General features: G+C 28.4%; 11 protein-coding genes and 2 long non-coding RNA genes across 24 annotated transcripts; 8 read left to right on the forward strand and 5 right to left on the reverse strand.

Moving 5' to 3' along the window:
* Positions 1-2,238: 2,238 nt before the first annotated feature.
* On the forward strand, positions 2,239-21,480 carry LOC114123800 (uncharacterized). Of its 5 annotated transcripts, none has more exons than XR_007604913.1 (20): positions 2,239-3,114; positions 5,046-5,202; positions 5,816-5,967; positions 6,647-6,830; positions 10,230-10,372; positions 10,496-10,646; positions 10,740-10,879; positions 11,508-11,676; positions 12,711-13,165; positions 14,822-15,102; positions 15,621-15,767; positions 15,851-16,264; positions 16,344-16,544; positions 17,268-17,383; positions 17,493-17,691; positions 17,924-17,986; positions 18,089-18,293; positions 19,618-19,670; positions 20,249-20,726; positions 21,327-21,480. XR_007604913.1 is itself a non-coding variant. In XM_050203373.1 (20 exons), exons 1-20 carry the CDS (start codon positions 3,033-3,035, stop codon positions 20,538-20,540), a joined length of 3,513 nt encoding a protein of 1,170 aa, XP_050059330.1. In that variant the 5' UTR covers positions 2,239-3,032; the 3' UTR covers positions 20,541-20,866. The 5 variants fall into 5 exon arrangements, 4 of the variants coding, with proteins under 4 accessions (XP_050059330.1, XP_027842694.2, XP_050059331.1 ...); XM_050203373.1 differs by lacking the exon at positions 21,327-21,480 and having other exon boundaries at positions 20,249-20,419; positions 20,511-20,866; XM_027986893.2 differs by lacking the exon at positions 21,327-21,480 and having other exon boundaries at positions 20,249-20,866.
* A 145-nt stretch (positions 21,481-21,625) lies between these two features.
* Positions 21,626-24,143, reverse strand: LOC114123742 (cytochrome b5 reductase 4). Its single transcript, XM_027986812.2, has 8 exons — positions 23,994-24,143; positions 23,538-23,809; positions 23,262-23,456; positions 22,633-22,975; positions 22,265-22,553; positions 22,096-22,188; positions 21,864-22,034; positions 21,626-21,803 (listed from the first exon to the last, which is right to left on the reverse strand). The coding sequence occupies exons 1-8, from the start codon at positions 24,001-24,003 to the stop codon at positions 21,752-21,754; spliced, it is 1,425 nt and encodes a 474-aa protein (XP_027842613.2). The 5' UTR covers positions 24,004-24,143; the 3' UTR covers positions 21,626-21,751.
* Positions 24,003-29,708, forward strand: LOC114123741 (probable ATP-dependent RNA helicase kurz). 2 transcript variants are annotated; one of them, XM_027986811.2, is made up of 15 exons: positions 24,003-24,136; positions 25,280-25,502; positions 25,631-25,820; positions 25,881-26,096; positions 26,169-26,304; positions 26,753-27,072; positions 27,144-27,376; positions 27,516-27,736; positions 27,802-28,023; positions 28,290-28,513; positions 28,574-28,805; positions 28,934-29,071; positions 29,143-29,314; positions 29,388-29,485; positions 29,567-29,708. In XM_027986811.2, exons 2-15 carry the CDS (start codon positions 25,285-25,287, stop codon positions 29,641-29,643), a joined length of 2,697 nt encoding a protein of 898 aa, XP_027842612.2. In that variant the 5' UTR covers positions 24,003-24,136; positions 25,280-25,284; the 3' UTR covers positions 29,644-29,708. The 2 variants fall into 2 exon arrangements, with proteins under 2 accessions (XP_027842612.2, XP_050059333.1); XM_050203376.1 differs by lacking the exon at positions 24,003-24,136 and adding an exon at positions 24,967-24,983.
* LOC114123743 (uncharacterized) lies at positions 29,470-31,300 on the reverse strand. 3 transcript variants are annotated; one of them, XM_050203378.1, is made up of 4 exons: positions 31,112-31,300; positions 30,061-30,183; positions 29,886-30,002; positions 29,470-29,800 (listed from the first exon to the last, which is right to left on the reverse strand). In XM_050203378.1, the coding sequence occupies exons 1-4, from the start codon at positions 31,112-31,114 to the stop codon at positions 29,696-29,698; spliced, it is 348 nt and encodes a 115-aa protein (XP_050059335.1). In that variant the 5' UTR covers positions 31,115-31,300; the 3' UTR covers positions 29,470-29,695. The 3 variants fall into 3 exon arrangements, with proteins under 3 accessions (XP_050059335.1, XP_027842614.2, XP_027842615.2); XM_027986813.2 differs by having other exon boundaries at positions 31,016-31,129; XM_027986814.2 differs by lacking the exon at positions 31,112-31,300 and adding an exon at positions 30,794-31,001.
* Positions 31,301-31,723: 423 nt separating this feature from the next.
* On the forward strand, positions 31,724-34,377 carry LOC114123807 (peroxiredoxin-5, mitochondrial). 2 transcript variants are annotated; one of them, XM_027986903.2, is made up of 6 exons: positions 31,724-32,106; positions 32,176-32,442; positions 32,587-32,676; positions 32,743-32,877; positions 32,947-33,078; positions 34,056-34,377. In XM_027986903.2, exons 3-6 carry the CDS (start codon positions 32,665-32,667, stop codon positions 34,245-34,247), a joined length of 471 nt encoding a protein of 156 aa, XP_027842704.1. In that variant the 5' UTR covers positions 31,724-32,106; positions 32,176-32,442; positions 32,587-32,664; the 3' UTR covers positions 34,248-34,377. The 2 variants fall into 2 exon arrangements, with proteins under 2 accessions (XP_027842704.1, XP_027842703.1); XM_027986902.1 differs by lacking the exons at positions 31,724-32,106; positions 32,176-32,442 and having other exon boundaries at positions 32,449-32,676.
* An 18,688-nt stretch (positions 34,378-53,065) lies between these two features.
* LOC114123737 (acidic leucine-rich nuclear phosphoprotein 32 family member B) lies at positions 53,066-56,785 on the forward strand. Its single transcript, XM_027986806.2, has 3 exons — positions 53,066-53,453; positions 55,180-55,318; positions 55,380-56,785. Exons 1-3 carry the CDS (start codon positions 53,349-53,351, stop codon positions 55,436-55,438), a joined length of 303 nt encoding a protein of 100 aa, XP_027842607.1. The 5' UTR covers positions 53,066-53,348; the 3' UTR covers positions 55,439-56,785.
* Positions 56,786-57,129: 344 nt separating this feature from the next.
* Positions 57,130-61,695, reverse strand: LOC114123823 (coiled-coil domain-containing protein 110-like). Its single transcript, XM_050203377.1, has 6 exons — positions 61,536-61,695; positions 61,085-61,164; positions 58,939-60,886; positions 58,704-58,858; positions 57,381-57,467; positions 57,130-57,311 (listed from the first exon to the last, which is right to left on the reverse strand). The coding sequence occupies exons 2-6, from the start codon at positions 61,154-61,156 to the stop codon at positions 57,168-57,170; spliced, it is 2,406 nt and encodes an 801-aa protein (XP_050059334.1). The 5' UTR covers positions 61,157-61,164; positions 61,536-61,695; the 3' UTR covers positions 57,130-57,167.
* Positions 61,696-61,817: 122 nt separating this feature from the next.
* LOC126550866 (uncharacterized) lies at positions 61,818-74,652 on the forward strand. Its single transcript, XR_007604914.1, has 3 exons — positions 61,818-62,179; positions 68,206-68,382; positions 74,503-74,652. It is a non-coding gene; the product is annotated as an uncharacterized LOC126550866 (long non-coding RNA).
* LOC114123818 (proto-oncogene tyrosine-protein kinase receptor Ret) lies at positions 64,519-74,523 on the reverse strand. The gene is made up of 15 exons (XM_027986918.2): positions 74,372-74,523; positions 72,326-72,387; positions 70,892-71,097; positions 70,556-70,702; positions 69,925-70,079; positions 69,694-69,861; positions 69,498-69,612; positions 69,290-69,422; positions 69,115-69,232; positions 68,443-68,632; positions 68,200-68,389; positions 67,452-67,581; positions 67,174-67,375; positions 64,949-65,106; positions 64,519-64,882 (listed from the first exon to the last, which is right to left on the reverse strand). Exons 1-15 carry the CDS (start codon positions 74,421-74,423, stop codon positions 64,725-64,727), a joined length of 2,184 nt encoding a protein of 727 aa, XP_027842719.2. The 5' UTR covers positions 74,424-74,523; the 3' UTR covers positions 64,519-64,724.
* Positions 74,653-83,935: 9,283 nt separating the features above from the next.
* LOC114123759 (polypeptide N-acetylgalactosaminyltransferase 5) lies at positions 83,936-90,534 on the reverse strand. 2 transcript variants are annotated; one of them, XM_027986837.2, is made up of 9 exons: positions 89,513-90,534; positions 89,244-89,451; positions 88,855-88,965; positions 88,614-88,791; positions 87,645-87,825; positions 86,472-86,611; positions 86,314-86,412; positions 86,117-86,251; positions 83,936-86,025 (listed from the first exon to the last, which is right to left on the reverse strand). In XM_027986837.2, exons 1-9 carry the CDS (start codon positions 90,153-90,155, stop codon positions 85,873-85,875), a joined length of 1,848 nt encoding a protein of 615 aa, XP_027842638.2. In that variant the 5' UTR covers positions 90,156-90,534; the 3' UTR covers positions 83,936-85,872. The 2 variants fall into 2 exon arrangements, with proteins under 2 accessions (XP_027842638.2, XP_027842637.2); XM_027986836.2 differs by lacking the exon at positions 87,645-87,825 and adding an exon at positions 88,229-88,409 and having other exon boundaries at positions 89,513-90,532.
* A 1,478-nt stretch (positions 90,535-92,012) lies between these two features.
* On the forward strand, positions 92,013-94,368 carry LOC114122595 (elongator complex protein 5). The gene is made up of 5 exons (XM_027985291.2): positions 92,013-92,307; positions 93,315-93,635; positions 93,730-93,905; positions 93,969-94,138; positions 94,206-94,368. The coding sequence occupies exons 1-5, from the start codon at positions 92,247-92,249 to the stop codon at positions 94,303-94,305; spliced, it is 828 nt and encodes a 275-aa protein (XP_027841092.2). The 5' UTR covers positions 92,013-92,246; the 3' UTR covers positions 94,306-94,368.
* A 1,843-nt stretch (positions 94,369-96,211) lies between these two features.
* On the forward strand, positions 96,212-121,908 carry LOC114123782 (polypeptide N-acetylgalactosaminyltransferase 13-like). 3 transcript variants are annotated; one of them, XM_050203483.1, is made up of 12 exons: positions 96,212-96,803; positions 99,381-99,559; positions 99,778-100,083; positions 115,460-115,569; positions 115,896-116,076; positions 116,163-116,332; positions 118,016-118,183; positions 118,257-118,585; positions 119,235-119,415; positions 119,479-119,621; positions 120,604-120,906; positions 121,524-121,908. In XM_050203483.1, exons 3-12 carry the CDS (start codon positions 99,923-99,925, stop codon positions 121,653-121,655), a joined length of 1,878 nt encoding a protein of 625 aa, XP_050059440.1. In that variant the 5' UTR covers positions 96,212-96,803; positions 99,381-99,559; positions 99,778-99,922; the 3' UTR covers positions 121,656-121,908. The 3 variants fall into 3 exon arrangements, with proteins under 3 accessions (XP_050059440.1, XP_027842674.2, XP_050059439.1); XM_027986873.2 differs by lacking the exon at positions 96,212-96,803 and adding an exon at positions 96,880-96,912; XM_050203482.1 differs by lacking the exons at positions 96,212-96,803; positions 99,381-99,559 and having other exon boundaries at positions 99,619-100,083.
* Positions 121,909-127,811: 5,903 nt separating this feature from the next.
* Positions 127,812-143,070, forward strand: LOC126550641 (uncharacterized). Its single transcript, XR_007604717.1, has 5 exons — positions 127,812-128,266; positions 129,379-129,502; positions 129,599-129,716; positions 135,149-135,277; positions 142,936-143,070. It is a non-coding gene; the product is annotated as an uncharacterized LOC126550641 (long non-coding RNA).
* The last annotated feature ends 1,109 nt before the right edge of the window (positions 143,071-144,179 follow it).

Below are 144,179 nucleotides of genomic sequence, written 5' to 3' on the forward strand. Positions count from 1 at the left end.
GGTCGATTTAGGCTAGATTATGGTTATAAAACGCAATTCGTTTACAGTAAATAACTTTCGAATCAGTGAATATTGTTAATATCTATATGATGTTAATGTTTTTGGTATCTCAATATCTCATACAGACATACAGTTATAATTTATAAGCTTGAATTATATCAATGAAGTATAAACAAATGAATAAATAATATTTTATGCCTCAAAAGTATTCGGGTAAAGAAATTACCGAATTCTTATATTTATATATTTTATAATATTAGGTTGGTCCTACGCGGTTACATGGGAAAAGAAGTAATGAGATATTGTATTAGAATTACATATATTATTATGATTTAAAATGTATATGAATAATATTGTTTGTTTATAATATAAACACAACAAAATTGATTCGTTTTGGTATAATATATAGTAATTAATAATAATGTTACAAGTACATAAACACATCGTGCAATTCATAATTTATTTTTATTTAATCATTAATGTTGCTGGTCATATATATTGAGCGTGTCGAGAATTGAGATTGACAATTTACAGCTAGGGAATTATAGAAATTCTGAGAACCAGAACTATTTACCAGTTCATACGCTATATAGTTTTACATCCCAAAGGGACATCATATATTTATTTATACGAGTAAATGTCATTAGTTTGTGAAATACTGCAAATGTATACACTACATAAATTTCAAGTATAATTCTGTACTTATATCACATATTTATTATTACTGTTCAATTAAGAATTTTTTTATAGGCACATATCGATTAGTAGGTTACGATATTTATTCTTTCGATTTTCGAAATTATAATTCAACTTAATTATTATGATAAAATTAACAATGTAACCTCATCACCCCCAAGAAGTGTATTATGTGATTTTATTGAAAATGAACACTATTTTATTATTTCATAACAAAAATATAAGTCAAAAAATCTTAATATAGATTATTAACTTATTGTATCAAACAATTTATTTATAAAATAGCTTTAACCGCTTTAGAGTTGACTAGATTTTGTTTTCATAAAATATAGATAATAAATATACATGTATAGGTACAGCATATAGGTATGTGGTGGCCCGAGGGATGAATTCATTGTGGGGGCCGAGGTCCCTTATACATAAACAAGAAAATATATTTTTTTACTTATTGAAATAATATCATACACTTGTGAGTTCCTGAATTTGTGGGGGCCTCTGGGCTGCAGCCCACTAGCCCTCCCCTAAATCTGGCCCTATGTAGGTAGATTTGTCTACACACTTTTACTACCTAATTCAATTCTTAAAGAATATAATATTTTATTTGACTAATAAAAATATATTATAGCATTTAAATCCACAAATCAGGAGCAAATAAGTCTCGTGATTACAATTTACAAGTACCTATAACGTAATTTTAATGAACGTAGCCATACGGCTTTAATAATAATATATTAATATATACCGTGTATAGTTGACAAATATAAATTCAGTGATAATTTTTATAAAACATGCATTTTTATACACTAAATTTAAATATTTAAAAAAAATGTATTTTCCTGCGAAAGTAGAAAATATATGGCCCTCGATAAGCAATGTCATGATTATACATAATGATAAATTCAGTGGAATAATAATACGTCCTCTTCCGGCATAACATAATATTACAGTTTACAATACATTAATTGTCTTCCGCCTACTAGTTGCACTTATCTAGATCGAAATTTAATACTATTTTTATGAGAACCTACAAAATATTATAATAATGAGTGCCTTTTTTTGTGAGTCGAGAATTGTAAAAGATAACTTTTGAAAATTATTGATGTTATCAATAATCTAATCCAAATTAATATGTGTTTAAAAAGTCGTCGAACATAATAATATGACCTATGTACCATGAGGTCATGAGGACATGCTGTAAAGTTATAAATATGTTAAATACCTATGTTGGTAATATTATTGTAAAATAACTACATTTTTTCATGAATATAAACAATAATATTATAATTTTAAAATTTTTCTGAAAAACATTTTTTTTTATAGGTAGAATTTTTTTTAAAAGCCATGGAAGATCAAACTGAGAGTGTCCAACTTTGTATTTAGACCTTGAAAGGTAAGCAATAACGAATTTATAAGTTAATTTTTGTTTTAATGATTTTTAAATTAAATTATTTTAAATAATTTAAGTTATAAATAGTTATAATTGATCGCAACTTATTTTGCAACACATAATTTAACAAAATATAGATTTGCTATATATTATAGGGGCGCTTGTGGCTCGTGGAAAATTGTGTAGTCCGACAACACCCGCGTGTGTTTAGTGGTAACTGGCAACAGGCAGCAGTCATCGCAGACAGACCACCGTCGCGTCGTCAACATAATATTACTACATTTTTTACACTGACAATAATATTATTATTATAATATAAAACGTTTTATTATTATTTCGGTGCTTAATAATAATATACTTACATTGCGATCGCGCGCGAGTAACACACCTCCTGTGACCTTTATCGTCATCGTTGTTATTATTATTATTATTATTATTATTCGCAATACGTATCGCGTATGTAATATTTTGATAGTATGATAGTGCAATATAACAACAATATTGCAGACGGAAAAGATATTATAGTTTGTAAACAACCCATTGTACATCAGTACGACTGCAACCGCGCTGTCCGTCGTCGGCTAACTGACCATAGACAACTTGTGCATTAAACGAGTATTATTGTATATTTAATATTTATAATAATTAAAAACACAATTTTTCTACCAAATTATTTTTTTTAATTAACATTTTTTTTGCTGTAGAACCCGTAAATAAATAGACCGGAATCGCGATCGCTCTTTTTGAATATCAGAGACATGCGTTCCTGCTGCGGAATATATACAATTATTGAACACATATTAATTAATATTAATTTTTGTAACAGAAATTATGATTTAGTTTAGGTGTAATCATCATTCGATCCTATCCACAGCAACAGCTTTCGACGAAATCGCACTGTGCTCCATTATAATATACATTACTATATTATATTCTTTATCCGCGAAAAATGTCTTTTAGACGTGTAACCATATTGTCACTATCGTGGATCAACGTCATCGTATGTCTCGTATATACCTGCAATTTTACAGGTAAATATATATTGTTATATTAGTATATTACATATTATTTAATTATTATACAATATAAATCATTAAATCAATATAAATAAATAGTATAAAATTATATACTCATCCTCGATTGATTATTGAAAAATCAATATAAATTAATTTTAGTTATAAGTAATTTATAATTTTTATACTTATTATTACTATTACTGATTTTTCTATTCTATAAACAAATTTTTTGGTGGATGGGTAGCAGTTAAGTTGTACCATATAAATATAATGAATAATTAATATAAGTATATACAAAGTAATTTTTTGACGTAGATAATAATAATACTCATTTTTTTCAAGACTTCAATGTTTTTACCTAATTTTAAATCAATACAAAACAAGAGTTTTGCAAAGTGATAAAAGTCGCTACAGTGAGACAATGAAATAATAGAGTGAAAAATATTCTACCCAAGTCCAATTTATGTATATGGGGTTTTTGGTCGCAAAAACATTTCATCATCCAAATAACGTGTCGTGAGTTGTAAATAGACCTAAGACGGTTGTTATATAATATGAATGTCGTGGCGCATCTGAGAAAAGGAACTAAGTCTGTTAACGAATAATTTTCAAAGATCTGTTGGGTTAATCATTTGGAATCATAGGCGCCCAGAAGGGGGGGGCAAGCTGGAGCATTTGCTCCCCTTGACTTTTCAAAAATATGTTTTAAATTGAATGTTTAAAGATAAATTACTATTTATTATATAACAAATCCTAACATTGCCCCTCCTAGAAAATTTTCTGCGGGCACTAATATTTGGAGTCTGTTGAATTTTTCTGGAATAAAAATAAATTATGTATAATTTTAAATTTTAAATTTTAATTCTAATCAACAGGTATTAAAAATATTATTTTTTAGTTTTTATTACTTTTTAATATCGTAGATTTATTACTTATTAAATATGGTTATTTCGGTTTTTAGACAGATTTCCAATTGTTAATTTAATAATATGTTATAGGTGTCATCGTATAATAGTTGTCAACTCTTATGCTAAAAAATCACCCATTTATCATGTATACATGATGATGTTTGTATATTATTTGCCTATGGCTTATGTTGTATTTTCATTATTTATACACATCTATACGAGTTTATTCAGACACAGTCGCACAGAATAATGAATTTTATACTTACCAGTTACCATATTCCTAGGTATTATTCTCTGAATTTATTATAGCGTGTATTTAATTTTAGTTCAAAATAAGCCTGAAATTAAGTCGGAACTATCTTAGTTGAACGTCGTAGTGTTTGAATAAAAAAAATCTCATTACGTTATTAATTAGTAATTACCTATATATTTATATCTAATACTAATATCTGTGGCCTATATAGGCAACGTATATTTACGCTTTTATATTAAATTATGAAAAAAAAACATAATAGAAAATGAAAATACTACAAATCTAATCGAAACGATTTTTTATTTACTTAAATTCATACTTACCTAAACGTTGAAAGATGATATTATCAATAGTGTGTAGGATATGTGGTGTTTCAAATTTAATTAAAAACCATTTAAATTTAAGTTACATCAAAGCTTACTATAGTTTTTACTGAATTTAATATTTAATATATATATAATTTAATGAGTAATGAAGTACTTTTAAGTGTGTTTAACATACTATTAAAAATGATGAATTGTCAAAAAAATACAAATAATTATTATTACTTGAATTCTTAGTACGGACACTGTCGAGTCGAGTATGTTTTATAACTTATACCTAAGTGTAATAGCGTTTAATGTATCTCTATAAAATAATATATTAAATAGTATTATTTAATTTCACACGAAAAGCGTTATGGCTTGACCACACTTTTACGCATCACACAATAAGTGTAAATAATTTTAGTAAAAAGATTATACGTAATTTATTCATGTAATATTTTTATTTCTTTATTTATCTAGTTATAGCATCAAGTCCAGAATATTTGGGATGTTTTTTGAACGTAGATTTAAATATTTCAAACGGTTTAAATATATCACTTGCTACTTTGACCCCTCAAGAGTGTTCAGACGAATGTCATGCAAACAATTACACATACGCCGCAATTAATAACGAACCGTAAGACAAATCAAACGTTTTTTTCCCCGTTTTATATACTTATTATTAGGGTTGTGAATTTAATGCACTAAAAAACCTTAAAAAATGCATTAAAAATGTCAAAAAAAAAACAATAAAATATGCCCAAAATTATTGTATAAAATGCACTTAAAATGGTTTTTAATTTAATTTTAATTTTATATTGATATTAAATGATATTATACATTAGTACATTAAATATTTTTACATGCATAGAAATGTGTTTATTTTATTAAAAAAAAAAGAAATTAAAATGTTAATTGAATTTGAATTTCAAGTTAAACATTTTTAAAATTTTTAAAATTGTGTAAAACAAAAAAAAAGTAACATAATTATGTTAATTTTCGGAATTTCATTATAAATATCGGGAAATGAATTTAAAAAGGAAAATAATATGACCTAAAAATGAAAAAAAATGACCTAAAACATTAAAAACGTCAAAAAATGCAAAAATATGCAAAATAAAAGTTTCATAAATCGATTCTTTGTTACATAATTCAAATTATATACTTACAAAACTAAGTTTCATAATCACAAAAAAAAATGCACTAAAAATTCACAGCCCTACATATTATTGATGTATGTATGCATATAGATTTTGTCGCTGCACAAATAATTATATATCTAAATTGATGAAAGAAATAGACGACGACTGCAATGTATCGTGTAGTGCTGCTGAAAATGGGCCAAATGAGATGTGTCAAACGCATTTTAAAATATTCAAAACGTATAATTCAAGTAAAATAGGTAATTGGTATACTTAAGAGGACACCATACACTCGCTGTTTAAGAGGTTTAATAATAATAATATAGGCTATTTTAATACAATTTTTATTTAAAATGTTAAGTTTATTTAAATATTAATTAAAAATATTGTAATAATGATTCTATGATAGGTATCACTGTATCAGCAATAGCTGTTGTATAATAATGAGAGTATATTATAATAGAAATACGATTTCGCGTGGTACTGCAAAAGTTCAAACTTATATGATTACATTATTTACAATCGATTTACCAAATGTTCTCACTACGTGGATAAGAAATTTATCTGTGTCATAGTGTTTTTATTGTATACGAATGAATGATTTGAATCGTGTTTAAGTTATTAAAAAATAAAATAAAACGTTACGATTTATATAAATTTATTTTATTTGTATGGTAAATATTTGGTAAGGCTACTGTAAATACTGTCTTCGTTATATAGTATGTCCAACGTATAAAACCATTTTTATTAATATGTTATGGATGTTGCAATATGATGTCTCATTGAAATAAATTAAGTTATACTTAATAGATGGAGGCGTGTAGACTGCGCTACAGTTTCTTTAATATACAATCAATACTACAATAGATTAGCTATGTTTTTAATAAATAATAGTCATGCACATATAACATATATATTATGTACACACGTCATTTTAAGGTGAGGAAAAATATCCTCAAGCGATCTATCTCGGATGCTTCGGAGAAAGAATGGGCGACGACAAGAACCGATTACTGAAATTTCCCCACGAAAGATATCGTGATAATACTCCGCAAAAATGTTCCGAAGAATGTTTCAAAATCGGATTTCTGTACTCTGGATTAACAAATGGAGAAGAACAGGGGTAACTAATATTAATAAATTAATAAACACTCATGGTATTTATAACAAGCATACCTACTTAATATAATTGATTTGATTATATTCAATGTATAATATATTATATCTATGACATATAATCCATTAAGGATCAAAGTATTTTTAATTTTTTCTTAACTGCAGTATCTGGACACGACGCGCAACGGTGTCTAACATCAACATACCGTTTTAGGAAATTAGGAAAAACGTTTCTCTAGTCAGTTTTTATATTTTTTTTATAAATCAGTATTATGATTTGAAATATTTATATAGGTTCTAAGTATGTACAAAAATAAATCTAATTTTATATTGTAGCGTGAATTTTTTAAGGTTTTTAAATAGATATTTTAAAATAGAATAAGTGTAGCTACTAGTTAGTTAATCAATCGTCTCGACACTCGCATACATGAGTAGATATTAGCACATTGCAACGAATATTTATAAATAAATTAAATACCATCTTAAATAATTACTGTCAGTTTCCAATTATTTCGTTTTACAATTATCAAACTTTTTTAAATATTGTTTTATGCATTGAAAATATATCGTATCAAAATATGTATTAATTTCTATCATCGAGGAATATCAAGCAGTGCGTCTAAAATGAGTAAAATGCAATGCATAATAATCAGTTAATAATGGTATTATAAATCGATACCCTATTTTGCACGGGGATGATATAGTTTATCATAATATAATAACTATATTATAAGACGCGGCTATAAATAAAATTATATTTAGCCATAATACATACGCAATGTACATATAATTTCTTTTTTTTATTTTGGAATAGTCATTGTTATATAATTTTCATAATATTTGTGATATGATTTACAATATATACTATAGATATAACAGACGTACTTATCAAATTAACATAATATTTTTTAATTCTTACACATGCGAGTTACCTATCTTAAAAAGAATGCAATGGCTTACAATATTTACATTACAATATTTTCGTCAACATTTTTATTCGATGTCTATTTAATAATGTAAATTTATGTCCTGGCTTAATGTACAAAAAATAATTAAAATTTTTAATGACGTTCATCGTAAATGGCGTGTTTCAATAATAATGATAGTCGATAAATAATGATATATCGAGATGGAGTATTTTATTTTTATTCCATAAAATATATCTATGTTTATAAATTAAATATTATTGTTCTATACAATTTTCACGCAGTCGCATTATTTAAAATATTCATCAGAATAGTATTTCGATGTTTCGTAAATCTAAGTGTATGTTCAGTAGGTTTTGCAGACAAACTATATTTAATGAACAATATATTATGCTAATGTAATTATTTCACAGAAATATTACCATTCGAATGTTTTCAACAATGATATAAAAACTTGTGTACAACTATAAAATCTGAGAATAAATTCTAATCCTACCAAACCTGAAAACAAAAATGTTGATACACTTTTTGGCAATAATATATATAAAACTAAAAACAACATTTAATTCGTTAATTTCCATATTCCATGTGTATTACATATTATATTAATATTTAAATTAACTTTTAGGTGTAACAGTTGTTGTTATGTTTCTTCTGTTTATAATTCTATAAATTTACAGTCACACATGCAAGCAACCACTCGAGTATTTATTTTTTATTATAACTTATAATATATTATAGGTATGAATTATTCCATACTATATATGCAGATATTTTATATACAATATACAGTATACATACATGTTCGTTGTCATTCTCGAATAATCAGAATTTAGATTCGAAAAGACTTGTCAAACGTTATCGAAAAAATGTTCTCAACTAAGGCATACTACTACAGACATAATATAAATAACACATCGCTATGACACTATTAAATAAATAAATATCAAGTATCAAAAAAAATATCATAGTATATAGTATTGAAAATATAGCATATATTTTTTATTGCGCGACCGTATAAACTTATAATTAAATACCAATCAAAACTAAGCTTAGACATTAAACGTGCGCAGCTGCAGCAGCGTATTTATCGCTTTTTATAAGATACGGTCGACGGATAACAAATATTATGGTTTGCAGACATCAAAAACGCCCCAATTTCTAATAACAAAAATCGCGGTGCTATATTATTTACAACAATTTTGACAATTTTATTTTAATGTACCAATTTACTATTAAATAATTCATACAAATAATCATATCACTTTATACCTAAAGTATTATCAAAAAATATTATATGATACATTTTTTGGTGTGATTTTTTACTCCATGTACCTTTTTAAAGTTATCAGATGGCTAGACAACTGTAAAATTACTTTATGGTTGGTTTTCAATTCTACCTGATTTCCCAGAAAATACAACGACGTTCTTATAAAAAATAACATACACTTTTTCGAGTAAATAAGCCAAGAATATATTATAATAGATCTAACCAACAATTCGACGGGAATTTTAAGTCATACTTTCCTTACTATAATGGATAATTAAAACTTGTAAGCCGGTCTAAGGTCTCTAAGATAGAGTTTCTCAACTTGTAGTACGCATAACATTAGTAGTATACAAAAGGCTCATCGGTAATACGCAAAGGAAATCTCCTTTTAAATAAATTGCAATAAACTATTATTAACATTAAATATTGTTAGGTTTATTTTTACTTGATATTAGCTGGTTTTATAAATATCGAAGGTGAAAAAGTCGTTTGTAATCGTAGCAATTATAATAATGATAATCTATTATAAACTTGATAAAGTATATCCTTATTTGACAATAACATGTTAGTTACATTAGTTCTTTAAGTTTATTCACGAGTAGCATGCGAGGTGTTTACTTCAAGTGTATTTTTATATTATACAATTTACTAGACAAAACGTCTCATTGATGTAAACCATAATAATTATAATAATAACTGTACATACTAAATTAAGTTTCTTTTTGTGTATTAAATACTTAGGTACCTACATTGTCATAATTTTATAGTTTCTAATAAAATACATTTCTATACATATAAAATAAACGTTAATATTTTTAATAAACAAAAAAAAGTTCATAAAGTCAGGTAGTGAGTAAAAACTTTCAAACTGTGTAAGTAAACTGTATTTTGTACGCGTAAAAAGGTTAAGAACTGCTGCTCTAAGGTATACATTTATTAAAACTTAAAAAATAATTGTTATTTGGCAATTTTTTATAACTTTATTATTGGTACTCATTTTTAAATATGATCGTTATGTTTGATAATCATAAATTCTCTATATATACTATTCATATAAACTATTAAAGGTATTAATTACTACTTTAAACATTATAAGGTTTAAAAATTAAGGTATGGCAGTTGATCTATACTCAAGATCCAATCTCATATACATGCCAATAACTTGCATATATTGCGTATTATTGTAGTAATTTTTAATTTTTAAATTCAGAACTGCTTGTTGGTGTGGTAATCAATATCCCTCAGAGAAATTTAAAATAAGCGACGCGAAATGTAACTCTCTCTGTTCGGGTGACAAGACGAAAAATTGCGGTGGTCTGTGGAGATTGAGCGTTTATTCCACTGGAATCGTTGGTAAGAATAAAATACTACTGAATAATATACCTATACTAAATATACTAATTTTTTTTTATATTATTGTTTCCTTACATACATTATTTAATGGTTTGTCTGTAACTATAATTATATTGCACACAGATTATCCACTCAGAAATTCGGTTGGCTGTTACAATTTGGACAGTTTCACTCGATACGACAAGAAAGTGTACATTTTAAAAGAAACCATTGATTCGCACAGGTGTTTTTATATTTGCAACGAGAGAGGATTTAAATACGCGGCAGTCAGCGAGTACATACTTTTATTTTTTTAATACCTATATTATATATATCCAAAAATATAGTTATCAACTACTAATATATGAATATATTATAATCTATTTAGAGATCACTGTGAATGCAGCGATGAAATACCGAGAGCGGAAGAACGGGAAAATCAAGAAGAGTGTAAAAAATGTGCTGGAGACGAATCGGAGTATTGTGGTGGTCCCAGCTCAATAAGTATCTACGAAAACGATTGGTTTGGTCAGTTAACGTTATTTTTAAAGCACACCTAAATTAAATTATACAATATACATAGATCAAAAATAGTATAATTTTTGTTTTTCGATTTAAATGTAGATATTATTAAGTAAAAGAGAACAGAATAGTAGTCTAATTTTATTTGTTGTTATTGCAAGAATATCATCGTAGTGTTAATTAATATTATTTTTACTAAATAATATCTTCTCAGTTCTGATTTATTATAATACAGTGAGCAAAAATGTAAATAATGTTTTGTAAAAAAATCTCAATACACTATCTAGTAATGCATAATATAATATTGAAATGGATAAATGTAAGCTCAAACCGTCAATAGGTTGAACATTTGGCAAACATTTTATCAATAAAATCACATAGGTGTAAACACGATCCAATTTCATAAGTTTAAAACCACTATAGTGGAAAAGATTAATCTTCGTGAACTAACCATATATAAGTCATAAGGACAGGCAAAGGGTAGGCAATGAACCATTTCTTTGATAGTTAACTGCATATTTAGAAATACGTAAACTGGATATAGCAAATTGCCCTGAGCTCTGATATTAATTTATTTAAAAAAAAATGGGTACTAAACTTAATCAGCAATGGTATTTTGTGTCCATACATATAGGCATGGTTACGGGAAATCTATCCAAAACCTATTTTGGATGCTTTGAAAACAATTGGATGTATCCAGTGATGGATGGATGGAATATATCATTTCCTAAAGAAATGACCTCACAAAAATGCGTTTCTAGTTGTTTTACCAGAGGCTATCCATTCGTAGCACTAGTGTCTTCGTGAGTCCTTCAAATTTATATTATAGAGATTTGTTTTATATAATAATATTATTGTTATTATTATTATTATTATTAGGTATACAATATGTAACTGAACTTAACTAAACATCCTCTTAATTTTTAAAAAATTAACTGAGTTTTTGAATAAGTACAAAAGTATCATGTAGCTAGGTAGGTACATAGGGGACGCTCTATGAATAAAAAAACTAACACAACAAATACTCACATATAATATATTTCGTATATACTATATTATAGTATATATATATATATATATATATATATATATATGTGTGTGTGTGTGTGTGTGTGTGTAAATTAAATACTCGTAAAAAGTGATATACCATACAATTATTATGTATGAATTATAATAATATAAATGAGAAAGAATCTTTGAAATATTATCTAAGGGGAATTTCAGTTTCCCTTTTATCCATTCTGTAAATATATATTTAATAGAATATACCTATTACATATTGTATATACATATATACATTACTCGTAGAAATATGCTAGAGAGTCATAAAAATACACTCATAAACTTAAAATAATACATAACGTAATATCAATATCTAATAGTTTATATTTATTTGTAACAAATAGATGTGTTTCTATAAAAATGTATGTAATTTATAATAATGACAATAATGATAATTTATATACGTTCTAGTACACTACTATACATACACTAATAACTAATGGTGGCGTGGTGGAGGGATAAAATCGAGAAACGGCCGTCTCAGCATCTCCGAGTTTCTGAGGGTTATGGGTGGATGGGTATAGTTATATAGTTAAAATTATGGTGGTAAATGCCTTTATTTATTACGTTTTGGGTTTTGGGTGAATTGATGAAGTATCATAATTGTATAATGTATAGTCTCGGAAAAATCGGCAAAGTTCGCTACGCCACTTATATATTACGACTGCGTATCACGTGTCGTGCACTCAAATGATATATGCGAAATGGTAATAATTATTGAACTATACCTATGTAATTCGACCACGTCTGTGACCGGTATGCTAAACGCGATCAGGACGGTGTGTCTGTGCAGTTTCGTAAGTCCACCGGTCGAAGCCAAGTTGAGAGCTGGAGGACAGGATTGTAACGCCACGTGTGCGGGTGGCAAGGAAAACGCGTGCGGCGATCGCGACCACTACAGCGTGTTTACCACTGGTCTGAAAACTTCCCGGGTGCCCGGTAACCATTACCTGGGTTGCTACGAAGAGACGGACGTGTACAGGGCGTTCAAGAAAAACCAGTCCATTGAATTCCCATACGTCAACACGCCGAACATTTGCTCCAAGCACTGCGACAGAACGGGCTACGAATACTTCCAACTGTCCAGCAGGGAATCGTGTTTTTGCGGAAACAGCCATCCGGCGGATGACGGCGCGATACGGGTCGACGACAATCAATGTTCCACCCAGTGCTCGGGTGACGCGAACAAATATTGCGGTGGGGCGTTTAAAATCGCGGCGTTCCGTATAGGTAAAGTATAGTTAAATAATGATGTTAGCCACAATTACGTAGGTATTGTATTGCTGAAATCGCTTCATGACAAAAAACACGTTACGTTGTACACCAACTGTTGATTATACCCCCAACGGTCATCTGTGATGGTCTCAAAGTGTTCGATCTCTTCAAGCAACGTCATTCACACTAATATATTTTTATAATTAACTGCTGCACCGCTGCAGTGCTGTAGCGTATCTCTACTATAGATCTTATAGGTATGATAACAAGTGCATGTACATTTCTATGATGATGTAATTTTTATGACGTGTCTTGTATCTACATGCTGTATCCTGCGGATAATATTTCTAAAAAAATGAATTTGTATCCAAAGTAAAAAATATTATTATGTATCTTAATTCTTAATAGAATATAAAAGATACTTTCTAGGATACAATTATTATAATAAATATTATAGCCTAACAAAACAACTTTCTGAGTAGGTGTATGAATTTCTCAGATGATGGTTAACAGTTAACATATGCAGCTACCTATTTTATACATTATAGCCTATTAATCCTATATTTTTATTTTATTTTTTGTTAAACTATATGATGTATCATTAGTTTTTAACTTTTATAGTATTTAACATAATTATATTTGAATTTATAAATATAAAAATTATTTATTGTAATAATTGTAAAATTATATTAAAATACTTACATAAAAATTATTGTATTTTAAATTATGTATTGTTTGTTTTATTTTAATTTGATATCTCTATACATTTAATACACCTTCTAAATCTTTAAAATATTTAGAAAATAGTCAATTTTGTTAAATGTATCTGTATCTAAATGCTAATTGAAAGTATTTTATTACATCACTATAATACTGCATTATAAATAATTCCTATAACCAATATTCGAATGATAATTTACTGAAATAAACTTAAACCTTAAAAGTATTAATAACCTCATTATATTAGACACATTTACCATCAATTAGTGTATATTTTTTTTATACATATGAATAGAAATTCTATTAGAATTTAAAATTATTAATATGTATTTGTAATCAAACATTTTTAAGACATTTAAAAATGAAAATAAGCACCTACTAAATAACCTACATATTTTCTTGACATGTATAAAAATCTCACTACCTAGCTGTTGTATCAGTTTCAGTCATATGATACTATTTTATATCTGAAATCCCATAACTCAAATAACTTGAAAAAGATAGAAAAAATAAAAATTTCATTTCTCATGATATGTTATTAAAATTTGACTCAGAATTGTGAGATGCAATTTATTTTGTAAGATATTTGTGTAATAGTATTAACTTCAAAAATATTTTAACATCTCAAATAATAGTAATTTCTAGTAAATATTAAAAAACATTTTATCAACACATGTGATGCAGCCAAGTAGTCTGTAGTTCTAACTGATGTTGACTACTGAATAGTGACTATGCCATTACTTATTCAGTTGAATTCAATCAACACTGATAAATGATATAGATCAACAGAAATGATTTTATTAGCTTATTATTTCAATAATATTAACATAGTTAAATTAGAAATAAACTGATTTGATTATATTTTCATAATTATATAGAGTATAATATTGAGATACTTTTTCGTTTTAAATCTATTGATGCTAAATTAATGTTTTTGTTTATTTACTATAGGAATGGTTGCTGACAGAAAATATAATTGTTCTACAGATTGTGAATGCTATTTCTTTCCGAAACACAATTTATCTAAAATTGACTGTTCGAAAAGAAATCTTATTGACCCTTCTACAATTATTCCTGATTTAAAAATAACTTCGTCATCCATTGATTTGATTTTGAAAGACAATTCGATCGAAATCTTACCTAATTTAACAAGTTTTCGTATCGCTTCATTGGATGTTAGTAATAACAGTATAACAACATTGGATGCCGGTCTTTTACCTAAAAGCTTAAAAGTGAGAAAAGTAATAATAGTTTAGTATAATATTTTAAATGTTATGATCTATGTATAATATGGATATCACATATTTTCACCGTCGAGGTCATTTTGCGCACTTCATCTTAGAAAAATATTAATCAACAATCATAATATCAAATACAATTTTGTTTTTATATCAAAAACATTTTATATTTTAAGAAGTTGTTACAGTTAAAATTATCAATAAATTATTAAACACATTAATATTTTATACAACTCTTGTTAGATCAAAACAAGACATAATTCGCAATCACAGTTTGATTGAAATACCTACAGTATGTTTTATTATTTACTTATCGAATACGGAATAGTGTACTATAAAATCTATTTAACAACTATACATAAACTTATTTAATTTCAATTAAACTTGAATTAATATTATTACGATTTATAACTAAAACATAAATATGTTATAATTAAAAGTCACGTAAAACACGTGCACATAATATCATTTATTTCTTGTAGATACATTTTAATTTTTAATCTTTTCCACAGGTTTTGTTTGTAAATAATAATAAGTTAACAACTCTAAACAATAACGCGTTGAGATTAATACAAAGTCTAGACATCATAATGTTATCGAACAACCCGTGGCCGTGCGAGTGCGATTTGTTGAATATCCTACTAAAATATAAATCAAAGGTCTGAACTCATACCTATAATATATAAAGTAACCGTAGACTACAGTGAACAGATTGTTGCATAACGGTTCATTGATTTTGCAGATCGGAGATTTGAAGAAAATCACTTGCTCGTCTTCCACTGACCCATTTATCCACATGAATGAATACGAACTTTGTAAAAAATGGAAAATCAATTTCTTTTACCTTTTCATCGGTTTAGGTTTCGTTTCGTTCGTTTGCCTGCTGTCCGTCTATTTTAACTTACACAGGACCGTTTGGTTGTACGTGCGTAACATCCAATGCGATTCCTGTGATCTTATATCCATGCAGCACACCAATAAGGCCGATAAAGATCTCGAGGAAGAAACTTTCATGCAGCGCATTCAATACGACGAACTCGTACTGGCCACTGAAAACTGGAACCAGGACCGAGTGCTGGGAGAAGGCGGGTTCGGGGTGGTGTACAAAGGCAATTGGAGGCACACAGACGTAGCGATCAAAAGACTAAAAGCCGAGGTCGGCGTGACGTTACAATACACGCGGTGTATGCCTTATATTATGTATAGTTATATCGTATCTATTTTTCATATTTCAGGGAGTAGCTGAAAAAGTGGTAAACATGCACACTCTGGCTAACGAACTCCTGCAGAATCCATCGAAAGAGATTATGTACCTAAATGCCGTTAAACATGATAACGTACTGTCCATGTATGGATTTTGCTTCCATTCGACGGGATCTTGTTTGATATATCAGTTCATGGCAAACGGATCACTCGAAGATCGATTACAATGCAAAGTATATACACATCATTTATTTATCTATATATAATATATTTGTATGAATGGATTCGTATTAATAAAAAAAACCTATCAACAATAAAACAATATTATATAGGTACCTATACTCGGTACATTTAAAAAATTTTTTTAGGTATATATTGTTTAAACTTCGACTTATATTTGACCTATAGTACCTATAATGGTTATGAATATCGCAAAAATCAATTAACTTTTTAATGCAAGCTAATTTTCCTTATGCAAAATTTCTATTAACATCCATTTTAAGTGCATCCATAATATCGTCCATGATTCTAAAGACAAACAATTATACATATAGTCCCAAAAATCGGATTATAGAATTAAAACGATTTTTTTTTTTAACAAAAATATTCCACTTTATCTTCCATCTACTTTTATATAATTCAGAGACTTTATTAATTATTTATGGAGTGAAGAGATGGGACCCATACTTGGAAAAATCCCCTACTCTGATAAAACTATAAAAAGTCTGTTGAATGGCTTAAAACCTCAGAACCTCCGATGTATAGTTGACGTGTATACGCTCTTTTTAGGACGACTTATAAAGTTTTTAATTTAATTTTAAAATATGATTTTTGTTTAACACATTCAAACTTAAAATTAAAGTAATATTTATATAATATGTGAGATACACATTATTATCAAACATGCCACATTAAACGATACTCTCTATTTGTACATGTTATATTATATAATATAGAACGGAACGAAACCATTATCTTGGACGACACGTGGAAACATAGCGACAGGAATTGCAAGAGGGTTACAGTTTTTGCACAATGTTGAAACGCCTTTGATCCATGGCGATATAAAAAGGTATGTATACAAATACATAGGTAGTTGAACAAAATTTCATTGAAGTCATATAAATCAAATAATTATTTAACGTATTCATTTATTCATTAATTAATACCCCTTTTTATAGCGCCAATATACTTTTGGATTCTAATCTCGAGCCCAGAATAGGAGATTTTGGGCTCGCTCGGACTGGTCCGCTGGAAAAAATTAACAAAAGCATTGGATTTGATGTCAGTCACGTGTGTGGTACTAAGCCTTATTTGCCTGAAGATTTTTGTAAGAGCAAAAAACTTTCAACCAAAGTGGACACTTACAGTTTCGGCGTAGTATGTATACACAATTTGTTAATGTTACACTTTAAAAAAGAAAGAGTTAACATGTTATAAATTATAATGTTATCATTATGCAATGGTAATACATATTTTTCTTAAAAACATATACTATAATACGTATTATATGTAAAATGTATTAACACGAAATGCAATTAATCAATGAAAAATATATTATCTTATATGAACTTCTGTAAAATAATATATTATATTATGTTTTTGCTCATAGGTAATGTTCGAAATCGCAACCGGTCTAAGAGCGTTTAATAGATACAAAAATTATAAATATTTGGTAAGTATATCCATTATCCAGTGATGAGAAATTAAAAACCTTAATTATTTCAAACGCACTATAGAAGTGTAAACTGTAGTCGAATTATTCTATTTTATTCAGAAAGATATGGTGAATAAGCACGACGACTCTTCAATTGTGAATATCGCCGACAAATTGGCCGGACATGATCCATTTCATATTTTTGAAGTACTTATAAAATTGGGAAAAGCTTGCGTGGTAGACATAGCTGAGAAGCGTCCGGAAATGGTCGTTGTTTACATGAATCTACAAAACACTTTGTCATCGAAATCTGACGTCAATAATGGTAGGTTAAATTGTTAAATGTTAGTATGTGGTAATAATACCTAATATTATATTATATTGTGTTTGCACTGTTAGATTGACTATATCAATGTATTTTTTAAGTATTACATGATTACTCTTCTATTCTTCATGTCTTCGACTTAAAATCATTAGCTGATAGAGGAGTTGATAGTAGGTAGGTAATCATATGTATTTTTTAAAATTCTTAATTTCAATATAAGACATAAGTTTCATTGTTATATATATAACACAACAATACTCACACCTACTAAATTGTAAATATTAAAAGTCAGGATGTTTATTTTCAGCTATGTAGGTAGTAGGAACAATAAAATACTTTTTATGGCTGCATTTGAATCGCGATAATTTTAATTGATTTAATTTCAGTTATTACTTGTCAGTTGTCACTTTTCAGTACATCACTACTTATCGGTGCAGCACGACGGATAGTCGTACATACAGTCAGCTCCTATTTTAGCCGTTGTTTTATTTCACCGAATATATTTTTCAAGTAACTTAAATTAACTTATAGACTACAATTAATGACATACTAATTAATTATATTTATGTAATATCTATTTATACATAATTGTATACACGATTATTAAGTATCTTTTATATTATAGTCATAAATAAAAAAAAAATCGATAATTTCATGGTGAAAAATATAATAAAAATTATCCTATAACATAATATAAAATTGTTTTTTAACTACATAATTAAAATTATTCGTTGTATTTAATTAAATAACTAATATTGGCCAAATAATCAATCCATTTCATCTGCTCGTCACTTTTTCCTCAATACTGCAAATTCTTGGTTCAAGTTTAATATATTTGTGAGTAATTTTTTTCACTTTTTTAATTTTTTCCATGTTAGAGAAACGTCATGCCATCCTCAATCTTGGTGTGTTCTATTTGTAATATTACTGTATAAATTCAAATATACTGATGGGATGATTTCGACCTTTATAATCTAATTATCAAGGAGTTATTAATCGATAACTTTAGAATTCAGATAGTATAGTTCTAAGATCATTTCAAATGATAAAATATATTCTACTCTGTCTATTTATCACTTTTCAAAACACAAACTTATAACCATGTTTTAAAACAAAACTAATTTGAGAATTATGCGTTGAAATGAAACGGCGGTGAAACGAAATACGACCATAGTCAGAATGGAATTTTTGACCTCCGTAATATGTTATAAAATCTATAAGTATTCTGTGTGGAAAATAAATACTTATTTATATTATATTAAGTGATCAGATTTTTCCACTTAGGCCATAATAATACGTATACTCTGTTTTTATATTTTTTCAGTTGAAGCAAACGGCGAGATATATAACAAGAATGAGTCGAATGCACAGTTAAAGGTACCTACAACCTATGGTTATCGATCAATAATATTTTTTATTTTTAACCATTTAAAACATTTTAATATATTAATAACAGTATTATATTTAAACACATATAATTATTAATATATTTGTAACTCTTATTTAACGAACGCTTTGACGCAGTTCACAGAAATAATTTTCCGTTTTTTGCAAATTTCAACTGCGAACTTACTATTCGTACAACATAACGTATAGGTACTATATAATAAAACTGCAGGTCAATAACATATTACCTATTATCATAACAAAATTGTTTTCATAACTGAGAGACTTTTAACCACAAATTATTATGAATGGTATATTATCACAGTAGCTATGTAGAATATATAGATCCCTATACCGATTACACACGGTAAATTTCAATATTATAAATTAAAATATAGGTATCTAATACTTCAATTGTATGCTTAATGCCTGTCTCGTTAATTTTATAAAATTATCTGTATTATAAACACTAGGTAGTATAAGATTTTGAAACCTATTGCGTATAGTGCTTATAGTATTTAAGAATACCTACTTCCCTACTAATTAGAAAATATATTCTTAACTTTAAGGAAACAAAAAATAAGGATTTCATAAAATTGGATGAAATAAAGGCAGTGCTGTTAGCACCACTCCACGAGATTCCGTCAATATCGAACTTGTATTCTAGTCCTGTGCACGAAGTAAACGACCCTCGGAAAATCATTACCACAGAAGTAAAATCTAACAGCAATGAAATATCGGTATGCCTAAATGGGTTTAAGTACCGTAATATAAAATAACTTTTTTACTACGTACTCATAATTTAATCTGATGCGTGTACGTTTTCGATAGGATGAAGGTTTTTTTACGACTGATTTTTAAATTATCGAGTCAAGTAACACTATACAGTATAAGCGACGTTATGAAAATAATTAGTTACTGTTAATCTGCATGCTGACCACTATTGTAATTTGAAAATATCATTTAATTATGTTACGTCTTATAAACTATATCAAATTTGATCAAAATATTAGCCTATTTACTTGAACAAATTATGTAATGCACTATGTGAGTATACCTATTTGAATATTATTGAATCGTATTTAGAACATTATGTTTTGAATTTATGAAACTCGTTTTATAATATATTCTTTGGTTTAATATTTATCACTGTACTTATACAATATAATAACAAATTTTTATTTAAATGTTGTCTTTAACTTATCGAGCATAATACATTATAATAATTATTAATTATCATTATTATTATATAAAAAACGCTTTTAAATTACTATTGCGCATGGGCGTTCTCACAGGGGGAAGGTTCTTTATTTTCTTATATATTAGTAATAAACGTTTTGTCAACTTTTAGTAACCCTTACGGCTTATCATGTAACCATTTTTTTTATCCCCTTCTATTTAAATACCTTGAGAACGACTCTGCTATTGCGGTTTCAATATTATGTTTAATTTCAAAAATTCACTGATCATTAATAAGTACTTTAATATATATTATAACATTACTGTGAATGAGTAAGTGTATAATTGTACCGTTTAAAACAATATACACATATATTTTATGATCTCATCTAAAGTGAATTTTTATATACGAATATTAAATATAATATGAACACAATATTATCTATTTACTCTTTATGCTTTTTGTAGACATTTTTAAAATAAGTTATTTTCATACAAGAATATCACAAAACAGCTGCTCATTACATTGCACAATTTAATAATTCAGAAATGCAATAGATAGCAAAATATACAAGGAAAACAATTTTACGGTAAAACTAATTTTTAATCGACAAAGTAAATTATAGAGATTTAACTTAAAAATCTACAACTCATTAACAGGCATTTCTTTGAATAATATGGTGTTATAATTTAAATTGGCATTGTTAAAAATAGATTATATCGAATGATTCGAATGTAGAAAACATAATTTTAAATAAAAACAAAAATTATATTATGTAATTAATTTTAATAATGTCAAAAAACATTTTAAAAAATACTATATTATGGTATTTATATTAAAAAAAAAATATATAAATATAAATTATACATTATACATACATACAACAAAAATATTAACCAAATACAAAGTAGTCATCTTTTTTGTAACCTTGCTGGACAATTAACCTAATGAGAGAAAAAAATATTTTATACAAAAATAATTTTAAAAATTTCGTTTATTCTTACTTTTCACATAGCTTATTGAAGCCTGGTGGGCCACAAACGCACACTGCATGTTCATTCAATGATTCTTCATTTAATGTAGGGAAATACTTAGTGATTACACTTTCATCAATATGTCCTTTTGTATCACCCATAGAGTTTTCCTCTTCTGATAAAATGTAATGCACTGTCAGTCTACAAAAATTAAAAACTTAATAATGGCTATGAAATCATATAGCACAAATAACCATTTTACCTTGATGAGTAAGCTGCACTTTTTTGATCTAAATATTTTTTCCAAATTATGCATGTTTCTTTTTTGTTAAAATACAATAATGTGATATTATATCTATGTATAGGATTAAAATAAAAATAAATAATAAGCAACTTGTCTTTTAATTACAAGAAGTATGTTATTGAATTACTTTTTAATAGAAGAATGTAAAGCATTCCATATAATTGGTAACATTGGCGTAATTCCAGTACCAGCTGCCAATAAAATTAGGTTTGTTTTTGATGTCCAACATTCAAAACTTCCTTGTGGACGGCTGACTTCAATTAAATCTCCTTGGTTTAAAGAACATAAATGTCTACTTAATTTTCCATTTGGATAACTTTTAACTAGTAAACATAATGTGTCCTCTGAGATTATACCGTACTCTGTTGTTTCAACTAAAGGCCAGACTGGAGTATAAGGACGTGACACAACTTGACCTAAAATAACAATTTTTAGTACTTAAAAAATAAATCTCAATACCTTTTATTTTTCAATAAATATTTTTTGGGTTTATACCATTCACATTAGCTTTAATATAAATATGTCGACCTGGATAGACATGATTGTACAAATTCTGTTGATACTTAAATAATAAAAATTTGGCATTAGGTGTGACATCAAATGAATTAAGAAGCTCGCATTTCCAATAATCAATTTGAATATTTCTGGTTGTTGTTAGGGTTCCAAATGTAGGCCAAAGTCCAAGTACTTTTTTTATCAGTTTAACTTGAACTTTTCCAATGTCTGCTACAATTTTTACTACGCAAGGCCAATTGACATTTTTATGTAAAGTAATACATCTTGTTTTTCCATTCAATGCAAAACAAAATTGATTGGGCTGTTTTAAAGTAATAGATACCTAAAATTATAAAAAAATATTAAGGCTATCATAATTAATTATATTAAAATATTGTTTGATGATAAGTTTATCAAATATTAGTACAGTTTTGAAAAATCCAATACTATAAACTTTGAAGCAATATTAAATTTAGTTTATGTAGGAAAAAAAATTACAGAAAAAAAAGAATTCAATTAGTTTATGACTCAATATTCACACATGTATCACTAAACATTAAATAAATAAATGTTGGAAACTATGACTTTTAAATAAATATAAATCCAACTTTTAAGAAAAATGTAAGTACCTCAGGATATGGTGTTTTAGTATAAAATACAAAACATAAGAAGCCAAGTTGTTGAAACCAGTCCATGTTCAATTCATTTTCAGAGACATCTGTAGCCGCTTTCAAAATATCAGGCAATTTAAACAATTCTTCGTTCACTAATCGGCCAACCACACACTTCTGAAGTATTGATTCATAATTCACCCAAGCATGTATCTATCGTTCACAATCTTTTGTAAACAATTTGTTAACAGTTAACAACAATTATATTGTTTGTAAGTAAAAGTCTTTAATTACCTCTGAAAACAATTTAGTAGCATCTGTGCCAATTCCTCTTACTAGTTCATCAACACCACCGGGATGGAAATCCATGTACTGAGTGACATTGTAAACTGTACCACGAATAGCCAACCAGGCATCTGTTCGTTTATTGTGTTTTGCTAATTCTGATTTTGAAACGGATAAAATTTTACCACCAACTCCAGTCAAATCATTTCCAGAATTGCCTAAACGAATCCAATCCATCAGAGAATGTCCAGGTGCAAGTGCCACTTTATTTCTAGTCGTTCCTGGTATTTCAACATAAAATGGCATTATTAATTAAGTACTAAAATGTTAAATAGTTAAACAGCATCTTCATTGATACAATTTTGTTTGACACCTGTTGCACATTTTAAGGGGTTAAAAAATTCATATCAAGATGCCAAAAGCGACGAATCAAGTACATGTTACTTGTGTTAATAATTTACTGACCTGTAGCCATGATTGAATCCGGCGAGTGTGTGATCGTGGACACTAGACAACTATCGATTCGAACTTATACGCACGCATAGTAGTTGTAATCGATCGGAAGAAATGTTCGCGCGAAATTAACGATACGCCAACAATTTGTGTAGGTAAGTTCTAGATCTATGGTAATAGTATGAAGACATAGATTAATTAGTTTATGTGAAAAGAAAAAAACATCAGTCAATAATATTATCACATCTGTGATTTCGCTATCATTTATCACAAATATGTTATCAAGCTAAAATGATAAAAATATAACATGACCGAGCATTGCAAAAATAATATATTTTTTATGCGCATGGCGCATCGACATGACGACATGCAGTAATGCAGCACAAACACTATACTTATTAACGTATTAGGTGCATAATGAATTGTATTATATTAAGAAATAGTGCAAATTAGTGCCACTAATGCACAATAAAATTAATCGGTCGTAATAAGTGAATACTGTATATAAATATTATTTATTCATATAGGTATGTAATTTATTTTGCGATTTTGGATCAGAGATGCTCACTCATTATTAAAATAAAAATGTATAAGTACCCAACTATAAAGTACAGGATATAGCAGGCACCGGCAACCCGTGGCTATATCCGATATAGGAACATACAAAAAAATATTAAAGTAAATGTGAACTAATTTTTGTCATTTATAAAGTATTTAATACAATTTTTTTTCCCGATTAATATGTAAGTTTAATAAATTTTAAATTTAAGATTTTATGAATTTAAAAATGCCAGAATAATAACAAATGGATCTAAATGTCTCAAATTGATTAGAACTTATGAAGTTTTTTGTAAATTTAAATGACTCTGAACAGTCAATACTGGTATAAATTCTCATCAGAATGGTTATTAAAATCTGAAAGACGTAAATCAATTTGTGGACACTGTACATTACCAAATTTGAAATTTCTACTATACTTTGTGATACACTGATACGTAATAGGTAATGACAAATGACAATAATGTAATATTAACATCAATAAATAACATCTACCATTATATCCATTCTTCATTGACTGTATATTAACTACTATTTATATCATTCTTTTTTATCGTTGTTGCATATCAAATTTTCTTATCACATACCGCTGAACAACAAAAAGTAAATATCACCACGTGAAAAATTCAAATAATTCAAATTTTTCATTTTCATCACATTTATTTGGTCATGGTTAACATTTTAATTTATTATTACATTACTAAATTATTAAATTGATTATAAATTCTTTCCTAAATCAGTCATTATGAGTGGAGAAATAAAGTCTGCTGCTAAAAAGCAGCCAGTACCAATCAATCGGACATCAGAAATTATAAAATCACGTTCAAAATTACCAATTATTGGTGAAGAACAAGTCATTATGGAAGCAATCAGTGAAAATGATGTCATCATTGTGGTTGGTGAAACAGGTAGTGGAAAAACTACACAAGTACCTCAGTTTTTATATGAAGCCGGCTACTCAAAGTAAACACACTTTTATGACAAATATAATTCATTATTCAACACCTTCATTTTTTAAATTATTTATCCTAACATTAAAAGTAACACAATTATTAATGAATACAATATATGTATTATTTTTTTATTTTTAGTGGGAATAAATTAATTGGTGTCACAGAACCTAGGCGTATCGCTGCAATATCTGTATCTCAACGAGTAGCTGAAGAGTTAAATGAAACATCCGATATTGTATCATATTTAATAAGATTTGAAGGAAATGCAGGACCTAATACAAAAATAAAGTTTATGACTGATGGTGTATTGTTAAAAGAGATCCAAAATGTAAAATTGAATACTGTATTAAAATAATAACAAAATTAATATGATTATGTTTATTATCAGGATTTTTTGCTAAAAAACTATTCAGCAATTATATTAGATGAGGCTCATGAGAGACGAGTATTTTCTGATATACTGATTGGTATCTTATCCCGTATTGTTCGACTGCGTCAAAAAAGAGCTAATCCATTGAAGTTAATCATTATGTCTGCTACTCTTAAAGTTGACGATTTTTCAAAAAATCAAAAACTTTTTCCTCAACCACCACCTATTATTGAAGTAAATATTCAAACAAAATAATAGAATTTTCAATATACATTTTAATTTAACTATTTTAAAATGCTATTTTAGCTAAGTTCAAGACAGTTTCCAGTGACAATTCATTTCAACAAGAAAACACCACATGATTATTTAGATGAAGCTTATAAAAAAATCTATAAAATCCATTCTAATTTACCAGCTGGTGCTATTTTAGTATTTTTAACTGGTATATTATAATATATTATTTGGTTATTAACACAGTTTTGTTCCACAACATTTTTATTAGATTTTTTATTTGTACATCGTTTTGATTTCTGAAAAGAAATAGTTCATACATTTTCATAGTCGTTTTTTAAAGTAAATTGAAGAATATTTATATTGAACTCTTAAATCACAAAATCAGGTTATGCCTCAATATTTAAGTCAAATAGTTTATAACTATAAAAATATATTATATAGAAATTATTTTCACTATAATATGAAACTAAAAAAAAATAAATGTTCAACTTAGCCTGATTTTCATTTAATTATTTTAAATATATCATAAAGTTATAAAGTTTAAAACACTAAAAAATTCAGCTTTAAAAATCGTGCTTAAAAACGGACTGTGTTTATTGATTTATTTATTATTGATGTTGAATATTAATAATTAAGTTAAAAAAATTTATTTTCAGGTAAATTAGAAGTAAAACAATTGGTATCAAAGCTTCGTAAAGCTTTTCCATATCGAGAAACAGATTCTAAAATAGGTGTTAATACCAAATGTAAGGCTGAAAAGAAAAATGAAATTGGAAAACCTTTGCCTGAAATTAATTTAGATGATTATGACATTGAAATGCATTCAGAAGATGAGTTAATTCTTTCGGAAAATTCAAGTGCCGATGAAGATGATGATGATGATGATGAAGTACCAAGTAAAATCATGAAATTTAGTTCTTCGCCGCTATGGGTACTTCCTCTCTATTCAATGTTACCTGCCCATAAACAATCAAAGGTTAATTTACTTTTTGACTATTGTATAAATAACTTAAGATCATTCTAAAATTATATCCTTTATATTTTTAGATATTTGAACCACCTCCTCCTGGTTGCCGTATGTGTGTTGTAAGTACCAATGTAGCAGAACTCTCTTTAACTATACCTAATGTCAAATATGTTGTTGATTGTGGAAAAACTAAAATTCGAGAATATGATCCATTAACTAGTGTTTCGAGATTCTCAGTCGTTTGGGAAAGTAAAGCTTCAGCAAATCAAAGAGCTGGTAGAGCTGGAAGAACTTCACCTGGACACTGTTATCGGTTAGTGTACTGTTCTTAAATATAAATTATGTATTACTATTTATTTTTATAGCTCTTATCCAAGGTCATTGCAATACAACAAATTAATTTTATTATAATATCAATTTCGTAAAATGTATTGTTTGTTTTTATTTTATAGTTTATTTTCATCTGCTCTATTCAATGACGAGTTTCCAGAATGGAATTTACCCGAAATTCAAACAACACCTATTGATAATGTTATTTTACAAATGAAATCAATGAAAATTGATAAAATAACTAGTTTTCCATTTCCTACACCACCAGATAAACAAACCATTTTAGGAGCAGAAAAAAGATTAGTTACACTAGGTGCTTTAGAAGTTGACAAAAATGTTGCCGGTAAACTCAATAACTATAATATTCATTTAATTACGTAATAAGTAATTGTTTAAAAATATGTTTAGAAATCAACAATATTACACCTCTGGGAAAGAGTATGGCTGCTTTTCCATTATCTCCTCACTATGCTAAGATGTTGTGTTTGAGTAAAGACCGTAGTTTATTACAATATATGCTATTCATAATTTCTGCAATGTCTGTTCAAGAATATTTACCTGGTGACAATGTTGAAGCTTGGAAAAAAACCAAACTTTCATGGGCAAATAAAGGCGAATTTTTACTCTTAGGTAAAAACTGATTACAACTCATTTATTCAAATATTTATCAATATAATACTTACTTTAGTAAAATAAAATTGACTTGATCAATTTTACTTTTCTCTATTATTTTTAAATTAAATATTAATTATATAACATTTTCATTTATTATTACGAATAATAGAATTCAACAATTAAATTTAAAATGTATAATGTTTATTATACATAATATTGTTTAAAAATAATAAAATATCAAAATTGTATACTTTCTAATTTATTTTTTTAACAATATCTAGGGGATCTAATGGTAATATTACGATCCATGGGAGGTGCAAGTCATGCAATGAAAAAATCGGGGTTAGGAGGTCTACAAGATTATTGCACCAAAACAGGATTACATCAAAAATCAATTTTAGAAGCTTGGAAATTGAACAATCAATTAATTAATCAACTCAACATAAATGTGCCATCATTAAAATTAAATACCGATTTAGACATGACACCGCCCACACCAATACAAGTATAACAGGTTATTAATTACAATATAGTCTTACAATAATGAAAAATTTATTATCTGTAGGTAAAGCAAATAAGACAAATTGTATTAGCTGGCATGTTAGATAGAGTTGCAAGGCGATTAACCACCAATGAATTAAATAGAAATGGAATAAGGCCAAATAAGGCTGCTTATTATGCATCAAATTTAACAGAAATAGTATACATACACAACAGTAGTGTTTTAAAAAAAAGTAAACCAGAATGGTTAATTTATCAGGAGATATTTCAAGTACAAGACAAAATGTATATTAAAGGTATATAAATATTAAATTAAATTATAATAATATTTACATTAACTTAATTAAGGTTTTAATTTTTAACTATAAAACTTATACCAAATCAGATTTAACATGTATTAATTTATAACAATTCAATTATTAAGGTCTTACTGCAATTGAACCGGAATGGTTACCCGTGTATGCTAATAGATTATGTAAAACATTAAAAGTATTGGATGACCCTACACCCAGGTATGATGAAGAAACTGAAAAAATGTTCTGTACAGTTAATGCGACTTATGGTAATTTATTTTACTAATTTTTGTCTGAACACTGTAATCCAATAAAAGAGTTAAAATTAAATTTTATTCAGGTCAAGCTGGATGGTCATTACCACAAGCTGAGATTGAATTTCCAGATATTGAAAAAAAATATTGTTGGTTAGCATTTTTTATACTGAGTGGAAACGTTTTTCCACAGTTGAAAGATTTTAGACAACATTTGTTGTCCGAACCCGATCTCATAGTAAAACCTTGGCTAAAATTGTAAATATATATTCCATGTTATAAGAACAATATATGATGAACAATTTCATTATTTTATTTTATTTTTTTTTAGCCTAAAAGAATCATTTTATTTGCTTACACAAACATTAATCAAAAACCGCGATGATTCACCAAAAAAAATTAAAGAACATTGGTTAAAAAAGCCAACATGTAAATTTTTATTGACTTAATCATAAAATATTGGATGTTAACAAAATTTAACAAAATCTTTATTTTGTTTTTTTTTTTTAGATTTGTTGGAAGAATATTTAACATGGTTACCACAATCAGCTCATAAAGAAGTAAAATTGATATGGCCACCATTGTAAAATTAATAATCACAGACTTTCTGCCAAATGACTAAATAATATAAATAAATTTTTATACAATCTCATCTTCGTCAATTTCTGAACCAACATCTTCATCAACTGTCATTTCATCTGAGCTCCTATTTTCTTCACTCGGCTTAGTTGTTCGATCTTTTTTCTAGAATTATATATTTTTTTATTAGTGTATTTTAAAATGAATAATACGTGATATACAATTTAAAAAAAAATTGTAACATAGTTACTTTTTGTTTTAAAGCATTTCTCAATCCACTTGTTTGAGTTTGGCTTATAGATGTCATCAATGATAATGAAGGTGCTGAAAGTTCAAGACTCTTCAATTCATTTAACATTTCAGATCTCTAAAAATTGATAAAAAAATTAATACAATTTGTTATAAAACATAACAAAATATATTACCTTTTGGCTCTTTTGTTTTTTTTCTATAATTTTTAATAGTGCTTTTCTTTGTCTACTAGTCAGCTTTTTTTTCTTAATAGCTTCTGTATCTGTTTGGTTTTCATTTTTTTTAGACTTATTTTTCTGTAAATTGATTTTCAGAATATATTATTGTTTTAACATTCTTTGGGTAAACAATAAACACTAAAATTCAATATTTCTTAGAGCAGCCAATTTCTCAAAAATAATAGAGAATCTTACAACACATTTGGGTGTTAATATTATACAGTTATGTCTAAATATAAGAAGCCTTTAAATTAAAAATATTCAAAAGTGATATGACCAATAATTATAAAAGGTATCAAAAACAATCTAAAATAGTATTATTTTATAGGTTATTAGAAGTTATCATAGATATTAGAAATTTTTCACTATAATTCATTATAATATCAACACCTTCATAAGCTGAAGAATATTTCAAGTGTTTTTCGACTAGCAGTTTGTGAAGTGTCAATTATTATTACCACTATTAATTATTAGATCTTATTTATCATTAATACTGCTGCTGACAACAAAGGACCAATTTTAATGTTTTTATTTACTCTTAAATTTAATGAAAAGTGATTCTTGTTCATAAGCAAGTCTTCCAATATTACATTATTATTTATTTTTTTACGTACTACCTATGCATAAAAAATACATTCAAGGGCTTTGCAATGAATAATAATAAATATTTGTAAACTTTAATAAATACCGCCATTGAGTTTCTATTTTTCTTCATTTTTCCACACAAACCAGACTATTAATTATGTTGTGTTGGTAAAAAAAATATATGAAATTCTACAACAAAACTTCTTAACTAGAAGCACAGAATTACGTTATTTTATTAAATTCAAGACGGATTGGACGAATGGGCTCAAAACAAAACAAGCAACTCTATATCTATTCATTTATCTATATCTGTGGTGCATACTACCATGTGCGAAGTGCCCATGTGTGGTGATAAAGCGGTGATAATCCCGATCACGAACCAAGTTGGTTCATAAACCACTTTTGTGGTAGACGTAGTTACCATGTTCCGTTGTAGCCAACCTAGATAACCGGGAAACCGGCAACCATGGTTTGCCAATACCGGTGCCAGCAACTACACGTTCCTCGTCAGCGTCGTAATGCGACATTTTCATTGGTGTCGTCCCAGCCGCCGCCCGCCATGTTTAATTATTGGATTGTACCACGGTAGATCTACCTTGGACTGTATAGAACTACAGAGTACAGACCATGAATTATTAAAATATTTTATATTAATATTTATTATTTAATATAAAAAAATATTATAGTATATTTTAATTTGTGGTATAGAATACGGATGTTCGTACACTTATACGCTATGTACGCATTGTTCAGTACTACAACCTGGTACAATGCCAATATGTATTTTACGTATGATGTTGAATCATATTTTGAAAGTTCAAAACATAATCTATGGTTCAAATTGTCGAAACAGTAGAGGCATTAACAACAGACTTAATATTATTAAAAAAAAATCGTATTTATAATGTGTTCGACACCGTCGATAAAATAAAATAAATTGATCCATTTTGTGTCCTCGCGTTCACGTAGACGTATTACACATTTAAACCGGGTAAACACTTTCACGTCTGTCGTCCGACAGTCGTGTGTCCAAATTTGAGCTGGTCCCAACTCGCGGTTTAAATAGTGAACGATTGCAATGGACGATCAGAATTCTATACGGTCAACGATGTCGCATTGTCGCTGTAAAAGTGTGAACACGAATTCGGGCTTTGGGCTTAGATGTCTGTCCCGTTTATATTCAACTGTATAGGACTAGCACAGATACATAATAATGTATTATATATCTGTGAGGACAAGTGTACGATTTTTTTACTGAACATATTATTTTATAAATGGCACCCATAAGTTATGGGTGTATAATTATGGCGTATGGGTCATAATTATATTATATTATCGGTGTTTATACAAGACAGACCATAGGACAAAAGTTGAATTTTAAAGAATAAAGATATAAATTATGTAACGTAATTATAGGTATGTATGTCAACTCGGTCGGTGACCATAGTTACACGACTAAAGGTTTGTACTTTAAACTGTTTATAGATTTATGAACTTTTGATATTATTTTCGTCCGCATCATTATATATGCGTTCGACCGCCACCCAATCACCGATGAGTTCGGTCAGTGTATACCGGTCGGCTATTATCACTTCGCGTTGGCCTTGGCAGTTGGCACTTGACATTCGTAGTTCACCGTTTGCCATAGTTGGTTCATCGCTCATCAGACGTCGTTATTTCTAGTCTGCCACCCCTACCGGTCATCAGTCGATCACTAACATTTTAATATCATAAATCATTTTTCGCTGAACGGTAAAGTACATACACACTTACACACTTAATTTACAATACATAATTAGTAAATAAAACTGCTTTAAGCTTATCTATCTCACATATTATTATAAAATATATACCGAGCTTATTTCAATCATGTTTTCTTCTATTGGGGCATTACAGAAGACAGTGAGTGCAGTCCCGACCTCCGTACTCAGTACAATAACCAAACGTCTATTGAGCATTAGCCAGAATTCCAAGATGCCTGTTAAAGTGAGACGGATTTCAATCGTTAAGAGATTTTTATTTTTTTATCTTCACAATATCCGATTTTGACAGGTTGGAGATACCGTGCCAAGCGTAGACTTGTTCGAAAACACACCCGCCAACAAAGTTAACATTTCAGAACTGTGCAATGGAAAAACTGTTATACTTTTCGCAGTTCCCGGAGCATTCACTCCAGGCTGCTCGAAGGTAAATTCTGACATTTTTTACTCTCTTGTATATTGATTACCTGTTAACCATTTAATTAAATGTATTTAGACACATTTGCCCGGCTACGTAAACACTGCTGAAGATCTGAAAAGTAAAGGTGTAGATGAAATTGTTTGCGTTTCTGTGAATGATGCCTTTGTCATGGCAGCTTGGGCCCAAGATCAAAAAGCTGAAGGAAAAGTAATTTTTCAAATTACCATTATTATTGTTTTTATAAATTAGTTATGTTTATTTAAATTTATGGAGTTATTGCAAATGAAACAAATATTTCAACTTAAATTCGGTAGTATTAATTATTTAAATAAAAAATTGTTTTAAAATTCAATTTTTTTTCAAATGTTCATTATACAAAAGTATTTTAAATCTGTCAATTAATTATCATTTATTTATAAATAATTAAATGACTGAAGGCAAAGACTAATCTACTACATGTTAATATTTAAATTTAAATTTAATACTGATTAATAAAATTGTATTTCCCCAGCTATATCTACGTTCAGATTAATAGCCTAAAACAATACATAACTTAAGAATAAAGATTAAAATTTCCATTGATTTATATTACATAGTATAGAAATATATACCTTAAATTTTGCTATTTTAAACATAGTTTTTAAAGTATAGCTGTATTAATTACCAAATCTGATAAAAGTTTGACCTTTAAATATTGGTATAATTAGTAAAAAAAAATACGTATTAAAATATTTCAATAATTCATTTTTATGTTAAAAATAAACATATCTGATAATTAATGACTTTTAGTTTCCATTATTATTATTTTTATTGATTTAAAGTGTAGATTGTTTATTATTTATACTAGTTGCATTTAATGTGTAAATTTTAGGGCTAGGTATTATATTGATTGTTCTATTCACCTGTCATCTCTACATGTATAATATATTGAATAATCAATAGTTTGATTTTAACAAAAGTTACTTTGTTGAAAGTATAATTTATTGGAGGTTGTCCCAGGTGATTAAATATATAAAAAAAAAAAACACTGAAAATAAATGGTAACATATTATTACCTTTAGAATTTACATCACGTTTATTAGTTTCTAATACAATAAGTTATTGAAAAATAACCAGGAATGAACATCAGAACCCCATTTGTATCATTGTTGTACAAGAATTAATTATTTTAATTATTTTTTTAGGTACGATTATTAGCTGATCCCAATGCAGAACTCACAAAGGCTTTCGATTTGGCCATTGACTTGCCACCATTAGGCGGCACCCGTTCCAAGAGATACTCAATGTTAATCAAAAATGGTAAAGTGGAACAATTAAATGTTGAGCCAGATAACACTGGATTGTCTTGTTCATTAGCTAATAAGATTGTTTTGTAATCTAACCTTAATTTTATTTTATACTTTTTTCAAATTTATTTATATGAATCTTTTACAAAAATAGTGCTTTAACGAAATATATACTAATTTTTTTTTTCGGTGCAAAAATTATAGACATATATTGTTTAAATTTCAAATTTGTTCTTTTTTAGTAAGTTATCCTGATTCCTTCATTACTATTTATTAGTGTTGAATTATTATTGTTTAATAGAAGAGGAATAATTCAAATAAATTTCACTTTATTTTATATATTAAAGTAAAAAAATTATAAAAATTTCTTAAACTATATTAATTGAACTAAACAATAGAATAACTGTATGATCGCATACTATAATAATAATTAAAAATACCTTTTTTGATCAATTATTATCAACTTCCAAAGAATTATTCTCCCAGCGAGTTGATGGTAGCAAAGATACATTATATTTTTAATTGTATTCTTCTTGTACCTGATAAGTTTTACAATTATTTAACTCTTATTACCATACTTTCAATGTTCATGAAATATGGTTTTGATATAATTGTTAAAACTAATTACAAAAAACAATAATTCATCAATATTTTATTATGCGTGATAATAATAAATTCAATTGCATGCATGTGTGATTATTATATTTGTATATATATATATCTAACATAATTCAGTAATTCACTGATTTTATAATTTTATAACTATTGAATACATTTATACTGTGTTTAAATCAATAGATTTAATCACAAATTATACTTTTGGGTTCAACTTTTCAGTTATGATATACAACATAATAAGTCTATAGATGCACAACAGGCCACTATACTGTTTATTTAAATACAATCTAAGAATTTTACAAGTATGTATATTATTAAATAAGGTTATTTTACTTTTTCAAAAATAGAAATAATCTAATATGTCTAATAAACAAACTTTATTACTATCATCAATTAAATAATATTTATCATTATGTAATCTGCAATAATAGTTATAATTATTAATGAATAATATGATATTATGTTCAAATTAAAGATGTTTGTTTTAGGAAATACTATCTACCTAATATTTTTATGACAATAAATAGAATAACAAACAGTTAATATAACTATAAGTATATTATACTAATGTAATAAAAGTATTCATTTTTTAATTTTTTTTCTTGATGACTAGATTTTGATTTTGTAAAAAAAATTGTACCATACCTAATTAGTTATTTTAAAAATGATTTCATTATTAACGATACAAATATACAATAATAGTTTAATTATAATATATAGGTATATATATAACTATATAAGTATATTTTAGTATTTAAAAATTGAAATTACTCGGTAAACAAGTTTTTGATGAAATATTATTTGTTTACTGATATTAACACTATATAGTGATATAAAACAGATAAAAAAATAAATCATAAGCATATATTAAAACCATGAGAGTAATTAATCATTCTTTTAGCTATAACTTATAACACTGTACAATTTTTGTTGATATATAATTTTAAAATTAATTTTTTTTTTTTTTTAATACTGTATTATTTAATTATTTTAATTTGTTGAGAAAAAAATATATTTGTAAATCAATAACACCAAAGTACCAACCATTAAAATGTGTAGAAATTATTTGAGGAAAGTAGTTTTATATTTTTTGTTGCTTCCAAAGAACTAGGCTATCTGCATATTTTAATATTTAATTGCTTTACCAAAAAATATTTCAGTAGAAAGTATCGTTTTTTTTTTATATACTTTATTATATTTAATTTGATCTATATTGTATGTTATATAACTATATCTATATTAGTATGGATAAATACATAACTTCGGCATAATTTCAGTGTAGGTACTTATATGTTGTATTATAAATAGAAAATATTGCTAGGTTTGTCTGATTTACCAATTTAGTTTCGTATAGATATCTATAACTTCATATGTATAAATGTGAAAATGAAAATCTTAGTCACGCATGTAGCAATTTTTAAGCGTATATTTTTTTATTCTATAAGTTAATAGAAAATCGAGTTATTAATTTTCTAAATAATCTGCAAATATACACATAAAGATAATTTTTTCATCCGTATTACCAATTAATAACTATTGTTAGAAATTAGTTTTTAGTGAAAAGTTTATTTAGTATAACACTACAAAACTTTCGTTGTTGTTGGTCCAGAATAGGAAGAAAATGGATCGTTAGTCGTTACACTCGCATTGGTTTGTCGTCTCCGTCTTATAAGTGTGCAATATAGAAAATTGTCATTCTGTGATGGCGGTAAATATGTTTTCATTACATTATCATATTCAACTTAAATATATTATTAAAAATTTAAGTCACTAAAAAAAAAAAATAATAATAATAATATCGAAAACATGACTTTTTATTTTTTATCAATAAATGATGAGAAATCAATAGACAAAAATAAGGGGCAATGAGGGGATATGACACCCTCGTCCGTCATCCCACCCTTCGAGAACTCCCTTACTAGAAGCTATATTGTGTTCATAGTATTGTCTATATTATGTATAATACGATACATAGCCCACCGTCCGCTTAATAATAAAGTTCGATCGAAATATCGAACGCGATCTATGAATAAATGCGATTACTATACATTTTACGCGGACTCAAAGGACACGCCGGGACAACGGTCAATATTTTGGTGTCGTATTCGTTGGAACTTATCGTTTATATACGCCCGTCATAAATGTTTAATAAATAATAATACACGTTATATGTAAACATTGCAAACGCGTATATATTTATGTCCATCTACTATAAAATTACTGTGGTGGTAAAAGGGTGTAGGTACTTGTAATTTGCGTCGTAGGCATAGGTATTGCGGCGGCGGGCACTATAGTGGCCAGCGGGGAATAGACGAGGGACGAGTGCAGGTCAACCCTGTCGCTTCTCGCGGTGAATTGGGGGTGATTTTAATTTCAAACTTTTTAACCTGCAGAAATGAAATTATATAATTATTTATAATGTGTATTTATATTATTTCATACGTCGTTGTCGCTATATATAACTGTTGTGGGGGTGCTTTGAATGCGGAAAATAATACAATCATATAACTTATAAGTATAGTCGGCATGCCGGTATGCCGCGGCATAGACATGTATGTAAGCTCTGCAGTCATAAAAGCAAAAAAACGGTACATCTCCATAACGACGACTATAGGTACACATAGGTGTTATAGGTACTTAATACATAGGTACTTATACTTAATATATATATATAAAGCATGACGTTTATTATATATTTATGTCTAATGATATCCTGTATTTAAAATTTTGTTCAGTCCCCCTATTTAGGCATAATAATATGATATAATGCGTGGTATTAATGGTAATAGTTATAAGACACGATAACTTATGAAACATACGAGTTGACGAAAGTACGTTAAATCGGTTGTAAAGACTTAAAACTGTATAATATTAAGAAATAACAATTTAAAATTGGTCCAATATAATATTTTGTATTGATATTATATGTCTCTGCAAAATCGCTGTTTAAGACTTAGGACTGTCAAATGAATATACGCTGCGCAGTAGCGGCTTTCGAGGATTTTAAAAGTTCGTTGTACAAACAGCGTGCAAATAAGCGATGAAAAAATTCACTCGGACAACGACATCAGTCCCCGTCTGCGATATCATACACAGCTCGCCTCGCGCAAGAATTATGGGATAAATGAGCACTGCGGGCGCAACACGGTGTGCGAAGAATATTACAATACGTATAGGTATATATAATTAATACTTTTTGCAGTATATAACTTATAATATCAAATATAAATATATTTAATGCACTTGTATAGGTCGACAGTTTCCATACAAATGACATTATCAAACACCTATTTTGTAACTATATTATTATAATTACCTATTATAGCCTATAAATAAGTAATAGTTTTATAGCAGTATGTAGGTACATAAAATTACAACGTCAAAAACCATCAATAAGCAAATAATACGCTAGACGCGCAATAGGAAGTGCACGTTTAAGCATATAGTAACTAGGTGTTAGCTAGGGAATGCTTAGCAACCTCAAATATTTTGTTAACACCTCTATGAAATTACTTGATTTATTATGCACTTATATACCTAATATATAGCATATAGTATTAATAAACTAATATTAATTTCTGTAATGTTACGAACAAAAAAATGGCTATAATACGGACTACATTGACACAATAACGATTTTCACATTTATCTCTGTTTTATTTTTTAATATTAAAAACTGAAGATATATAATATATTATTGATTATTTGACAATTGAAGACAGTAGAGAATTGCTGTAATATTGATAGTTATTCTTAATATATATAATTTAATAAGTAATTAATTGGATACTATTATAGTTGAAAAATGAAAATATTGTAAAGCGATTTGTATTGTATATATAAACTTTGTATAATTTTAACATCTCCGAGATTGTTGATACGTTTATGTATGTTACATGGATACCTGTACTGCGTGGTGAAAAGTATAACAATTAATCAGGTAAATAAATCTTATATGATAAAATATTATAAAAATGTGCATTTACTGTGCATTTTAAATGCTTTAAAATAACTATATGTATTCTTTTGATCAACTGTTCAACTGTTGATAATGCTGAGTATATTGTCATAGCGAATCGGTTTGAAATAACTTTATATATTTTTTAATCTTTAAATATAATAAATATTTTAATGATCACTACTCATATATAATACTAAATCCGCATAATAAAATATAAGCAATATGCGAGTAAGCATAATTATAAAGAAAAAAAATGTAGATGTATATTTTTTTGTAAGGCCCAGTCCGCTTGTGACGTATGCCATCCTATGCCATCCCCGTCACCATCAACGATGGCAAAATCAATTAGAAACTCTCGGTCGGTTATACAACGGCGGTATAATAATACGTATAGTTTATACGCATAAAAAGTCAGTGCGCATGCTCGCACGTTTATAGTACGCATCTCGGCACTCAATGGGCTGGAGTTTTTGATTTTTTACTTTGGGGCGGCGGCTGCAGCCGCGACAGGCTTACGTAACTTCTACAATACTGCACATTAGATTATATTATGTTTATTATTATTTATATTTTTTATATAAGCCCGACATTCGACCGTTCGGACCAACACACTCGTATTTATTCATATATATATTCACAAACTAGATATTACTTACACGTCATATGTGTATACTTATACCAATTGGCTACAATAGCCAGCGAGACCGCGAAAACGGACTCTGACTACATAATAATTATATTATGTGATTTGCAACGACTTGTTGGTAAGACTTGCGACCATCATCGAAACTTTTCGTCACCTTCGTCATCGCCACTATACGCACTTACTGCAACGGTCATATACAACTCTGTAAGATTGCATTACTTTGAACTCGAATTATTCGTCGACTCGGTGAAATTTTATGTTATGCTGTCGAAAAAGTGTTAAGATATATTTTTTGTCAAGCCATTATAATATAACAATAACACAGCTATTACATCTTTCAAAAAGCAAATCTAATAATTAGATTATTGATAATAATTACTGTTTTTAATTGTGATTTGTAAGTACTTGAGTTTTTTGTATGAGGCATAAGTGCAGTATAGTTATAGTTTATATAGGTATCTCTATATATTTCTTTTCATATTCTGAAGCTTTTCCAAGAACTTTTGTGAACGTTTAAATATATTATCGAATATTATTACCAACTTTTTATCTATAAGTAGAATGGTCGCGTGGTACCTGTACATCATAGATTCATATTAATTACCTATTTAAAATTTGAAGAATGAATGTATATACATACACTATCATTATACGAATTTTATTGGATACCCTTTGCAACTCTTAAGTTATATTTAGGCTATTAATAAAAAAAATGTTGTTTAATGTAACATATAGACTTAAAATTAAGTATTAGGTGTTTATTAATATCTATAGAATACATTTTTAGATAATTATTATGGTTTAGCTTATATGAAGTATTAATAGTAGGTATATAAGCATATTAATTGTTATAGATTATAATATTGCAGGATGCCATTTATTAATTAATTTATTTTTTAATGTATGATTATAAGTGGGGTTTTTACGCGGAAAAATCTTTTTTTTTTAACTAAAAAAAATTACTGACATAGAAACGTACCTAGTAAGTTTATAACGCACTTCTGTAAGTCTTAAATAGTATGAATTTCGGCATTATTATATATTATGTCATTTGCTATTTGCAACATTATCTCTATAAAATATATAAATATCTAAGTATAATGGCGTGCGTGTGATGTGTATTCTGTGCATAATATTATCATAAATTATTAGAGAAGTAATAAGCACCGGTCACCCCATTCACGACCCTTCGCATAGGGTTGCTAGAGGGGTGTCTTACTCCAATGTTGTTTTTTCCGGATTGTAAGTCATATATGTAAAAAGTTTGGTTGATATTGCTCCAGGTGTTCTAGAGTTATGTTAGAAAACTGTAATACGTATTCATGATATATATATATAGAATATATAGGCACATATTATACTTCAAATTTCTGTATACTTATATATATAATATAAAAGATTATATCATATACCTATTACCTAATACTGTTTAATTACTGTTACAATAACCTCCTGTTAGCGAATCGATAATTATAATTATTAATTTTATTTGACTCATTGTTATTGTTTCACTCTTCGGCTTCAAGACAATAGAAAGTAATAAATTACGAATATACACGCGTTTTAATAATATTATATACCTACCAACTAAATGATTGTAGTTTGTACCTACTAACAAATATATATTAAAGCATTTACGGGTACTTACTTTTCCACATTTCAATTTTATTCGTAGTTTTGTCACTTACCAGTAGTTATATAAGGTACCAATAAAATGTTATTAGTTATTATTTATACGGCGTTGTCGCATTGATATACCTTAGATATATAATAAATAATACTATATATTATACATTACACATAATATAGCCATATAGATACCTGATACAATATAATATAATATGTATATTATGATGGTTGTTAAAAAATAATTATTATAACCAACCAAGGCGGGAAAAATGTGACGTAACGAAACGTTAATTTTTTATGTAAATAATAAATATATTATAATTAAATTAGGTATTTTAAATTACAGTATTATTGGCTATAATTATTATGCTTAATAATTGAAAAGTTCATCTTAAACTAATATTTTTTAATTTGTGACTTTAATATTATAATGTTTTCATTTATTATAGTAATAATATCATACACGACGGAAAATTCCAATAATTTATCAACTGGTGGTGTACCTTGGCGACGAACACGATTGTCAAGTACAGAGAATTTAAGTATTAAACGTCAACAAAATAAAATGCGTTATATAATGTTTTTTATTTTATTTCACACGACAGGGACAACACAATAGCTACTCTCCAATTATAAAAAATAACATACATTTGAGGAATTATTGGGCTTATAAAAATGAAAGATTTTAGATTATTTTATATTAAAAGTTGACCGTGTTTAGTATTTATAAATACCGTGTAATGGTGTTAGTGATGGTGGTAAGGGGATATGATATAGTTATTTATTTATTTTTTACTTCCAAAGTTTCTGTTTTTTTTTACTATTTTCATTCTCAAAGTTATAATTAGATTACTGATCTGATGATTATAACTAAGTATGGGTTCCTTCAAGAAAGTACGTTAAAATTAAAAGCAGTCGCTTATTAGTTATATTGTGTATGTAAATTATAAATACCTAACAGCAAACTATGAAAATAAGAATGGTTTATATAATTATATCTAATATCTACACTATATATTTACTGCCTAATAATATTTTTATTTTATAAAATTATAAAATTTGTAGTAGAGCTTTAAATTTTTTATTCAGATGGATTTAAGCATACAATGTAACAATAATGTACACGTAACTTTTGACTAAAAGTACCGAAATAGGATTGGATTTGTGAATGAAAAAATAGGGGCAAGACATAAAATAAGTTATATAAATATTATATATAGGTACATTAAATACGGGTAGTTTTGAAAAGTGATAAACCAAAAACATATTTTAAAATATTTACAATACGTACTTACTTTGCAGTAGGTACGACACTACGGCAGTATACCTATACCCAATATAATAGTGACTATAAAGTATTATTGAAACTTTTTGTAAATGAACTAATATTAAAGACATTTTAAAACTCAGAGTTTCCGTCTCTCTCTCTCCCTCACACGGCGACAACTTATATACATGCGCAATATTCTGACAAATAACAAGTGCTTATATACGCGCGGCCTGCAACATACTTATAGTAGGCGCATATAGTTAGTAGGGTACTTACTATACTTACGCTGTACAATATATACATACTTATATTTCTACCGCACAGCGTTAACTTCCCTTCGCGTGATCTCGCACAACGATAGATCGTTATTTAGTAATATGTCGTCAGACAGTTATTCCCCTTCGACAAAAAGGGACCTCTATTATGGCGGTTGTTGAAGATTTTTGGACTGGAGCGCTTTTCCCCGGCGGTGCTATTCCCACGCGTTGATCGCTGCTCCGCGCCGTAAAAAATGCAAAATCGTTTTGCTGTGTTGGTGACGGCGCGCCTGCAGTTGTATAATATAATAATATATTTTATTATAAGTAGGTAAAGTATAAACGAACATCCGTTTTTGTGTATATTTCTCGTCGAAATCGTGTCCATCATAATGTAAAATACTATTCATACTATACATAGGTTCTTTTCGTTCAACTTCAAATCAACTTCATATAAATATACATTATAATAATATAATATACTGAATGCGTCTGAATGATAAATAATGTTGATGACTAAGATCTCATATTATAGTCTTTTTTTAAATTTCATTTATAAATAGAGTTTTTTATTTCTCCATATAGTTGAAAATATTACATACTAAAATAACTAAACTGTCTAATAAAACTTTATTATAGATCCTTTTAATTGAACATCTAGATTAGGTTAAGTTAAGAACCACAATATTATATTATATTATAATAAATATTGTATGCATATAACATGCGTAGAAAATTATTTATTTATTATATTATATTCTCACTGTAGTTAATCCTTAGTCCTCTCTATATAGCAATAATTATTTTTGACCTAATGAGCGGGTCACCATAAAGCGGCAAACCAAACAATAATATTATAATAATAACAATAAAATATATAAAACAAAATCGTTATTTATTAGGTACCTATAATATGTCCTATACTTACTTTTGTAGTTGTGTATTAGTATATAATATACTTCAATATATAAATCGATTTAAATTCATAATGATATAATATGATATAAACGACGTATATACACTACAGTTGTCAATTACACTACATACTGATGGACGATAGTATATAATATATTATACATTATACATAGTTTATAATTAATAGCTACTATATATAAATGTAATATAATACATACGTTTGCGTGACTCTCGTATATTCTATAATAAATACAGCATATAGGTACATATACCTATTGTACACTGTATGGTGAATATATATATATTAAGCTATATTATAGTTATATATAGTGATATAATGCCTATTATAATAGTATATTGTACTCGCGCGGTTGTACTCTCAATAATGATGCTCTTTATATAGACAAAATGTATACCATATTTTATACAATAAATAATATTTCATTTAAATCTTAAATCTATACTCTTTATACCTAAAATTTTTTCTACGCTAAATACCCATTTATTTTGTTTCTATACTAATAATATAGGTACACAGACGAGCTATAACATGTATTGTAATATTCTATTATATATTAGTAGTAAACATTGATAAATATTAAATTACATATTATTATAAATACACTATATTCACATTTTAATAATATAATAGTTGACGTTGCAGCTTGCAGCTATATATAAGAATATTAATTGTAATACCAAACCTGTTAGCTATAAAATATACCTAATAATTTAATATATATATTATTGGTTATTATAATGCATATTAACTCGTCTAGATATAAACATTTGATTAAAATATTAAGTTCATTTACTTTCTAATGTTTAAATATATAAATTAATAGTTATTACTAATCACTTACTACTCAGTCTACTCACTTACTAAAGAGTAAAGAGGCATTGTTTAAAAAGAATAGAATACATTTGATTTTTATTCCGATGATAAACTATTAAATTAACACAATAATATTGAAATATTTGTTGTTGTTAAGTATTACGCTTGTAACTGTAATGCTTGAGTGAATACGTGATTACACATAGACATAACTATCTTATATAGGTAACACTAGAGTATTTTACAAATAAACTCTGAAACTTATGAAGATATTAAATAAAAAAAAGCTGTAATAATCAAGTAATAATGAGTGTGATAATCTTAAGTATATTATCATTTAATAGTATGTCGAAATATACGTAGAACAATTTCTATAACTATAATAATTACTAATTAGTAGATATACAAATTACAAGTATACAACACACAGAGTTTTGAAAATATTATCAAGTATCATATTCTGATATTCATATATTATGCATGTTTGTAAATGACAATTGCCAAATGGTAATATTGTACTAAATACTAATATATAAGTATAACCTATATATGCGTACCTATGTGTGTAGTTATTATTGTTAGGTATTAGTTATGACTTTTATAAATCTATAGTATGGTTATATGAAATATAATCTAGTATTTTGTACTTATACTACATTGCATGATGGGAAAATAGAGAAATAATTCTTAGCTGGTCCACCTGTTAGCAGTAAAATAGAAAAAAAGTTAAGTAGGAGTTCTATAGGGCCTAGAAATAAAATCGACTTTCTAGTTTAAATTAATTTTACTCAATTTGGTACATTTGATATACGTCATATATGTCTTTAAAAACAAAATAATTTGTACGTTTAATGATAAATATGTGTAAATAAATCATTCAATAATTGTTATTGATTGGAATCTATTTAATTTAATTTGATATAATATATTATAGATACAACACACCCTTTAATCAAGCTGTATTATACAGATATTTATTTTAAATACCTATAACGTATGTATTTATAAGTAGTATTTTAATATACGTATACAGATTGTAAAATATTCTTTTTAAATAAAAATTAAAAATTAAATAAGACATTCTTTTATACTTTAAGTCCGTATGAAATATTTACACTTATATTTAAAATTAAAATTTATTATATTTATTTATTATCTAAATGTTATGAATGATGACAAATTTACAAGTTTTATTTTAGATATAAAACTGCTAAGTACTACTGTCTACTATCGTTAAGTGCAGCGGAATATCTAATATTTAATTAGACAAAATATATTTAGTTACACCTACTATAAACTTAATGTTTCATGGACAACGGTTATTCAAAAATTTCACATAAAAACACACACCTGGCAATAATTTAGAGTTGATAATAAAGACACTAATGTTTAAAAAATATATTGTTCGATTTTTAATGAATATATTCAACAAAGCAAACTATTATGCTTACATACGTAGGTACGCCGTTTGGTATCTAGATGCAAATTTGGTAAGTTCAGTTTTCTATTGTATTATTTTAGAAGTAAGATAATTAGTAACAATGTATTATTATGTTTACTTAATTTATTTTAAGTAAATTTAATATTTATATATTTTTTCCATCCAAAATCGTTTAAATATCAAACCAAATAAATAGCTATACATCCAACTATATAGCTATCTAGGCATTTACAATCTACTCCTTTTTACATATATTATTGACTTTATTCTTTCATCTGTGTGATTAGGTATTCCGTATTTATAGTTTATCCTGAATGATTCTTTGTTAATTAACACGTTAAATTGTGTCAAACTATTACATAAACCCTTCGTACATAGACTCACAGCATTATGTTTTAATAATCTTTGAACTGTAATATTATTTGTAGTACATTCGAATAAACAATTAATATTAGTACGTTTTGACTTTTGAGGTGCAATTAAAGATTAAATGTAATTTATAGTTTTTATACTCACAGTTCATGGTTGTGTACATATAGTTTCACCACATTGTATTCATCATATTTTTTTTTATTCTATAGATACTATAGTTATTTTTATAATATTATTGTTTCATATACTTAAGTATAATACTATTGTTGCTATTATTATATAGTAATTAAACATTATTTTTAACCGAAAACGGTTTTTATTAAAGTGAGTTGTATTAGCTGGGTGCTTTACCTCTTTTAAAGTTAAAAATTGACGAAAAAAAGTGCATAAAAAAAAAATGTTTTGAAAGTAACAATTTGATGGAATAAAAGTATGATAAAAAATATAATATTTATTTTTATGATTACGTATTACATAATAGCCATTGAGTATATTATATTGTACTAATATAATATAGGTACTTTTCACATGCAAATATAAACATTTGATTTGTATTTTATTTTGTTTAAACACCTATACATAACCAAATAAAAATATTCCTTTAAAAACTTCTTTAAAGAACAATACAAATTTATATGAATATATAAATATATTTTATCAATTATGAACAATTTACAATATACCTATAGTATATAGTATATTTATATAAATATATAAGTATTCTGGATTATACATATTATATAGCTATAATAAAAATAAATAAATATTATAAATTTTTTCTGTGGAGCGGTGATGTCATAACGGGGAGGACGCATACGATAACACGAAAATTCGTTGTTAAGGGGTTGAAAATAGAACAGAGGAGAGAGAAATATCCAAGTATCATACAATTTATAATAGGTAAACAAGTATAATTTATAACTACAATTTTAAATAACTTAAAATAAATAAAATACTAAATAAATTTGTAATTTACGACTTACTGATAGGTACTTTATTAGTAGATAACTGCCTCACCTCGCGTGTACGTTTTTCCATTACACTCAGTGTCTCAGTTGTATTATTATAGTTACCCCACTATTAACATTGCCTGATATTATTTTGAGATTGAGGTAATTATTGAATCTAAAAGACTAAATAATATAAGTTGGTTTACTTAACTTAACTTAAACTAACTTAATGATATCACCTACAAACAATAATATTAGAAAAGTATTAATTTCGGGTTATTCGTGGATTTTTATTGATTGACTTTTTGCGTCTGTACTCTGTAGTCTGTCTTTTGTTTGAAGATTCGATTAACTGATAGCAAGTTTGATTAATTATTATACACCCGTTTTACTATAAATTCAATTATATATAATGTGTATAATTTACAAAAATTATGAGGAATTTATAACTTTAAGTTATAGTATATTAATGTTAATTATTAATCTTTTATAAAATCATATTATTACAGTATATAGTATATACGAATATTTTGGTTTAATTTTTATATTATAGAACCATAGAGATAGACATAATTACGTATATTTTACATATTATATAGATATAATGTAGGTACACTATTAAACACCGTGATTAGGTACCTATCTACTTATATATTGTATACATAATGATACGTACTATTCTACTCTACACGTATAAAGTAGAACAGTATAGGCAAGCACTATGAAATCAGGCACCTATACTCCAATAAATCAATGAATAAATACATAAAATACTAATTCAAAGATTCTATTATTTTTATCAATAATAAAATAAAGTGTAACTCACTTAAAACGATATTATATGAATTATGAATATTTTTATATATATATATTTTTTTTTCGTGTTATTTATAATTTGTTGTAGGTAATCTGTTAAATTTTTTTAGTTAGTTTATAAGGTAAATTTGAGTTATGTATTATTTAGGTACATAATAACATAAAAAAAAATTAATTAAGGATTAAGGTTAGGGAACACTTTGAATGAATATTAAATTATAAATATATAATATAATATATTGTCATTTTATGACACATATAAATTTATGTTATATACATTCGTGTTTAATTTTATTAATTATTAATACTTCTTCAATTACAATATATATTTTACGCTTATAACTATATTTAACCTGTAGGCTATCGTGGAATAAATTAAAATATGTCAATTAAGTGTCACATTGTTTTAAAACGTATCACGTTGATATTTAGTGTGAAACGAAAACGTTACTAACATGGTGTTCAGTTATTCCAATATTTATTTAAATATTTCATTTGTAAAGCATGGGGTATAGGTAGGTCGTAACTCGTAAGTATTATATATAAGAGATGAAAAACTTTTGAATCTAATCGCTTAATAGTTATAGTCGCTATAGGTACTCGGTATCATATATTATCATTATTATTTATTAATAATAAGATATAAGATATAAAAGTAAAAATGGCTTTTATCGGTTACTGATTAAGTACCATTTATGATGATTTTATGTTCTAACTAGCTATCATCACTAACTGACATTGTGGACATTATCTGCAGCCCCAACCCCCTGTGTAGCATTGGTCCACCCAAAATATTTCGTTTTTGCTTAGCGTTCTTTCTGACTTTTCTTTTTGCTCGGCTTTTAAGGGTCTTGGCGATTGTCGTAATGTTAAATAACTTTACTTAAGAAGTGGGCTATTAAATGCAAAAATAATTTTTCAAACCCGATAAGTAGTTCTAGAAATTATATAGTGTTCAAACAAAAAAAAAACTTAACCTAACTATTTAACTTACATAATAATAATAATAATAATCCAATTATTTTGTTTACTATTTATCTCCGATACCTATATTATATCTATAAACTATACAGCCCAATTCATGTATTTTTCTATGATATAGCCTACAGATGGTTTATAACCAGTTTTTTGACCAAAATCCAGTTCCTAATAGTTTTTTAAAAAAAAAACCAATTTGACAATAACAAGTCAACAAATGATTTTGGCGACATTCTACGGTGCAGGCATAGCAATAAAACTATAATATTATCATAATCTGTAAAATTATTTTATCGCGGTGAGTTTAAAGTACACCTGTCGGTTATCGTACGTTATGATATCTGTAAACTTATTTAATGGTGAATACGAATATAAGATAGTAATTATAGGGATACCTATCACAATGTCATGATAATTGACACCCATCAATATATTATAAATATATATATATATAACTGAAAAGTCCAAAGTCATTGCTGCGTTAGATACTAAAACAAAATTTATTTTATTTCCACATATTTTATTTTTCCACCGTTGTGGAATGGTTTAAAGTTAACTTGTAGTGCGAACAATTATAATCACAGAATAGATCGGAAACGTAGAAACAACGAATATTATAAATAATATTAATACCTATATAATAATTATATTTATTATATAACTGAACTGTATTTACTATTTTGTCAAATTGAGTGTCGACAAACTGGGAATACCTACACCCCTAAAGATAGTTGGTGTTGCCTTTTTTTATGTTGAATCTAATAGTGTTAGGGTACAACAAGATTTTTTAAATTATAAAGGTATTTATATTCACTTTTTTACTATTTAGATAGGTAGGACAGATAGGTAGGTACTTAATTTAACAGAATTTAGTAGGTACAACTAGCTATTTACTGGCGATATAAAACCATCAATACCATATATAGGTAATATCGAAAGAATAATTTATTCGAAACTGATTGACTGTACGATATACAAATATAAAAAGACAAGGAACGAACTTAATTAATGCGATATTTTTAGAAGGAATAAAAACGAAAATATATGGGAGTATACACATACGATTAGAAGCCCATGCGTGAGCCGGGTGTACACGAAAATTCTGATTGTTTGCTGCCGCCGGCCCTTCCAAACAATTATGAACCGACTGGACCTATAATATACGCGTTATAGGAGGCACATATTATATATATATATATAATACATAGATATACGCATTTATTGTATACCGTTCAAACGTGTTCCTAAAATTTCACCCCTGCAAATAGGGCCTCGACCGACCCCGGGACCCACGAGTACCCAACCAAGTGAACGGCGAATCGCACATTCACAAAAAACTATAGGATATTATATTTATATATACGTGCGTGCCTTGAGTGCTTTGTTGTATACTTATATGCATATTACTATTATAAGATTATATCCAACAAATTAACGCACGGCACGATGTATGATTATATAACGTGAAATTTAAAATGTTATACATAGTATTATAGTAGCAATTGTGTATTATTAAGAGTATAAATACTCAATCATCATAGTGTCTAGATTTGACAAAATCAGCCGGTATCCAAAAGAATTATATAATTTATATTATTACATTACTTTATACGCGAGTCGTATTGTATTTTTGACGTATAAAACATTTTGGCCGTTGTGCAGCGACTATTGCAATAAATCGATGCGATGATTTTAGTTGCAAGAAGACAGACAATCAACACACGAATTAATGGACAGCTCAGCAATGTCGGAAATGCGCAAGCCACATAATTCGAATCGCGTCGCAGCTCACATTATCTGTAACGAAGAGTATAAAACTGTAGGTAGTTGTCATATTTTGGATTATATACTCATTATAGATTCCGATATCTTTGCGAAGCGGGTCCGCGCATATACTGGTAATCTGGATTTACGATAGTTTTTATGATATTTTTTTGTATGTGCATTCGTTATACTTAGGGGCAAACTCCAAAAGAAGTGATCAGAAAAAAATCAAAATATCAAATACCTACGACTATATACGGATAGGTAGCAAAAAATGCAACATATATCAATATATTATGTAGTTCATATATAAATAAATTACATAATAAAGTACAAATTGTTGTTGAACTTCAATTGCGTCAACCTGGGCTTTTTCTTTTTCATACGATCTCACATGTACTATATAACTCTCGTTATTTATGTATATTCGAATCCGATTGTTATGCATTTTAGTTCATTGTCTTACCGAAGTTTATCGCAAATCTCTCATGAGAATACTGGATTAATACCGTTCTGAGGAAGAAAAATAAAAAAACTATTCTGCACATAGTTTTAACGTTTTGTTTTAATATATTATAGTATGAACTAAATGGCTGCAGAGAAGTAAACGTCCGTCGGTGACGCCATATTATTATAATCGTTATTTGTAATTCGTTATTTTGTTACGAGTTTACGACGGCGCGCGCGGGCCTCGAGTACAAGCTACAAACACAACGATGTTTTACAACTTCTCCGACACGCGGCGGTCTAGTTTATATTCTCTTTGGAAAATCAATGTTGGTGACGCGCGTAGGTGGCATCGGAGGTGATGATGGCGGTGCCGGCCGCCGGGTCGCCGGAACCGTTAAACTCATATTATTGTTATATAATAAAAATATATATCGCCGTTATTGTTTTTTCTTTCATAATATTATATATATATTATTACATACGATACAGTTTACTCGGTTTCTGTATTTTTTCCAAAAATCATCATTTTATACAATACCTATATTAAGTATATAACGCACACATACATAATATATAAAATACACACACACACACACACACATACACATACATATGCGCGCGCGCAAATGCCGCAAACTCATAAACAATAAGGGCGGTTTTCTATATATTGTTTAAAAAAAAATAATAATAATAATATGAAATTGAAATGAACAAACGCGTTTTATATTGTGTAGACATATTCCATACACATGTGTGTGTACCAACATTTATTACGCGCGGAAAAAAGCTTTTATTATTTTAAACAAACAATAACGGCCATTGACGAACAATTTTGTACGTCGTTTCTCGATCGAAGAGCGCCGAACGTTAATTCACTTCCGAAGTTTTAAGTAAAAACACTCGAGTACCTACTGGCAAAAAACCACCGGTCGACATTTAAATATTTAAAATTTTGAATAAATAAGTACCAATACTCGGTACGGTACTTTTCACGCGAACGGCACCCATCCGATGGCCATCGACGAAACGTGTGTTTACGTCGAAGGCACTTTAGTGCGGCAGTTCCCCCGCGAAATTATCATACCTCAATGTTATTAAAACACACGTAAAACGTATTCAATTGATTAATGAAGTATCATTTAATAATAGGATATTATAATATCAGATTAAAACCAATAAGTATGAAACACGTCGATCATTGTTATTTTTATTACTGGTCTGTGACGCGTGTATTTGAATGAATTCGTCAATTCGTCGATATATATATATAATACTTATATAATGTGTGATATTATTATGGGAGAACGAAGTATAGAAGTGTAGAGTGATCCCGGTACAAGTACTAGAGTGTGACGAAAACACGTTTTTATAACTATAAAATATTCTACGACAATATGTTGCGTTTGCCGAAAGTCGTGCTGGTACGATTAAAAACGAATTTTTTTGTTTGATACGAACGTGCGATAGAAAAAAATTAATATTTAATAGTAAATAGTAATAACTAAAAAGAGTACCCAGTCGGCCCACGACTAGTGGTAATGTTTATGATATAAATATCACGAGCTTTCTTCTGCGCAGTATAACACGATTTAATATTATTATTAGTACAGTACTTCAGAGTACAGAGTATAATAAATTATTGTTTCCGAAATTGGTTCAATGTTTTGAATTCGTATAAAAACACGGTACACCGCGGCATGTTTTTTTTTTGTTCGATATTAACGCTCGAAGCGTCCGCGGGGACGCGCTCGTGATTGCTTTAATCTCCACACCATTGCCGTGGGCCGCCGGTTTTAATCTCAAACCCCTCTCGATTTTTCTCGAATTTCGTCCTTGGGCTTTTTAAAACCAAAAAAAAAGCATTAACACGTTGAGAAAAATGTCAGAAAAATTTAGCAACCTTTCCCGGGGTTTTAAACGGTCTACGACCGGAGAAAATGGGCTTTGAAAAATCGGCGACGTCCAGCCCCACCAGCACGCGCCATCTTCACAAACAAAGAACGCCGCTCGCTCCGGCCGTATTCGCTGTGCGTTTGTCCGATCGTCCGTGTGCTCTGTTAGCTTTCCGTGCCGACCCGCGTGCATAACATTTGGTTTTTATTCGTTTTTACGATTATTTCCGTCCGCAAGTCCGTGTGACCAGGTTTTCTGTCGTCCGCTACAAGCACACGCACTCCGCACCGGTGCGTTATACCCGTTGATTTTTCAAACGTCGCGAATCCCCGTCCAGCTGTACGTTTTTTAATTTTTTTTTAAAATTTTTTTAATTTTCAAAACCCAAAAACCAAAATGAGTACAAAAGAAGCCAAGAATGACGTCGCCGTAGACAAGATCGCCGAAAACGATGTCGTAGACGCCAAGGCCGACCTTAAGGGAACCAAAAGAACAGCAGACGTAAGTTAAAGTCTTAGTATTTTTTTTTCTGTTATATAATATAATATAATATACTTATAGTGTTATGTTTATATTTAATCTAACGGCGGTCGTTACGAAAACGACAACAATATATATTTTTGTTGGGTTGACTTTGGGACTCGTATTTTTTATTATTAATAATTTTCGACGGTCGTGCGTACGCAAAGATCCCGCGCACCAGTTACGCGCGCGTTTTCCCCGGTTTTCGAAATCTCGCGCGGGCCGCCGCAACCGTCACCGCGTTGCCGGTTACCGGCGACCGCCGCCGCCGCCGCCGCGATTACAAAACACACCACATGCCCGCCATTTTTAACCCCCGGCTTTACACCATTGCCGATCGACGTGCGTACATTTTTTTTCGAGTGCCTTCTCGCGGACCACTCGACGTTTTTTCGTTCGTTAATATTTCAAAGACGATTTTCTCGTGTTTTAGGCGGCGATCGTTGTGTAATTATTATTTTTTTTTTTTTTTTTATCTTCCGCCGAGCGATTCGGTCGTTTCGATTTTTATCGTTCGGAAAACTTCCGTCGCCGCCATCGCTGTCGTCATCGTCTACATCTTCACCGTCGCGATTATCACCTTCACCAATCACCTAGGCTGTCGTAGGTATTCCGATATTCGGCGACGGCGCGCGCTGTTTGTTTCCGGCACACCGACGGTTGTTTACCCGGTCTCTTTTTAGCCCCCTCCCCTCCTCCCGCCCGTCATTCGGCGGTACACCCGTTCACCCGCCCGCCCCATCAATCGTGTCGGCGTCGGTACAGCGGCGCGGCACCTCCTCCCCACCACCCCTCCACGCATAGTAACCGCGGCCGTCGTCTCGTACTCGTTTTCTCGTACGAGAAATTGACCACAAAACGCCGTGTAATTACATGCGCCGCACACACGAGTTAAACTCTCGGCTTGAGTTATTATTACATTATTAATATATATATATATATATATTACTCATTATTTGAGGCGCGTAGTGTGGTTATTATTATTATGATCGTAATGATGCGGCGGCGGCGGCGGTGGTTTTGGCCTTTACGCATTATTTTAAAACTTTTTCTCTCCTTTTTCTCTCGGCGAGAGCAGCACTCCACGCCGTTTATCTTTCCGACCCGATCGCTTGAACGCGCGCCGCAGCCGCTTTTCCATTGCGGATCGCCGGCGATGGCGTTGTGTTCCGGCGGCGGCGGGGGAAACCGGCCTACCGCCGCCGCTGTCTTCGTCTCGGACGCGTGTTTTCCGCACGTCACGGATACGTCGAGAACTGAAACGGACGCGAATGCGCGATACCGATCCATCGTCGCCCTCCTGTTTGTGGTGGGGTGGAGTCGATTCGGTTGGGGGAATTATTGTTTTATAAAAATATATATATTATTTATATCTGATGTTATTACTATTATTATTATTATTATTGTAACTACTTCCACTACTCGAGCACGATGTCTTGATACGGAGTCTAAGACCGGCGACGTGTGCTGACTTGGTTTTATCATATTTTTATTTGAAAATTCTCGTTCGTCCCAAGTTCACGACGCCATTTTTCAGGACAGTATGATGTAATGTGCGTCACCTAAATGCTCGTATTCTAAAAATTCCACAGTAACGAATTTACGTGATTATAGTGTCTAATATTAAATCGTAATATTTATCCCAAATTATTGTGATGTAATCCGTAAGTAAAGTAACTAAATCGTTCTGTTTGGTAAATTATAGGAAAAATCAGAAGAAGTTAAGAAATTGAAAAAAGAAGAAAATGGTGAGGAAGACCTAGATGAAGAAGACGAACCCGAAGGCGAAGAAGATGAGGAAGAAGAATTCGCCGAAGGTGAAGATGATCTAGATGAAGCTGACGGTAAGTTGCTACAAATAATACATTAGTAATAAAATCGTTATTTCATGCATTATTTTCACAGGTTGTTCAGAGGATGAAGATGATGATGTAGATGGTGTAGAAGAAGAAGATGATGTGTAAACTGACATAATGTACAATTGAACAAGTCTCTTAATTTTATATAATTTATACATAGTGCCGCATGTACTCGGTAACTCCGTTCGATAGAATTTGATTCCAAAATGTAATTTTTTTTTTATACATAATTTGTAAAACAAAGCTTTTTTGCTACTGAGTGACTAAGACAAAATTGAATTTTTTTTTAAAATTTTAAACACGATATTCCTACTAATTTGTCTTGTGTACATGTTCTAAGTCTCTAGTCACTCACTATCAGTCAAGTTTTGAGCATGTACTTGTGAAAAAAAGTTTCTAAACTAGGTAACACTTGACTGGAATACTTAAAACTAACTCGACCACCGACTATTACACAATGGTTTTTTTTTTTTATAACAGATTATAAATGCAATAATTTCCTTTTTTTTTAAATAAATTTAATACTACTTAAGTATAAGTAAATAATATAAATAATATTTAAAAATAAAAAATTGAAATACTGAATTGTAATTTAGATAATAGGTTTGTCTTCTAAAAAATATATATATAAATATATATATATTATCGTTTAAAATTTAAGCTACTTTTGTATAAACATTTTGATTAAATGATAAGATAATCAAATAAGTACCTCGTGTTGGTTTTTTTTATTTTGTATTCTCGGTGTGTTTCAAAGTTTAGGAAATTTTTTTTTTGTTTCTCATTCCAACTAAAGAATTTTTTTAAGAACTTTTTAGCCACTGAAAATATGTTTTAAGTTAACGTTTAACATTAAATTTAAAAAAGAAATTGTAATGTCAATTTATTTTACCCCATTTAAGTAAAATAAGTATATATAATATGATATAATTTAATATAAATATATATATATATATATATATACACGTCATAAATGTTTTGTTGTTTAGACAGTATTGTAGTTGACAATTAATTTATTGTTGTAAATAATTCTAGTACAAAATAATATTTGGATTGTTAATATTCTTAATACATATTGTCAGTTGCTACAGCTCAGCATTTAGTTTTTTTTACTATAAAATTACTGTTAAAGTAATACAATATTAACTGTTTTGTTTATAATGAATGGTTAATTGTGACCTTTGGTGTAAACAGCATTACAATATTGTGTCCTGTTTCAATATTTTTGACCAGTTACTCTATTTCCGATGTGAGTAACAATACAAGTTATAATTTAATGTTTTTAATAATAATTGTCTTTAAGAAACCTGTGAATAATTTTAAAAGAGTGTATGTGTAATAATTGTCATTTGACTCTAATAAATTTCCTATTCTAATAAATGGTAAAATAATATCTACCGAGTACTTGGATATGTAATAATTGACTTGGTATTAAAATAATTATAATTTTAAGATTTATTGTGTTAATTCGTTAACGATTTTAAAATAAGAATGTTAGGTTTATAGAGTTCAATATTGAACTATTATTATGACTGATATTCAAATAAAAGTACTAAATAGTAACTTGAAATTTATTTGTGTCCATTAAATTTTTAATATTATAAGGTATTTTTAGTAAAATATAAATTTTATAAATTAGACTAATTTGTTACTATAACTAAGTAAAATCATAATTAAATAATACACATGTTAGAACTTACCTAATATTCATTAGGAATAGAAATTGCTTAAAATAGAAAATCACAAATTTAATTAATTTAAGTTGAATAGTATTCCGTTTCATGGTTGAAAAGTAATTAAACTACTAGTAGTAACATAAAACAAATTAAATAACTTATTTCATTTTTGTTGTCCTTATACATTTGCAGCGACAGTTATCAAGTAATTGCACTCTTTCGTTGCGAACTTCACAAAGTTTTTTCATCAATTTATTCTCCGATTTAAGTTTCAACATATAATCGACCAAACCTTCCATTTGCTGTTCAGAATTCAAAATTAAATAACGGTTATATTGATTTTGGGCGTTTGTTAGTAGTATAAATTTTACCTGGTTTCGCTTGTTTGAGGTCTTCAATAAATGTATATCACAGCACCTTTTGGGAGTTCCATTTTGTACGTTTTTTAATTTTAATGACTGCAATTAAGAAAATAATACAATCATGTTTTAGCAATTTGTAGTGTTATATATACACTGCATAAATATGTAAGGTTTTTAGGTGGAACAATGTGATTTGGTACCAGATAGTTTTAAAGACTAATATTTTGGTATTATTTTTATTGAGATGTATGTTAAATATATAAACATGGCGTAATCCTCTTCCTTACGATTCATGATGTTTTTATAAATGTGTCTCGGAAAGCATTTCTGAATTTGAAATTTTAAATCACCAATGTTTTACTGTATATTATGTACAACCACTATTAATATCATTAAAAAACTGACATTATGTATTAGAATGATCCTATATTATTTTAATTTATATAATGCTAGACTTAAACTTGGGACTAACTAATTTAGTACACTATACTGCATATTGAATTTTTAAGTATATCTTTATTTTTAGATTCTGAGTGGAGTTATGTATTGACTGATTTTATAACGATATGCGTTATTTTGTTACAATTTCTTGAAATAGTAAAAAACTAAACAAAAATAAATTAAAAATTTTTTACATTTTGCTTAAAAATGTAACACAAGGTTGCTAATAAGTATTAGGTACTAGAATTGAAGAAAAATAGAGTAAATCCTAAATAATATTTTACGATTATTTGAAATTAGAATTAAAAAAAAATGTTGCATTTCATTAGTGTAAATTCATAAATGTTTTGATATTTATGCTAAAGTTTTGAACATTTAATACAATGATCCCTTTAAGTAATTTTACAAAACTAATAGGTATATTATATAAAAGCACATTTTTTTTTGTATAGACATTTGAATTTAAATATTTAAATAACGATTTAATACAAGCAAGCATTTTAAAAACATTTAAATTTATTTATAGTTTATGCCGTATTATTAAGAATAAAATAATATTCTCTTTAATAATTTAAATATGTAATAAAATATTAGAAATAATAAATAGACTGGGCATCTAGACTTCGTTTAGAATCATATTTCCCATGAAATAATTTATAATTTAATTAAAATTAAAATATTACCTACTATAGTTGTGACCCCTATCTCAATGATAAAGGTACATACTCTCCGCATATTGTACAACAGTGGTTACCTACCTATCTTTCTGTTATTTTATAGTATATACCTATTATAAACACACATCTATAGTGTTCCATAGTTTTTATTATATTTTATAGTTAAAATAAACTTGAAAGGTTAATAAAAAAGTAATGATAAGTGATTACATACTTGAATATTAGATATCTCAGTTAACTGTTGAATAGTGGTAAGAGATTCTTTTAACTGTGAACTTGCTAAATGTTCGGCCATCGTTATCTGTGCACTTTTAAATTTTAAACTGTCCTTTAAACTTCGAATTTCATTTCTCAATTTAGCTTCTGTATCTGAGAATTTATTATAAACAGTTATTAATCTATAACAACATCAACAGATATAATATTATATTCTTGTATGCATATAATACCTGACATGTGTGCGATTTTAGAATTGTATTTTTCTTTTACATCTTCCATTTCCTTCTGGTGTTCTAATAAAATTACTTCTTTTTCTTTGGTTAATTTTTCTGTCAACGTTGCTTTGTATTCAATGTCTTTAAGATGTTGATATCTGGTTATCCAGTAGTTTCTTTTCTTAGATTGTTGCTGGACAGCGTTTTGCATGTTGTACAACACTTTCTCGTAACTGATTATAATATTTTGCCAGGTCAATAAATTGTCAAGTAGTATTTCCATTTGCTGCTCTAATTGACTGATAATGTGCAGTTGATTATCGGATAACAACAAAGACGACCGCGAAGTTGATCCGTGCTGCTGTTTGCTTTGGGCTTTTAACATGTTTTTTATAGTTTTATTTTTCTCGTTCAACACATACTCTAAGGTAATAGTCTTGTGTTTTAAATTTTCGATATCAGCTTCTACTGACTCAATGTGATGTTTCAAATCATTACACTCATTTCGTATCAATGCGATGTTCGTATCTTTTTCGTGGAGCTGGCTAGTAAATTCATCAACCATTTGTTGTGTGTAAGTTTCATTTATCTGACATTTTTCTTTTTCTTTGTTGTACATTTCATTCACAAATTTGAATTTATTCATCTGTTCTGTTAAATTTGATTGAAGTGCTTTAACTAGGTTATTACTATCGACAAATTTCATTTCTCGGTCAGCCAATCGTTGTCGGTAGTCGTCGAGCAACGTTAATACGTACTCATTTTCTTTATTTAGCTTGTCGTACATTAATTGCATTTTCGAATAATCTTCTTTGAGATTTTTATGTTTGTTTTCTTTATCAATTAACACTTTTTGGACCTGTTTAAGATCTTCGATTTCATAATTTAGTTTTTCGTTCTCGTTTTCCAAATGTTTTTGCCATTCTTTATGATCGTCAATTTCTTTTATTAGTTGTTGATTCTTGTCTTCAATATTTCTAATTAAACTTCTATTAGTCGTTTTTAAATTTTCTTCTTTATCGGCTGTTAATTTCGCAAGCATATTAATTAGATCACTCAATTGGTGGTTTTCAGATTCGAAGTCGCTAGATCCTTGGATCTGATTGATTTGTTCAGTGATCAACATTTTGCCTTCGTACAATTCGTTATTATTTTCCGGACTATCAATTGCGCCATGGAAATTTTCATCAATCAATTCTTTAGAAAACTCTGACACATTTTCACGTAATAGTTGTAATTGTATATTTTTTTCTTCATTTATCGAATATATATCATCTTTCAACTGAGATATTTTTAAATCTTTGATAAACAATTCTTCTTTTAATTTTTCTACACTGTGTAAAATTTCATCATAATTATTTAACGTTTTCACGCGTATATTCATCAGTTGTTTATTAAAAATATTTTTCAACTTTTCGTTTTCCATTAATATGTAATGATATTCATTTTCACGTGCAACTAACGCAGCGCAAATATTGGTCAAATGCATAACATCTTCCTTGTCATTGAATCTACGACCTAATGCTAAACAAAGATTAGTTATTATTTTATCCATTTCAGATTTAAGCCTATTGCATTCTTTAACCACACAGCTATAATTTTCATATTGATTCTGTAAAATTCTGTTCCTGGTCCTTAATTGTTTGTTATTTTTTTCAGATTCACTCATAGCAATACATGCTAATCCTATCATTTTGTCCAAATTAATAGCATCTTTATCACTTATGACGTATTTACCGTTTACAATTTTCGACGTAAGTTTTTCTTTAAACGTTTTAACAATATCTTCATAAGAAATATTCAATTTGTATAAAATTATTGTTTCGCTGTTTAAATTATTAAATGAATTAAGATTCAGATTAATGTGCCTACCTGCAGTCGTGTAGTCCAATACCACAATCTTGTTTTCTGTTATATCTGACGATGATCCCCTTCCACTATGTTTGTAATTAAACGTTATTACCTGTTATTTCAAAATAATAAAATAATATTATACTGTACCTACTTATATTATGTGTTATTTTATCTAATATTATGCATATGCATATATAATTTAAATCCAATGACCTAGTAAGTGTATAGATATATTTATTTAAATTTAATGAGTTTATTTTTTAGTAATCAAAGAAATTAAACTGATAATTTTTTTTTAAATACTAACCTCGTCCTTTTTGCTTTCATCATTATTTGTCGTTTGATTACTACTGTTAGTTTGTTGTAATTTATCAGACATTGTTTTTGCTAAATAAAAATTTTCCGATTTGAAATAATCCATACAATATATACATATAAATATATAAATTATAACTGAAAAACAATTATTATACCTATATATACATATTATAGATATTAATTACACTAGGTAAGAAACAAATTATTATTGTATCGATTAATACCTCGAAAAATCCGTTAGGTAATTATCTACAAGTTAGTATAGGTGTATGTGTAATTTGCATACTTAATCAAATAATTTGTTTTTAAACATAAGGTAGTAGACATACTAGGCTATATTATACTATAGCTGTTTTAACATAATCAGTACCTATGCATAATAATGTATATAATAAATGCATAATATTAAGTGTATTATGTAAAACTTTAATTTCGCTTACCTTTTATTTCAACGTGTAGATACAAATATATATACTGCAAAGACAGAATACATGTATTTTTTAATTTTACGAATTATCGATCGTTGGAAAAATAGTTCGATAACGGTTTAATTGTTATAGTCATAGATTATATTATTATTGCTATTATTCTTCTTTCGGTGAATTGATAATCTTTCTTTTCATTTCGAAAGCTTTACTACAGATTCCATTCACATAGAGTTCTAAGCCAGTGAAAATTCCATGGCACTATTCCTTATGGCGGCAGTTGTTGTTTTTTGTTGGTCAAAATATTTTAATTTCCTCCATGATTCGTAAATCCCTCCGTACATCATGGTCATCTGGCCATCGAACGGTGTGGTATCGTGATATAAATATAAAATTATTACCAAGGTAGATTTTTTTTTGATAATAATTGTTTAATTATTATTATTATTAGACGTGCATGGTTTTCTTAGAATGTGTTGTATTATTTTCGTATAGATATCATTTAAAATATCAAGAAAATAATTTTAAAAATAATAATTATTAATTATAATTACCTATTACATAATATAGACATATAGTATTAACAATTTGAAGAGTTTGTATGTTAGAACTCGTTTATCTCGGAAAATATATATGATTGACAGTGAATTCAATAAAAGGTACGTCTAAAGATTTATTGATTTTTTTTTTTATACAACGAGAAAGGGCATTTTAACTTTATAATTAGGTACTCCAATAGAGTGGTAATGTGGTATACTGGTATACGGTGGTTAACGCGCATAAACTTTATTTTGGATCACGAAAATCGAAAAGTGTTTTGTTTATAGATAGAATTGTTATCGGTTACAGAAGTACAATTAAAAAAAAATAAAAATAAAAATAATATTAAATTAATTGTTTTTTTTAATTTAAATATCTAAAAAAAAAAATTCAATGTCTTTATGTGTGTAAGTACTTAGTATAGTAGAGTCACAAAATAGTCGACTAATTTTGACTGAAGTTTTAGAATATTTTGTTTTATCATGAAAGTTTATATAGTAGATAGGTAGTTGAAAATATACCAAGCGCTGTATTTGATCTGCCACAGGCGAATTTCTTATCTCAGTTGAAATAGATTACCAAGCGAGGTATAATACGATTAGGTAAGTCGATTTGTCTGTGAATTTATAGAGGTATAGTACCTACTTTAAACTAAAATATACAGTATAGTATTGTATTTTATGTTTGCTCATTTTTTCCGGCCAAAGTTTGAATTCATACCTACAGCTAAATAAATAAACACTTATGAAATAAAATGAAGGTATTTGTCAGCTTAGGTAATTTTACAGACTTACAGTTACTTATATTTTGTAATTATCGTTGTAGTAGCTAATAGCTCATATTAATGGGTTTAGGGTTGTGACTTAGTGAGTTCTTTAAGCCATTTCACAATTTGTTCATCTATAGATGTTAACAAAGTATACTTTGTTAAGATTTCATGGACCCATCGAAAGGGGAACAATTAGTTTTACAAAAATACAGATTACGGGTCATTTTTTATCAACTCTACGTTCAAATATTCCTTATTCTTTGAGTTTTTTTTTTAACTTTTGAAGGATACAGCATAATACTTATCTTTTCTGTTGTTTGTGAAATCTGTTTAAAATTGGCTTCTGTATTCTGGTTGATTTAAACCTAACCCCCCTGGGTGATTTTTTTATATTATGTACTACCTATGTTATGGTCAAATATTTAATTATTACGAGTACTTACGTTTGATTAAAATTTTGTGGACGAGTGGATTTATTGGTAGTCGAAATAAGATTTAATAAAATTAAGAATAATAATGGATAATCGAAATTGACAAACTGCGTATGTCATTAGTAATTACAAATAATTTAATAACTGAAGTATTATATATAAGATAATGATTATGAAAATTTCTTAAGCTTTAGATAGAAACAGAAATTGAGATGTTACTGTGTGGACGTAGAAATAAAAATAAATTCAAATTCAATTATAATCCTACAATATAGGTGCATTTAAAAAAAAATGAAAAAAACTATCCAGGTTATGATTTATGAGTATTTACTCAAAACAATAGCTCAAAATTTAAAGTTTTTTTTTTCTTTTTAATAATAATAATTTTTTTTTTTTAACGTTAAACTTAACATTTTTTTTATATTTATATTTTTATACATTTTTTGGTCATAATAAATTTCGAATATTTTTGATATTATATTTTCTTTTCAAAAATAAGTTCAACAAAATTATATTTAAATCACTAGAAATCCGACTAGATCACTTCCACGTTGCATATAATTGTTAGATAAGATAATATTGGGCATAGGCTGACATTTGGTTGAATTTTTAGGGAGTTATAATAATCCAATGTAAAGGATGATCCACTGTGGCATCGCAGCCGTACCCCTTTCCTATACACAAATATAACATATTACTGATAAAAACAAAAATATGTTCAAGTTATAATAAAAAGATCAGATCGGTCGGTTGATCGGTCGTGACCCCCCAAGCTAATTTTCAAAAAAAAAAATAACAGATAATTATTGAAACAAATAATAGTAATAATAAAATTTCGAATAAAGTTTAGATTTTTAGAGGGTCTATTGAAATATTTGAGGAGGCTAAGTCATAATATTGGGTGGATTTTAGTGTATTAGATATTATATTTTACAAATTATTGACTATTGTGTTGTATATCTATCTTTTTCGAAAGTGCGTTAACATTATGTATAGTATATACTGTACCCATTATGTCACACTGCAGTCATAGAAACTATTATATTAGTCATTGATATTTATAATTTCCAATCCATAATTTGTTAGAAATACGAATATTTAAATAGCAAGGTAGTATGTTTTAATAAGAAATTAATTATATTAAGTAGGTAACTATTATTATGTTTCCGTACGTTGTATAATTATTTATTATTGATAGGAACTTGGATAAATAAATAAGTAAATTAAAATTTAGTACCTAATAAAAATTATACCTAGGTATATAAAAAATGTTTTTATATAACTTAAAATAATAATTTTTACAGTAAAATATGTTTTAATAAATTTACAATTGGAAGCATATCTAATTTAAACTCTTTAGATTAAATGCTAATTAAGAACTCCTTATAATAATATTAAATTATGTAATGTTTGACTAGTATTTAGGTAACTCTCATTTGGCACAAAATCATATTTTAAATAACTTCACACAACTTCAACTTGTTGCTGTTCTGGATCAAATTTAAAATCTTTCATTGATACATATGCTATTCCAATTTCGCTAACAGGTTTAGGAATTTCATACTTCACTTCTTCTTTTGTAATTTCAGTTGTAGTTTGATTTTCATTTGCTAGTTCTTCATCTAAAAGAAAAAAAATTGTTACAAAATAATTTTATATGTCATACGTGATTGCAAATAAAAATTTACCATCTATAAAGTAACACATGTTATTCACAATTTGTTTGAAATCCAATTTTAAGTAATCGTTTCCCTTTTCCAACATTTCTTCCAGAGATGTTGTTAACGATTTAAAACTAGGTCTTCTGTATTGGTCTTCTGCCCAACAGCTGTTCATTATATCGTACCTATAGTAAACACAATTCAGAAAATCAACACATAACGATTTGTTCAAAACACAACTGTATTATTTAAACATTAAAAATTCATATAATGTACATTATGGAATTGAGATCTATGTAGTATCATAACTATATGTCTGTATACATATATATACATACATTTATAGCTTTTATTAAATATGCACTTGTATTAACGATAATTATTAACGAACACAAAAGGCAAAAGCCAAATTTTCAAACTATAGACGCGTATTTCGTAAATAATAACACCTGAAAACTTTACACATGTAATTGATACAAAGATCAAATAATATAAATTTGTTTTTTCACATTGAATATTAATTTATTTTCTTTTGTCAATATGCATTCATATTTCACTGTACTTACTTAATAATAAAAAATATGTATGTTGAAATATTATGTTACCCAAATGCTCAACTATAGTCACTATAGGTGCACAACCTACTTATTAATTGTTAAAATAATACTTATTGGTAGTGCATTGAAGATATAAGTATACAACTATATAAGTAGGTATAATATTATTTTAATTTATTGATCTTGATAAACGTATAAATTTAACTTAAACCATATTATGTGTAGCTGTTACTTTATAGATAATTCATAGTTTGAACTGTTTGAAGTACAGTAATTTCGTGACAAGTACTTATGTTAAATATAATTATTATGCGATCATTAATTGTACTAGTTTATTTAATCTTTCTTAAATTTGGATTCAAATATGAGTGTTTAGTAATTATTGAAAATTAATACTTATACTAGTATTTATAGTTCTCTGTCAGAACTATATGTTTTTTACGTGAAAAACTAATTTGTAAAATATTATGAATTAATGTATTGTATTAAAATATTAAGTGATGTATCTATACGGGCTACACGTCCTTTAGAATAGCAGTAAAAATGCCTCAATATCTAAGTTTGTGGTATAAAATTGTCTCCGGTTTTATAAAAATTTAAAAATATTAAATATATGTAGTTACGGCTTTTTTATAAGCAATTAGAAATTAAAATTTTGAAATTTACGAAAATTTGGAAATTCTTTTGTATTTAAAAATACATAACATTTTTTTTAATTTTAATATCTTAGGTTTGAAAATGAATTGATTCTCAAAATAGTTTTTTATTTGAGGTTTTTGCAAGAATTAAAAAATATTTAACGTATAATCTCATTTTTTTTTTTTTTTTTTGAAAGTTTGAAGTACAAATTTTGACAGTATACTCAAAAGTTTGCCCTCAATTCTCCTTAAATAATTGTTGTTAATTTGTTGTAATTAAAAAAAATATTAATCATAGAAATATTCCATTATTACTACTAAAGTATTGTACAATTATAAATACAAATATACAATGAGATTCGTGATACATTTAGATACATTTTTAACCACCAACGGTAACAACTTTATTTACAATTTATTAGTAGAGTACGTCAGTATTGCATTATACGTTAATAAAAATAGTACAATAAAACATTACCTATACTTAGTAATATTATTATTGATACATACGAAGATTTTGAACAAAATGTGTAGTTCAATTTACTGTATTACTAGGTAATGTCTAACTGTCAATATAAAGAAATAATAAGAAAATATTCTTAGACGCAGAGGCTGGCATGCAGTCGTTTTTGTATGGAATAATTTATTACATTAATTCAAATTTCAAATGTATTTACCACATCTTCATTCCACAGGTCGTCTGACCTACTTACCGTTTTTTTGTGTTTAATTTCTTATTCGTTTCAACTGTATTATGAAAATATGAGAATTAAATTCAGTGTGTACAAAACTTGTTGTTACCATTTAAATAATTCGTTTTAAGTTTTTTTAAATTTTATTCTGAGTAATTTTTATTTAGTTTTTATTTTTATTATTAATATTATACTTTTAAAGTTTTATTTTAAAATTTTCTGAAAATGTGTTTAATGATGTTATTATTAAAACGATTTTATTTAGTATTAATTTGATCAATTTAATTTAAAAGCCAGATTTTATACTTTTTGCAATCATTCTGTTATATTTAATATTTATACCTATAGATAATCTTTATACTTACAATTCAACTGAACAGTTTTTTGGTTTATCCATTCTATATCCTTCCTTCAATAGTTTAAATAAATCTTGTACGATTATTCCTGGATATGGAACTGCCCCTAAAGTGACTAATTCCCAAAGTAAGATTCCAAAACTCCAGACATCTGATCTACTTGTATATATATGATCTGCTAGAGATTCTGGTGCCATCCATTTCACTGGAACTATCACACAATTTATATTTATTAATTTAGTATATTTTTTAGGTATATTAGTTAAAAAACTAGTAAGTATACAGACCTCTCCCTTTCGTTTTTTTTAAATAAGTATTATCTTCATAAACATCTCTGGTCAGACCAAAGTCGGATATTTTACATATTTTATCCTCAGTAACTAGAACGTTTCTTGCAGCTAGATCTCTATGAACTAACTATAAATAATATATATGTATTATGTATAATCATTATTTTTAGTATTTATATTTAAAAATCCTTCTTCTAGTCCTTCTTTTTAATTGAAACGTTTTTTAAACATTTATTAGTTATTCCACTATTTACCAACTATTTAAATTTTTTGTATTTTAAACACTTATACTTTGTTATTGTCATTAAATATTATGTTATTTGTATTTTGGGGTGATTTATTTTAGTTTAATGATAATAATTTTGTAAATAATTATTCAACATTCAAATTCAAACTATCGTGTTAATCTTAATTACCTATTGTATTTTATAATATTTTGACCTTATAATTCAGTTCCTTAAAATCAAATTCTTTATAAAAATTAGGAATAGTTATATTTTAAGAATAATTTTATTTGAATTAAAAAAGTATATTAAGTGCAAGTAAAAAGTATTTGAATTTTGAGTTATGTTTTACATAAACATATTGGCTAAAATAATGTTTAATGAGATTATAAAAAGTTAAGTACTTTAAAAAAATGTATTTGAATGCGTATTATCTTACTTAAATATATTTTAAAAGTATTCTTTTTAACACTGGTTGTATTTAGTATAATTTAAAATGTAATATCAACGAAATATTTTACTTTTAGGTCTGCCAGATAAGCCATTCCCTTCGATATTTGCCAGGCAAATTTCAAAATATCTCTTGGACTGATCGGATAAAGTGGAAACATCATAGATATCGGACTTTCATTTTGTTGGACATTTCCTGCAGCATTGGAAATAAGGCCACTTGTATTGTTGTCTAGGATTCTACTCTTTCGGAGGTAAGATCTAGATAATGTATTTTTTTTAGTAAATGTCAATTTATTTATAAGTCAACATACCTAAGCGAACCGTATTTGGCATATTCAATAATAAGGTAAAATGGACCTTCTTGAGTTGTACAAGCTCCTAGTAGTTTAACTACATTTGGATGATTAACGTCTTTTAACAAGTTATACTCTGACAACAAATCATCCTTTTCGGTTTTTCCTGCATCGTTTTTTATTGTTTTTACTGCGACCGTCGACATGCCTATATAATATGTAGAATTTATATTTTAAGATGCATTTATATTTTAATAAACATACAAAGTCATAAAATAATGTTGGAATGTGACCCCTTCAATGACACTCTATTGAAGGGGTGAAAACAGCTTGAATATGCATATAATAACTGCAGGACGACGTTTAGACGCCGCCGTAGCATTTTTATTATTAATAATGAATATGGTTCATATATTATTGCTTAAACGCGTAAAGCCGTTAAAGTCACAAGTCCCATACCAAAATCAAGACGTGACTGGCGACTAAAAATTTACCAAGTATAATAATGGACTGAATTAGTATTTTTAATTCACTTTTAATTATTATTATATAATAATTTTTTATTTGACAATTTGAAATGCTATACAATATAAATTATAAAGTATAGGCAGTTTTATATTTATTATGTGTGTATAATGTATATAAATTTCATAGATTGTATGTATATTAATATTAGTTTCATAATTATACCTTTTGTACCAGGAATATCTAAAGCTTGAGCTTTCAAAACTCTACCAAATTCTCCTTCGCCAATCACCTGCTCCAAAATAAGTCTACTTCTTGGAAATTCCCATTTAGGGTCAAAGTCCTGTCGAATAAAATATTATTAAATTCGTGTAATAAAAATGAACGCTGTGTTATTTACATTATTAATGGTAAAAGTATCTCTGTTAGGTATTTGATTAGGTTGATATTCATCTTGATTGATATTTGGTAACAGTTCCTCAAGTGTTCTGACGTTCCTATTTGTTTTATTATTACCCAAAATCCATCTGATTCTGGAAATGACATTATTCTTTTGATAAAACTATTAATAATAATATTATACATACATTAGTAAAACTAAAATTCACCCATTTCTGCAACAATACATAACAATTCCTGTTGTTACAAACGCTACTACTATTATTATACTCGTATTCACATTGCTGTCGCACCAATTTCCACATGCTTCTTGTTCATTATTTACTAAATTAAACATAATTCGAAAAAGGAAAATTAGATAATTAATTTAGATGAAAAATGTATGTGTAATAAACTATACCATACATGGCGTAGGTGCGGGTGTCACTGAGTCATTTTGGTATTTTTTAATTTTCAACGGTCCAACGCTGAGTTTTGTTTCACACGTACATTTTCCAATTTCGTCACATGTACAAATACCTTTAGCTCCCGAAATCCCAGTTTGACCTTCTTTTCCAGTGCCAAATACGTCATCTTAATCACAATTATATTATTTAAAAAACGTAAGCTAGTAAAAAAAATTATAATTATAATTACTAGTACAGTCCTGTGGGCAAATTAAATGGTTCATTTTTTCCAGGCTATCACAATTTCCGTCTGGACAAGTGTTGATGTCTGGGGTACAGGTTGAATAATTTACAGTGAACGCATCTGGTTTTGGTGATTCTCGCCATTGGCATTTTGTAAAAGCTCTGCGAAGATTAGAATAATTATCATAGATATCCCCGTAGGCCGTAGCTACTACCTATATTCATTATAATACGAAACAATATATGACGTACTTACGATATATTATTTCGTGTATGAAAAAGTTGAGTTACTTATTTATAATGTGTGTATGTTATTTTAAACAACAGTTGGTGAAATATAATTTAAGCAACTATAATCATGAATGCAGTTATAGTTCGTTGTAAAAATGTCATAAATTATAATTTAATCGTGACATTAGAAAACAGTATAGATTCATAATAATGATGAATGTATAATTAATAAATATTCTTAAAACAATATCAAATTATTATCTAATAAATAGATACTTGGCCAGAGCTTGAGAATTTTGTTTATAGTTTTAACTATTCAGTGATATTTGTATTAATCATAAAACCGCTTGTATTAAATAAAAATTCTTTTAAAAATATATTTATATCAAAGTTTATACTTTACATACCCTATTCCGCACGACGATGTACATTCAGATTTTGTGTCTAAATGAATATTAGAACAGTGTGATGTTTTCTTACATTGTTCTTCCAGTAAATTTACAAGTTTTAAAATTATTTCCGTATTTTTATCTTTGCCATAAAATATTTTTAGCCTAAAAAAGATATTTAATTTTCATAAAAAAATTAATTAATCAACAATAAATAACGGTTTGTTCTGTTCACTCCCGTGTACAACTTTTTATGGAAATAATTTAATTATATAATGAATTAAATCATAGGTAAACTATAGTAACCTAATGTTATAAAATTACAAATATAATTTGATTTTTTCCTGAACTTACGTAAATTGTGAATTATTAAATGTTTGTAAAAGTTTGGCATCCTTGATAAATACTATTCCACCTTTTTTTGTAACACCAAATACTTTAGAATCTTTGTCTTCCAGATAAAAGTTTAATTTCTGTGATTTTATACTGGATAAAGGTTCGGTAACACGGGCGTAATCTCTAGAACCTTTATTCACCGTATAAGTGACATTTGGATAAATCTAATAAAAATTAATTCCATTTTAGATAAAAATTAAATAATATTTAATGTTTTAAACATGTTTGGAGTAATAGGTAAAATGTAATTAAAAATTTCCAAAAGATTTTGGAAGCATGTAAATTTGAATAACTTTTAAGATTAATTAATACTTAATTCTATACGTACAAATTAATTTATACCAATCGACGTTTATTTTAATTTTTTACCATTTTATCTTTTTAAAATAAAAAGCTACTTATACACTTCTAAAGATTTTTTGTTTACCTTACATTACAGGTTACCAAATACTTTCATTAGTGTTTCATAATTAATTTTGTATTTTATGTAATAATTTTATAAATAAGAGCTCATCATGAAAGTTTAAAAATCGGTATACCACTGAATAATTTTTAGTTGCATTAAGTTTTATTTTTATTGTTTTAGATAAAATTGTCATATGAGTTTTATATATGAATAGGTACCTATACCTATATACATAATTGTTGATACAGTTAATTGAATTTAATCAAGTTAGTAAAAAAAAAAAGTAAAGAACGTTTTACCAACAAAATATATTGTTCTATATTTTATAGGTCAAATATTATGTTTAGTTCATTACACTTAAAGCTTTATTACATAAAATTATGGTCTACCTAGGTGGCATGCGCAATAATGTCTCGTTAGCAAAATTAAACTTTTGTTTATCATTAGGTATCAGTTTGATAAGCGTCAGATTTCTGAGAAACTCATTCGTGACTGTTCCATGTAATATACATATTGTGTGTGCGTTAAACACCCCTTCATGACCTATTTAAAGATTGCTTACTATTTAGCTTTCAATCGTAATTGAAATGGTTCTCATATGATGCGAAACTTGACAAAATAAATAACTGATTAACTTTTTAGTCAATTTTAAAATTATCTCAATTAGTATCATATACATATTTAATCTTGTTATATATATAAAAATCAAGAGGTATTAAGCATAAATAAGGTTTAGTATTTTTATGAAATCACATAAAAATTAACTAAAGTATTCCAAAAAATTATAAACATTATATAAGTTGTTAATACCAATTGAAATTATGTTATTACATTTATTTCTTCTTATAATACAATATATATGTATATATTATTGTTATAGTTATACCTATATGGCTAAGTACAAAAAGTGTTTTTAGTATTAGAATTTCAATTAAAATTGTAATAATCTTAATTCTTTAGTAGGTACCTGTATAATATATACTGACCTGTGATGACATAGAATCGGAGGTATCGGTCCTTTTTTGGTGAATACTGTGAGTTATTACACCTGGTCACGTCAAAAACGCATAAAAATGTATACATTATTAATAGTAATTATAAACGTGCTGAAATGGTTTACATCATTTTATAAACAAATAAGGTCACGTTTAAGTTTTACCCAGAGGAGCTTTTTATAAAAGATTTATTTAGCTTTATACTGATTGACTTTTTCATTTATACCTATCTATTTAACCTTGAGAAGATTTCCAGTGATAAATCAAAGAAGTTAGTGTAGCAATTAGCATTATATTCGATGTATTTAATAGTATTTTCTTTTGCACGAAACTAATATTAAATTCTCATTTTCTTAATGCAACCAATGTGTTTAAAAAAAATATATAAAATATAATATAATAAAAATGTACAATTAATAAACTATTACTTCAGAGTTCAGAGTGAAACGTTTATCAATGTATTCGTAGGTAAAATAACATTTTACATTGGGTATGTTTTTAATATTATTATGAATATATTTAAAAATGTATTTTATTAAAATAATTATATAATGGGTATATTTAAGAATACCGGGCGTAGATAATAATTTACCCTTACTCATATTACACATAAAGTATATTTTAAAATTCTAAATACCTCAAAATATTTTAAACTTAATATTATTATCTTTAGATTTCATAATACATAAGTAATTAATTAACATTTAATTGTTGAAGTTGAGTATAGCGATGAAGTGAAATAATAATTTATGGAGGAAAAATAATCTTTTCCTAGGTAAAAAAAAAAAATGGTGGATCATAAAAATGTAATAAACATATTAAGATGTCTAATAACACCATCGCAAGTTTATTACTCATTGTGCTCTGCGAAGACAAAATCAATATAACTTTAATGTTACATACTTGGTTACTTATAAGATATCAGAGACATATTTAGGAATTTTGCACCCCAGGTTATTTGAGTGCCATAACTTTTTTTTATCACCCAAATTACCTAGGTACCGTATTATATCAAAATGCTCTTCAAAATTGACCGTCCCTAAAAATTTACCACCCGGGGCCCACGCCCTCTCAGCCCCCCCCTTAAATACGTCACTGTAAGTTATAGTAATTGGTTTTTCGAAATTTTATTTTTAAATTATGTGTTTATCAAAATAGAGTGTTTTTACTTTTTACTTTAAACGAACCTATATATTATAAATTATGATAATATTGATGTGCTTAATAAAATAATAAATAATTATAATTTCACTTGGCTAATAAATCGAATAAAACAAGTGAAATTACCTACTAAATATTATTCTTATGTAATATGTGCGTTTCGTATATTTTTTTGTTCGTTGGTCTTAAACTGAAAAAGTCAATAAACAATAAAAGATAACAGAAGTTTGAATTGGGTGCAAATATATATTTTGACTAGTATAATCTCTTATTTAACTATCATTTGAACAATTATTGTTGATATTGTAAAAATGAGTAATTTATTAGCACATTATCTATTACCAAAACATATGATACGTTTAAGTTAAAAAAAAAAACAAGTTCAATACAAAACATGTAAATAAAATAAAATATTTAATATATTTACAATATAGTAAATTTAAATACATAATAAATATTTTTTCCTTGTTCTAGTATGTTTATTAAATTTTTTTTATTATTGAATTGGCATTATTATTTAATATTCTTTAACGGTTATCCTTATTGAGAAACATTTTATCATGGATTATGTTAAAGGTAGAAGTCAGTCAATATGTATTTTTTTTATATTTTTAAATGTTATTGCACTTATAATAATAATAATAAAAAAATAATAATGATTGAAATATAAATGTTTTATAAAAAAAACATATTAAATTTAGAATATGGTATTATTATTGGGTTAAAAATAGTTAAGATCGATTATTGAATCATTCATATGCGAGCATAATTATGTATGATAATTGTATATTATATATATCAAAATTTTATTATTGCAAGTGAGATTTTTATTTTATTAATAATAATTGCTTGATATTTAATTGTATGTTCACGTACCGTACGCTGCTGTAATCCAAATAAGCATATGCAAATTGCAAATGGAAATCATGACAATTAAAACTAGAACGATTGCGTTATATTTGTTCTTATTGTTCAATAATTTAATGAACAAAATATGTTGTCAACAGGTCTACTACACTACTCCAACTGCGCGTCACACGAGTTTCACGTGTCGACAAGTTTTTCTTAAAACAGTCATGCTCAGTTTTTCGATTGTCTCCCGCAACCCCTCCACAGTGGACGACTTATTTTATACTTTTTCTTTTTATGTCTAAAATATTGTTTTACATTTAAAATTAATTGCTTGTAGTACTTACTAAAGCATATATTTGTAATTTGTATTTTATATATCTTTATTTTTAAAATTTTTAATTTTTCTTCTCATATAGGTATTTTAGTTTTTAACTTTTCAAATTTATGTATTTAAAAGAACTATATTATATTATATGAAAAATAAAACAAGTTTACTCATATAATATAAAACACAATTTTAATGATAAGAAAATGACTTCTTAAAATATAATATACATATTTAATCGAGTAAAAAAGTTATAAAACAATAATTTATTTATTATAATGCATAAATATACTTCGTAATACGTATATAAAATGATAGTATAGAAATTATTTTTAAATGTATTGTAATTTTATTAACAAACAGAGCGTATTGATTCGAAAAATATTAAGAATAAAATTGTAGAACCGAGTTACTTTGTTATTTTGATTTAATTTTAGCGATTTTTTAGTTTTACTTAAACGTATGCAAAAGTATAACATATATAATGGTATAATACTTACATAAGTTATTATACAATAAGATTCATTCTTATTGAAAAAGTAAGTAAAATAGATAACATTAAAAAAAAGGAATTAATTTTTCAAAATTAACTATTACTTACGTGTGATTTATTGCCATATACGTTCAAAATTGGTTTTGGATTACACATAATTATAATACCTACTTAATAATTGTGTAAGATATATTATATTATATTATCACATACCTATAACACCTATTGTACTAGTGTTGGGTACAATTTTTTTTATTCATAGTCATTAGTTTTTCGTCGATAACATTAAATATTTTAATCAATTTCTTCTATTACCCAAGGTAATAAAAAGTACATACGAGTACATATCTATACTTAATCGATGTCCCCATTTGTTATACACGATTAGCATTATTGTAGTGTACATGTCCGAAGTTCTATAATATTTTATATTCATACGCATTATAAAAAATATGATCAACAGAATAATCATTAAATATAATATTGTGGAGTGTGAAATACCTAACTATAATATATTAAACCTGTTCATAGAGCTGATCAAATAATGGAAACGCATATTATATACAGTGAAACTTGTAAGGATTTTTTTATACTAACTGCTTCATGGAAGTTTTTTTAAAATTCAAATCGGATTATCAATTATAAAAACGAAGTGCTTGTTATCATCTAATATTTAAACAGACCTTTTATTATGTATTATACCATTATTACTTGCTTTTAAAATAAATTACAGTGATATAATAATAACTAATAACTGACAAGTTATGTAGGCACCTACCTATAGCCATATAATATATAATATATAGGTATAGTGTTATTAAGTTATACTTGCAGAATATCATTTTGAAAAATTATATGATAACTAATTAAGTGATAAATATATATTTCTTTTTTAATAATTTAGTTCGTAATTATTTATTTATTAAAATTTTTATTTAAAAATACATCACTATCCAAACTATATATTATAAACTATATAATTTTATATATACTACGACTAGGAGAGCTAAGTAAGAAGAATTCTCTAATTTCGATTTTTGTACTTACCTATTTAATTGATGTGATAAAATTAAAATATCATAATATACCTTTATAATACACAACGCGTATATATCAATTAATATATCCCATAGAACTAATTTATTACCGATTATAAATATTCATAGGCATATCTAATATATTATACATTTATACGAGCAGGTATGTTGTGACAAAGTGTGTTTGAGGTTGAACTGTTGAAGTGATAATTTATAATTTTCATTGTGGCGAAGAAGTCCGGACATCTACTTTTGTTGTACAATGTATATTATAATATCTACATATTATCTACATATTGTACACAGAAAATATACATTACCATCCCCACTTTGGTGACGCACAGGATCATTGGCCGACAGTGTTGTGGATCCCAAATATATAATATCTCTTAACTATTGCTGTATGAATTAATATGAAATGAGATTTTTGTCTAATTTTAAATTAATTATTGAAATACTATTTAATTGTAATGTTTTTATTCAACGTGAATTATGATTAAATAGTCAAGATGTTTACCTACACGTCAATAGCCAATAGGTAATACAAAATGAGAAAAATGAATGATGTTAAAATAAAAATTAAAGTTATTGGCGATGGTCTGTAAATACTACAAGATGAAATCTTAATGTCGAAAACTGATAAAATATGTGAAGGTTAAACATATAATTTGTAACAATTAATATTCACAAACAATTTTATTTATTCGTTCTAATGAAACCAAAAATCGGCTATACTTAAAACAATACCTAATACCTAATAATATTTCACAAATTATTATTTAACCCTACTTTTTAAACAGAAATTTTAAGTTTGAACAACATTTTTTTAAGTTGTCTTTGGATGTTATATTATGTGATTTTGTACTTTTAACTTTATAATTAAATGTACAAACTGCAAGTTGTGCATATTAATGGTAAACATTCAAGAACTGATTATGAAAAGTAAGCAAAAATATTTCAACTTTTAAGTCGGGACTTTATAATACAACTATAATAATTTGGTCACAGCAGTATATCTATTATTAATTGCAAAAAATGTAATCAAATTTGAAATTTCTACAAGAAATGTAATATTTAACAATAATAAATACGAAAAGTTTGTTCTTAAATAAATTCATTCTATTTAGGTGTTTTACGCTACTACCAGTCTTCAATGTCACCAACAACAGCAGGAATATGTTGTTATTTTTAATTGTAATACAATGATTAACCGTCACGTTGAATAAAAGGTTCTGTGCAGACACAATTTTGAATTAAAAGTTAAAAAAATAAAAATAAAAAATAGGGACATTTCTTGGAAAATTGAAAAAATGATCAACTAGGTTATGGCTGCAGGTATTAGGACACAGGTACAATAATATAATATTGTATTCTTATCGTTGAAAAAATATGACATATAATATATTTTATAAATAAATACATAGGTATACTCATATATATATATATATATATATATACATTATACGTATATAGTATAAGTTATATACGTTGCGGCCAACGCATTAAATTTATCAACTGTCTCGATCTCTAATGACGAAAAACTATGTACATATCCAACACTAATATACTAAGTAGAAAATGTATATATATAAAGTAATAATAATAAAATATTATACATTATTTATTTGTCTATATTAAATTTCTAGTGCGTCGGGTCGTTTGCGCTCTCCCGACACCCACCAGTTCAATCCATTCTGTCAGGGCCCCGACGACGCCCGTTTTCATTAATTCTATATACAGGGTGATTCGTCAATTATGCTCACTGCCATATTTCCTTTTAATAATAAATTTATTCAAATTTGATTTTTGAAATATTTAAATATAGTTCATTGGAATTTAATAATAAACAATGAATGGATAACGACAATAATATATTGTGGAAAATCTGAAAGAGATAGACCTAGAGCACCATTTATGAAATAGATCATGAAAGATAAATGAAAAACAAAATTCAAAAAAGAACTAAAAGTAACGACGATAAATAGTCTCTATTTAAATCCATCAAAGTCATTTAACCAATCTATATAAATTGTAAATATATATATATATCTTTATTATTATATCTTCTTAACCCATTAAAATAGTTTTATACATTTTTAGTACATAAATTTAAATAACTAAAAAACTACCCGGTTTCGATACTTTAAAATGGATCTATTAAATAATTCACAGTTGAAAAGGAGGGTTCCTATTTGAAAAAAGAAGTGTGTATCTCCACAGTACACTCCTTAAGTAGTATAATAATTTCAAGTATTAGAAAATATAGTCTTAAAGTCAGTGGTGTACCGATGAGGGGGATTAGGGGTTTACCCCCCCCCCCCCCCCCCCCATTAGTAAAACATGTATAATGATTTTATGGAATATTACATTACCAACATTTTTTAAACATACCTATATAAATGGACCCACTATAAACAAATTCTGCGTACACTACTTGCTTGAAGTATAGGTATATTTAAAAATTTCATAAATCTAATTTGAATAACTACAATATTAAAAAAAAAAAGGATTACTTAATGAATTACTCTGTACAAGGAGTTATGAGTACCTACATTTGTGTATAGAGTGTGATGTTTTTAACCGTTAACACTTATTATCTCAAAAAGTATTTAAGTTCTTGAAATTATTATTATATTTCTATCATAGTTTATTGTTTTTTTTTTGAATTTCATACTTACAGTTTAGATAAGCCATGGGCGTATAGTAGTAAGCCAATATTTTGTAAGTTCATTCTGTACCATACAACACAACTCATTAAAATTTAAAATATAACTTATAACATGATACCTATAACACATTATTATAGTATATTTATTTAATATAAATATTTTTATGTATTGAAATTCTCAGAAAAATATTCAGTAACATGGAATAAGTAATTATGCTGTCAATCAAACAGAAAAAACTTTAAAAAATATATGAATTGATTTTATTATGGTTTCGATTTATGTAAAAAAAATATTTCTTGACATGTTATAGTGTATAGGTAATAGGTATACGAATTTATGATGTACGGTAATATGGTTAGGTTAGGTTAATAATGATAATAAATACGCACGTTAAACATAAATCGTCATTCGACTGCCAAAATCGTTGCGGGACAGTTAATTCTTATAAAGTAAGGAACTCTGGGGCTAAATATTATATTATTTCCTAAAAATATCAATATTGAGTTTCATATCAATTCTTAATGTAGAGAAGTCTGGGAATCATAGTTCGGTTTTGTTTAACTATTTGCTTTGTGTAGTTAACCTCTAATTTCCTTGATATAAACACAAATGCATTATATTTCTTTTAACAAAAATAATATCAAAATTAACTTATTTCAAATTATACAAAAACTTCATTACTTCTCTAATCCCGATCATCAGTTCACAATAATTTGAAATTATTTTAAATCATCAAAATATTTAAATAAAATGCACTATTTTTAAAAGCTTTTATAGACCTATTATTTTTATATACAGGGTGTATCTTATATTGTTGTCCGCTGTTTTTTTTCAATGATAATGGATTAATAACATGGAATTTAAAAAGAAAAAGACGGCCAATTTTTGTAAATCAATTTTAAAATTTTTAAGCAAGCAGTTGTACCAACATCAAAATCAACTTTTTTTCAAATGGTAACAACTATATTTTATAATGGATTCTTATATTTTGATGTTAAAATTATACATTTTGGTTCACTAGTTTATTTTCTACGGGAACCCTAGACTTTAATAAATTTATTTAAATGCATATTGTATTTCTAGATAGGACTAGAGCTAACTAATTTTTTTTTAATTATCTTAAAAGTAAAAAAAAACCTTTTCAAAGGAAAATGATTAAGGTTCGGATTTTAAAGCATATGCTTTTTTTATGTACATGAGATAGAAATCTCATTTTTATACATAAATTCGTTACACCTGATTATGATTCCAAACAAACTGATTTATTTCGACTTTTTTTTATGTAAATGCTTTTTTTGTTGTTTTTATCAGATATTTCAGCTGTAGAATAATAATTGTAATATATGTATACGATACTGTATATTGTTATTGTAAAAAAAAAAAAAAATACATAAGAAATGTAAAAACCCAGAATGCAGATATTGGATTATTATTGTTTTCGATACCGGGTTGTTTATTAAATGTATTAAATGTATAGATTGTCGATCTACATAATATTATAGCCTGCAGTACCTACATGGTCAGTATGCCTACAACACCGATATCGACCATTTCAAAATTTAAGATTGTGTGTTGAAATTTAAAATCTTCTGTATGAAGTATGCACCGATCACTTCAGTGGATGTAGTGAGTTCGTTTCTATGAATACAATTATTCTGTCGGACAATAGAGCCAGTTTTCCTACTAAAAATCTAGAGAAATACATGGTAAGTAATTATTTTTTTAATTAAAATTAATTTCTTACATTTTTTTATTCATTTTTATGACTATAGTTCGTGCTAATTTTTTATTATGCTTTACATATATTTCTTTTTTGCTTTTTTAAAACAATCGTGGGATTTTTTAATTGCTTATTAATAATAAACATAGGTAATAAGTCATTATGCTTTAAAATCTGAGCTCTATTAATTAACAACTAGTGTCCGCTCACACCGAAAATCAGAATATTATAGGTATTGTTGTATAATATATTTAATTATCTTTTAATACAATTCTACGCCTTTTTATAAACTTAAATTAAACACCTTATCAGACACAGAAAAAAACATTTTTTTTTTTTTTTTGGATAATTGCCTACAAAACTATTGAACGTATTTTAACATGCAATGCAATTATAAATAGATTAAATTTGGATACCTACTTAATAAGGTAGATAATGATTATCATAGTATTCAATTATTATAATAACATTGAAAATCTTTAATTAACACAGGTTACAGATAAATACCTACCTACTAATCTACTAATATTTTTTTTTTGTATGTGACTGATAAGCTTTTTAATTTAAGTTTATAAAAAGGTGTAGAATCGCATTAAAGAGAATTTCGAGTTTTAAACTAAGTATGGATAGACGATAGTAACAATCAATGTTGTTTTATATGCAACTTGGTAAATATTTTTTCGAACTTAATAACGTCATTACCAGTTTATCGGTATAATAGTAAAATAATACTATTTATCCCATTTATCTTTGCATTAATTGCTGCACTTAGTCATATAGTAGATATTTGAAAATTTCACTAATTATTTAGATTGCATTTTCTTTACGTGATTTAATCTTCAAAATATTTTACTTATTTTAAGGCTATTTATAAGCATTTAAAATATTCGTTTTTGTTTAGTTTTTTTTTTTTTTATAAAAAAAAATTTTTGGCTAAAAAATACCTAAAAATTTAATACAAAGTTCATCATGAGTTAATCTTATAGTGATTAAAAAACTAAAATAGTACATAGGCACAATTTTTTTATTAACGTTTGAAATTCAAATATTGAAAAAAATTCGTCAAAATCATGAATATTTGCAAATTATTTCGTAATGGAAATTTATAAAAAAATTTGTATACGTAGCTAAGAATTGAAAATTGAATACAAGATTTTGCATAAGTTTGGCTTACAATAATTATAAAATAATTTGAAAGTTGACCAATTACAAAAAAATGTAAGTATCTTAAGTTTAAATTTTTATGAAAACCAAAATTCACTTCTAAAAAATTGACTTACTTTCAAATAATTTTAGATTTTTGTTATAGTTAATAATTATTACTAGTTGTAGAAATAACTTGAAATAAACACTAGTTGTTTAGATTGGCATTTTTTGTACATAAGGTATTTAATTTTAGAGTATTAGGGTCATTAAAACATAAACCACTATTTTCACCACCCAGTGGAAAATATATCCTAGGCTGACAAATCAACTCCGTTTAAAATCATTTTTCGTGCATTATGATACCTATCATTGCATTTAAATTTAACACATCCATTATAGTGACCTACTCCATGTCTGGGTCCACTTCATATATACTGTACAACAGAGCGCTACTCACTTATCACCCTTTTTTAATGTAAACGGTAAAATAATTGATAGAACAAAACCATTTTTTGATGGCGGATGGAAGTTTATTATATCCAACACACCCTTCGTGGTCTCGTCAAATATTAGACCCCCAATTACATAGAAAATTCCGAATCAAAATATAAGCTTATAACACGGCGCATCGAGTAGACAATTTAAGGCCATGGAATAAATGCTTTAAAATGATATTGTACACTTATCAGTAGAGCTTGGATTTATATGCATTAAAAACCAACCAATTAATATTACCTAAAAAATCTTAAACATGCACTAAAATGTTAAAATATGTATGAAAAATAAAAAATATGCATAAAAAAAAGTTATTTTTTGAACAATAGTGAAATAATGTCAATAATCAATTATGGCCGTAAACGATATTTTCTTATCTTAGTTTACATATTTTATTTCTTCGATTATTGATATAAGCCCTAAGGCCATATTTGGAAAAATCGTTTATTCCCACAAATATACAAGTGTTAAATTATTTTGATATTAATCGAAACTATAAAAATATAATATTTTTTACTTATATTATAATAGACAATAGTAGGTATGTATTTAAAAAATGTCTTAAATAACAAAAAAAAAAAAACATCAAAATATATACTAAAAGATTAAATTTTAAAATAAGCCCTTAAAATAAAAAAATGTCAAAATATGCACTAAAAAGTTTCATTTTTTAAATCATTATGTCATGAAACAAATTTTGTGATCACTTAGCATATTATACGAAAAATCCGTGCTTTACTTATCAGTTATTACTATGGTTAGGATTTTAATGCAAAGGTATCTTTGTTTCTGGTGTTTTGAAACGTAGATCCGTAAGTATAATATGTATTTTGGGTGACACCGATGATTTTTTTTGACAAAATTAACCTTAAATGCAATTTTAGTGCATTTTTCACAATTTGTTCATAAAATGAACGAAAACTGGTGCGATTAACAAGACACTTTCAACTATCTACCAACAGTACGAATAATAAATTACATAACACGACATAAGTTATCGTCGCTAACAATTTTATCACAGCTAGTCCTAGTAGTCTTCAATGAGTGTTACTGAATTAGTGACCAATTCATATGTCTAGAACTAAACTAGTAACAAATGCTATAGTAACAATACTATAAAAATAACATTTTTTCCCCAATTTTTAAGCTATATATTTAAATGCATTATTTTTGAGCTTTTAGTCATTTTTGCATTTTTTAAGGGCATTAAAACCCCAGTCTTAATTATCACTAATCATAATACAATACAATCAAAATACCAATATCTCTCCAATATCTTAACTCTCTCTTGTAGTACGATGTTAGTAGGTACATTTTATGTTCAATATTTAAATAAAATTTAAAATCAAAAGATATTTTGATTTTGTTAAGTTATAACTTGTTATGAGGAAAAATAAATATCTTATTATTAAAGAAATAATAAACTATAATATTTTAAATACAAAATTTAATTTTAGATAAACAAAATTTTATCACATTTAACAAAAAAAAAAAAAAAAATTAAAATACTGATTATTTAACTACCTACTTAAAACAACTAATTATTGATAGTAATATAAAGTTGCATCAAAGGTTTTGATGCGATTTGATTTGTTTTTTGTGTACAAAATATAAGCTAATATAAATAATAAACAACACATAAAAATAATATTAAAATATCCATAAACGAAAAAAAAGGCATATAAAAAAAATAATACACAACATACATTGACTTTGTCTGTATAATATCTGATTGCACATATTGTTAATGGTTGGTAAAATAAAATAATATTATCACATTTTATGAATGCGGACACGTATTGTAAAACAAATACGTAAATGGTAAAATAAAATAAAATAATAATAATCAAAAAATAAACATATTGTTTTGGTCGACATCTCTTGGCATGTTTATGATGATAATTACATGACAATGTTTTTGATTGCATCAATAACAATAATTAATATTATATACCGATTTGAACATATAATATTCAGTCATAAAATATATACAATCACCAAGAGATGTCAAACACACACATACATATATAATATATTTATATATATAAAAAAAAACGTTGAACATAAAAATTAAAAATAAAACATAATATGATTCGGAAGATTAACTAATTGCATAATAATATAATATACATAATAAATCTATCAAAATCTTAAAACAAAGTTAAAATATATTGTAAATGATATTTTAAGTCATGACATAATTTTCAATAATATTAATAAGATATAATTATTTAGTTATTTTATTCATCGGAGTCTTGTAACAAGTCTAAGTAGATTTTTTCAAAAAAATTATTTAGCTTTCTTTTTCTATACTTTTGATTAGTATTTTTAAAACAATTTAAACAGAAATTTAATAGTGCATTTGAAATGAACAAGTGATTTAGAGTTGAATATTTTTTTTTATATAAATGTTTATAAAACATTTTACACTTAAAATTGATCATTTGATATGGTAATAATTCAATGACACAAATTGAATTAGTATAAAAATAAATGTTTATTAGATAAATTAGGAATAATGATCAAAGATATATATTTCAAAAAAAATTAAAAATAACACATAAAACGCTTTCTTAGACAGGATTTTCATTAAAATTAAAGTAAAAAAAAAAAGGTTATTGAAATTATGCAAATTATTTAAGTAAAACTGATATTCTAACCCCCATACATTTATTTATTAACTAAAAATGGAATTTTATTATTGCCTAAAAAAATATATATTATTATCTAAAAAACAAATAAGAAATTAATATAATAAAAAAAGATTTTCTTATTTCATTAGACACATAATAAAATAACTAGATCAGTCATCAGTTTTAAATTTATAATGAAGCTCATTATATCCTAAAGCAGGTTTTTTATATATATAAATTATATATATACAATTCTTTTATGAAGTGAATCAAAAATGAAAAATGTTTTATTGACTATAAATAGTATAGACTAATAATTATTATTTTTTCATATTGTTAGTGTTCATGTTATCACACGTCAATGAAGATAATATTCCATATATAATGTTAATAACAAATAAATGCACCAAATTAAGTAGGTATATTACATTCACAACTCTATATGGGATATCATTTTGAGCGTTTAATGACTATATTGAATTTGTTTGTAAAAAAAAAAAAAAAAAAATGAAAAGCAGATGTATGTATCAGATATATGACATAATATTGTGTGGTTGAATCTAAATTATAGATTATATTGTTATTTGATCTTTTATTAGGAGAGAAAAATTATTTTATAAATTTTTATTATACAAAATAAAATATAATAATAAGTATAACTTATATTATAATATGTAAATATCACAAGTATTTTCACTGAATCCTTTTATTGTGTTATTATAATAAGTAGTGCTTTTCATAAAAAGTGTAATGTTTTGGGCAAGGATAAATAGTCACAAAATAGAAATTCTTAAGATTCTATAATAAGTATTTTCAAATTGTCATGGATTTTATTAGTTATGATTCTGATTTGTTTGATGGTAAATAAAGTATTTTTTTATTTTAAGTAGAATTTTTTGTTCATAGAACTTATAAGTAAATATTTTGATCCCCAAAATGTATATATGTATATATATATATAAACAAATAACACTTGATTAAAATAAAGAGTAAACAATTAGATTACGTTATCTTGAGCTAGCTTGCCAGTGAAAATTACTCTTCATTGTCCATTGTTGGCTACGTGAACCATCACATTCATTTAATATGGCAGCATACTGATCAGCAGACATTGAATGCTCCAAACATTGATCGGTAGTTTTATGTTTTATAGTCATTTCCTAAAAAATAAATTATTTATTAGCCAAACTACCATAACTACAAATTATTTTATAAATTATCTATATAATCAAGAGTATTTAACAAATTTACCTTTGAATCATAAACCCATGCCTGATTGCCCTCAAGACCATGGCACCTGATTAGACTAACTGGTCCAACAATATTGGAAGCATCTAAACAATTATCATCAGACATAATTTGTGACCGTTTAGTATATGCAAAAACCTGTAACACATTTCAAAATTATTACATTAGATATAAAACATAAAACAAATTTATTGACTTACTTGATTGCCACCAAGACCATGACAATAACTCATGCCAACTTTTTCACCGCTTTTTCGTGACATTGTATCAAGACATTGTTGGGAGTCAACATTTTTTATCTGTAAAAATTAATGATATAATTAAACAGTGATCTAAAGTTTACTTTTTTTTTACTGACTTCTCCTAAATAATAGTAATCAAGTGGCATTTGAGACTCAGGATAAATGTTTTCCAAGTACCAACGGAAAGACTTGCACTTTAACTTTTCTCTTAAAGCCAAACGTTCAGAAACATCCCCAACTTCAACATTAGATGCACCTAATTTAGAAAAATATATTAATACACATATATACTTTAAATGTATTAGAATTAAATAACTAAATAATATACAAGATATGCAGATAACAATAATTTAATTTTAATGCTATACTCAATAAACAATGTGATCAGTAGATATCATGCAAAAAAATAAAACTACGATCCATAAGGCCATTAGTTTTATGAAGTGTACAACATGCATTAAGAGCTAGTTTTATCTAATATAATTATATTAATTAAATGTAGAACAACTGGTCTCCACAATAAAACACAATATGCAGACAATTAACCCCCCCCCCACTCCCACCATAGTTTTAAACATAGACAATATTGGTTTCATTTGGTTCCCCAATTTTTTTTCTATAACACATTGGACAATTTTTTTTTATTATTTTAATTTTGTTATCCCAATTTTATTGACATACAGTGTGAGCTAATCAGCGTTTACAATATGTAATAAAAATTAACTAACAGGTTTAATAATCAGTAATAAAAGAAATTTTATTTATGAAAGGAAATATGATTGAGATAATAAGATATGAAAAGTAAACAGGGAATAATTCAACGTTGAAGAATGTAGATTATCAATTATCAGGAATAAAATTATAATTAAGAGCCAATTGTATGCATACTTAATATGTTTTTTTGAGTGGACCAATTGTCTATTTACCTAATTAACCATATGAATATAATCTACGATTAAATAATGAAATTAATAAGTCAACTATAGATATAGCTGAAAGGATAAAATTATTTCAAAATCTTTATACGTGCATAATAATTTTTAAATACATAAACAAATTACTGTAGGACTTTTATTATTTAAACATTCAATGAAGTATACAATAAAAATAGTGATCAAATAATCAAAAACAATTTTGTGTTTAAGTTATGAAAAATAAATAAAATCAACATTCATAACTACGTTGTGTGGTGTGCTAAGGGTGTAGAGAAAAATATCACATCACAATAAAACGTGTAGGGTGTTCATGTGCTTGAAATGTTTTCAATCACATAGAAGTAGAAGGGGTACCTGGGTTTATGGCGTAGTAAAAATGTTTCCACTCATCCATCCAAACCTCGGCAAGGCGGGCATTGTTGTGGTTGACTATATGTGACGTGCCACCGGGGAAAGTGTAAGGTGTGGATTTGCGAAAAACATGACCAACATGTGAGCACGGCGATATTTCCAAAGTGCCGCCACACATCCAAATCTATGAGTGATCATTTCAATAAAGATAATATTGAAAGAAAACTCTTGGTTCATGTTTTATATGAATAAAGATGTATGTATTTAGACACACAAACACACACACAGAATATCCATTGCCTATCCCTCTCTATCAATTGTAACACGCAATAATTAACATGTACAAGTGAGGACTCAATGAATTCATACAGAATGCACGGAGGACTGTGTAAACCTTATCATTTTTATATTTTATAATTTATATTAATTATTTTAATATTTTTAAACCTTAAATATTATAACACGGGAACAATAATATTTAAACCAGCAAGCGCAACATTAATTAGGTTAGATATATAGTTTTTTCATGTTAGTAAATTTTAGAAAAGCGGAACGAATTTTCACAGGCCACATATATTATCCTATACCTGGATTCATTGCATAATAGAAATCTCGCCATTCGTCCATCCAAACTTCAGCAACACGGGCTGCATTGTGTAACACGATTTTCGATACGCCTCCCGGAAATGAGTATGGTGACTTGTCACGAAAAACGTGACCTACGTGTGAACATGGTATAATTTCCAGTGTGCCGCCACATTGCCACACCTAGAAATATCCATATCAACTACTTTTCCCCCATAACTATATTTCTTTAAAAGAACATTTAATTTTTGTATTAAACCCAATTTTCAATTCAAATATCTGTATGGAAATTATTTGATATAATTTACATTTTATTGATTAACCAGGTTGAAATTAAATTAAATTATATGATTTATTTCACTAAGAATTATGGTATATAATACTTACTCTGAATGACATTTCAAGATTCTCACCACCCCATATATCCATTCCTTCATCGTATGAACCTAATTCATAAAAATAATCTTTGTCTATAGAAAATAGTCCACCAGCCATAGTAGGAGTTCTTAATGGTGCTGTACGATCTTGGTTACGTCGTGCCATTTCTCTTTGAGGAACTCTGTACCTAAAATAAATATTAAAAATATTAAATTAAATCAATTACTCAAATATATATTAAAATACATACCACCTAAAATTTAGTTTCCAATTGAATCCACCCCAGGTCATATCAGATGCGGTAACATATTCAAATGTGTCATCAGATATAACATCAATTACTGGACAGACAACAGTTTTCCTAGAAAAAAAAAATATTATTTGATTTATTAAAGATGTGGTCAATTTGTGGCTTTCGTCTTAGTCAGATACAGTTTGTGTCTTGTTTATAAAATAAAAATTTACATTTAATGATATTTAAGTTTTTTTGGTATACATTCATAAAAATTTATTAAATTTTATAAAATGTTTATTAGACTCTTGGTATCATTGTATTTATTTATGTGGCTTACATACTAACATATTCATGTTGGCCACCTATATAATACACACAAAATTATAAAAAGTAGTAAAACATACCGGTTTAGTACAATTCTGGCTAGAAGTGGTTCAAGCCAACCATCAGCACATTCACAATGTGCATCCAAAAATGTTATCACTTGGCCTGTAACATGTTTGGCACCAAGTAATCGAGCTCTTATCAGACCAGAACGTTTTACTGTTCTTAGTACTTTAGTTGTTACGGGAAGAGTGGCAACATAGTCTTCTAATTTTTTCCCCAAAAAATCTAAAATAGAAAAATAAAATATAGAGTTTATTCTCTTACACATCGTTATAACTGAAGTTACCTCTTTCACTAGCATCATCTACCAACAAAATTTCTTTTAAGAGGGATCGAGGTGATCGGTTGATGACACTCCATACAGTCCTCAAAAGAGTGGACCACGCTTCATTGTGGAACACAATTACTATTGAAGTGGTGGGCATCAATGTGGGATATTGTTTACTTTTGCATTCTCCTTGTCTTATATCTTGTAAAGATCGATTTAGTGAGATCATATCGCTAGCTATTATATTAAACTGATTCTCTTTGAATTTCTGTTTCATGATAGCTTCTTGTTCAGGTTTCATTGTAACGCCTCGTCCTCCTTCACCATGTTTTCCTCGCTTTTCACGTACAGGAGGCATTGGCTTCCAACGCATTAACAGATGACTAGGATATGTGGTGTCATCACTATGATCACTATTGTGCTTGAAACGATCAAGCATGTTGTCCTGCACAGGTCTCCATCCCATTCGAGGTGCTGCGGTGGCGTCGAACTGGTCATCAAAGTTGCTTTCGGAATTCCCGACAGAACTGCTCTTTGCCTTGCAGTTTGGACCAATGCAATCGGTGTAATACATGAGTACCATAATGTCAATGAAGATCCACAGGAGCGACGTGGCAATGATTATCTTGCAAGTATGCAGACGGAACTTGCTGCGAAACATGATGGCGGAACGAGTTGAAGAGAGAAAGAGAGCAAAAACTTTCCTTGTCTATCTGCGCACAAACAGCACTATCATAACAGCCCTGGATTGTCCTGGCCAGTGTCCGGAGGTGACGGTTGAACGCGACGGCAGAATACCGCCAATGTCATGTATATGCGTATACGCGCGACGGACGTCTATAGAGCGATCAGTAAGCAGTAAGTTGCAGTCACCAGCGGTTCAGAATGACATCGAATTGTAATAATCGTATCGAATAATCGCCGACGTCGTCATTCGTTTCACTGTAATGAGGGTAATAACTATTAGTGCTGTACTGTTGTACAGTAGTAACGCAGACGAGAACTACACATCACCAAAACCACTATCACTGGTTTTGAAATATTATTACTATTATTATTATTATTATTGTTGTGTACATAATTCAGGTTTTATAGGTTAGGTCCGTACAGTCCGAGATAGCCGTCGTTTGATTATTCTTTTTTATTGGTTTTTATCTTAAACCAGGGTCTATATTTTTTTACCATTATCTATAGGCATGATTGTCACGGAAATTTAGGCAGCAGTGTTTAGTAGGGTACTCAGCATCAGCAGCTGTGCCTCTTCATATTTTTTATTATCTTTGGAAAATTTCAAGTTTATTTGAAATATTTTAAGGCGCGAGAATAAATTAAGATAATATCATAATCGACACATCTGTAATGGTCGTCGAACATTTCAACTATTCCGATGTCTTTCATTTTTTCCGACTCTTCGATCTATTCCTTTATTCGTTTAGTAATCCTTAATCCTTAATCTATATTTGTATAATTTTATGGGTCCGAGTAGACAAGGGCGTATTTGAGTCGAGACTATGAGGGGGGGGGAACTAATTTTTCTTTTCTCTTGTAAATAAATAAAATTATGAATACCAAATTTAATTATTAAATCAATATACATATTATATAGAAAAATACGAGTGATGGGGGGGGGGGGGGCGAATGCCTCTTTGCCCCTCCTCAAATACGTCCTTGCGAGTAGGATTAAAATTTTGAACCAAAATTAAATTAAAGTATAACAAATCTGCTGCGAAATTATTTTTTTAATAAAAATATTAATTTTATTGTATTTGAGACTCGAGTTGTCTATAAGGATGGTCAAAAAGTCGATCGCGACAAAAGAAATGTATGTATAAATAATATATTAATACATTTTTGATTATTACCTTTTTTTTTGGCCGATTGTAACGATAAAAAGTCCATAAAAGTTGGCCACCCCAGTCTTTGGAATGTTTCAGATAATTAGAAAAGATGTATTGTTCATCTTCTTTTATAAAAATAAAAACTTTACTTAAAGTGATTCAAACGAGTTTCAACATTCGAGTCACAGACTTCAATATTACTTTTAGACTCTAGTACAATAAAAACCTGCGTGGTTTCGCTGTTGAGAATTTAATACAATTATGTATTATAAGTATACAGGAGTGTAATTGTCAATTGAGCCACCATTGTTAATTAATAATCATCATCAACCTTGTTGCAAATAAAATGGCAATTACTCATAGTTCATACTCGTACATAGAATAGGTACTGCGTGTCTGCGTGTTTACTGGCTACTGCTTATAATGTACTCACTTCTTTGACTTAAGTTCAAAGACTATGATGTATGAAAATTTTCATAATATATTATGTTCAAATTGTACAAAATACAAATGTATTATACTTAGTATACTTCTGTTTTAAATTTTTAATGCAACACGATACAAGAACGTCGCCTGTTGCAGTTCTCTAACGTTACGTCATTAAGTAACCGGTTCATGGTGACCGCTCTTTTCGCCTCGATAATAATTTGTAGGTTAACTGTAGCCGAACTGATAAGTGATATCATGACATAAACATTGACTTGTTAATTGTTTATTGTTAGAACGTGACAACATTATTAATTAAAAGTTATTATAAAAATTTAAAAAATATAAGTTATTTTATGTAGTACCAGACGTCAGTCGCCTGACGTCATTGCGCCAACATCTTGATTTGATAATTGGTATAAAGTATTTAAAAACATCAATATACCAGTTATTGTTAATGTAATTATTATTTGTTTGAATCATACACAATGAACGTTTACGATAGTGTTGTAAGAGGTACACAAGCTAGTCGGTTAATACTCATTGAAGGTGAGAAAACGACAACAATATATACAATTTAACTATTCAAATTTATATGTATATATGTATACCTAACCTAAATTACTATATAAATTTAATAATATTAAATAGGTAGGTATGTGAAATTAGGGTATAGTATACAGAATATTTATTGTGAAAACTTATATTTAAGACGAATATACTACAATTTACAGATGCATATTTGCTTATAATTCTTTTTTAATGGTCAATGATTATTCCTGTTTAGATATTTAATATTTTTATGATCAACAGTCAAATTATAATACATTTGAACATTCATATTTCTATAAAGGTAGTAGTCACAGTGGTGTAATTAGGTAACTTCAATTTTTTGATAAGTATATTTTTAAACAGCTACAAACTATTTAGAACAGTGGGTTCCTACCTTATCAACCAGTAGTACCTTTTTGTTTGACCAAATTTAGCCTTGGTTAACTTATGTGAATACCACGAGAAACTTGATAAAATTAAACTCTATTTTAATTTTTTGTATGACCCATAGTATCTCTGAAATGAGTTTGAGGTGCACAATTTGGAAATTGCTGATCTAGAATTCATTTTTTTTCTGATCAATAAATTTAAGAAATGGACAAAATTACAATAATATTGGTTTTAAATATACAAATGCAAATGTATACCTACTTTATGCAAACAAAATTGTGCCACTAGATACTTAATTTGTATTGAAAGTTCTTATATTGGTATATTTTTTGGAAATTAAAATGATATACAACTTATACCCAACCAATTGTTATTATTATTTATAACTATCATTTTTCATTAATAATTTAGTATCTTCTATAATTTATTTTACAAATTAATTAAATTGCTGTCACACAAGTAGGTTACTAAAATTTTAAAATATTATGATTCAATGATATGTAGTTGTTACTATATTATAAGACATAATATTTTAATTGTTTGATATACATTTTTTTAATTAAAAAAAATAATTATTTATATTATAGAGGCTAATTTACATTTGTTTTTTGCAGATTCATTTTTAGCTAAAGGACAGTTTCTATTACATCTTATATCGGCAAATCGTAAATCTTACGACATTCATGTTCTTTGTTATGAACATTTAGTGTCTAAATACCAAACTTTATTTCCTTCCTTGTCTAATATTCATTACCATGATTGTATGTCTAACATATTGTCTTTAAATTTAAGTATGTATGAAACTGTTTCAAGTATAATTGAAAAATCAACTAGAAATATAGTCATTTTTATTGATTCATTGTCTATGTATTTACTTAGAACTGCCTTCAGTAAAGTGTATAAAGAATTATTGGATATCACATCATCAGATAAATGTAAATGAATTTATTTTTATCATTATTATTATGATGTATAACTTAGTAACTTGTTTATAATTAATATTTGATTTTTATTGTAATATGATTTTAGTTCCTAAAATTGTACAATTTGTGGCAGTGATACACAATGATATAACAGAAGTTAATCAAATTGAACACTTGAAAAACTTATGTAAGACTCATGTACAAGTACAAAGTACAAACAATCCGTTATTTTTAAATCTCAGATTAGAACATAAAAGGTCAAATGGTAAATGTGTAGTTCAGGTAATTATATTATTTACAATTATATTTTTCATTTCTATAATCGTTTTATTTTATTTTATCTAGAAATTAAAAGGGGAATTAAAATCTGATTGCTCATTTAAACTAATAAATGACTTGCCACCACAAAAAATCGAAGAAGATAAAGGCATACCAACAAATTTAGCGAGTTTTAAATTAGATTTACAAGACAATGAGAAAAAAGCCAAAGAAGAATTAATTTTACCATATACTCTGTACATAAAATACTTCTATAGAATTAAAATTATATTTTAATTATTTAATGTTTTTAATTTTTTTTAGTGTGCAAAATACATCCAATACTGGTGGAATGATTCATTATGTTCCAGATGAAGCAGATGACTGGGATGAAGAAGATCCGGATGATGACTTAGAAATATAACATCATATTGTATTATTTATAAGTTGTATTATGTCAATAAAATATGTATGCATTTTGTTATGATATTTGGTGTATTTTTCAGATACTGAATTATCTAATACTTCATAAGAAATATTTTAATGTTTACTTATTTTCAGAAAGTTAGTTTACCAAGATAATAGAGAGTAGATAATACATTTATAAATATATTATGTTTAATTTGTGAGATTTCTTTTGATTTGAAATGAATATGATTTTAATTAGCTCTCTGTACCTGGACTAAAATTTTCTAGTTTCCATTGTCAGCTCAATAATAGACCTATCAAAATATTTTGTGCAAGATAAGTAACTTTAAAATTTTGTTCTGTTTTATTGCTATGAAAATCTATCAAAGTTTTAGCAGTTTAATTAAAAAATGTATGCTTAATCTAAAATTGAACACATTTTGGAGTTTTGGATGACTGTATAATATTATAATGCAATTGTAATTACAGAAGTAACCACTTCAAATATTTTTAAAAAAAAAAATAGCTATTTTAATAAGTATTTAAAAAAATAGACTGATTTAATCTAGACAATATTTTTTATTACTAAATATTTTCAATTATTGAATGGTTAGAAATCGATCAGTTAATAGGTAACATAATAGATTATAAGTACTATCATAGGCAAAACTGGACATTTGTATAATGGTAGGCCAAAATATTTTAAAAATTGCCATCCTCTCTCACTGATAAAATATTAGCTATTTTTAAATTATATATTTTTGAATATTATAAAATAAATTATTACCTATATTTGCCCAATTAATACTCAGAGCTTATTTTTTGGTATTAATATGTAATAGAATTTGAGTATTAATAATTTTTTTTTTTTTTTTAGTCACACCATCATAATATATTCAAGCTTTACTTTGAATTCCAAAAAAAATATACCCTTATACTATAGCTTACAATATTTGAGGTGCAGATATTGTGTCACCGCAACGAAAATATGGGTATTAAGTGTAGACATTGCCACATTAACTTATTTTCATGAATATTGGAATATTGTGTGTATTTCATAAATCCATCTACAAACTAATAATATGTTGAAATAAGTATAGACAAATAAGCTAAATAAAAATAATTTTCATTACCTAGTTGAAAATATAAAATATTTAAAAAAACTTATTTTAATTTTTATAGCTTAATAATTATATCAAATAGGGGAAGCTAATACTATACATCCCATGTATTATGTATTATTATTGTAAACAGAGATGAAAATATTATGTATGTATCGTTTTAATTATTTCAATTCGGTAAAATAACCACAAAAGAGGTATTTTAGTTTTTTTAAAAAACAATTTTTTTTTTGTTTGTATTATTACCTATTCCATCTGTATCATTTCTTAAACTATATGGCTTGACTCATTTTTTCACCTATGAATACTATTAGGTGATAGCCGTAGGTATAGTATTAAAGTATATTTTTTAATCATCGATAATAATAATAAGTACATTACCTAATACAATGCATTTACATAATATAAGTATTGTATTTATAGCGTACTGTTTTGTGATCAAATACATTTTAATCGCATTAGGTACCTTTCATTGCTTACACGATTAAGTTTTTTTGGTAAACACTAAAAATTCTTTCTATGGAGGTACTACTCGGAAGAGTAGATAAATTATTTTTATGAAAACGTTTTTAACGAAGGTACGTCAATTTATGACTAAAAACATTCGTCCTGATCACGATTAAAGATATAATATAATAATATAAGGTACATAATATATCTTTAATCGTGGTCCTGATAAATAATTGAAAAAAAATTATTGTTCGTAACACTCGCAGCATGAGGCCCTGGTACACAGTGGACTCGTTATGTGGAAATTTCGACGGACGGCTCAGTCTTCCGTTCGAAACGGTGACGGACGCTCCCACGCCGAACGGGCCGCCGCATACGGTCCTGGTCCTCAGAACGCGGCTTGTCCCGTGAATATTGTAATATTCGATCACTTCCGGCCGATAAATATTGTAATTCATGTCAATAACAATTGTTATTCCGTCGTCGGAACCGTGAAGATTATCGCGGTTGTGTAAAATTAATATGCAATTATCGACAGCACCGGAAGTAGGTGCAATGCGACCGGCGATTGAAGTAACCCGCCGCCAATTTTCTCAACAGATGAAGACCGAGAACAGAGATCGTTCGCTCATGGGACACTGGTTGTTTCGTCGGCCGTTCGAGCGGAGCGCGTGCCAAACGCCAAGAACCGTCTTCGATGTTGACCGTCGAAGGACGTCGTCGTCGCCTACTCGCCTCTGTCCGCACGAGTCTCTACGAGTCTCTTTTTTATAATCTCCGTCTTCTATCGTGTATAACCGCTCTGGTATATTAAAAGTTTACCAAAGATACCAAAACCAATCACAGCAAGAGATTTTTATGCGCGTAAACGCGAACGAGTCGTGGTTATCCGCATTTACGCGCGCGTAGCAAGATGACAGATCCGCGTACTGGTTTCTTACAGGTTAGTTCTTACGATTTTTATGCTTATCGTTCATAGTTATTAATTTATATAATGTTAGAGCCAATTTACGCATTATCGGAGTTTGTCGAAGAAAATGAACCAGTGAAAAGTACGTTTTCTTTTGTTTTTATTTGATAATAATTTGTTATAACTGAGTGCATGAAAAATTTAAAATTCATACAAATCGTTTAAAAATAAGTTTAATACGACAAAAAACTCTTCACTCGTGCACAGTTTATATTAAATATTCTCCTCTTAGGTACTATAATAATAAGTAATAATTCTATCAATTATGACGTGTAAATTTGTTTCAATATTCAAACGCGAACATTTTTTAAGGGGTTTAATATAGGCAATTTACTATGTTATTTTGTGCGATGTTAGTTTCCACATTCCACTGGTATATCCAATCTGTTGATTACTTCTTTATTTTTATTTTCTCAACTTGGTAAGTAAAATTTTTTAAAGATACAAAATGCTATAAAAGTATAATTATACCCTTTTAAATGAATTATAAATAATGTTTTGAAAACTGTAAAATGTTAAATATGCTATAAAAAATGTATACTTTCATCAAAATATACGTTGTGCTTGTGCCTTGTGTTTATCAGTAAAAATATGTAAATATTTCAATTAATTATTATCTTATTTCTTGTCAATAGCAGTTCGAATTTATTATTATGGTAAACTAAGAAGTATTTATAGTAATATATTCTAGCTAGTTTGTTCTTTGATTCTAGTAATCCTTTTAAATCACATATCGTTATAGATAACGATAATTCAATAATGCCGTATAATTAATAAAATACAATATTATTGTAAAATAATAATATAGCAATAATTTGTTATTGTTATAAGTAAGTATAGTATTATTATTTGTAAATGCTATTTAATATAAATATTAGGTATACTTAAAATCTATTTAATTGATAGAATTTCATGTATATAAAGATTAAAAACAATCTTGTTTATCTAAAATCGTAGTAAATAAGATATTAGTGTACAGAAGTGTACAGAACTGCCACTTTAAATGAAATTTTTTTTTGTTAACTGCTGGTATTAAGATTTAAGATCGTTATTTATATAATTTAACCATAGGTATTAATAAGTATCTACTATAATACCCTATTATTATATATTCAGTGTACCCCCAGGGCCCCCACATACAATTTCGGGCCCCTGTACTAAATGTTTGACCGGGCCCTTTATAAGACTTCCAAAAATACAATTTACCATCTATCACAATTTTTGGAAAAATATTAATTTTTTTATTATACCACGGGCCCTTAAAATAGCCGGGCCCCTGTACTCAAGGTCCATCAGCCCCCCCCCCCATGTGGGGGCCCTGAGTGTACCTATACTTATATACAGATTACAACTATGTTGTTAATCTATAAATAATATATTTAAAAAGTTGGACCAGTTAGTACTGAATTTAATCAACTATGAATAACTTTTCTATTATGCAGGTATTAAAATAATTATTTTTGTTGATATTTAAAATTTCTATATGTTCGGCGCCTATTTTTATCTTAAATGTATCAACCGTGCACGGTTTTTGTTAACACAAATCATATCAACTCGCATTAACACATCATTTTACTGTCTCAGAGATTATAAACAATATTATTATATACCTACGTGACAAGAGTATACTACTGCATGAAATCTAGGGGCTAGGCACTAACAAACAATGCTATTTTAAATGTTGAAATTGTTTAAATATTTTCAAATGGAATAACGAATATGCATTTAAATAAATTATACATTTTATACCGTAACTGTTTACAGTATTTTATTAAGTTGTAAAATATTTAGTAATCAATAAAAGATTTTAATTTTCTTGAAAATATCATTAAAACTGCCTACCATTAAACACTTTTAAAACTTAGTTAAAATACTAAAACTTCCTTTTAAATACTAGTTTGTGTATATTATCTTTAACTACATGTCTACATAGAACCAGAAACTTTTTTCTAAAACTTTAAAAACCAAAATCGGAAATGAAAATTGTTGACGCTCAAATTTTACCAACAATACTTGTAAACCGTATTGTTGTCGCGTTTATTATCGCCCACGAAAAGTATTTGTATTATCTAATCTAAATCATTGCCATTTGTCAGTATGTATTCGACTGCCAATCGCCAGGCAAGTAAAAAGTAATACCTTAAGTAATCAAATCTATATTATTGCGAATAAAACAAACCTTAAGTCCACTATTTAGAATTTACAAAGTAAAAAAAAAAAAACTGTACAAAAAAGTCCCAACTCCCAAGCCTTTGTTAGTAGTTACGACATTACAATATAATGTAAAACTATATCCAATAATATTATATGGTCTGTTGTGTACTTGTGTGTGAATTACGCAATAAACAATACGCCATATTATGTTAAAGATGTGGGACGGACCACGACAGTAGCAACAGGTGTTTTGGTTTTGTGTATTGTAACTTATAATAATAGTAATAATACTATACATCGGTGCGTATTATTGTTATCGTCACTTTATTTAGTCAGTGGACATTAGACGATTGAAACATACACGCTGCAATGCATAATAATCATATTATTTTAAAGCAATGACGAGACGACTATTCGAAAAGATTCCTGGGCTGGTGGACGCGCTCTTGTGCAGATGGCGCTCTCGCGTATCGACGGAGGATGCCCGGAGACATCGTCTGCGACTACGTCAAGGCTACCATATATTATACCAGTTACCACCTCCACCACCAAAATAGCCACTACCACAGCAACCGGTAACAAAAATATAGTAATAATAAAAATGTAACATGTATCGAGATGTTATAACATGTGCGACGGTGACGGTTGTTAAGGTCTCAACTCAGTACTCTTTCTCATTCACCTCACGACCACCGCCGGTCGTTGTTGTACGTACTGCTGAGACACGTCGTCCGATATTCTGTAACAATATTGCACTTCGATTATTTGATGGATTCGAATTTTTTCTCCCTAGATCTTTATCAACAATAATGTTATTGTCACCGCTATGATTTCAATGATCTAGTTAAACGTCGACGCCACCGTCCACAGTTGTCCGGTGGTTCGCGTGGGATGCGCCCCAAGTCAATTTTGTCGTATTTGTCTTCGTTTCCGTCATCATGGTGGTCGTGGGTTGTCGCAGAAGGATTCGTCGTGGACTACCGTGGGCGATCGCTGTTATAGTCACGTCGTGTTTGTTATTGTGGTCAAAAAACGAAGATCCCGTGGATACGGTTGTCGACCAGGCTGCCGCCGAAGACGACGATTGGGTGTCTCTAAGGTATGTTCCTTTATAATTTATTTTGTTCCACTGATTATTTTTTAATACATAGATCGTATGTACATACAAAGTAGTATTAGACGTCAGTGAATGTTCCTGTATTCTGTAGTGATATATCTATGTGTAGCTTAGATTAGATAGTTGGTTAGGATTTTACTTTATTAGTAACTAAATAATAATTGATGAATGAGATTTATATGATTGGCCGTATACGGTCCTAGTCGGATATCTGCTTAGTTAAATATCTAACTTGAAAATGATACATTGATATGTAGTATACGAGGTAGTATAGGTCTAATATTATAATGTTATTTTTTTGTGGTTGAAGTATTTAAATCGTAAGCAAAAAAAAAACAATAATTTTCTTGTATCACATTGTCAAAATGCTGTTATAACCATATACGGTTAAAAAAAAAAAAAAAAATAGTAATAATATAACTACTATAGGATATTTTTTATTTATACCTAAAATACATCTACGATTTATCTGAAAAACTAAAAATACTATTATAAATAATATAAATTGGCGAAAATATTAGATTATGGTTAAGTAAACACCTATGTAGGTTGTGTTTTTGCAGTTATTCTGATAATATTGACGTACATGTCGTTTGTGTGCATTTTTACTCAATGACTATCTATAGTTAGCTATAAGCCTATAACCATTATTGGTAGTCATGGATACAAATAATTAATCATGACCCTATATCGATAAAATTGTAACCAATGGTTACTACCCATAACAATAATCCTTTAATGGTTTTTGGTATTAGAAAGCTTTGTTAAAATAATATTTTATGTTAACCTAGGTAGTAGGTAAAAGGTTAAGTAATGATATAATCCATCGGTAGATGGAATAAATAAAAAATAATTAGTTTATTACAGTAATTGTTTTTTTTTTTTAAAAATGTTTTGTAATAAAAAATAAAAAATAAACCATCACTTCATGTACCATTTTTGATTCACGGCCTTTGTACCTATATCTAATGATATTTTTGTAAAAAAAATGATGAACTTTGTTCTTATATTTTAACGGGTTTGAAGTAGACGCGTTTTTTTTTGTTTACAAAAAACGTACGAAATTGATGTAAGTATACATCTAAAAATGTTAATACCTTTCTCAATAATGGTTTAAATAATTGGCGATTGCGCTAATTTTTCGTATAATCTTATCAGGATTTTCTATAATGTTTTCATTGAATATTTTAATGTGTATGTTACGCATTGTGTAAATAATCGGTGGTAAATCACACTTGTATGATGGAATAAAAAAAATGTGATAGCAAAACATATAATAATAAGATAATTTATGTTGAGAAATTTAAAATTTGTGTTAAACAGGATCGGAATAACTATCGCATAGATACTTTGTTATACATAACATCGGATCATAAATATTTAAATATTTAAATATGTTTTTTTTAGTATATTTGGTATAACTATCATCGTGTCGTGTTTAAAAGCAACGTATCATTAGTATAGATCCTCAGACTTTTACAAAATGTGTTCTAAGAGTTTATTGTGCATAAAATTAAAATTTTTAAAGTCCAAGTTCGTAGTCATGAAAAAAATAATTGTGCGTATCACAATATTGACTGTTATTATGCTATGTTTAATGTTGTGTGTGTGTGCGAGCACGCGGCAAAATTCAGTCAAGTCTTCACGTTGAATGATTTCATCCGGTCGTTGTCCCGATGGGAAAAGAGAAGATCGATGCCGCTGGAATAATAATAATAATAATAATAATATTGTGTAGCAAAAAAAGACAATGCAACTCAAGTTTTAATAGTAGTGACTAGGATAGGGAAAAATGTATTTCGTTTATCCGGTTCACGGTTCAAACAAAATTGAATGAAAAATCATTTTATTTATTTATTAATTTTTTAAATGTTTCAGTATATGAACGCTCTTACTAGTTTAATAATATATAACATAATATACTAATATTGAATGAGCAATTCAAGTAGATAATGATATTTGTGAATAAAAGATTTTTATGATGAAAATTAATACTGTGTTAAAGAAAGTTTGTTGTAAATTTATTTAAAAAGATGGCGAGTAAAAAAAATAGAGGGTTTTATAAGGTTTTTAATTCGTTCAGGGCTCTAAACATTGAATTGGAAGTATTGGATATTGATCAAATGGCTGTTAACTGCAAGTGTGATGGGCCGGGAGTGGATGTATTGAATTCGTGACAACGCGTAGAGACATTTTTTGTGGACCTTGTCAATTTTTTGTACATTGTTCAATCTTTACATGATTATGCATCGTGATGCATATGCACTTGACCCCACCAAAGTACCTATAATGCACATACAGCCAGGAGACTCCAATCTTTAGTTTATTTTGCAGTAGAACGATCCTTACCGCATTTGACACAACTTAGATGGTGACTGCAGTAGTTACACGTATAGGTATATGATTTATCATTAATATATTGAGTGGAATTGCGGGGTGGGCTATTTCGTTTTGCGTTTTTACGTGTGATTTCTCAATAACCTCATCAGAGTGGAGCAGTGTTAATCTTTAAGATTTATAAATTATTTAAATTTAGAGCTAGTTTTGCATAATAGTAAAAGCCGATAATTTTTTTTTTTTGATAATGACTACACTCGTAACCAAGTATTCTAATTCGACCAGGGCGTCTGAAATATCGGTTATGGTTGTAGAATAATATGGAGATTTATGATCTGATTTTTATTAAAAGGCGAGGATAAATACCGTTTTGATTTAATTAAGCTTTCATCTATGAATTAATTTTAAAGTAACATTGTACTATACTTATTTAAATACTTATATATTCTTATTTGATTTGAAAATCAAATGTTTACTTGAAAAAATATGATTCGAACTTTCGGTTGGATAATAGATAACCGTAGATAACTGTACTTTTATACACGTATTGATAGTTAAAGATTTCAATATAATATGCTATTAGGATTTTAATTCTTATGATACGTATAGTGAAATATATTTAAAAAATATACTGATTGTACAATTACCTACTAATTGGTTTTTGTTTATAGCAAAGTAACTGTTTGATTAGATAAAATGTATTGTTTGGTTTTAATTGTAACAGTTTAGTTGTCACGTTTTGCGAGAACCCCGAACAATAGACATTTAAAAACAATGCGAATAATAAAAAAAAACATTTAATTATAAAAAATAGTTTTAACAGTTAAATTTTTTTTATTTTATGTTTCCATCCGATGTTTCTACTTCCGAGAAGGTTTCGTGTTCCAGTTAAGCTGTAGATTTTTTGTGTGTGAAAAAAGTTATTGTCATATTTGTAAGTACTTGGGTACTTTTGCCAAAATGCAATACATTTTTGTAGCCTATGTGTAGGTTTTTGGATTAAAATAATATTATATTATTATTATAAATTATTTTTTACGTATAAAATAGATTTGTGTAGGTACTCGATGGCTATATTCTTTGGATTTTATTAATTTAAACGGTCTGGATTTTGTGTTACTGTCGAGTTGTTTGGAGTATTTGACTAGCACATACATTTCAAGTAATAAAGTATTGTATAATTTATTTCTTGTTTATGCTTATTCGGAAACCATAAAAATAAAATAAATAATTCACTGAAACCTCAATAATAGGCGTGGTGGTAACATAACCGCATGGAATCTGCAGTTTATGTTTATTATATTTATGTAGTCTTACACTAAAGATGTGTATACGATCCACCGCTATAGTTCGTTATATTTTTATTATTATTATAAATAATAATATTGTGGGAGTTGTAAAAACGTCGTTCCGCGATTCAATGTAATTTTGCGCGTGAACACAGTGATTGCCTATTAGATTTTAGACGTGCGCATATGTACGACGCGTTACACTGAATTACACACGCATATTATACCTACTCGAGGATGAGATGGCAAGATGAATAATAAAAATACTATGGTCGGAGGAAATCAAAAAAACTTGCAGCCCTCGCTAAATATCGCGTTGTCACTTGTCGCATATTCGAGTGTATCGTGTGTCAATATTATTACCATATTATACAAGGCAAAAATATGACGTGTGTACCGCTCCTATATCTACTTCGTGCGAAAAACGGCCGACAAGTGCGCAGATGTTATAATTGGTGCGTTCAAATTGCATGTGTCGAAAAAAAGAAAATGAAGAAGAGTGCGTGTTGGGCCTATAGACCGCGTAAATGATTATAATATTATGCAGTGTGCTCGCGGTATATATAGGCAATACATAACAATACGATAGTTATGCCGATCCGGGTTTCAATTACCAATCGTAGCGCATCGCCTGCAGGTCGTTCGCATCCTCCTCCTCTTCATCCTGCTATTCTTCCTAGCTTCTCCGACGACGACGACAGTCCTTGAAAAATCGGTTAAATTTTATTCGCTTCCCATTCGGTCTATTATAATATCAGTATAATATATAAAAAAAAAACTCCGGAACACGACTATAGCTTCCGAGATGGAGAAGGCACGGGCATAAATAGGTATTTCAATTTTAACAGTCATAATAATATACGGTATTTTATATATTATATTGCACGTACGTGATTTCATCACTGGTTTTTTTTTGCCACCACTTAATTTTCGTTGTTTGCGTGCGAGCGCGTGCCGCTCGCAGACATTTAAATCTACCGATTCGACGTGCGAGATGAAGTGATAGGGATTTTGTTTTTAGATCTTCAAAAATCTAAATGTTAAATATTATAAAGGAATGGTACTAAACGCAAATGTGTGTTGCGGTTTTTTGTATGTCACGTATATAACGTAGGGCGTATTCTCGATGAGAGTCTCAGATCGGACTTAGGGATGATTTATTATACAATTGTTTCAAAGACATCTGAAGCCATTCGATGTTATTATTGTTGTTGTATTGTGTTGTAGTGTGAATTGTTCAGAACGATGAATTTACATGTTGGCATGTCGAGTATTCTGTGCTAGTATCGTTAAATAAAAGTAAGGAGACTGTATATTTTTGAAAAAAAATTGTCCCCATCACTTTGTTTAATATTATAATCGTACACATAAAATATGTATTAGATGATAGTGTTGCTCTATAATATGTAGGACGAAAAAAGCGTTAGGTTGTAGTATGCATGTATATGTGTGTATAAACAAATACGATTATAAGATTTTTTTTATTTTCCATTTTATTTTTTGCGGTATTGAACAACCAGAAATTACATAGTACTATAGTAGTGGTACTGTATTATTTATATGCGTAGTTATAATTTAAATAAGACGATATTTTAACGGTAAAAACTAATCATCGTTATATTTAAAAGTATTAATGTTTTTGAAAACATTTTTTGTTTACATAATTTTATAATGTTATTACAAAACAATATTTTTGGAAATAATATCTATTTTTCTAGGTTTTATCTTATTAATTTTTTACTTTTTAACGAAAATAGAAGAACATAATACGTACATTTTAAATTTCGTATTCCAATGCGAAATATTTGACCGAAAATTACAATGTATAAAAATTAATATTTTCGAACGATTAAAACGATTTATAGTACGAATAGTATTTAGTACTGTTTAAAGTTAGATTAGTAGGGTGGAAGTTCCCTGTATAAAATACTAGATATTGGATCATTAGGTACTTCATTTATCTAAACTTTAAATACTTACTTATATCTAATTAACTACTCGTTAGAAATTGTATTTTATATTTCATTAGTGTTATTGTAGTTGTGTAAAAATATTTTAAAAAACGTTAATGCTTTTTGAGATAATGGGTGTTTAGTGTTAAAAGAATTATCTATATAGTCCACAGTTGCGACGGTTGTCAACGTCTGTGTGTAAAAATTATGAATTCAATAATTATATGTTAAACCTATCTACTGGCTACGTCTTGCGTCATCCAAAAAACGATAGTTAGAGACCATAAAGAGCGTAGGTACGTACTACGTATGTATGTTTATTATTTATATTATGTTTACAATCAGTTGTTCCCTTTCACTAGAAGTGCCCACTCTATACGTTTCGTGGTGTATATTACGCACCTGCACCCAGCTACTTATCTTGCTTATATATACAATATATGTGTTTAAACAAATTTAAATCACGAATAAAGGTAGGTATACTGCATCTGTTCGTTTGTAGTCTGTATAATATTATAATAATATTATTATGTAAGTTATTAGGTAAGATATGGTATTGTATAGTTGAATAGATTTGCTTCAATATATCTCTTTTGGTGGTTATTGAAATCGACGTATCGATTAAAGAAAATAATTTTACACTTGGCCAATTCGGGTAGTTAAAGAACCCAAGTTCCTTTTTTTTTCACCCATATTTTTTAATTTTTATTCTGCTGTTGATAAAATTATTGAAATTACAGCTGTTTATAGAGAAATGTTATTGTTGTTGTATTATTTTTTTTACTAAATCTTTAAGATTTGGTTTACGTGATTTTTAAATAAATTTGTAATATATAGAACACACAACAATAGTCCTGTTTTTATATAACACAAATTATTATTTTTAATTACTTACTTACAAAAAATAGCTGAAAGAGTGATTACTTGTTTTATTTACAGATTATACACATTTATATGATTAGAATTTTGCAGGCTTAATGCTTATTGGCCTTTTACTAAAAAAATTTATATAAATACTAAATTGCTATAATTTAATAGGTATTTAGTTTTTCAACAACTTTAATGTTAAAGATATATGAACTTTTAAAATCATGATTTGAAATATTTTTAATGAAATTTGACGCAATAAAAAATTATTTTCTTTGTAGATGAGTTTTTGTTGTATGACTATTGGGCACTGGCCATTTCTCACTACGATGATCTATTATATCATGGCTGGAAATGTGATTATCTTCACGAACGTAATCACTTTATTTTGGACAATGGCCTGCCGAGGTTATTCATACAAAATTATACAATTATCTATATGAACAGTGCAGTTTTCTTACAACTTACTTTTGTAAAATTGTACGTTTGATTTTTTTTTAGAATTTCATTATTATATTTAATTTAATGACTGAATAGTTCGCTCGAATTCTCTGAACATTCTCTTCACTCTCAATATATATTATATATTTAATATACTTATCACTCATTGAAGAGTGCTTATGTATAGATGATATTTTTTAAAGTATAGTATTCATTAGTTCCGTATTATGTATATAAATGACATAATATTATGTATTAAGTAGGCATAATGTAAAAAATGTTTTGAACTTTTTAAGTACATTTATTTTTCTTTTTTTAATAAATCGCTACAAATTTTAAAAATATTGCTGTGATTGTAAAATATATTAAATGATAATACGATGTATTATTGAAAAAAGTGTTATGTGCTTATCATAACATACTATAAAGTGATAAAGGTTTGCTTAAAACATGAGTATTTAAATAAAGATACTACCACTAAATTTGTTAGCTCGTTATAGCTATGATATGGTGTACCAATCTAGTCTAGTTATAATATATAATAATATTATTATAACCACTATGATATATCTATCTACAATATCGTTAAATTTCGTCGAAGTTTTAAATATGTCTAATACGTTGATCAATGCTTTGGGTTTCGAAATCAGTTTTTTGTATTATCTTATTAGACGATTCATCAATGTTCAACCGAATATAAAAGTAACTTCAAGGGCTGTTAAAATTATCTACAGATATTTTTAATAAACCAGTAAAATACTTTGGAGTTTACATTTTGCTTTATTCGACCTTTCTATCGTGACACATATTGCTTGGTTTGTTTAACCCCGTTTCACTATATTCTAGGTCATCTATACGGGGTTATCAACGAACTTGAACACGATTTCAATGACCAAATGCAAATAATATGTTCTCGAAGATCATACGCGTATTTTATAACGGTAGACAGCAGGATATAAATGTGCGCGGGAGACGTCGTCCGACTAGACCGCGCATGGTTAACTGCGTTCAGACCGCAATAACCAATTTGGATGGACATTGACATTACAGTGTCGATACAGTATATAATTTTTAAAGTTTAATATACTTTCATCGTATTTTTGATATTCTGTAAATAATTCTATGAACATTTTGCGAATATAATATACTATGCACGTTTAGAATAATATAACAATATAATTGAGACTTCCTAGTCTTATAGGAAAAAATATATTGAAAAAGCATATTATATGGCAACGAAATCGATACCTCCTTATCTTTTCCGGCTTGTATAACTTATTTCAATTATTTTCATAGTATTTATTTCAGTTAGTTGAAAGTGAGTTGAATCAACAAAATTAGTAACACCTTTGGCTTATCTTTTTTTTTTTTTTTAAACTTAATATTAAATGGCATTTTATTTTTAAATGTTAATAATGTGTTGCAGTTATCATGTTATTATTTTTTGAAGTGCAGCAAATCTATAATAGTAATAATAAATACATAACTATTAATGGTATATAATAAATAATAAATACAATTTAAATTCTAATTTACTTTTCTATATTATCTTCGTGTATATGAAATGGAGATATAGACTTTAGGCATGGTCATGGTTGGTTTAGGTTAGTCTAAAAAATAGTTAATTGAGATTCATAAACTTGTTTTAAAATTCATATAATTCAATCTGATAAATGGAAAATCTCATTACACAATATTTTATACCATAGTTATAATATGTGGTGGTTACTGGACAAAAACGATTATTAGGAAAGTAAAAGGTATATATTTTTCGTCTTCATATAGTTCTGTAGATTAAATCTGAAGATGTGTAATTATTTTGAAATAAATTATAATATAGGTACATAAAGTAATAATATTACTGTAGTCAAAACAAGTAACTTACATGTTTTATTTTAAAACGTTTATTCAATAAATAAATTATAATATGAAAAGTGAAAATTTTTATATTTGATCGTTGTACGAAAAAAATGTTAAAACAAATCAATATAGTTTGAGATCATAAACTACAATATCGAGAAACACATTGATACGATTTCCAGTCAATGGATAAATGGTAATTAATAAGCTAATTATTATTTTATTCATAGTGTTTTATACGAAATATTCTTGTTAAAATAAAAATACCTTCGATAATAAATTTAATCCGAACAAAAGCAAATAGTTACTGGATACACTTTATATCTATAATGAACTATATTTTCTGAATAGAGCATTTAATTATTATACGAGACAAATGATTATTATGCAATTGATCTATGGCAACTATAACTTTTAAATTGTACGTAGTACTTAGCCAGTGCAACCGACAATTAATTAACACGGAAAATCGTGACTAATACATATAGGGTTCTGCCAGTCAGAAGACTCGTGACTGCAGTAAACCATAGTTGTGCATAGTAATTAAGTGTCAGAAAGCCCTAGAAGAGAAATCATTACACGTATAATATATTATTATTTTTGGGTTCTTGATTTTTTTATTCCTAGTTGTTTTTATTCTTAGCTACAGTAACATTTTTATTTAGCCATAAAACGTCATATCAAATCACTGCCGAAAAAGAATCATATCGTGTTAGCAGAAGTAGTGAGTTTTAATTAAAAATTCAAATACAACACTCTTACAAAAAACCGCTCTGTGCCGAATGGTGTGTAAATTAACATGACTTATGAAGATTGCAGTAGACGTGTGGGACGTTAGACGGATATGTTTTTTAGACATAGGTAAGAACGTAACCGTGGCAAAGTGTTGTGATGTTAATAATTAGTGTCGTTATACACTTATACTTTTTCTTATTTTGTCTCAAGTGTTTTACACTCTTAATGTCACAATGGGTTTAATTTTGGATGTAAAATTCATCATGATCATATATTTATATTTGACAACAGCTTCTACAAATTGGCGTGCACCTATAATGATTTAATGAATTATTATTTTCCACACTTTCCTTAATCTTGTGACTAGTTGATCAATTGCTTACTAATATTCACACACTGTAAACTAACAAATTACATTATATTGTGTTTGTTTAATAGTTTAATGATAATTTTGTTTATATCTATAATATATTATGTATTTTAAGTTTTAGCTGTAAAACTAGCTTTATGCAGAACTTTAAAGGTTATTTTAATTGGATAGAAGCAATCATAAGAATTAGCTGACGGAGGTAGGGGGAGAAAGAAATATTAAAAACACCTATTAAAAATATTATGTTTGTTACAATAGCGGTTTTAATTTGATATGCTAGTTTGTATTCATTTACAAAATTGTTTAAATAATTTAATAAAATTAACTTTTTATATCATAATTTTCATGCGATTTTGTAAAACTTATAACGAATGATAATAAAATAACTGTACAGGAAAATACTGAACAAATTTATAACAAAGGATTTTTGTCAACCCCAAGTCGGAGCTGCAATGGACCCCGGCCGCTATTACAGTCTACCTCTGGTTTGGATTAATTGGTATCTTGATTCATTAACTCGGTTCATAATTTAAACGCGTGCTGTAAATTTGGCAACTTAACTAAAGCGACTGTGGCGTGCCCCTTATTGTATAAGAAACCCGCAAAATGTCGTATTTGACTTGGATTTATGGTACGTCGATACATAACAGTATAATATCCGTAGGTCGCGAGTAGATGATAAATCACAAAATCATATTATATCATCATCATGGTATACTCTTATACTATACTATATACTACTGTATACTCTTCATGGTATTATTATTTAATATAATGTAAAAGTTGAATAGGTATTGGTTCAACAGTCCGTTTCAATACTCGTGTTAGTATGAAAATGTCGTTTGTCGGTGTGATATACCGAATATATTAGAACGTCTGCAGGATGATTGGATTAGAATCAGTGTATACGAAATATTACAATAATATTCGTATTGTGTCCTATAATTCGTGTCCTACATTAGGTCTAAGCGTCCATTTAGCACGCGTTTCAGTTACGCAGAGTGCGTGCATCGTCCGAATCGTAGATATCGTGTCTCGAGAGTGGAACATATTATCTTATTAGAATATTTTATATTGTTATTATCCTATGCTATTAAATCGTTAGAAAAGCAATACGCACGACGATTTTCAGCCGTCGTATATACTTTTATAATATTATTATTACGTAGTAGGTTCTGTTCGTACACATTCATTTGCACACGTACAGCAGCGTAATGTGTAATAGCTCGTAAAGCTATCGTTGGCGCAGATAATAATATATGTAAAACGGATGCGTTGAATTCAATAATATTATCGATGTACGCAGTAATAGAATTACTCTTTTATATGGAATTTTCTTTTTTCTTTTTGGTTTTGTGTGACAAACGAGTTCTGCGGCGGCGGTGGCGGTGACTTTATGTTTGAAACCCGTACGCGCCGTGTGAAATATCCAAGAAAACCGTGCACTATGTAACCTAACCGTTTACCTGTTATGCACCGTATGACCTCGCGGTTACCTAGCTGTCGTCTACGTCGTTGTCGTCATTGATCTAGCCAATGGCCTGCTGTCGCGCTTGTAGGTACCGCTATAAATGTACGGATGAAAAACAAAGGGTATAATATTATACACTGATCGTCCACGGTTGTAGTTCTCATTATTATTGGTGGCTATACCTATACTTATATATTATACTGTAACATAATATAATCGATCGGAGACAAAAGAAGATCGACGACGGGGGCGGCGGAAGTGGTATAGAAACCAAAGTCACGACAGTTGTACGAGACACGATACCGCAACGCTCATTGTTCGATGAGTAGGCACACTTCAGCGCCACTATATAGGTATACGAGTAGATATTATAATAGTGTATTACTTTTGCACTGGTGCAGTGATTCCCGTCTTCCCGGAACGGGGTTTTTATGTGGAAACCGCGTCGTTGGTTTGTTGTGCCGGCAAAATTTCAGATATCTCGCAATATTTTGTTTTGGGTTTCCTTCAACAGTTGCACAAGTACATTGGTACAAGAAAAACGGAAATAAGCACTACCGCATGAACAGCTTATATCGTCATCGATATTATTTTCACATTGTTAACGTTTCGGAACGGAAATGGTAGAAGAAAAATGTTTGGCGTTAAAAATGTATTAAAATATAGAATTGTGTCGTTTAAGTATATTATAATAATATGACCAGTGAGGCACAGCTCACGTAGGCAGTATACGAGTACTTATTATGACTGGACGTCATGTCGTCATCATCGTCGCGACTATTGTAACCGATTCGACTCGAATTTGCACAAGTTAGAGCATATTATTATATTATGTTATTTTGTTATTTTTTATCCTCATTTCTTAATGACGAGTAGAACGTTATTCACGGCCTCGTGGTCTCGCACTGTTACAGAATTTTTAATATAATATAGGTTACAACTATTAACTGTAGCCTGCATTATGTACACATACGATTATGTGTAGTAGATACATTTATTATACGTATATACATATGTGTACTACATTTATATTATGAGGGTGATCTGATTATATGGCTTCATTATATAATTTTCATTACATTTTTTGTATTAAAATAAATGTTTTAATATACTTTGTTATTTTTATAAATGATTACACTAACTTAACGGAAAATCTACTTTTTCACTATCTTTTTAAGTGCGAGTAGTTTTTTATTTTTCAGTTATTTTTTAAAGATAATCTATATTTTAAATTTCATAATATTTTTTTAAAAAGTCTCATTTGTTATATTTTATTTTATTAATAAAAGTTTGAATTTTTGACGAATAGATCAAAATTGCAAGAGTTTGCCTTCAAAAGTTATGTTCTGATACTTTGTTTATATTATCTCTAAATACATAGAACTATTTATTTAATACCTAAGACCGGTCATTCTTATTTAATTAACATGGAGTTTTGTGTACTTACAATATTTATTTTGTAGAAAATTATTATTAATTTATTGAATATTTTTAATATTATGATATGTATATGTTTTTGTGGTGTTGCCTGTTTTGTAATAAAACAAATATTTAATACATTAACATTTTTAAAATCGTTTTCTATTTTCGTTTAGAAGATTTTTGTGGATGATAAAAAAAAAATCAAAAAAATTTGAATTTCTTTAGGAAAACCTAGTGCTGTACATACTTTAAGCTAAATAAAAATAAATTTATGTTTTGAAAAAATGTATAAAAATTGCCTTAGAAAAGGATTGTAGTAATTTTAAACGGGTATATAGTGACTGGGTATAATATCGTAACGTATATATAAGTGATACCGGTATATAACTGCAATCGTCGCCAACCATAACGACGAAAGCGAAGAAGACATCGTATGATGTAATTACTCTTTATATAATAAATAATACATATATATATATATATGTTTGGACGTGGGACCCGAAAAATTATGACCAAAACAATCGCGTATCACATGAGCGGTCAACGATGCCTCGTCTAGCTGTTGTGTCAGTGCAGTGTACAGAACAAATGCGAGTAGTTGTGTGTGTGTGTTAACACTGTGTACAGTTTGAAAGTTATTCGAGCAAAACGACGTAGGAGTCGTGTCTATACACACGTACTGCTCGTCTTAGAGTGTTTTTGAGATATATTACATTTGCTGGCAATTTTCAAAACGCTCGTCCATTTTTTTCATCGTATTTTTTCATTCTATTGTTGTTGATTGTAATTTATACGTTATACCGTCGGTAAAAACGATCGAACCGTGATTGATAATTTGAAAGATACAAAAGCAAATTGTGTACATTTTTACAAAAACACGTTTGTTCCATTCGTTTTATATTAGTTATTTTATGTGATCGCCGGTAGGTTTGGTTTGCGAAAACTAACTTAAAATTATGTTTAAAAGAAAATTGTCTATGGATGGACCTAACCTGTCTATGTACCTGATGGATTACGAAACTACGACTTAGTAGTTACTTAAGAGTAAACTCTATAGTTTGAATTGTTAAAATCATGATTTAAATAAATAATAGTAGTTTTATAATTTAAAATCAAAAATGACTTAAATATGCACAGAAAATTACATAAAAATATAAAAAGGTTTAAGGTATAGAGTCATTGTTCCAAAAATCTTAAAATATGCAAAATAAAAATATATTGATATCTATTTGATTAACGGAATATTATAAACTAGGAACGCACCTTTGTGTCTGGTTTAACATCAGAAAATTAATAAAAATTATTTAAACTAAAATTATCGAGTTATTCTATATCAAGAGTATAATATAAATAAATGTTTTATTTTATTAAGTATTAGTTAAATAGAGTTATAGCTATAGTTATTGTATTTGTAATCAATATAATACCGGTGTAGGAATTTGGAATAATTGTATAAAAGTTAGTTTATTTTAAAATTACTTAAATATTTCTCTATCAAACACTTTTAGTATTACATTTATTGTTGTTTTAACTTTAATTGGTATTTATTCAGATTATTATGTATCATAATACATACATTTTAACTAAATCAAGAAAATTCAACTGTATTATTATTTATTAAATTAATACCCTTATCATTTCATATATTATCTCTAATAACTGCTGAGCTATAATATTTTGTCGAGTAATATATATGAATATATCTTTAAAAACGTTGGAATATTTATAAGCCCAAGTACCTAATCAATTATAGAACAAATTCAAGATTCTAAAAAATAGTTGTTTTACCAAATAAAACATTTTTGTGTTGCGTATTTTTAGTTCTATTCTTGTACAAATTTTTTTTAGATTCTGAATGTGATGAATGTATTGATTTTACAATGTTGTATGTTTTTTTTTGTTTTTGTGTCTATGTACAGCATAAATTGTCGAAATAATGTTTCAATTTCAAACTTCAAGGGTGTTTTCCGATGACAAAGTGAATATTCTTGGTGAATTATACAGACATTTTTATATTGCTTATTGTAACTCAAAAACAAATCGCTGTAAATACTTAAATTTTTCATCAACTGTTTATATAAGCGTAATATATACACAGCTATATTTTTAAAATATTCTGGTTTATTTTTAAGCTATTTATAGACAGTTGAAATTTTTGATTTTTTCAAGAATTTTTTTTTTGAAACATTGATAAAAAAATTCGGATGTCCTTTTAAAGCTTGAAAATAAAATACAAGATTTTAAATAAGTTTTTTTTATTGTAAGTAGTTAAAAAAAAATAAAAAATCGTTAGGTAGTCACAATTTTTTTCATAAGCGTTTTAAGTTAAAATTTTTACGAAATATGTCAAAATTTGTGAGTAGTTTTGTTTTTGTAGTTGAAAATTCATATAATGTTTGTAGTATTTATACTTAAGGTTAAAACATCTATTACTTAATACTTAAATAGCTATAAAGAAAACTAATGTGAATATAATGTGAATGGTAATTTTAATATACTACTCGTACTTTGAGATACAAAATGAATCGGATATTATTAGACAATGATATTTATCTTAGTAACGAATTTTCGAAATGTGTATGATTGTAATACATTTTTGTGACCTATGTTTCAGATTAAAAAGAGACCAACAAGAATTTATTGATCACAAAGGATTGCATGTAGTCGTTGGTCACTATTTGGGGGACGCTAACAACGCGGGGACAAGTGCGAATCTCACTGATGGTAAATAAATAATAACTATAATAATAAGGTATATTTCTTTTACACTTTTATAACGAATGTTAAAAAAGAATATACTTAATACCTATAGAACGTTACTAACTAGCCATATCCTATTTAAGTTCGTAATGGTTCTGCAATTTTACTGTGAAATGAACCATTGGCCGTGACATTTTTTCCTTATATGATTTTAATTCTTAAAAATAAAAGGGTTAACGTGTTGTGAATATTTTTTGGAAAATGTGTTTTTTATATTCTTGCGTGGTATTTTTCATTTTACTATTTTCTCTATATTTATTTTATACGTGATCAATTTATTTTTTCCATAGAGTTACTCAATCGAAACATGTTCGATCCAAAACCGAAGGAAGGACGCGATGGAAATCCGGTCATTATACCGCCTCATATGTCCTTACAGATGCAAAAACTCTACAGAATTAACAGGTTCAACCTGATGGCCAGTGACCGAATACCGTTGAACAGGTCGTTGCCGGACGTCAGAAAAAAATCGTAATTATCTTCTCCAGCGTTCGTGGTCATCAAACGTAAAATATAATGGCCGATAGATATACTGATAAATGTATAACACTTTACAGATGTAGGCTGAAAAAGATTGATATCGATAAGCTTCCATCTAGCACCGTAATAATTGTTTTCCACAACGAGGCTTGGTCGACGTTAATGAGGACGGTTCAGAGCGTTATAGATCGTTCGCCAAAACATTTGCTGAACGAGATCATTCTAGTTGACGATGCCAGTACTCGAAGTATGTACTACACCTATAAAAATCTACTTAACTATATTATTAAATAAATCAGACATTTTTGAATGGCAATCTGTATCTGTTAAAAATAATATTTATATATAGCATGGTCACGAAGTGAACATTTTGATAAATAAAACTACGTGCTTATTATATTGTTTTTCAATATTTAGGTTGTGATGTTGCAGTTTATTTATTTATTACAATCATGGTTACGCCTAAGGTATATTAGTAATATCTAATTTATTATGATTTAGTGTTAAACACATAATCGGGTAAATTGGATTTTTTCCATGGGCATATTCTTCAAATACTCATTTAAATGTATAATAATAATATACATCATATTATAGTCACGTTATAGTGTATCAAATGTGTATTCGTTTTGCTGAAGATAATTAAATATTACCATAAATTCTTTAGGTTTCATAAGAAATAATTGAAAATAGACGGACAATTTATCGATTTCGATCGAAATTAGATACCTATATTATTATTTTGTCTATGTATAATATATATTATACGTAGATATCGTATCATATACTATGTATGTATAGGTGATATCGATATGCGATCGTATTTTTATGACTGTCATTAAGTCTCTCTGCTCGAACCACCCGAGTGAGTCATTGTCAAAAATATAAAATAAAAACCTTCCAACTCATAATCGAAATGATTATAATAGCACTCGAGTCTCGACAAGAAGTTCACTATATGGCCTGCAGTAATGTTTAGGTTTCATACGATTCGTATTATGTAAATCGACTATTGAGTAGGTACGTTAACCTCGGGGAAGAAAGATGTAACATTATGACAATTGATTAAATTGGCTTTCGCTAAATATAATTTAAAACGATTCAATGTGCCATCCAACGGAACAAACATAATAAAATTGTCGTGCCAGATTTAATAAAAAATACTCTCTCATCTAAAATCATTCTTTGATAGGTACCTACGTATGAAATTAGACGATGTACCTACTTGATGCCTTGGGGCGTATTTCTATCATCACATTTTATAAAAGTAATAATATTGCAACCACTATAATATAAAGGTTCATTTTTAATATCATCTGTAGAATTATGTTAAAATTACAAATGTTCATTTTCTTGTTTATCTTTTAAGCCGAACAATCATGTTTCGTGTATTTTCTTTCTTAAATATAGTTTTAAATTTTGTACGTCCTATATGGTGTATAAGTATATTATTTTAAATTCTATGTTTTGTTGGGTCACGGTTCACTCCGAGACAGTAGAATGGATTGAACTTATGTTTTTAACTTGTGCTATTTTTAATGTATATTTAACCAGAGGTATGCCTAGAATTAAAATGCTGGTTGGTTTTGGTTGTAACTATAGTTTAAAAAAAATTGTTTTATATTTTTCTTGATAGGCATATAATATATCAATTGTAATAATACATAATAATTTTTTTTTTCACATTTTTTTTTTTGTCATGTAACTAATAATTATTTTTATTAAATCAATGAAAATGTGTGGAAAGAACCATGCTCTAAAAGTTGTATAATATACAGTAAACAAAACAAGGTTTATATCGATGATTTTTCAATCGGATAAGTTACCGAAACTATATAGGGATAAGTTCTTTTAAATATTACAGTAGTCAAGTACTTATCATTGGTGTATAATAATATTATAAACTATTAACATTTTTATTTTGCTCTAGAATTTTTGGAAAAAGAATTGGATGATTACGTTTCAAAATTACCAGTTTTAACACGGATAATACGTTCACCGAAAAGGATTGGTCTGATTAAAGCGCGTTTGATGGGAGCCAAGCAAGCTAAAGGCAAAATATTGGTGTTCTTGGATGCGCACTGCGAGTGCACTTTAGGTAAATCATTTAGATGCTACAATTGCATTTTTTTCACCTTGGTTAATATAATACGTATTTATTAATTTTTCAGGATGGCTTGAAGCCTTAGTGAGTCGAGTGGCAGAGGATCGGAAACGCGTAGTCTGTCCAGTGATCGATATCATAAGTGATGAGACGTTTGCCTACGTCAGAAGTTTCGAATTGCACTGGGGAGCTTTCAACTGGGACTTGCACTTTCGGTGGTACACACGGACTACACCTGATATAATGAAAGGACAGCGGGATATCACTCAGGCGTTCAGAACACCGGCGATGGCTGGGGGGTTGTTCGCCATAGACAAGTCATACTTTTTCGAATTAGGTGGCTATGATGAAAGGATGGAGATTTGGGGTGGAGAAAATCTAGAACTCTCATTTAGGGTAGGTGCAACGCATGTTTTCTATAAGGCCGTGTTTAAAATTTTCGCACCCCCTCAGAAATGACAAAATTTAAGTAGAAATAAGACTTTTCAACAATTTCTAAATATTTTCTTTAACTTTTTATACAAACAATAAACTATTAAATACCAAATTAAAATATTTGAAGTTTTTATGATTATTATGCACACATATATAAATGTTTCATTGATGCGTTTTTAATAAAACAATTAAAAACGTTGTTTACACTATTAATTGAGCCTTATTGTAAGGCCTAATATATTTTGTATGTATTTTTTTGAATTATAAATTAATTTTGTAATATTTCAAGTGCTCTGTACTCCTTTTTTGTTTTTAATTAACATTTTTTTTTTTTTATTATACTACGAATTAAAATTCCTGCATAATATACCATTTGTCTAATCATGTATTACTTTGTAAAATATCAAATTATATAGGTTGTGTTTGCGTATTTTTTTTTAATTCAAGGTTTCTCAAATTGACTGATTTAATTTTATAAATATTTTGCAATAAAATATGCGCACTTGTATTTATCTTTTACGGACTTGTCTGAAGGGCATTGGAATATTTGTTGATAAAACATGATAATATTAAAATAATTATAAACTATTATCGTTATTGGTACGTATAGGTCTGGCAGTGTGGTGGCAGTATTGAAATAGCACCGTGTTCTCATGTCGGGCACGTGTTTCGAAAATCATCTCCCTATACGTTCCCTGGTGGTGTATCTCATGTACTGTATACAAACTTGGCTCGTGTTGCATTGGTTTGGATGGACGAGTGGCAGGAGTTTTACTTCAAATTCAACCCTGGTAAGTTTGTGCATTGTAGCACAATCGTCGGTTTTAATTACGGTTTATCTTTGGTGTTTGTAGAAGCAGACAAGTATCGCGATGAACAGCAGATTAGGACGAGGTTAGAGCTTAAAGACCGTCTGAAGTGCAAAGGATTCAAATGGTACCTAGAAAACGTGTGGCCGGAACACTTTTTGCCAACTGATAAAAGGTTTTTTGGCAAGGTAATATTTTTCGTGTTATCGGATCTGAACTTTTTGAATTATCTATGGTGCAAGGTCAAGTTTAACTTACATAATATTGTGTATTCGTAACGTTTTCGATGCCATAACTATTAAGTATTGTTTTTTTACTGCTTTATAGAAAAAATTTCAAAATAAATAATAATAATTATTATTCAATTATCTTTGGTAGTTTGATCTTTACTTTTCTAAGTTAATTAATAATAATATATAAAAATCAATAATAAGAGATTTTACTTTTTTTAAATTCTTATATTATTCTGTTTACCTATATATTTTTTTAATTTCAGTAGTTTGGTTTATTTATAATAAGTTTTGTTCAAAAAGCGGTTATGAACAGTGAACACTTTTATCCCTTCAATTAATATCTTAAACAGTGTAAACAGTGTACATTTACTCTATTGTATGTAGTATGTAAAGAATTGAATTAATTTCTTCCATTCACTTTTTGATATGAACTCGTTTTAATTCAACCTAAACATTTTTAATGTGGTAATATTACTATTGTGAGTTAATTTAGACTATTCTCATAAGCTAACAACTAGAATAAATTTCATAATTTCTTTTACACTTTTTCTTAAGTTGTTTATCTATATTGTAACATACTTATTAAGGTCTGTTTAATAAGGAACTACCAATGTATGTGTTTTTATTATTTTACTTTTATTAATACTTTATAACTTTTTAATTGTTTTCTTTTATCGTATTTTAAACTTACATCACAAGTAAAGATAAATACAAATTATTTCATTTAAATATTATTTAATATCGTGGTACTAGGATTTAAATTTAGTGAAGGTACAATGGTGCATTTATTATTTTTAGTTTTCAAACAACGAATACAAAAAAATTAAGTACAAACAATGATCATTAAACCTAGTAAAATAGATCCTTAATTGGCATGAGGCTATAAATTGATGAAATTTAATGAATGTATGTTTGTTACATGATGTTTTTGTTTTAGATCAAACACATGTTGTCGAACCGTTGTTTAGAAAAACCATCTGGACGTGGTTCGCTGAATCAGCCCATGGGCCCTGTCGGAATAAGAGGGTGCGACGTTCAGGGTCGTCCATCCCTATCGCTCATGTTCGTTATGGAACCGGACGAAGGGTTGGACTCCAGCGTGTGGTCGGGGTCCTTGATGACCGACGAGTCTGTGTGTTTGGACACTCCCGAGCTGGAAGTGCTCGACGAAATTGCACTGAAGGTCCGGATTGTCGCTTGTACAGGTCAAAAACGGCAGCGTTGGAAATACGATGCCGAGGTGAGCGTATTTTCAAGGGTAGATAGAACATTTTTCACCGACATAGCGAAAAGTTTTAGAGCAGTCAAATTAAACAAATAACTGAATAATTTGTATGTAGTATAGACTAACTTTTTTTGGGAGACTGAAGGCCATACGATTTTGAATTTTTAGTTAAATCATTGTCTACAAAGGTATGAAAATAATAATAATGCTCTGAGCATCAATAATATAATCAGGATGTGAAACATACATTTATAAGTTGAATTCTCAAAAATTAGTATATTCCCCCTGATTTTAATACATTTGAAAATCTCTGTGAAATTTTTTTTTTAAATTTATATATCTTATTGAATATTTTATTGCTGTTGTTGATAGTCTTCTGTTTTTATTTAAGCTTACAAAATAATATAGCTAACTTCTATAAGACAAATAACTTTTATAAATATACAAAATACCGGATTTAATATGTTTTTCATAAAACCGGGATGAGACTGAACTCTACATACCCAATAGTCAGTGGTTAAATAGTATAAGTATAAGAAAGGATACCACAGTATTGAATAAACACACTTCTAGGTTAGGTTGCCCAAACTCTCGATTTAGACTTTATTTATATTATTGTTGTACAATTTCAGACAATGAACTTGGTTCATATACACACCGACTTGTGTCTGGACTTGCCTTCCAGTGAATCCAGTGTTGTGCTCAAAAGTTGTGCTGATCAAGCTAGTCAGAAATGGATTCTTGAACAAGTTCCGTGGAGATAACTATAGGCGTCGGTCTGTTAAACTATCTCTCGTATACATCAATAATCGTATTATTTAACAGTCATCAATTATGTATGCGATGTCTTAAGTTCCTGTAAAATTGTTGAATTTTGTTTTCAAACAATTATTTTTTATTTTTTATTTTTTTATATAATATTAATATTTGTTGTTTTAATTTATTTATTACTGTATTTACTTTATTCACGACTTTAAAATGAATTACATTATAACATTGACAAAGTGATTAATACAATTTTATTTTTATCTATTATAGTGACATTATCGACTTATCGAATGATATGAATAACGTCTCCCTTTTTTTTCAATGTAAATGTGTTCAAAAATACGGGTGATAATAATCATAGTGATTTACTCAATTTTATGATTTAATTATTATATTTAACGAGAAATTAAATTTTTAAATTTAAGGTTTTATAAAATTTAATAATATGATTTTATAAAAAATAATGTAATTTATAATGTGTAAATATGTATAGAGTTTATCAACATCAATAAATTATCTATAGTCAAAAATAAATATATTCAATATAATTTAATTTATTTTTATAGATTGAATTTAGAAAGATCAGAAAATTTGTTGACAAATTGCTATATCAATTTGAATTCGGTGATTTATTGGTAAATATTATATTATAATTTGATCATATTTAAATGACTTGAAAAAAATAATAACATAAACATTCACATATAATGTACAAATAGAGAATTTAATTTTGGCTATGTTTTTTTACCAAAATAAACATAACTTATGCCAATTTTACTGATTAATGACTATGGTACTGGTTAGTTAAAAAAATCTGTAAGCATATTTAAATTTGTTACAATTTGTTTAAACATTTTATTTTTATTAAGGGGGTCCGTAATCATTTTTACTATATCTAAGAGGTCCGGTAGAAAAAGAATCAAATTGCATACGAGTTTGCAATGAAGTACCACATTTTATGTCTTTTGTGTTTTTGGAAACCGTTACCAGGGGTAACCAGGTAACCAGGGTAAGCGTAATGCTTTTCGATTCTGTGTGCCAAAGCAAAGACATAAAATGTCAAAACGACTTTTATGTTTTAAAATTTAATTTTTTAAAGTTTTAAAAATTAAGATTAGTTATTAAATTTAAGTAAAAAAATAATTAAAAAATGCAAGTTGTTTTCAAGTAAATCTCATGATAAAGGTTTTAGAAATGAGAAATATTATCGAAAAAATAGGTTAGTTAGTATACGATTGGTAAAATATTGATACTGATTTTAAAGTGACTATAAACCAAAATAATTAATATTTATGTAACGCGTTATTGAAACTTGTACGTTTCACAATTTCTTTTAAACTTCAATTGCAAACACTAATGATTTTTACTACTCACTGTACTTTCCACTTCCCAGTTCTCACTTTGTCCTATTAACTTGAAAATACTACCAAATAGTTATAGCATATTAATAACTATGAAAAAATGTATATGATACGTAGACCTTCGAAAATTACCAATACAAACTCCTTATAGTAACGGTTGGTATCGCATTGATTTTAAAAGTTTAATTGATAAATTAGAATGATATATACTATTTGGTAGTTTTGATAAATTATTTAATATTATATTTTATACTGCACTATCATTTTATTACTTATAATTATGTATATTCGTATTACAGTTTTGTTTTGATGTTATTTATTGGATACTTGGATACATTTCAGGTAGTTTCGTTATTTTTATTCAAACAAAATCATTAAAAATATTTATGTTTTATATTTTAGTGTTGGCCATCATATATTTTTATTCATCGATATCTTCTTTATTTTTCCGATATTTTATCGCGATATCCAAAAAATATCAATATCTATATCGATTTGCATATATTTAAAATATTATTGATTATATGCATATTAATTACTACTACTAATTATTAATAATAATTTATTATGTATTACATTAAAAGTATGTAAAACTAAACATTTTAATATAATGTAGAAAATTAGGTTATAATAATAGAAATATGGTGAACTATTTCTTTGAAATTTATCACAATAATACAATATGCTATAATTTATTATCTAATAGGTAAAAGTATGTGTATATATAAATCCACCAATTTTATTTTTCCGAGCCCCGATTAACCAGCTCGATATCGCGATATTTTCAATAATTATTTTTAGATATCGATATCGAAATTATGAAGAAAATACCTACGATATCAATATCGTATCGAATTATCGATATCGTTGGCCAACACTTGTATATTTTCTTATTTTTTTTTCTTTTAATATTTTATTTAATATTTTTTATTTTAAATATTTTGTTTTATGTTTTCACATCATACAGCTAATCAATGCGCTTCTGACTAATTATACTATTTTTCTATTGGTTATTATAATAGTATTATTATAAAAATGATTATTATTGGATGCCTTTTAACTTATTTTTTCAAGTCTCAAGATTAAGTACGTTAGTCGTAGTTAGAATCCAGTAATCTATACTTCAAACCCCGCAGGACCGTTCAAAGCACCGAGCCGTTGTTACATCTCATACACATCAACAATAATAATTGATTCATTGTTAATTCTATATACACATTCTGAGGTAAGTCGTGGGCGATTGCTGAACTATATGCTTTAAACAGTTATTTTAATACATAATACATTTACGTCTAAATTCAAATTTTATAGTAGAGACACAAAACTAACTTATTTTGTGTAACTTATTATATTCCCTTTTAAAAATAAATGAAATAAAGATATACATAATGTTATTAGGTGTAGAAACACGTAGATATGTTTATAAGGTGGTACATATTTTTATTTTTCGTAGTGCATGAAGTGTGTTACAGTACACATGAAAATAGCCACTGATCTTGTGTATGATATACGAGTGTATGGAAAGTCGGTGGATATTGGAAGTCTTCGAAAAAACGCTGATATCTCTTTATTTTTTTCGGAAACGAACGGTAAAACGCTTAAAGAAAACAGTCGTAAGTCGAATATAATATTATTCTGTTGTGTTTCGTGTGGACCAGGATAGTATTCGGAATAATCGATCTGTGGGTCGAGATGTAGGATGATAATACTACACCGGAGACGAAAACGACGGGACTGTAACTACATAATTGATTTTTAAAAGACGTCTGTTTTGGAATATGTTAAATTTGCTTAATATATCTATAGAATTATAATTACGAAGAGATGCGTATAATAATATACGTATATCGATGGATATTTCCGCGTGATCCGTGTCGATATAATATGACGCACCGGGTAGTATAATTTACCGGTCGAAAATCGATACAGAGGTGGAATAATTTAAACGAACGTATTAGTGGCGTGTGTAATTAGGGCCGAAAGCGATTCGTATATTATTATTTTAATATTGTTTTTCGAACGGCCGTGCATCACATGTAATATTATCATGGTGGGCACTTTGGGCACAGCCAAAAGCGACCGTCGGCCGTGTGCAGAATTTATTATAATAACGTATGCGTGTATTTACCTACTTTATGACTGCTGTATGTTATACCTACGGCGTAAAGTATGTATGGTAGAAGATCGGCTAATTTTTCGGTTTTTAAAGAGTTCATTAGTCTGCACGTCAACGATTTACAATATCGTAAGTGTATAGTGATATAGTACCTATAATGTATTTGTACTAATATTGTTTTTCTTAAGGCTTAAGAGGATGCTACATCCGACTTTGTTGCCTCCGTCTTACACTAGAGCGTGACATAGCCATATACTTTACGTTCAGCAGTCGACGTTTAACTTCGTTTGATTATTTCATAATATTAAACCAAATTGACCTTTTATGAAACTTAATGGTGGTAAGAACTTTAACGAACTGTGTTCGTATATTGGTTTTTGCTTTACTCCCTTTCAAAGCGACTTATGAGCATTTTTAAACTGCGTTATTTTATATAGATGCGCCAAACTCGATTGAAAATTACATAATCGTAAAAAACCTACTGCAATATAACATATAGGTAATGCACTTTTTTATAAACGTACAGCCTTAATTATTATTTTTCTTATGTTAATTTTTTAACAACTTTAACAATGTATTATATTTTCTGTTATCAATTTATTTTTTTTATAAATGTTTCATAATGGTAGCTATGTTCTATAGTTGTATAATAATTCTTATTCAGTTTTACAAATGTTTCTGTATTTATATATTGAAGAGATCTTCCAACAGCACTATTGCAAAAAAGTCGTTCAACTTCGTATACGATTTACAATCGTTTTATAGTTAAATGTTATACCTATACAAGACGAGACATAATATAATGCACCTTAAAAACTTTATTAGTCTATCACGTGTTATTTTGTTTACCATAGGTATACTTTTATGACTTAAAACAATTCTTTCTTCTAATCGTTTTCGATACTTCTTAATCTTGTAAGAAATTCTCCTTTATATAAATTGTTCAACAATTATGCTCTCATTGACGTCCTGTTCTGTATTTCCAGGAGTAAAGTTGTGCATTTATATCACCTGGAGATATTTCTACATCGACTTAGTATAATAGGTGTATGATATTATTATATTATAAAATATATTAAATTTATGAAAAAAATATTGATAAAATATTAAAATATTTTCAAAAACGTCAATGGTTTTTGAAATATAAATGGGAGCGTCTTACGTTAAACGGATCAGCCGGTATACATAATATATTATAACACGTGTCTAAGTATTATTATTGTGCGTCGGTATCGTCGTGTTTTATTATTCCGCTCCGTCGGCTTCCAGCTAGATGGTTTATGGACGGACTTTGCGCGCCGTCCGAACGAATTATACTCGGCCCGCAAGCCATTCCTGTTTCGGATCCGCATGCACATAACTATACTACATAATATATACCGTCCCGTGGCACGCAGAATACCGCAAGAGTCTGGTGATGGGTTAGGTTACGATGAGATATCATTATAATATAGACTCATATAATAATAAAATAACGATAATATTATATGTACGTTGTGCGCGTGTACGGCGTTTGGCACACGACATTTGAAAACGTGTAGGAAATATATGCGTTTCATATATAATATATATTATGTATGTGTGTGTGTGTGTGGGTATGTTGTACACTTATGATGTGTATGTAATACGTATGTATATTGTATCCGTCACGCGCGGTTTGTGTGCAGAATTTGCTCTCTCTGTATTCGGTCGGTATCTACGCAGCCGCAGTGTTCGTCCACGGGCCGAACAATAATATTATTATATCATATTATTTTTTATAATATTATCTCTCGCGACGACAAAAAAAAAAAAAATAAAGAAAAAAACAGGCGTCCGCGCGTGTTATGATTTTTATCGATCGAACGCGGCCCCGCTCGCACGAATAAAACACTCGTTCGGTCGTAACAGTCGATCGTCGGGCGGCCCTCGGATCGTGCCGCAGCTTATATAATTTATATAACTGGTCGATTTCATAGGTATACATTTTTTTTATCGTCTTACACGATATCGACATTTGCCGGGCGACGAGCATTTTTACTATACGCCGACGACCCGACTGCTATTTATGTCGCCCGACAAGGCGGACGCGGAGATAGCCACGCAATTATTACACGCACAACCACTAGTAAGATATTGTGATATTATTTATAGGTAGTATATCTATGCTCGCTAAATCATATGGGCGTAGCCAGAAGTCGTCTTCGGAGTTTGAATAATTTTAATAGGCTCTCAAACCCTCGGAGGAGGCCTCAAAGGTACTACCTTTAACTAATGCACAAAATGATTTTTCAACAAACATTTAATAAATATCTATCATAAATGATAACGTCACTACGATGTGTGAGAATGTTTGAAATATTCTGGACACTTCAAACTCGAAGTGTTTTTACTTAATTTTAAAAGTAGAAAACGTCAATGTTATACCTGATACCCGCGGGCCGCGATAACCTTCTTGTCATCAATAAACACCGATTGGTGTGTGTAAATAGATGTAACTTTAACATCACGCTGTCTCATTCACTTGCCATAATCTCGAAATCTGAAAGCGACCGCCAAAATTATCATTGTCAACTATAATATTATAACGTGGTTAAATCAACTGACCGTCGGCTATTTTTTTTTCATTTCTCATTAATTAATGTTATAATATCACGGTGTACACCTACCTAAAGTGTACATATGTTTCGGTAACCTACGGTTAACTAGTAAAACAAGTTATTGATAATGATATTTATCAAATCATTTTCAAAAACAATGTTTTCATATTATATTTTAATTTAAAAATTAAATTTAAAATATAATTTAGAACCTATTAATTAATAAAAATTGCTTAATCGCCCTATAATTCAATGGTGCCTCCTAAAAGTTAAAATTTTAATTAAAGCAGTCCTTTTTTGGCGGTTAGATCGTACAACTGCAAACTCTATTCACACCCTGTGGCTATACACTATATACCCTAAATAATCCAACTTTCATTTAAATTTAGATTTTATTGACCATGAAACAATTCACGAACTACCTGTTGAAACGTTTATCACTTAAGAAAAGTGCAGTTATTACAACAACAATCGAACTTTACGAGTATCATCATCTGAGCATACCGTGGTTATTAAATAATAACGATCGAGCCAAGACATCTGAATGATCGGTAATTAATAATCATGAAAGTTTAGAATGTTTAGATTATAATATTATTTTAGCATTTAGCATCAAATATGTATGTCGATTAAAATGATTTATGTACAGTCTGATTCCGTATGGATTAAAATCATATCGTCTTTTACTTGTGGATTTAATTTCTAGCTTTCTCTAGCGAGTTTCCGATCTGGTTCATTATTGACGAAACATTTTTTTGATTTAAGTATACAATACGCGGTGGTTATCAACATTAAAATTTACCTATCAATAAATATTTTTAATATCATTATAGTATACCATTTGTATTTATACAATATAATATCATCCGTTTATCTTTATTCAAAGACGTTAGACAAGCAGTTCGATATTTATAAATGTAATACCAACAGCCAGAAAATATTTTACTCTATAATGTGATCTCAAAAATATTATTTAAGTACTACACGAATTCCCCTCCCCTTCCGACTAGATATAAAAATCTTCAAAATTATTACAATCAATTGTAAATTTAATCCTCGAATTTGTAAATTATCAGAAAACTTAAAAATCAAAAAACAAAAGTCAAGGACAAACTCTGTGTACGTGCTGGTACCTTGCTGCTGGATTTTTTATTTTCATGTATCTCCGGATCTCTCTAACTCCTTCATTACTATAAGAAATGTGCAAGTATTTTTTTTAAGAATTATTAGTAAGTACTCACTCAATTCCTGTGAATTCATAACCTTCTGCAATTTAAGCTCTACCCGAACTTTCACTTTGCTGGGCTAGGGCGCCACAGCTCCATTTGACGTAACCTATACGAGCGAATTTGTCGATTTAACATACTTGGACACATTTCCACGGCATCATATTATATTTTTCGGTTACGATCATATACCTCCATCGTAAAACGGTCATAACACGATTATAGCATTTTTTTTATATTTTTTATCATTTTTTTTTCATCTATCTCATTTTGAATTTATGCAAAGAGAGCCAACTATTCCGATCTGTCGTCTTATAATAACTCGATTTCCCTTGTTGATCGCTGTTGATGCGTGCGTGTACCGCTCAATAACAATACAAAGTATATTTTGTATTATTACTTTTATTATTATTATTATTATTAATATTATTATACAGCAGCTGCAGCAGTGTGTCGACTAATGAAAAAGTCGATTTTCGCCTACGAAGTCTACAGTATAATACGATATATATTATTGCTGCGTGCGGATGACCGAGCGGTTTAACGACGACGACTAGCTAGGTGACTTTCATAATAAAATAATACGCATATAATACAAAACGTATAGTAAGTATACACTAATATTTCCGAGTATCGTTCTCTCGCTACTTATCCTAGATGTACGACGATGACCATTGACGAGCCTGAGCCGGAGTTTGTTTATTTTTTGTTGACGAGTGAAAATTATTAAAAGTCACAATACTATAACAATACCTACAGTGGCCGAACTCTACAGGTATAGTCATAATTGATTATTTTACTATATATTATGGTATTATTACAATGACCGACATAAACACAAAACACGTATATATTCAATATTCATGCAGAATCAATTTGTAAAAAATAAAAGATTTTCAGTAGTATACAATTTATAAACGAAGATAACTATTGTAATATTATTCAAATTTTCAGATGTAGTATTTATGCATACCTATTGTAATGTTTATTATTGTTAGTTTTGAGTTATGGTTTTAGTTTTACGCTTTGTATTTTGTGCACATATAATTAATCTATCAGGAAATCTGACTTTCATGGCAAACCGATGCTCAGCAGGTCCAATTTAGTGTAGTGAGCTACAATATTAAATACTAGAGTGAATGGACTTAGGTACTATCAAACTCTACAGAAGATCATTCCTGTTTTCTAGGGAGCTTTAATGGTATTTTAATTTTTTTTTTAATTTTAAGTATGTAAAACACTAAAATTTAAAAATTCTCATAACTCGCTTAAAAATTTAAACACCGTTAAATATCAAATTATTATGCACTAAAATGTATCGAAATATGCCATATAATATGCAGCAAAAATCATAAAAATATGCAACAGATATACATGTTAGGTAATACCTACAGTATTTCGTGGCCTTTCACATATAAATTCTTAGATATTCCATATTGTTATTGTTCTAAAACATACTGCGACGTTCCCTTGAGGTGTATAGAGCGTTTGTAAAACAATTTCAGTTTATTTACACGGTGAAAAATATGTAAAACTGGTTTTTTTAAAAAAAAAAACACTTACAACAAGTGTCTGAGGATCCTATAGGAAATGTAAATTTGACATTTTTTACGTTTTTATGCTTGAAATATGCTATATTATAAGTAGCAAATGTCATAAAAGTATGTTACAAATATGCAAGAAATTTTTTTTTGTTTATACAAAATTTATAATAATTTATTACTTTAATAAACTAAGTATATGAAACAATTTTCGTTTTAATATGCTATATACTTCGAATTTTGAAATAATATACAGAAATATACAAATAAAATTTCACCATTATTATTAAATTATTATAAGTCGTGAGGATAACTGAAAAAAATCTAAAAAAGTGAAAAAGAAAGAAGTGATCAAATTTGTGCTCTGTTAATGAAGTTATAGTTTTTCAAAATTATTAAATAAGAAACAAAAAAACGATTTTATGGAGACAATACCCTGTATAGTGTATGGTTATAGCGATGTAATTCATCATATTCGGTATTTATAGTTTTGTGACGAAGCTCGAGAACGGTTTGTCAATCACGTATGTTCGTCGACCGTATAGACTATAGACTATAGAGAGTTTGCCTTATAATTTTTTTCATCATTTTACTGCCTCGCGAGTTTATATTTTTTTTCTTTACGACGAAAGCCGCGACCGGATGTTATTAAATGCGTGCGTTGTTCAAACATAATATATTTCTACTCTCTAGTACTTCGCGGAGATCTGACGTACAACGTATATTAATGTAACTAGAATAAAAAAAAAAATCGTCAGATCTTCGTGATACGCACCCTGTATATGTAACGACCAATGACTGATCGGCGTGTCTTGCGGGCCCTCCGTCAAAAAAAAAAAAAATAGAAAACAATCATAATAAACGCGATTAAAAACGGCCTCGTCTAATTTTCCACTCGAGTTTACGACCGTTTTGAGTGCGTTCTCCTCGCGGTTGTCCACCCACGTGCCAATTATACATACCATTATAATATTATATACCTATATTATAGCAAAGCTGCTGCTGGCATATTATAACATGTGCCTCTGCCGCGTCTAAACTCACACTCCGAAGAACGCTTCTCGTTTGCTGTGACCTGTTGTGTGCTGAAATTTCTCGAATGAACTCATTCTCTTTATATGAAATAAATTGTTTTAGCATTATACCTATCCCAGATTTCGTTCATTTTAAAATCAGTAAAAATCTTCATCTCGATGACGACCAATGATCTTACAGTTATTTTTCAAATTATATTTTATGTGATGCGATTCTCCGAATGTCTCCTGTCAGTGACAGCTCTCTTGACGCTGAAAAAAATTATTATAATTTCGGGTTATTACCTGATTCCGTGTATTTTTCATTTTATGCAATTTAAAAAAGGAAGGAGTGTCTTGCAAATTTTATAACAAAGTTTGCATGTTCGCGGGAATAGCGTGTTTATATTTAAGTTTATAGTCGTTAAAATGGTAATTTATGTTCTAAAATAAATTTCCACAAAATAAACAATCGACACAATTCTTACCATATAATAAGTACCTATTTAATTATTTTTTGCATTTTGTTAATAAAACAAGACTGTGCCAAAGTCTTGGTCGTGTTTTGATCATCATTAATTATTATCTGCGCTACGTTATTTACACGTTTTATTCATAACATCGTGTTCAATAGACGCGTGTAATGTTTAATTCAGAATGCCAACATTTTCGCACATAAGTAATAGTTTATACTTTTGAATTATATTAAGTATCTACGTACTTAGGTGTCGCAGATGACCTTGTGCAAAATATAAAATATTTATAAATAATTAAATTATTTACATTTTTACAGTGAAGGTAAAGGAAACAAGGTGGACTTACTACCAGATGGTCAAACTGGTATAAAATCATGATTGAATTATTTATTACACTTGAAATTACAGTCATTTTTTGTCATACAAATTTTAAAACGTTAAAATTATTTATACACCGTCAATAAAATAAAATAATTATCAACTAGGATTCGATTATGTTTTTGGTCTGCTTACAAAAGTAATGTATGGATCATAAAAACCAATATTATTTTTCAGGGATATTTATAATTTAATGTCAGCATTGATTAATTGATTCTTTTGCATGAGAAATATACCTATAATCGTACATATTATTTAGCTTTGAATATAGAATTACAAATAATTTGTATACATTCAAAAATATGAAAACAATTTCAAAAAAAAAAAAATAATTTAATGTATTGCTGTACTTATAAAATATTTTTTTATAAATGTTTTTAACGATCAGTCCTTACTATATATTTTTATTTTAAATTTAGAAATATAAATTTCAGCTAGAGGGCAACTATAGATAGGTATATCTTTTAAGCTATTTAGAACTGTAGAGATTTGAATTTGATATAAAATTATAGTAAGATACTAAGATTACGACCACCCAATAATTTCTATATGTACCTATTCAATATCACAGGTAGCTGATAATTAGCTGGTTTATGCATAATGTATATATTTATAGGTAGATGCTAACATTGAATTTAATATCACTATCAGATTAACACACACACAAGTAGGTACAAAGCTTATTTTGGAAAATTCACAAACAAACTCGTGTAATTTTAAAATGTAATTATATACTCATACAAATTTATTTTAATTATATTTTAATCTTTTAGAATACATTTTAATACTCTCAAACACATGATAAGTTTGACCCATAATATTATTCAGTTTTAGGAAGATTAAAAATTATTGTACCCGTACCCGTCAATTTTATTTATGAATTATTTGAATTGTGTTCATTTTCCTCTAATTATACAATGTACACAAACAATCTAAACTAAAAGAATGTTTTTACATTACAAGATTATATTATATACCAAGTTATAAATGTAACCTATAGTTACTTATCTCAGATACTTTTGTTTCAGTTATTACCCAGCCCTGATGATAGTTTCTGATTTTTGGCAACAAATTGGATCTATATAAATGAGGATAATAGTGACATTTCCCAATTTCTTTTTCGGTAAAAACGTTTGAAAAGTTTTAAGGGAAAACTAATATAATTGAGTTGTTTACTATTACAAATTCAGTGCCAAAGTGCTGTAGAATATATTTGGCAGATTCACGATAAAGTAGTTTAAAATTAATCAATTATATATTAGTAATTTTTTTACGATTTTGGAAAGAATACTGTGTATATAATAAGAATAGCTTTTTTCAACGTATACAATTGTTTGAATTATAATAAAATAATTATAATCCTTTGAGAAAACAATTGTTATTTTACATTAGGAGATTCGATTTCGTTCAATATGGAACTTCAAATGGTCAATATAAAAAACGAATGTGACATCATATTTTAAGTATTTTTTAACTTACTCGAGTAGAACTTTGTATAAAATGTTTAATCATTTTGCAAAAAAAAAAAAAAAAAACACAAAAACAAATGCGATCAAAATAATTGAATAAAAAAAACTAGTTTGGTACCCATAAAATACTTAGTAATATATATTATTATACAGGAGTGTATGATAATAATATTGTATGCGGGCAATCAGCTACAGTATGATTTCATTGTTTCAATGTGTATACAAATTAATCGAATTCGGCTATGACATGTGATAATTTTATTTTATTTTTTTTCGTCATTACTAGTACACGCTGGTTTCAAGTACGTATTTCGTATTAATATTTATAAGTGCGCAAACAAAAGCGCAGAATATAACAAATACGTAATGTATATTTTTTTATAACGAAAAAACCCATCAACCTACAGGTTTGTAATATATCAATTGAATGGATCGTCTTGTCGTAAATGGGACGAACAACCATTGTCTACGCGGAAGATTTTGATTTTTTTTTTTTAACACATCGATAAATAAACAATTAACCGTTTAATAGTTTGCGAGGCCAAGGTCTTTGTGGTCTGCGGATTATATTAATTATCTATAAGAGGGTTAAAAGCGAAGCGCGTCTTGCCGTACGATTTTGTATATTACTATTATACGGTGGTACTATCGCAGTTCAAACAGTTCATAACAACCGAAGAGGATTTCGGAGATCTCTGGACTTTGATTCTGCCCCTCCACTCCACGCCGAACTCGTCGACGGTTTTGCCTATTTAAATATATATTATATTTTACAAAACGGAATGCGTACAATCGACGATCAAGCACCATAGGCATTATCATATTATATTATAATATGCTATGTCGTTGTTGTATTAGCGTTTCGTTGACGAGCGATCGGGAATGACGTGATGACTTAAGTCGTAATAATAACAATATAAGAAAAGCGCGCGCGTGGCATATTATATTCGAGTGCGCACGAGGCTCCGTCTCTACAGTCTTTCGGAGTAGGAGAAGAAGAAGAACAAACACGACCGATATTCCTCTCATTTAATATTATTATAATAGGTATATGTACGATTTACGCGTCTTCGTGTTTTTATTATAATCTTTTGGAGTACTGCGCAGAGAGTCTTTAATATTATGCGTGTATATTATAATAATATAATGCACAGTGACGAGGATAAAACGATATTCCGCGTGTGCGCTCGCGCGCTCATCGACAGCGAAAAAAAAATCTACGTGCAATGACGAACGCGTATAATATATTATATATGACTGCCAGGCATATTATATTATTATATTATTATAGTTACGACCTGATATAATATATACACATACGTTTATATAGGTACTGCACGCGTATATAATATACGAAAGGCTGGCATTTTATCGGGAGAGTGCAACGACGGACCCGCCGGAGAAGACGGTTATATTATTATTGCGATTCGCGAACAGTCGGAGCAGTACAGGATGATAGGTACGTTTATAACTACGTCTGAGTGTACTCAGACGTGTATATTATAATATTATACACTTACGATTTTTTTTTCAAGTCGATTTCGGTATTTTGATTATTTTTTTTTAGTTTTTGCGGCCTACGGACGTCTATTATTATTTGTTTGTTTTTTCTATACACAATATAATTATACCATATGTGGGTTTATGGGTTTAGTGCGTTTCGCTCCGTTATCCCGCCTAGACTTTAAACTCCGTGCTCATTAGAACGCGTTCACGACGTTTTATATGCCACGTCGTTAGAAATATTAGCGTGTAGCCTTTTGAGCCGATCACCCCGTACTCACATATATAATATAGTGTATTGCGGTTTATCCGTATCCGTCGCGTCTTCTTCGCCGATATATACTACCATAAACGGATGTTGGCTCACTGCGAACGACCGCGAGGAAGGTGTGCGCGCGGAGCGGGCGGAGAAGCGACGGGAAAGGTCGTAGGTCACGTGTGTAAAGACCACGCCGGTTAATTAATGGGCTCGCGATCGCTGCACGCCCTCGGTGAATCCTACACACACACTGTGTATAAATCTACACACATTTCACGTCGTATACAGGTGGTACATTATGTTACATTTTATTATTATTATACGGAGAGATGATCCACTTATTTTCGAATCCGCTCCGCCGCTCCTATTGCGATCAGCACCTTGTGAGGTCCCCGAGGCGAGAGTCGGCTGGTATATACCGTGAATATAATATAATATAATAATAATAATAATAATATGATGTTTACCGCACGCACACAATGAGCGCGCGATGGACTTGGACCAGTGTTCTGCGAGGCCGAGTCCGTCTTCCTACGTCCGCATCACCAACGCCACCGCCGCCACCGCGACTGTAGATGATGGTGTCCGTCAATCATTCGCCGTACTATGCTGCGCGTCCGGAAGCGACGACTTACGGTTCGATGAACGCGGTTTACTTACACGAGTTACGGTTTATGCGCAGCGAGAAAAATTTATCGTCAAAACTCTAAAGTCGATGTTTCAAATTGCCTACGTAAAGTTTAAGTTTTCGATAAAATCGCTAAGGATCGCGAAAAATAGAAACAAAACGATAAAATTGTGGGAGGTCGCGTCAAAGACGCTTTATGTTGGATACAAAATGTTGAGTCACCTTTGCTTTTTCTACAAATTTTAACGGCCTGTGAAAAAGTCAAATTTTTTTTCTATCATCTATAGCCACTTATTTATCATCATATTTTGCGTATAACTAAATCAATGATTACCATATTTTGTGAAAGGCTTGAAAAATTCGTTAGAGAGGCGCATGTGGTAATCCATGATTTTAGTTATTTAAATAAATAATAAAGGAAAAAACGAAATTTAATAATGGTCGGTTAACCGAGACAATTTTCCAGGAAAATGATCTAAACTGTATACTAGGTAAATAGGCAAACAGAATTCCATCTACATTCTATATAGACCGTTGTAGTTACTTTTTAGTTTTATTAGTAATACATTATTACTATCATAGTATTACCTTATTATACACGTCATTAAACGTACTGAATTTTTTTAGAAAAATACAAAATAGTATTGTGAAAAAACGAAAAAATAAATAAATTGTAGTTTAATCGTCAAGAATTTCGGATTAATGGATTTCGATGAAGTCCATTGGATTGAGTTAAATAGATTTCATACGGGAAATTTAATATTTGTCTTCTTTACTTATCCGCCTTGCAGTTTGAAACGCATATTAATTAATGTCGGTAAGTGATAATATAATATTTTGACTTATAATATCATATAGTGTTACTTACGCGTAGTACCTACACAAACAAACAATTATATAATGTGATTCGACATAACGATTCATAATTGAATTAAATTTGTTTTAATATGCAAGTATGTACATTGTACAGAGAACTTTCCGTGGTGAAGATTTATATTAATTTAAATTTTAAATCACTAGTTGAATAATAGCTCTCTACAAATAATACTAGGTATTCACGCTATTTAACAAACTGTTTGGTCGAGTTTCACATTAAATTGCAGTCGAGAAAAAACACTGCTAAAACTCAATGTACATAACATATATATATAGGATGTAACCATGGTCAATATAGAATATGGTAATTACTAACTGATAAGGATATAGTTATTATTTATAGTGCTGTTATTATAGTGCACACTCGATAAAATTTATTGCTCCGCACGATTATGGTTACGTGTTAAAGAACATGTAAGTTGGTACATATTAAGGTTTAGGTCGTCCACAATAATATTTAACATAATATTTTAAAAGGCACAGTGATTTAAGATTTATATTTTCTCAGACCAGATGTAAGTAGGCATCACATATATAATGTAATATTATGTTGTACACGGACGACGTTTTACAGCTTATCTAATGAGTCTTTAACATTTTTATAAACATCAATTAGCATTTTATTTTTCAAGCCGCTACAGCCGTATATAGGTATATAGGTACGTACACGAACGCACAACAATATATATTTTATAATATATATTATATGCAAATAACGTCTCGCATTAATATATAAAAAAAAACATAGGGTTTTTGTTTGGTTTGCATAGGTATACTCACGAAGTCACTATATTGCACTTGTAAAACTTATTCGCTTTATTTATATATGTGTTATAATATACGTACGCGTATCGTGTATGCACTATATATAGGTATACGTATCTCCGATCTCTTACTGTTAAACGACGCTAATAACATATATATTATCATCATATTATATACAATTAGTGTCACGGTAAAATACCACCAAACGAGTGGCGAGTCGTACTTCTTTTTTTTCCACGCGATATTGTTGTATGCGATGCGTTTTTATAATAATATTACAGTAACATTATAGCGCTGCAATGCTGCGCATATTGCACAAGATTCTGTTTCCGAACGACCGACATCGACACGATATGTGTGCCACCACGCGACGACGACGGTAATAATTATTATTAAAAACGTCAGTAAAGATTATAAATAATTATAATATTATATAATGTCAGATGGGTGTTTGTTTTACGATAATATGTCGTTTTGTTTATCTCGACATCGTTTTAGTTAGACGATAAGTTTGATTTAATGACAAAATACGATTCGCCATTGTAAATCTTTATCGTAAAATTTCGAGAGATTTGATTAATAACGATAAATTCGTGACACTTAGGCCCGGAAAATTTGGCAGTCTCTAAGATCTTAAAATTTAAATACTACTATAATCACTTTACTCGAATCATAAATGAAAAACGACACGCAACGAGATTCAGAAATTAATTTACCTTAAAATTCTTATACTCATCGATTTGATAAATTAGATACACGCTATTTAAGCTTACCAAAATTACGTTCTGAAAAAATTTAACTAGTAATTTTCACAGTAATCAGAAAAGACTAAAGAAAAAATATTGAAAAATTGGATTATTATCAATTTTGTTTTTGTTGTTGTTGTTGTTGTTGTAACGCTACGATATTACGAGTAATAACATTAATAATCGTTAGGTTACGTGAAGTTTTCACCCAAATATCTGTATTATTTCCTATAGGCATAATAATACTACTACTGTAAATTGCACGCTTAACATTATTTATTTGAGGTGAAAATAAGTAATTGCAGAATTTATTTTTATAAGTGCAATGGAAATAATGCAATTCCATCACTATTACTACAGCTGATAAAAAGTATCCTACCAAACCAACACTTTACGTATATATTGATTTTGTATCTTACCTCCTATATATGCATATTATATACATTTTTTGTTTTAAGTTAATTTATTCATAACAATCCACTCGCCCAACCACTCACCCACTCATCCATCATGCTCATCTGTCCTAACTATATATATATATATTGTGTATTAAATAAGTTTCGGCGCCACTACCTGTGCAGTATTTTTTTATTTCGATTTCATATAATATTATTTAAACGATCCGGTGGGTCGTCGACATTCCGCCACCGCCGCTGCTGCAGCCGCCGCCGCCGCCGCCGTCGTCGTAGTCTTCTTCGTCGTCACCGACGCGTCGTCGCCGTGAAGATTGGCATCATCGACGGAATAACGTGCCTACGGACCAATTGATATAAACAGCCGATGATTAGATGGTGCGCATAGGTATATATAATAATAATAATAATAATGATGATAATATTATATTATGTTATAGTTGCCGTGGGCACGTCCACGTGTGGGCTCTGAAGACGATGATTGCTCGAACGTATAGGTATAATATATTACAATACGCCATAAACGCGCGTCATGACCATATGATAATATGACGTATAATCGAAACGCACATTTCGCGATGCGTCCACGACGCATTATAATAACGTGAGCACGACGAGGAAGTCCCGTCGCGTTGCCGGAAGAATTGGCGTTTTGTCGTGGACAAGCGTTACGGCGACGTCTGTTGTATATAGGTACACGATTGTCGCGTCCGCCGTCGATTTATGATTTACGACGAATAACTTATGCGTACAAGCTGAATAAATCGCGAGCCGCGAGCACCAGCAGCGGGAGGTCGATCGCGGGTTAACAACACGAGCTTCGATATACGCTGTACATACGAAATGTTTATTTCCAATAGTACTCGTCTACTATACGTAATATTATATACCTATATATAATATATACATATCGGTTATGAAATGACATATGGCGTGCAGCGTGTTCGATGTTTCGGAGTAACTGACGATGTCGAATTGTGTGTGTCGTAAATGTGTTTTTTCTACGGACGACCGACGACATTGCGATCATCAGAAGCGTATAGTTAGGTTTAGGTATATCTGAACTTTGGAATAATTTAACGCTGATGACGTACCTGTCGTATCGTTGCTATTTACTGTTCAGAAATTCTGAATGAAAAAATATTGATTACTATATGTGCAAGTATACCTATAGGTATTTGAATTTTGAATTGAGCCAAGTCTTGAGCGATATGTTTTGTAGCTCTCTTCTAGTGTTTGTTTTAATGCAGTATATATTGATAGACAATATTCATAGATAGACTTACCCAATCCATCTCAAATGACGGTGGATAAAAAAAAAATCAAAAATACTACATAGTCACGATTTTCACACGCCGCAAATTAATTTTACTATCGCGTTTTGAATTGAATTCCAATATACCTACCAATAAATTTCCTGAAAAAATTTGACATTGAAACATTTCAATTTTCAAACATTAATTAACGATTTTAGTTATTTTTTTTTTTTTGTTATTTAATAATTATTATCTACCGTAAACTATTGGAGCTTTTTATACACCAAGGAAACTTAAATATATTTAAATTAAGTTGGAGCTATTTTTAGGTGTTTTATATTTTCAAATTTTTAAATTTTGTTCTTGGTCAAAAACTTTGAAACTTAATAGCTAGGTTCTTCGTAAGTCTTAAAATAATTTTAAAGTATTAAAAACACGAGTAATCAAGTACCTTCAACTTTTTTATGCTCTTTCGAAGTTTATATTTTGATAGTAAATTTATTAAAATATTGAACATTTAGAAATTATTTTAAAGTTTTCTATTTTAATAGTACCTACTTAGGTATAATTTTTAGTTTTAATAATTTTTTGTTGACAGATTTAATGTTTATTGCTTCCGCTGTATACATTGAGAATGTTGTTTAAAGTTTTTAAACGCTATTTATAAGATATTTTTATTACGGAATTCTCTTTGTCACATTCGGAGGCATCGGTGTATATTTCCTGAAAATCTTTTCGCGATTCGAGTATACGTTTTATAAATATTTGTATTTACTCGCATATTCATTGTGAAGTATTGAATAGCCGTCTACTGAGGAGATCTAATTATTTTTTTTATTATCTGTGAATTTGAATATCGTTTTGATTTTCCAATATTTGTATATAACTCTTATTATATTATATAACAAAAACAAAATTACACATTTTATAATTAATTAATTAATCTTGTAGTATATGTTTTTCTGATTATCACCCGTTGTTATTATCTTATGGTTGCCGTATTGTATTTTATTATATAACTGAACGCTGTTTAATATTTTCGAACAAGGACTATGGTCATTGGTCAGATAATATATTGATTTATGCATAGACAGATTAATTTCTTACGATGTATAATTTATAACGTTAATCAAATTACAAATACAATATTAAATAATCATTTGAAATTTCAATGTTATAATGTTCCGTTCGTAATGACTTGACGAGTTTCAATAACCAACGTCACGTAAAATAACACCCGAAATTCGGCAGACGCAACGCTTTCACATCCGTACAGATATTACACACCTATGTACGGGCTATACGTCGCTCTCCTTATGTATACAGAGGGAGCAATGCGTGCATATCATAATATAATGGTATGTGTTTCCGCATCGTATTATTATAATTCGGTCGAATATTATCTACGTATAGACGGGCCGTACGTAATGTACATACTATTTAAAACATTTTTTTTTTTACTTAATCGAAATATTGCCGTTTCGTACGCAATATCACTATAATACGTGTCGCGCAATAACGGTTCGGGTAAAAAATTGACAAAATAGCTGGTACCTATATACGACATCGGTTCTAATCGTCGACATAATAATGAATTATGTGACCGTAACGCGTTTTCCTCGCCCGGTTTCAAACACTCGTGTAATATACCGACATCGTTTCGTAGGTACTATATTGGTAGGCATCACTGTGGGCACGCGTAACCGCACTATAGCTGCAGTATAACAGCGGTAGTGCTGAAATTTTTATTCCGCAAACCGGGGAAAGCGATGCGATGAAAACGTACGTTATTCGATTAAAAAGGAAGAACAGGACGAGAGGAAAAACCGTCTTCGGCGGCGGGTTCGCGAAAGACGTGCGTGCCGCGGTCGCGTGTAGGACTGTAACGCATTATTGCGATTTACCGTCGAAACCGCCAAGGAGGATTATCGTGAAACGAAAACTCTGACGTCGGCCGGACCGTATAATACGCGCGCAGTAGGTATAGGCATATCGACCAATTATCGACGGATTATAATACGCATCGAACGTAATAGACGATATTATATGTATCTCGTGTGTAGAAACCGTTCATCGTCGTCCGAACTGTAGCGTATACGAAAACCGTTCGCTTTCTACCCAATATACGCGTTATATACAGCGGTATGTACGATATAATAAGTATCTATACCGCGGTTACCCATATACCTATATATTATAATATGATATAACTCCGTAGTGTTGCGCGCGTGCGTCCGTCCCGCGAGTCAGTGCCGTATGCCGGTGTACGCGCGGGTTTCGGCTTGCGCTCGCGCGCGCGCGTTTGCGATCGTCGAAACAATGGGACAAGATAAATATGATTGTATTAAAACGTAGCCGGCAGGGTCGTGTAAAAGATAGAGAGAGACGGAGAGAGAAAAAAATTCCGTTTTCTAAAAAAGGCCTCCAGCCGCACACTGCCGCAGCACGGATCGTGACAAATAACTGGACCGAGGGGAAAGAGAAAGAGCCGCGCAGAACGCGCGACGGATGGCGGGCAAAGAGGATAATATATATTGTGTGTAATATATAATAATATATAATATGCAAACTATTATACTTACTCACACGCGTGCTATATTATATTGTCTTATTATTGTGCACTTTACTTTTATAATAGATTTTTTTTTTTAATAATAATTATTGTTTGCAGTCTTTACGCGGATGGCAGCGAACTAACCTAAGCTGCTTTCTTCCTCGTTTGGTTCGCGACGTTCCACGCCGAAGCGGTATTATATGTATATATTTGACGAGGACTTGAAAAATCAGTTGAGAAAATAGATATTCATCGACAAATATTTCAGGTTAAAGCCTTTTATTATAACATATTTCATGTACAAACTGAATTTATTAAGCCACGCGGATTCACAGCTATATACTTTGTCTGTTGTAATGTTGCGTTCCTCACTTCCTCGTATCGTATTATATTTGACCGCAACAATGGTACCGTGGTATCATTCACTAATCATAATATGATACCTAACCTAAGTCCTAAACTAATCTATGCATGTAAATCATGATTTACTATGAAATTTTCAAAGTCGAGTCGAGCTCCACATTTTGCAGGACACTATATAACTGACGACTTGTATAACGAATATTCTTATTGATACCAGTAGCCAGGGCACCTAACTATTATCTTGTTGCCAATGAATTTTATTGTACCGAAAAATGTATTCAAATGGAATCGATTAATACCGGTAAATATTGTAATCATTTATCACATTTTTATTCATAATTCATTAAACATCAATACCGGGACGGGAGATTTTATTTTTAAAACATTAACCAAAAGGTGCTCCTCACGATTTGCCGAACCCTTGCACGTACTTATACATAAGTATACATCTTATACGCAATATCTCACACATTCGCGCAAATAAGTACTATCGTTATTAATATATTATGAATTATCGCGGTGCCGATTAATTCCGTTTTTTATTGCTGCGGGCCGCCGTCGGTGATGTACCACAATACTGTACAACATACGTTATATGTACCTAATATAAATACTATTATAGGTATTGTGCATTACACGCACGTGCGGTCGTCCGCTTAAATCACGCCGTTGCTCGGCAAAACATTTAACGCGTTATATATATATACATACCGCAGCATAATATTATAAGTATTTTCGTTTTCGGACCTTCCGGCTCCGCGAGATGAATAACGTAAACCCCGAAAACGCAGGTCATAAATCCATTCGCGCCGAACTCGTCGCGTTTCACGTACCGCACCGCAATAATAATAATACCATTATAATGATATTATATTATTATTACACGCCACGGTAATGAGGTGCAAAACGCACCTATCGTATATGGTTGCCACTCGCCGCCGGAGAATCACGAAACTTTTAGAATAATATTCTGCGTTTTCCCCGCGTCAAATCACACC

Source organism: Aphis gossypii, chromosome 3 (genome assembly GCF_020184175.1).
Source record: "Aphis gossypii isolate Hap1 chromosome 3, ASM2018417v2, whole genome shotgun sequence".
In the NCBI taxonomy this organism is placed as follows: Eukaryota; Metazoa; Arthropoda; class Insecta; order Hemiptera; family Aphididae; genus Aphis; species Aphis gossypii.

What these genes read in the sequence shown, in the direction of transcription:
- LOC114123800 (XM_027986893.2), top strand. Translation starts at nt 3,033, where the DNA reads ATGTCTTTTAGACGTGTAACCATATTGTCACTATCGTGGATCAACGTC. An exon ending in ACAAATGGAGAAGAACAGGG is followed by an intron (nt 6,831 to 10,229) that starts GTAACTAATATT and finishes TTTTAAATTCAG; the next exon opens with AACTGCTTGTTGGTGTGGTA. An exon ending in GAAATCTGACGTCAATAATG is followed by an intron (nt 18,294 to 19,617) that starts GTAGGTTAAATT and finishes ATATTTTTTCAG; the next exon opens with TTGAAGCAAACGGCGAGATA.
- LOC114123823 (XM_050203377.1), bottom strand. Translation starts at nt 61,156, where the DNA reads ATGTCTGATAAATTACAACAAACTAACAGTAGTAATCAAACGACAAAT. An exon ending in ATGAAAGCAAAAAGGACGAG is followed by an intron (nt 60,887 to 61,084) that starts GTTAGTATTTAA and finishes TTGAAATAACAG; the next exon opens with GTAATAACGTTTAATTACAA. An exon ending in CTGAGATATCTAATATTCAA is followed by an intron (nt 57,468 to 58,703) that starts GTATGTAATCAC and finishes TCTTAATTGCAG; the next exon opens with TCATTAAAATTAAAAAACGT.
- LOC114123759 (XM_027986837.2), bottom strand. Translation starts at nt 90,155, where the DNA reads ATGTTTCGCAGCAAGTTCCGTCTGCATACTTGCAAGATAATCATTGCC. An exon ending in TGGAAACTAAATTTTAGGTG is followed by an intron (nt 88,792 to 88,854) that starts GTATGTATTTTA and finishes TATTTATTTTAG; the next exon opens with GTACAGAGTTCCTCAAAGAG. An exon ending in ATCTTGAAATGTCATTCAGA is followed by an intron (nt 87,826 to 88,613) that starts GTAAGTATTATA and finishes GATCACTCATAG; the next exon opens with ATTTGGATGTGTGGCGGCAC.
- LOC114123807 (XM_027986902.1), top strand. Translation starts at nt 32,560, where the DNA reads ATGTTTTCTTCTATTGGGGCATTACAGAAGACAGTGAGTGCAGTCCCG. An exon ending in ATTCCAAGATGCCTGTTAAA is followed by an intron (nt 32,677 to 32,742) that starts GTGAGACGGATT and finishes CGATTTTGACAG; the next exon opens with GTTGGAGATACCGTGCCAAG. An exon ending in TCACTCCAGGCTGCTCGAAG is followed by an intron (nt 32,878 to 32,946) that starts GTAAATTCTGAC and finishes AAATGTATTTAG; the next exon opens with ACACATTTGCCCGGCTACGT.
- LOC114123742 (XM_027986812.2), bottom strand. An exon ending in CTAAAACACCATATCCTGAG is followed by an intron (nt 22,976 to 23,261) that starts GTACTTACATTT and finishes TTATAATTTTAG; the next exon opens with GTATCTATTACTTTAAAACA. An exon ending in TTACATTCTTCTATTAAAAA is followed by an intron (nt 22,189 to 22,264) that starts GTAATTCAATAA and finishes TCCTATACATAG; the next exon opens with ATATAATATCACATTATTGT.
- LOC114123737 (XM_027986806.2), top strand. Translation starts at nt 53,349, where the DNA reads ATGAGTACAAAAGAAGCCAAGAATGACGTCGCCGTAGACAAGATCGCC. An exon ending in GAACCAAAAGAACAGCAGAC is followed by an intron (nt 53,454 to 55,179) that starts GTAAGTTAAAGT and finishes GGTAAATTATAG; the next exon opens with GAAAAATCAGAAGAAGTTAA. An exon ending in TGATCTAGATGAAGCTGACG is followed by an intron (nt 55,319 to 55,379) that starts GTAAGTTGCTAC and finishes TTATTTTCACAG; the next exon opens with GTTGTTCAGAGGATGAAGAT.
- LOC114123782 (XM_050203483.1), top strand. Translation starts at nt 99,923, where the DNA reads ATGGTGGTCGTGGGTTGTCGCAGAAGGATTCGTCGTGGACTACCGTGG. An exon ending in GACGATTGGGTGTCTCTAAG is followed by an intron (nt 100,084 to 115,459) that starts GTATGTTCCTTT and finishes CCTATGTTTCAG; the next exon opens with ATTAAAAAGAGACCAACAAG. An exon ending in ATCTAGAACTCTCATTTAGG is followed by an intron (nt 118,586 to 119,234) that starts GTAGGTGCAACG and finishes TGGTACGTATAG; the next exon opens with GTCTGGCAGTGTGGTGGCAG.
- LOC114123818 (XM_027986918.2), bottom strand. Translation starts at nt 74,423, where the DNA reads ATGATTTCCATTTGCAATTTGCATATGCTTATTTGGATTACAGCAGCG. An exon ending in TTGGATTACAGCAGCGTACG is followed by an intron (nt 72,388 to 74,371) that starts GTACGTGAACAT and finishes TGACGTGACCAG; the next exon opens with GTGTAATAACTCACAGTATT. An exon ending in ATACTTTTACCATTAATAAT is followed by an intron (nt 69,233 to 69,289) that starts GTAAATAACACA and finishes TTTATTCGACAG; the next exon opens with GACTTTGACCCTAAATGGGA.
- LOC114123743 (XM_027986813.2), bottom strand. Translation starts at nt 31,114, where the DNA reads ATGGTAACTACGTCTACCACAAAAGTGGTTTATGAACCAACTTGGTTC. An exon ending in ACATGGGCACTTCGCACATG is followed by an intron (nt 30,184 to 31,015) that starts GTAGTATGCACC and finishes ATCAATTTACAG; the next exon opens with AAAAATAAGTCTAAAAAAAA. An exon ending in GAAATGCTTTAAAACAAAAA is followed by an intron (nt 29,801 to 29,885) that starts GTAACTATGTTA and finishes ATATAATTCTAG; the next exon opens with AAAAAAGATCGAACAACTAA.
- LOC114123741 (XM_027986811.2), top strand. Translation starts at nt 25,285, where the DNA reads ATGAGTGGAGAAATAAAGTCTGCTGCTAAAAAGCAGCCAGTACCAATC. An exon ending in TATGAAGCCGGCTACTCAAA is followed by an intron (nt 25,503 to 25,630) that starts GTAAACACACTT and finishes TTTTATTTTTAG; the next exon opens with TGGGAATAAATTAATTGGTG. An exon ending in TTGGTTAAAAAAGCCAACAT is followed by an intron (nt 29,486 to 29,566) that starts GTAAATTTTTAT and finishes TTTTTTTTTTAG; the next exon opens with ATTTGTTGGAAGAATATTTA.
- LOC114122595 (XM_027985291.2), top strand. Translation starts at nt 92,247, where the DNA reads ATGAACGTTTACGATAGTGTTGTAAGAGGTACACAAGCTAGTCGGTTA. An exon ending in TCGGTTAATACTCATTGAAG is followed by an intron (nt 92,308 to 93,314) that starts GTGAGAAAACGA and finishes TGTTTTTTGCAG; the next exon opens with ATTCATTTTTAGCTAAAGGA. An exon ending in TATCACATCATCAGATAAAT is followed by an intron (nt 93,636 to 93,729) that starts GTAAATGAATTT and finishes ATATGATTTTAG; the next exon opens with TTCCTAAAATTGTACAATTT.